The following is a 122,512-nucleotide window of genomic DNA, read 5'->3' as shown; positions in this document are numbered from 1 at the left end:
CATAACCCCCCAGCACAATGTGTTTATTGCCTTTATCTAGCTCTGTGCCAGTTTGGGTATTTGCACTTCACGGATCACAGTCCCCACAACAAACAGAACCTAAATCCTAAGGCTCCGGATCCAGTTACCTGCAGCCAGGGAAAGCCAGCGCTGCATACAAGGGAAAAGGTTATTCCTAATGATGAGCGTGGCTGCGGCTACCAATCACAGGCTCCGGAAAGCAGCGGCCAATAGGATGCAGGGATGTCAGTCTTGAGACTGTGCGGGTGGCCTATCGGAGCGCTCGGATGCGAGTAAAGTGGGATGGGGATGCTCGCTGGGTACCAGCGCTGGGAAGGGGGCGCGAGCTGAACATTGCTGGGGCCCCGAGATTTCTGCACCCTGCAATGACATGAACAGGAATAGCAAAGACCACGGGTTTATATATACCCCAAATGTGGGCACACTATCTCCTATCTGTAGGGTGCGATTATCACAATGTCTTGTCTGTGTATCTAAATATCCATCTAATATTAATTTATCTCTCTGCATCTATTTATCTTCTAATATATATCTATCAATCTGTATTTATCTATATTTCATCCTTTATATGTCTCTCTACCCTTCTCTAGCTCTCTTACCCTGTATTTATCTCTGTCTCTCCCTTTGTCTGTCGCAATCTCTCTGATCTATCCATCTATCTATCTATCTATCTATCTATCTATCTATCTATCTATCTATCTATCTATCTATCTATCTATCTATCTATCTATCTTTCATTATATCCTCCATTGTAAACTCATTCAAAATTCCAGAGCCTACTGACTCAACAGATTTGGATTAGTCAATCAAGTAAAAAACTACAGCAGTGTTTCTCAATCAGGGGTTGCTAGGGGTTCCTTGAGCAGTAGGGAGTTTGTACCACTCCGGTCATCCTGACACAAATGACTCTTTATGGCTATCTGTAATGGTGATATTTGTTTCAATGGTCAGCAATGTAAGAGGCATTCTTCCTCCTGACTACTACACTAATGCACTGTGAGTTGTGAATTTAGTAGTTAGAAAACAGTCTTTCCTCCAAGTTAAAAAGTTACACTGTTATACTGTTCTATAGTATCCCCCTCACTCTTCACCTGGCATCTACATAAAAGGTAAAGCGAGAAGTTGGGGAGCTGGGCCAGCACAAAGAGTAATTAGACACCCCTAGGAAAGAAATAAGTTTGCAAGGAGGATTATACTAGGGAAGGCATATTATAAGTAGATACATAAATAGTTAATGAAAAGAAAAAATGCTACAAGTAAGTATTTAAATATCTAGATATTTTGTGCTTTTATTTGTGATTATTTTTAAGCTGCTGACAGGTTATCTTTAAAATGTATCTAAAGCCATTTTTTTCACGGGGGAGGGGATTATAGCGTGAACAGGTGTTTAGCATGTTGTTCAAGATTTTTATTGGTGATTTTGAGATTTATTCTATTTGTTCTGTTACCATTGTTACTGGGATGGAAAGCGAGAAAAAATCTTTAGTAGTCACAGGAATACAGGGAATATCTTCCAGTGGGGACTAAGACAACCACTTTTCTGTTTACTAAAAGGATCGCTTTACACTTCTTGCTGTGTTCTAAGGCAGCAAGTACTTAGCCCAATTGGACATTAATCATTTTAATACATTCCAGGAGCCAAAAAACAAAAGGCATTGAATATCATACAGCTGATACAGCTTGGGTACAAAACTTAAGCTGCGTACACACGTCCAATTTTTATTGTTGGAAATGAACGACGAACGAACGACAAACGACCGATTGGCCAAAAATCGTTCTTAAGAAAAGTAACCAAGGACGCCGACGAACGAGGATAGTCGTTGGAAATGAACGACCGGACGACCATCGTTCACCATCTATCGTGTGTACGGTCGTTCAGTAATCGTGCATGTTCTGAGCATGCGCGATGAACGAACGTTCGATACTGGCTGTATTGTGTGTATGAGTGTGTGTGTGTGTGTGTATATATATATATCTATCGTGTGTACAATATCTTTGAACGATTGTGTCGTTATCTGTATGTACAGGATCGGTGCTATACGATCATTCGAAGATATCGTGCAGGATCGTTCGTCGTTCGTTTACCAACGATAATAATTGGAAGTGTGTACGCAGCTTTAGTGTCAGAGAACATGGAGATCATGGAGAACAGTGCATTGTCCCAGTGTACCCATCACGTTACGATTTTACCCTAGCTCTTTTTGGAGTCCATCACAGTTCAACCTTGGCCCATACCAGCATTTTATACATATGCACACATTGCTTGTAAGGTTGTGTGCCGGAAGGGCATGCTTGCCTCTCATTCATACCTATAGATGGGCTATATGTATGGTGGTCCCATCCATTGATGTGCCATAGAAGTGTCATTCATAGACCTACAAGCTCATCCGTAGGAATGAACAGGTAAAAGCCATGCACATGGCCCAACCAAGACTATGTACATTGGAAGGCTGTTTTTCCCCCACTGACTACTAATATAAGGGGCATCTCTACCACTGGGCACCAATAAAAGTAGACTATTTTTCACTGACCCCCTATGTAGGGGATCACTCAACCACTGACCATTAATGTGTGTGTACTGTTGGGGGTTCTTCTTTTTTCTGTAGTTTTATATCCCATTAGGATATTTTGAATATATTTCCTTCAAATATATCATCATACCCTGAGGATGCAGACTGTTAAATCTGTAAAACGTGTTTGGATCTCTCTTTGGATCTCTGGGTCTTTTTTATTTAAACTCTCTCTCTCTTAAGATTGGAAAAGGATACACTTTTATTAGTAAAGCTCGGTGATCCAGTAAACCTGGAATGGTTTTCTTAAAAGTCATATGCTATTTGTTAGCAATTGTTTTCATTTCTGGAGCAGATTAATTCCAGGTTTGCTGGATTACCCAGGTTCACTGATAAAAGTTTATCTTCTCCAGCCTTGGAGAGCTTTAATAAATCAGGCACAACATTTTTTTTTTCTTAATGACAATCTAAAAGACTAGTAGCATGTTTTAAAATAAAGTTGTGTTTTGATTTAAAATGCCTTAGGCTACATACACACGTGCAATAATTGTTGTTAGAAAACGAATGATTAACAACCAATCAACGATTATTCTCGAATATTTTGAACATTCGTATTGTGCACAATTCTGTACTTGCTGTAACGATACGGTCATCCAAATATAATCCACCAATAATGTACACACACTCGATAGGATTGTTTAAACGATCCAGGAAGTGACGTGTAAAGGAGAAAGTGTACCGCAGAACTATCCACGATCGCTACATGACCGTTTACACAAAAAATATTGAAGGTTCGTAACCCAATGAGATCTGTCAAGACTGTCATTCGTTTACAGCGACATTCCTCGTTCATCGTCGTCGTTGGCCAGTCATTGTGCACTTGTTTTTGTTAACAAATATAGTCCGAGCGGTCGTTAAACGTTTGTTTCCAATGAAAATTATTGCACATGTGTATGTAGCCTTAAATATATACGAAATATATATTAGCCAGAAACAAAATATACACACAAATATAGGATTGAATTTTTTTTATAGTAGAGGAGAGGAAAAACATAATAACTGGACTGAGAGGTAGAGGATTCTATGTAGAGATCAGCTGTCTCTATCCCCAGCCCTGCTCCATTCCTCTCCTGTCAATAAAGTTTTGACGTCTTGAATCCACTCTCCCACCTTCTTCCGCTAGCTCGGCGCTGGGCATGCCGGGAGTTGTAGTCTCGGCGCTCCCCTGCATTTGTTCCTCTCCTGGCCGACACGTCGGGACCGCACGGAGCGGGCGATCAGGTGAGCTGGCGGCCGGGTGGTGTGTGGGCGGGAGCGGCCCGGGAGGGTGATGGCGGTCTGGGCCAGACTGTATTTACACATCTCTGGAGTGATGGCTGCGGCTGTGGAATATAGCGCCTGGCTGGGGCCCGTGGCTCCCCTATACCGGGGAGGTGTGTGGAGGCTTCTAGCTGCCTCTGGGTGCTGTGGAGGTGACAGCCCAGGGACAAGAGAAGGGTCCTCTGTCACTTTTACTCCTCTTCTGTCAGGGCAGGGCTACCTGGGGCCTCCAGCTGCTGAGGAACCACAAATCCCAGCATGGCCTATCAGACACAGCCTGACAGCCTATGTGGCCCTTGTGGGGCCCCTGCAGGAGCTATGCCACAGGTTGCCCACACTGCTGGGTGGTGCAGGGGCTCTGCCACAGGTGGTGGGTGATGGTGCTGGGTTTTTGGGGTGCCATCCCCATCCCCTGGCTTTATCGGTGACCCCAGCACAGATTTTAGGATCACTTTGGGGTCTTTGCCCCTCGCAGGGTCCGTGTCTGATGATCAGCAGTGTGTGATAATTATGACAGCTTCACAATCACCAAAATCTTGCAAACTCTCATTAGTTTTATATCATCAGATCCCGCCAGGAAGCGCATTTCCTGTATAAGGTGACAACGCTCTGTCCAAGTGCATTGTCACCAGATGCCAAGTGGACACTTCAGCAGATATAACACAAACACGGCCTGCGTTGTCACCATCAGAGAATTGTCATGCGGCCATCGCTGGTGTGCATGTAGACAGGAAGTGACTGCAAACTGGGTGTATGTGGTCAGCAGCGCTGAGGGTGAACAAGCGTTATTTCATGTAAAAATTGGTTCTTTAGAAAACAAAACTGTATGGGGCTGAGGGGTTAAATCTAATGACATGCTGGGATCTGTAGTTCCTCAGCAACTTGCCTGCCTTGGAGTGGAACCAAAGCTGCATCATTTGTCTACCTGCGTCCCCTGGCCGCCTTTTTCCGCCCAGTGGCGATCTTCGGCTGTCTTGATTGGCTGGTTGGTGTAAATCCCGCGCAGCACCTGCGGCATAGGCATGGGAAGCTGGATTTCTCCAGCAAGCAGAGCTGACTTTGCGCATTGATTCCTGGCGCAGGTAAGTCGTGTTATTGCAGAGGGGACACCGCCTGCAGGAACCACCTGCCTTGCCCTTTATTTTGTAAAGTTCCACTTTAAGTTACTTTTGCACAAAGTGCCCCTCCATAGGTAATAAGGAAGCAGCTGGATTTTGGGGGCCACATATACAGCCCCCAGATTCCTTAGGGTGATTCTTACCACATTTAAAGAATTGTGAGTGCAGACGGTTTTGTCTTCTAGATCTGCGTCCATTGCTCATCACTTTCAAGATTGTTGGATGTGTGTCCCCCGCTGTGCTCTGTGATTCCTCTATCCTTCCCCTGCACTTCTTATTGACATAGGACCAGGGGAGGGGACGACTGCGCGCTGCTGGTGACACAAACATTTGACATTCCTGACAGAGTCAGATACTGAAGACTTTGTTGGAGGATTGAGCATTGACAAATGGAGGAGTTGAGATCTGACCCTCACCAGACCATGACAGGTTCTCTTTAGCAGAGAGTTGCTGGTTCCCTTGTCTGATAGAACTTTTACAATGTGGCTGTAGTACAGTGTCCGTGTATTGGAGTCCCCGGACAAGAACAAGCATGTGGTTCAGACTTTGCTTGCTGCGTGCTATGTACAGGACAGAGAATAGAGAGTGTGAAAGGCAGAGACTGCCAGGAAATATTGATTTACAGACAGAGGAGACAGGACACAGCTATCACTCAATGGGGGTTTATTTAAAGGGATTGATACTATTCTGAATTAGTAACAGGTGACTTTTATAGCAGGTAGGTGCACTTGTGTCACCAGTGTTCAACATAGAAATTTTTGCGGTCCAGGTGGGTGGCAGCCCCAGTATTGTGACTCTTTAATAACCCACCAAACAGCCGGATGGTTACTGAAAGGTGCTGGGTGGTGCGCCCGGCTGAAAGGGGCTGGGGAGAACACTAGGCACCATTGTTTGTCATATTCTGATATGATACAGTTATTCTGGGTATGGGGTGGGGGGTACATGTGCCACAATTCTGGCACCTGAGCAGCCAGTTATATTAAATTTATTGAAGGCTGGGGATCATGCCTAGCCCTATGCAAGTTTTATGGACAAGCAAAAGTTTGGGTTCCCCCAATATTCTATAGCCCTGTGGTGCGATCATATTGCAGTCTTTAGCAGAATTGCCCAATGATAAGCAATGGATACTAATAATGTCAGGGGCTCCAATAATAAATATATATCTTTTTAAAATGTACTTTCCATGTCCCCATTGATGTTCCTTTTGTTGGATGACGATGATCATCATCCAGCTCACTTCTAGCAGACAGTTGTGGACATATACCAGTTCTGGTTCAACATGGAGATGGGGCTCATAATACCCCTGGTTTGGACACCATCCCAATCCACACAGTAATAAAGTAGCTTAGCAGTTGTTTTCAAGGACAATCTTGGTTGCAGCAGGGTGGCTCAGTGGTTAGCACTCTGGCCTTTGCAGCGCTGGGTCCCAGGTTCGAATCTCAGCCAGGGCACTGTCATGCCGTTTGCAGGTTCTTCCCATGGTTGCACGGATTTCTTCCGAGGACTCCAGTTTCCCCCCACATTCCAAAAATTTGCAGTTAGGTTAATTGGCTTCCCCCCCAAAATAGACCTTAGACTGTATTAAAGACTGGTAGACATTATATTGTGAGCCCCATTGAGGCACAGCTAGTGACATGACTATGTGCAGCGTAATATGTCAGAGCTGTATAAATACTGTCTAATAATAATAGATGGTCACCCTCAGGATATGCTTTTTTTCCTTTTTGGAAAAGGTTCAGAGTTAGTCTACAGATTTCATACCAGGACTTGTAGTCTGAATGACAGATTGACTAAAGCTGCTGATGACTTTTGGGTGCTTAGGTACATGAAGTCCAAACCCATTATAGCAAATCTTACAACTGGAAAAATCTTCCCAATGCCCAATTGTCCCTTCCAAGTCCAGACCCTCCGAGGCAGCCCAGGTGGTAAATACGCTGCTTGTTACTGATCTTAGCCTTTTGGATAAAAAAAAACACAAAACCCTCCCACCAAGGCAGGGAACTGTTGTGAAGGGTTTGGATGAAGTTTTTTGCATCAGAACGCACACTGGGGCAGTTAAGTGTAGCTGAACATCTAGCGGTATTACTTGTGCATAAGAAATGCCACAGTGTGCTTTTATTTCTGGTATTCCTTCTAAAAAATAGCAGTCCCCTACCTGGCATGTAGTATACAAGTGTATACTGGGCACTCCTGTGCCTTCCACCTTATAGCCTTGTATCAGAAGTGTGAGATCTAAGGCACTGCTGCCTCTTAATAGTCATATCAGATCTAAGGTGGATTTGGTGATGTTGGTGCTGCTCTGCTTTCTGTTCTCTTGCCTGGCAGTACTACATGCACAGATATGATACAAATTGCTCTGCTGAAGTGACCGAGTCTTTGCAGTTGATAGAAATGAATGTGTATTACAATACTGATTCACTGTCATGAGTTAGTTGTGGGGGAGAAGAGAGAAAATCATCTGTGTGATAGTCTTAATATGAAGATTTCCATCTTCCTATAGTGTGTGCAGGTTCCTGATTAAAGTCTAGCTCCAGACAAAACTATTTTGGATAGATTTGTGAAGAATCAATACTTAGGTCAGAGTTTATTGTCGCCCATGACTCTATTTGGGGTGTTATGTTTGCCCATGTGCCAGACCAAGATACAAGGGGAGTGACTAATATTGGGGAAGGAAGACGCATAGTACCAAACCATGACTGATCTTTATGTCGTGACAAAAATTGTTTTGTTGCTATCGGTGCAGAAAAGTTTTAACATGACTTCCTGACCCAACAGAGGAGCAAAAATCTTCCCATCTGGGGACATGGCCAACATTTTAGCAAAGGTTCAATCCCTTCCTCTTTCCAAATTCCACAAAAAAAGTCGGGCTGTAAAGTTTTGGCTCCCTTGGTAAACAGTTTTGAGAAAAAAGAAATTTGCTTACCTAGTGTGACCAGTCATGACATGAGCCATAGATCTTCCAGGTTGGTGGAAAGTTTCTGTCAATCATAGAACAAAATAAACAAAGGTTGTAGATGTAGTATAGACAACAAAACTGTCTGAGTATGTAATGTCTAAAACAAGAACTGTTTTGTAGATAAAGATCCTTTGGAACTTAGAGGTCCGGCTGTGACCAAATTCTAAAAAATCTGTTTTCAATTATTTTAACTTTGCAGACTTAGTAAAGATTTATTGGGGTCAGGGGTGAGAGGTCACCTGGAGTCACTTGATAGTTGCTGGCTTCTTTTGGGAAATAAAGAATATGTATTTGGTGTTTCCAGGCTTTACCATAGTGAGCGCCACTATTGGCCATTATTAAAAACATGTGACATTCTAGTTTGCCATTTTCAACCAATAGAAACCTTTAAATAATTTTCCAGTCGCGGGGAACTTTCGCAAAAAAAATAATTTCTATACAGCACAAAGTGCATAAATGTGGTCTTGTACTAATGAATAAAAGATTAGGAATGTGGCATATCTAGAATATTTGACACCCAAGAAAGAACATTTTTAACATTCTGTTGCTCTGCATGAGAACATCATTTTTGGTCTAAAGAGTGAATGATATTAAAATCAAACAAGTGATAACGGTGGGAAAAGAATAGGATTCCAATACTATAGTGCAGTGGTCACAAACTCTTTCAGGCCTACGGACCACTAAACTTACCAGCTCCAGACCGCGTAAGTGCGGGGAGCCGTGTGTCACTCAAAGGGGAAGAAACTTCTCCAGAGGGACGTCATTGTGCCAGAACCTGCCCACCGCCCTGAGCCTGCGATCCATACAGGAGACATGGTCCTCGGCTCTGGCGGTTGGTGGTGGTCTCTGAAAAAGGGCTCTGCTACATTGGTAATCACTGAAGAATACTTAGTTATTATCTTCGAGATAAGCGGAGACTTCATTGGTTTAACTCCTTTGGTGAGAAACATTGCCTCCAGATCTATGCAGGTGTTATCGGTTTGGAGGTCGTAGTAGCATGAGGGATCATTGGGTTCCATAGAACCCTGTTTAGGAACGGCTGATCTATAGGGTGTAGCTTACTGTGGGTAACAAGTTATTTTATAGCTTTATTGGATATTCAGGCCAGGTTTAATCCCGATTAAGGATCAAGGGATCCCATGCGCCTTCCGGCGCCTAGTGTCCTGCCAGCCACTTTTAGCTGGGCGCACCACCCGGTACTTTTCAGTGCCCACCTGGCTTTTTTTGGGTGGTTATTGATAATTTTGGGTCAAAATACAGGCTCTGCCACTAGAATTTTTTACCACTCAACTTAAAAAAAATTCTAGATTGAACACTGCGCTTGGGTCAATTGCACCGAAACGTAAGTTCTTAAAGAATCAGCATTTGAATATACGACAGCTGGCTTCCATTCATTTACTATAGGGCTGCCATGGGTAGAAGTTCAGTGCTCAACCCAGAAATTTTTTTAAGTCAGGTGGGAAGAAATTGTACGTGGGTGGCAGCCCCTGTATTGTGACCAAACTTTATAGTAACCACCTAAAAACAGCCGGGTGGGTGCTGAAAAGTGCTGGGTGGTGCACCCAGCTAAAAGGGCCTGGGGAGAACCCTGAAGTTACATGTGGCATCTTCCCTGAAGCATCAGTTCACTGAGAAAGCCGTAACCACACCACATGGCCAGTGTGAATATGGCCTTAGAATTAATGGGACCGCACAACCAGATCCAAATTCCAGTTTTGGCTGCCTCAGTTTGCCAGAATTTCTTTTTAGCGCCTCTTGAGGACTTTTAGTAAATCTTTGTAATGAAATTGCAACAAATTACAACATTTCACTTGCGACAATGAGACAACATCGTAGTAATGGTGATAGATGCGCAGACCTGCCTATGATAGATTTGCTCTCCAAGGGATTGAGGAGCAACCTGCCAAATGAATCCCCAACATCTGTTGATATATTATTAAAAACAGAGCTGCATCAGTTTTTTTCTGCCTAGTTCTGCTTTAAGTGGTTTATTGGTGCTTTTCATATCTGATTGTGGTTATTTCAGTGGATTGTATTTGTAGGTTCTCACTGTACTCTTCTTGGAAATGGTTTGATGAAAGTCTAAAGCAAAATCTGACCTCAACTACTCAGAAGTGAAACGACTCATGAGAATGAGACTAACACGACTTTTACAATTCTGACCTTACGTGCAACAATCGAGCGCCTTAAATGTTTTCCTAATTTCTAATTTTCATTCACAGGTGCTACAGGGCTGACGGGATGCGTATGTGTACCCGGCTACATGAGGCTGAATCCGTAATCCCAAAAATAGTGGGGAAGAACTATCTAGTGCCCATTTTTCTAGATAGAAGGTGGTTGAAGTTCCATTTAGATTTTATCCAAATATTTGTACACAGGACATAGATGTGTACTTTCAATATTTACCAACTTGTCCCACCAGAAAAAAAAAAAGCTTACGATTGGTCAGCTGCTGTTTTAAAAGGCTATGTACACACGTTCAATAAACGTCGTTGGAAAGGATTTCACAATCCTTTCCAGGGACAAAAAACTAAACGAGCGATGTACATATGGCGCCGCTCTGCTCTGTGGGGAGAGAGGAGAACGACTTAGCGGCACCCCGCTGTGCTCTCCCTCTTCACTTGTATTATAATCGTTCTTGGATCTACCAGGACAGATCGATGAATGATGTCGGACAAGAGCTGTACACACACTAGATTCTCATCCGATACTAGCCCTGAGGCGATTATCAGACAACAATCATCTGATGTGTGTACATAGCCTTACAGATTCATTTTAGTGGCTCAGCAGTGGAATTTGGATTTTGTGTACAAGGAATTTAACTACTTACACATGCTAGATAATGTTTGCTGGAAACGATTGTTGGCAACAATAGAACAGATGAGTGCTGTAGATGTTGGGAAATTGATAAGCGGGGCAATTGTGCTTTGCCGCCAGTAAGAATTCAATAGCAGTCATTGGCATTTGGTTATCAGTGGATGGTCAGCGTTGGTCGCCGGTGATCCACCATGGTCAATAAATGTTATTAGGAGCGATAGCTGTCCAGATGCTAGATCTTTGCTCAACCAAGAACGATCATCTTGGTGCCAAAAATCCATGGCGTGTACGACACTATAGCCCTCTAGGACCATTACTTACTGATTTTTTTGTTACCCCTAATGAACAAATCAAACAATGAACATGTAATTACTGTTAAGTGACACAAATTCATTCATTGGAGATAATAAAGTGGTTGCAGACAGCTGGCACCGGGTTGGGTTTTCTGTATGGTAATTGGTTAATCCAGGTATTTTGCACTTAAATACTAAACTATTCTCTCCTGCCTTCCCACTTGTACGCACTAATTATTACCACTGTGGTTTCTACTCCGCCGTTTGTAATACTGTGCTTTCATTCTGTTTGTGGTAACGTCTCAGGCTGGTTTGATATAATTGCAGCTTTTCCACTCACATTAGTGGTCACAGGGGCTTACTTACTTTTTGACTTCTCGTGTTTAAAGGAAAGCATCAGAGAAACTTTTGAATTGGTATTGCTAAGTTATCAATCAAAAAAATGTTAATTGTCTGTCTCTGCCATGCGAATTTCATCCCTTAAGCATTTATAACCCAGAAAAAGAATGCACATGAGGACATGTAACCTTCTTCTGGCTTCATTCTTGTGAATCTGCGGCTCTACTAGGAGTAAATATAACAGCCAGGCAGCTGGCATTTCTAAAGAGCCATCAATATTGACTTAGTTCATCTCACAACAGGTTTGCTTTAAGATGTTTCAAACCTGCAGAGCCACAACAAAAGCAGATTCATTTGGCACCTAGTACATAGCCGAGGGCTAGGTTGGCTGCATGTTGTTTTGGAGATGGCTTTCTGCCGCCTTTTAATACGTTTGAATGCATTTCTAGGGAGCTTTTTGCTGTAATTGGTCTTGTGGAACAATCTGTGCTATTTAGTTTACAGTGTACATAAACCCCCCAAAAGAGAAACCTCTCTTTAAATATACCACTGGAAGTATTTTGTTTAAAAAGTGATTATTTCTTCTGTTCCTTATCTTTGCTGCCTTTTATCAGTTTCATTGGGTCAGATTAACAAAACTTTAGGAATGGAGAAGCGAGGCTATCATGGGAGAACCTGGGTAATCCAGCAATTTTGGGATGGATCTGTTCCAGGACTGAATATAATTGCCAAATATTAGCAAAAGATACAATAGAATCTTTTAACAACTCGGATAACCGGAATATTCAGATAACCGGCACTGACAGCTCTGCTTTCTTGATTGCTCCTGCAGCCCTAGCTGTGACGTGTGTTCTGCATCCAAGAACTCATACCACATCTCCGCGAGGTCTGTGAGAGCAATCAGGAGAACGGAGCTGTCAGCATAGCAGAGCTCTGTGATTGGCTGAGAAAAGGGAAACTCTGATGACGGCTCAAGGGTCATCAGGGTTTCCCTCCACTCAGCCATTCAGCACTAGATGTGAATAGGAGAAAAGTCTCCCCATTCAAGTCTAGTGCCGAATGGCTGAGAAATGGAAATAGGAATTAATCTCAGTTAACTGGAATCGGCCATTCCCTGTGGGTGCCAGATAACTGAGGTTCTATTGTATTTAAAGAATTAGTCACCCAGGATCATTGTCCGTGTTCTCCAGACTTGGAAAGCTTTATTAAATCAGACCCCTTGTTCTTAGCCAGTTATAGGAAACCCCTTCCCATTCATAATATGGACCACGGAGGAGGAAAACAATTCTGTAGTCATATCTTGTGTCTGTTTTACCCTCCCCCATCCTCTTTATTGATATGAACAAGAATGTTCACCAGCGCTCGTGTTCCTGTAAATGTAGTGCTGCCAAAAAGTGATCAGATTTAGCTAAATGACCGACCAGCACCTTTAGGGGTAACTAATGACACAGTTGAGATTCACAACATTGAGCATACGTTTTTGTTGTGGATTTTGAGTACCTTTTATGGTCTGACATCCCAAAAATCCACTATTTTACTTTACTACTCAGCCAAAAACCAGGAGCAACATGCGGGATGCCACCATGGGGCAAGGTACAGTGGTGGTGAATTCCCAGACAACCGGTAAATACCTTCTGTGACCAATGCCCATCTTCTCTATCCAAAAATAAAAAAATGGAATAGGGTAGCATTGATTTTTTGGTCAGGGTCCTATTTCCTTGCCTCAACTAGGGAGATTTTCATTCTTGTTCTGCCAGGGTGACACCCCTAGAATTATTCTGATATGTGGATATGTGTATCATTAAGACAGGAAAGTACAACAATTAAATATCAAGGGACAAAAAAGATATTTAACAATGCAGAAATGTATTGTAAATGTAAATAGGGGTAGTAAATGACAGACAGATACAGACAGTTACACGGGAGGAGGAAAGGATCCTGGCCAGAAGAGCTTACAATCTAGGAACATGGTACAGGTAACCAAGCCATAAAAGGGGGAAGAATACAGTGAGGAGGGGAAAAGGAAAGAGAAAAGGTGTCCAACAGTTAGGTCAGCACATAAAGAGCAATTCTAGAGAGGTTAATGAGGCAGGTAATAACGAGAAGTGAGTATTTGGTCCAAAAAGAGCAAACATCTAGGAAAGCTTGATGGGAATTGTTGAGTATATAATAAGAAATAAAGCAAATAAATTGTGCATATAAGACTTTTGAAGATGTTGCTGGACTGCTTGGATGGGAATGTGTTTAATAAATGTTCTCCCCAGCCCCTTTTACCCTGGGCTCACCACTCGGCACTTTTCAGTAATCACCCGGGAGTTTTTGGGTTGTTACTAAAAAGTTGGGTCACAATACACAGACTGTCGCCCGCCTACAGCTTCTTCCCAACCAGCTTAAATCATTTCTTTGGAGAACACTGTATGTTGTATTAAACTTTTTCCAAGCTTTTTTGCTTTTTAAACTCCTTAAAGCTGGGTCTACATGGAGGTTTTTAAAAACGCATGTAAATGTTCCTACTGTGTTTATATGCGTTCTTATGCACTTTTATTATTTGGAAAACGTGTATACCATGTTTTTAATAGACGTGGGAAAACGCCCTATTGTAATCAATAGCAGCATTTACCCGCGTTTTCCCACGTTTTTAGGCGTCTTCCAGCGTTAACCCCGCGTTTAAATTTTTTAAACGTTGCAAGCAACTTTATAGATAACGCTCAAAAACGTGCCTCAAGGAAACTTCCTGATGTAGATTAGCTCATTGGAATGCATGGGAATTTCAAACATGGGCTTTTCAAGCCTTAGGTTAGTCGCTGGGGAAAAGGTCCGTGTAGACTAAGCCTAAAGGAAGCCTTTTAGAAAATTCAGCCTCCGAAACAAACTTTAAATTTGGTGAAAATGTGTCCAATTTATTTGCGGTGTTAGAGTGTGGGAAATCATTCCTAACAGATTAAAGCTTGGTCATTGGTCACTTGGCCTAAAGTCATTTAGTGGTTTGGTTAACCCAAAAGAAGATATTTTTATCAGCAACTTTTTCTATTTAGCCAGCATGGTTCTATGATAGTAGGTGTGAAAATTCTGTAGGTGATGTGTCGCTGCCTCTCTGTAATATTAAACAAGGAATCCATCTTTACTAAAACGTATTACACGTTCCGCAGGTGGTAAAGTTTTATTAGATTTGACAGTCCTACTCATCTCAGATATTTTGTTATGAATCATGGCAAGAAGTGTGAATATTATGTGTCACTTTTACAGTAAATGTCAGGAAAAAAAAAACCTTTTCTAAAACGAGGACATCACTGACACTTTTTTCATGCTTTTACATACATTCTAATTTTCCCATGCAAAATAGGTTACATTTGCTTTACGCTTTAAAGTGACCCTGTCATATATTGTTCGATCTATTGGTTTGCTATTGCCTTCTTTAGGAAAAGGATGTCTCTTGCTATGAAATTTCTTTCCCCAATTATTTTTTTGGGATTGTTCATAATTGATTTCGCTTCATTAGCTTCAAGTACAAGGACAGAGTAAGGCTGCGTACACAATTCAATATTTGGCGTTGGGAAGGATCTTTCACGATCCTTTCCAATGACAAAAGACTGAACGAGAGCTATAGCGTCATTCTGCTCTATGGGGAGGGGAGAATGACGGAGCGGCACCCCACTGCGCTCTATCTCCGTTCACTTCCACTACAGTTGTTCATGGATCCGCCAGGACGGACGCCAGATTCTCTTCCTATATCAGCTCTGAGGCGATTATCGGACAAGAATCATCTGACGTGTATACATAGCCTAAGTTCCAGGATCATGAAGGAATTCTTCAAGCCCAAGCAGATTTGCACACAGCCATGACTGCCTATGTCTCTGGATTTACGGATTGCTTTGACATGTTGGTTTCTCAGCCAGCCTGTGTTGACAAATCATTCTGGCTTTCTCTTCAGATTAGCTAATTATCTAATTAATAAACAGCAGTAAAGGAAGGTGTGGTTCTTTAAAGGTAAATTACTCTGTAATGCTGGTCTTTATGCCGTTTTAAAAGACTGTGGTTGCTTTTCCCTGGTATAAAGTTAAGAGAGGACGTTAACATTAATTTTAAAGGGTGGTAAGCTGAGGGATATATTTTCCTTAATAGTAGACAAATTTCACTTTTGTTTTGCCACTGAGGAAATCTACTTCAGGTATCGATTTCTCCTCCGTCTCCCTCTGACTGGTCCTCAGGACTCTATTGTCCAGTCTACTCCTAATAAAAAAATTATGATAGAATTTGGGGACAGAGTGTCCCTGCTACATTCCTTCTCACCTACCTTATTATTATTAAAACCTTCAAGGACCTTGCATTTCCATCCCTTTTGGCTCTGGCAGCTCACACCTGTCCGGACCTTTGAACTGATGATAAACTTGCACTGGGTATTTTTTATACATTGCCATCTGGATTTGGAAAGGAAACCTTTGCACAGTGGCACAGTAGTGGTGCTGGCAGTCCAAACATTGGGAAGACCAGCAGCTCCAATCTTTGGGGCCTGCAAGAAGCCGTTTCTACAGACCTTGCTCCCCTACCTAATTGTCTCTGTTAGCTCATAATTTGTTACCTGTAGATTTTGCTACACAGAAGGTAAGGATTATGTACCGTCTACGCCCCAGAGTAAGAAGTTAGGCAGTAAAGTTAGATTTTAGCTCTCTAGGTAGAAAAATGCAAGGTGACCAAATCTGATAAAATATTGGCACCTTTGCATATCCTTCCCAGGGTCACAGCTTCCAGGTTCTGAGGAGGAGGATTTTAGAACTTCTGCAGCAAGAATCTTGGGAGCAACAGCATCGGGAGTCAGTATACAAGGGAGCTGGGAGTCTGATTCCGAAGTTCCTTCTCTTTTTCTGTGCTCCTCTGTTCTCTTCTTGGCTTCTGAGTAGAAGAGGCTGACATTGAAGTCATGGTCAGTCACAAGATTTCCAGCACATAACTTCCCCACTTCCAAATACCATCACACATCACATTCCTTTCTTGCACATATTATACTATGCCATTTTCCTTATTAAAAAATAATGGAGCCTGCCAACTGCCTGCTTAAGCCCTAGCCACTGCTTCATTGCAATTCCATTTACCTAACCTAAAGCAGGACTAAACTAAAAGCAAAAAAATTACACTTACCCTAATCTTGCAGGTCCCTTGATGGCGCTGGTTCTTCCAATTGTCCGATCCCGTGCTGTCTGGGGATTTCTCTTCATCCTGGTGCAGGGCACTGCCATCTTCAGTCCTCCCTTCTGGTCTTCTTTCTCCAGGTGCGAGATTGGGTGACATAGCCCCTTTGAAGGGGCGGGGGGAAGAAAGCTGATTTCGCGCATGCCCTCAGAGGAAAAATGCCCCTGATCTCAGGCATTAGCAGAAGGAGCAGCCAAAGCCTTCTGGGTTACCTACGCCACGCATCCTGGACTTTGCACTCCCATTAAGTCTTGATCGTCGCAGCATTTTTATTGTGTATAGAAGAGCTGTCTACCCTTTTGAAAATGTTGCGTTTAGGTACGCTTTAATTTTATACTTCAGGCACCCAAACCAGACAACACAGGCAATGTTTTTACCTCTAGTGCTCGTAAAACAGGCAGGTTGATCAAGGACCCACACCCTATCTTCTGGATGAATTATTAAGAAGCAGCATTTTGTTAGGGTGTCATTATACCTCTTCGTCTGCTGCCCCCTTACTATCAGCAAGGCTCTATTGTTAGACTGATAGATCTGTGAATTGGTTACAATACTGACCCACCTTCTTGCATTTTGCTGTGCAAGGGTTTAAGGCTGCATCCACACAACAGATGATTCTCGTCAGATTATCGTCTCAGGGTTGATATCAGATGAGAATCTGGTGTGTGTATAGTGCTCGTTGTTCATAGTTCTGTCCTGGCGGATCCACAAATGAATGCGAACGATCAGAAAAAAAGTAAGGGGAAAGAGTGCAGTGGGGTGCTGCTCCATGGTTCTCCCCCTCCCCTCTTCATAGAGCAGACTGGCACTGTATGCCCAGCACTCATTCATGTATCGTTCATTCTATTGTTGGAAAGGATCTAACGACAAGTATGGCATGTGTGTACGCAGCCTTAGTAAGATCAACATTATACATTTATCACTCTGTCTTTGGAGTTTTGTTACGCCAACCTTTTATTTTTTTAATAAAAGTTGTCCGGTTAGCATCTCGTGCTTTTGTTACCTAAATATCTGCTTTCTCTTCTGTGTACGAGACAAACACATTTTGGTGGAGATTCCTGTAAACATGGTATGAAGACGTGAGCTTGTTTGGACTTTCATTCAGTTATTCGGAGCAGTTTGTAGCGTTGTGTTGACGTAGCGGGGTAGTGTGACCTTGTAGGCCATGTTTGCTCATTTTGACTCAAGCCATGAAGACTGTTACACAGTGGTACCAGTTTGTTAGTCATACACGGGTAAGCCAATGCGTATTTGATATCCATGTACCACACAGGTGCTAAAATCCAGGAAAATTAGAATCCAGGCTACAATGGTCCTATTGATATTTTACCATTGCATAGGAAAACACTGTGAATTGAAGTTATAAAATGCAAAATGGGAAAGATTACCTTTAATTAGTACTCATGGTAACTACATTTATTTTTATTTTAAGATTTTCATAGCAGTGTAGTTTCTCTCTTTTGGGTCATATTACTACCTGTGTCCCTGATTTTAAAAGATTGCCCACTCGTCTTGGAACTGGAAATCTTATCAATGGAAACACCGACAGCAATCAAACCCAACACTGGTTCTAACCATTCCATAGTCTGTAAAAAATGGAAAATTGGTTTTAAATTCCAAAATAAACAATAATTACAATTTTTTTTATCCCAACATATGCCAATGTTTGGTGATATTTGTGAGAAAGTTTTCAGTGATACATGAGCATAATCGGCATACTCACTATGCTTTGTATTGGAAGGGACGAAGCAGAGAAATATTGCATTGTGCACCTTCTAGGCAACTGGTCCAACAGATAAATGTTGTTAATGTATTCTGCTGCACCCACAGATTTCCATTAGAGCAGTAATGGTCTTTCCAGGGGATTGAGCGGTGTCCATCTTATTAGTGGAATTACCCCATTGCTGAAAAGAAAGTGTAAAGCACTGAATAGTACAGTTATACCTAGTAACCCCCCTTCTTTGCATCTGATTGTTGCTCAATTGCAAAGCTGTAATGCTGCAGGAATCTCGTGCATCCAATACTTTCAGGTGTGTCAGAGACTTGCATCTCTTCACATCATGCTTTGACTCTCCCTACCAGAGTTGGATAGACACCGTAGTATTGTAGCAGCTGGAATGGGAAGAGCTGCACTGGAGATATATGTTGGTATCTGGAAGTGTCGGATGATGAAGATCCTTGGAAAGCAGCTCCAGTTCTGCAGCAGAATGAAGACTGGCTACAGTAGCATACTGGTGATATTACGTATATACGTCAATATTGCACTGGTTAGAATATTTCATCAGATATTGCCATCTCTAGCAACCAGTAGACCACAAATCAATGTGGCCATCATCAGCTTAAAGCAGAACTAAACCCAGGGAATACTCTCCTGTCCCTGTTTTGTCACGGGCGCCGCCATCTTCTTTCTTCTTTTCTTCTTCATTCCCATGTCTGGCCACCTTGATTTCCCAGGCCGGGATGATGTCACTCAAGCGTGGAGTTCATCACCTGCAAAGGAAGCCGGAATTGCTGGGTATTATCCCTGGAAACAAACGCTGAGCTGCACATTCGCAGTTTGGCAACATTTGACAACTGGTCAGGCAGGTAAGGATAGTTATTGCAGAAGGGACATCGCCTGCCCCTTTCTGCAGTAATCACCTCCGTGATTACCAATTGGCACCTAAATTCAACTTTAAACAGCACAAAAAATAAAAAAGACAACACTGACAATTGTTTAAAACTGCACTACTGCAGGTATGCGTTGGGGGAATGTGCTCATTTTTGTTTTACTTTGTCTCTGGAGAACACGGTGCAATGAGCCATTAATTACAGAGTGGTAGTGTGGGATGCCTTCTTTACCAAGAAGTAATGATTAGGTGAACTCAGTGGTTTGGTATCTGATTTCTACTGTAAATGCCTCCTGTATATATTATTTCCAACACAGGGAATTTCACACTCAAATCAGATAAGAGATTTTACATTTCATTCATTTTTCTCTTAAAAGGTATTTTGGCACAATAAAGTAGACTGATCATAAAACTTACACTTCATTTAAGTAACAGCCCCTACAGATCTGTGTGTTCTAGGTAATGCAGTAAAATGCTAATTTTCTGCATTGGTTGTTTTTGCATAGAATTGTGTGGCAATGGCATTCAAGGCATACAGCCAGCACACCAGAACTTTTATTTATTTATTTTAAAGAGTTTCCTTTATGAAAGCATGCAAAATGCCATGGCTTAAAGTGGAAGTAAAACTCCACTACAAAAATTGGTCATCGGGCAGGGCCTTATTGTAGAAAGGAATAGGCAATGCTGCTGCAGTAACCATTCTTACCTGCCTGATCGCTCCACTGAACTGTCAAAATTGTTGAGATGCACTTATGCTTTCCGAGACTAAATTAACTCCTTCACAGGAGTTCTTTATCCCAGGCCAGCCAATCAAGATGACTAAAAGTCCCTACTAGGAAGAAGATGGGGGCACCCTGTATGGAAACAAGGACAGGTCAGCATAGCAGGGTTTAATTTTGCTTTATTACAGTGCTTATTGTTGATAAGTCTTTGGGCATATGACCTTATTAAATCACATTATTACTTTATAAAAAGTACCCCTGTTAAGCAGAAAAACTGTTTCTGAGCTCCATTAATAGCAGAACTAAAACTCATGAGTGGGCTGGTCAGGCTGTGGTGCTTTCCTCCGTTCTGCAACCAATGCTCAGATGACATAATTACGGTGCTAATAGACCATCACTGTCTATTCTGCAGGCTGAAGGTGGGTCAATGACCTAGCCACTATAACTAAACCCCGTCAATATTCACCTGTCCTCGTTCAGTTGCAGGCACTGCCATCTTCTTCCACATTCTAATCTTTGAACATTCGGCTCAGTGAAATTTGGCAGCTGGGCAGCGATCAGGCAGGTAAGAATAGGTATTACAGAAGGAACATTACTCGGTATTCTCCCCAGAAATTGTTTAAAGCTGGGTGGGAAGAAGCCGTTGTGGGCTGATGGACCTTATTGTGACCCAGCTTTTCAGTAACCACCCATAAACAGCCAGGTGGTTGCTGAGAAGTGCCGGGTGGTGCACCCAGCTAAAAGTGGCTGGGGAGAACACTTTCGCCTGTCCCTTTCTGCAATAAAAACCTGCCTGGTCGCCAAATTCTAAAATGGGACTTTATTGCCACTTTAGATGCAGTAAAAAACTGAGATCACCAACCTGGCTTTGCCATCTTAATCATGACAGTGGCTGGAATAGTAGGACTACTTTTTTAGCTGGTAAAACTCTTTAAATTTATTTATTTCAACTGTGTATCTGCTTGCCAGGGATTGAGCTTCCATTTTCCAACGTGTACCAAAAATAAAATAAAAGTGAGCGGACTGACGCTTTATTGCCCACATATAGTGAAAGTCTTTTGAAATGTCTCCGATTTAGTGGTGAATGTGCATTATCGTAGCACCTTTCCCTTAAAAGAGCTCAAACAATCAGCCAGACTGAGCTGTTGTAAAACCGGTTGTGTGGCTCTTTTACTGCCAGTACATGACCTGAAGATTCTCCTTTTTTTCTCTCATTAAACATGTGTCAGACCCACACAGGGTAGCAATGTGCCTCCTCCATGCTGCTGTAAAAACATGAAGTGACTCATCAAACAAAATCGAGAAGATGAGTCATTGAGAAAGTCAATATTTTCAGGAATCTCCCCTTCAGCTCTGTTTTAAAGGGTACCGGTCACAAGTGTGCTGGGGATGTTGCAACATACTTGGGTTACAATGGGACACGGCTGGGACTTGACATGAATCCTGCAGCTACAATTGATTTACCTATACTTTGTGCAACATTTGACTTAGATTTTCGTTAATCCAACAATTTTCATGAAATAAATATTTTTACACAGTATTTATGTAGTGCCAACACAACAAAGTCCATAGGTATGTCACTAGCTGTCCCTCAAAGGTGCTCACAATCTAATGTCCCTTCGTCAGTCATATGTCTTCAATACTGTCTAAGGTCAATTTTTTGGGGGGACGCCAATTAATCAAATTTTTGGAATGTGGGAGGAAACAGGAGTACCCTAAGGAAACCCATTCAAACACGGGGAGAACCTGCAAACTCCATGCAATGTCCTGGCTGAGATTCGAACCTGGGACCCAGCGCTGCAAAGGCCAGAGGGCTAACCACTAAGCCATTGTGCTGCCAAATATTATTAGAAAAATCTCTCTTCAGGACTGCAATTTTATTCAAGCCTTTTTCTTCTTTTCTGGTATTCCTAGCAAAGATGATGCAGATTTTGTATACAACATACATGCACTCTTCCATCACAAGTAAACATTAATGTGCTATTTGTGTGTCTTGAATACCCACCTTTTTTTTGTATACACGTCTTGAAACCTTTTTTTTGAAGAGCTCTGGGCACCATTTCTATTCAGCACCTCTGGATAGAGTCCCCACCACTGGCCATTTGATTCAATCCACCGACTTTTACAATAGTAGGGGTCTGCATCGGGAGCACTGCAAAACAGCCAAAACACTGTCTGCCGATGGGTGAGTGTCTTACAGGATTACTTTTATTACTCTTCATTGGTAAGAATGCATTTTGCATGGTCAGCTGCTGTTACTTCTGCCTGGTAAAAGATGATGAGAAGTAAGGTTAAGCTATAGCTGTACAATTGTTGCTTCTTTTTGTGCTGTGGAGCCACTTACTGCTGGCAGACTTCAGCCTTGGCACAGAGAGGTGTTTATGATATCAGAATTAGATTCTGCCATTCCCCAGACAGCTGTAGTGATCAGCAGAGGATTCACAGCCTATGTGCTCTATGTACATATGAACAATGTGTATGTGGCTGTAAGACATGTAAAAGAATTTTGGAGGAACAATTGACTAACTTATCTCACGTTTAAAGAAAAGTAGACTTCCGGTATCGAGGGGAGAATATTACATTCTGTGGTTTTTGTGTGACCATAAAACTAAATCACACTGAGCAAAAAGGCCTGCAGCATCCTTATGACTTGGCAACCAAAGAAGCCCGCCAAGCCCAAATTATATACAGGCACATCTTTCTATGAGCTACAGGCAATCCGCTAACTACATAGCAATGCTGTTCTGTCAATCATGTGATTCGGGCACCGCTGCCAGACGCCACAGCCAGGCCTTTGGAATAGCATATCACAAAGTCGGCTTTAAATTGAATCTGTTGCCTAAACACAATGGTACATTGAACTAAATGTTTCAAACAGCCCATAGACCTTAATTGAAGTTGGGTTTCAGCTGGATCCGGTGATGTTCTCATGCCAGCAAACTGCTCTCAATGGAAACATTAAGAATTACAAACCCTGTCCGTGTTATGCTTTTCCAAAGATCAGTGATACCAGTAGCATCTACCGGTGATACTATTGTCCTTCTTTATTCTACTTTATTTTTGTATACTTATAAACTTGCTTTGTTGGCAGTCTGTCCATCTTGACCTACCGGCTTCTATCATCAGGTTCTTGATGGTGGTGAATTGATCCTAATTTCTGGGCACAAGTAATAAGGACCTAGGTATCTATCCTCTCCCTCCTAGATGTTGTTCATCACAAGTGGCCTCACTATTGGAACCCGCTCTTGATTTGCGTCTTTTACTTTTACCCACGGACTGTTTATGGCCAAGAGTACAGCGGTACCTTTTCACATATCTGTAAGAAATTACAGAGAAATTAAAAAGAAAGTCAACACCTTTTACGTGGCATTTACTTCGGTCACCGTGCCTCCTTAAAACCATTGCTGGCATTGTACTTTATTTATTAAAAAAAGTAATGGCGATGAGGCTTGGAAGCATTAAAGCAGTAAAGCATTACTAAAGGTATCATCATTCATTTTTCATATTACTATTTGTTTTGAGAGCATGCTTACTTGATAAAAGCTCTACATCCATGTACACACCGCGTGCAGCCAATCTATGCTGCTTCAGCTTCCCTTTTCTTTCTTGGGCTCGTGATTTTGTTCAGTGCCGCCATCTTCATTTTTCCACCTTCTTGATGTCTCTAGATCTCACATTGTACAGGCGCAATATTGGATGACGTGTGTAAAAAAACAAAAAAAACAAAAACTGAGCATGAGTGAGAACAAGCCCTTGTTTTATATGTTAGAGGAAAACCCCTGATGATGCATGTGCAGAAGGAGCAGCCTTGCAGCATCCTGAGATATGTGACACGGCAGGGTTCTCCCCAGGCCATTTTAGCTGGGTGCACCACCCGGCACTTTCCAGCACCCACCCTGCTGTTTTTGGGTGGTTACTAAAGGTTTTTGGTCACAATACAGGGGCTGCCACCCACCTACAATTTCTTCCCACCCGGCTTAAAAAAAATTTCTGGGTTGAGCACTGCACGGGTATCTCGGGAGGCTGTGGTTTCACCTTTGGTCAAGATGGAAGGAAGGTGAGGGGATATTGTGGAAAATTGAAAAAACAATTATTTATTTTTGCTTGTGATGGGTCTTCTTTAATATGGTCACCACACCAGTGGCATTTTAGTATTGTGCAGAATATTACCCCCCACAAAGCCGTGCATTGATAGCAGGAAATTGCGCAAGTGTGAACAGACTCTTCACACATCGATTATATTTTTGCAACATTCTTATCCTCCTACTGATCTAATATCTGTGCAAACTTTAGTAACTTTTAGGCCCATTGCTGTAAGCTACTGTAATTTTCGTCAAGGTCCATCACACAATTACAAAAGGGTAATAAGCAGTATTTATGTGATGTGTCATGTACGTGAACTGAAAGTGCTGCAAGGTGTGAGGGCTGTGGGGTGAATTCTTAGACGCATTGATTTGAGTCACTGACCTAGAACAAGTATGCAGATGAGGAAATACAGCTGCCATTAACTGCATACTTGTTCCAGACCAGAGGTTCAATGAATGGAAAAGGGTCTTGGCACAGCCAGACAGCTTGCAATATCAGAGAGGCACAGCTGTGATTGTTTTAGATTTTTTTTTAATATTTGTTTCATTTATTGTGCAACTGAACTGTCAGTTTAATGCTAGATTCACACTGGCGGTGAGGTTGCAGTGTGTTACGGTTTGTGTAATAGTAACCCGTTTCTCCATAGGGAATAAATAGGGACAGCACTGTACTGTGAGCTGGCAAAAGTGCTGCAATGAAAGTTTTCAAGCAAGTTGCCAGCCACGGGGAGCTGCACAGGATCACTCGATCCCAAGAAAGGCGTGAACCTAAAGCAGCCAAATACATCCCCAGTGCAAAATGTTTAGGGCAAACTCATAGCAGATCTCATCTGCAATTTTACAAATCTGATCGTCACTTTTATAATTCAACATTTAGAAAAGGCTGATCTGATTTTGTCCAGGGGTGCTTTTACCTGTACCTGAATAACTGATGCCCATATGGTTAACCTGACCCATTAACTTGAACTGTGGCCACATTGGAAAAGTCAGTATTCTCCCTAGAAAGTTTTCTAAATTGGGTGGGAAGAATGTAAGGACAGAACAGTAGGCTACTTGCGGCACAGAAAAACGTTTGGGTATTGTATGAAATTAAAAAATCACTGTTGTTAAATATACAAGAATTATAAAAAGCATAAAATGGGAGTAACAGAGGTAAATACACTATATCCTTCAACAAAGTTTTTACAAACGTGTATCCGGAATCAAGGGGACAGAGAAGTTGGGTACCATTCCGACGCGTTTCGCCCATGTGGGCTTCTTCGGGGGATAATAGAGACCATTACATTACTGTTTATGGTATGCCCAACCAAGAATAAAAGCAATATATGTATATTAATAGTTGGGTGTAGACCCAAATAAAGAAATATTGAGGTGCTTTTTATAGGTTCAGACAGCGATAATTGTTGGGGGGGCTCACTGACTCATGTATCATGGGAAGATTCATTAAGGTTGTTGAAGAAAATATTCCTTCTAGAAAGGATTCAAGAAGGGTAGAATTTCACAATCTATATCAATGGAGGTCTGGATAAGTTATACGTTGATAGAGGAAGACAAAATGAGAGGATGAAACCTAACGTGGATCATTTGATATAGGGAATGTCTCCCGATTCCAGTAGCTGAATTTAGCTACAGTAGGGAGATTTTTTATATGTCCAAGGAGTGTAGTAGCGAGCCCGCTGTGGTCATCCAGGCTTTTATTCTTGATTGGGCATACTATCAACACTGTAATGTAATGGTCTCTGTTATCCCCCGAAGAAGCCCACATGGACTTAACACGTTGCGATGAGGCTCAACTTCTCTGTCCCTTTGATTCCTGATACACATTTGTATAAACTTTATTGAAGGATACAGTGTTTTTACCTCTGTTACTCCCATTTTTTATGGTTCTTTATAATTCTTGTATATTTATTAAAAGTGTTTTTTTAATTATATATAATACCTAACAGTTTTTCAGTGCCGCAAGTAGCCTAATGTTCTGTCCTTACATTTTCTCATAAGTTGTCCCTACTTGGACATTAAGGGCTTAGGCACATTACCCAAATTGAGTGGGTGATATCAACTTACATTATTAACAGGAGGTTAACGACACGTATTTGTTCCCAATATAATCATTCTGGGTGGGAAGAAGCTGTAGGTGGATGGCAGCCCCTGTATTGTCACCCAACTTTGCAATAACCGCCCAAAAACAGCTGGGTGGTTACTGAAAAGCTCTGGATGGTGCGTCTGGCTAAAAGGGCTGGGAAGAACACTGTCGTATGAAAAAGAGGTGTTTGGGGTGTGTGTTAGAGAATAGGAAAGCCTGTTGTTGAGAGAGACCCATACTCTCTGTGTGATAGAAGAAAAGGAGGTCTAACACCCCCAGTATGTTGCCTAAGCTTTGCTCATTCATATTTATATGCTGGTATTTTTTTTATTGATTATGTAAAGTAAAAGAGACGCATTTATGGCATTGAGGGAAAGTACCCTGACCGAAATCCATATATGCCACCTGCTATGTCAAAGCGAAGGTCTGAAATCAGCAGACATTGCTAATGTGCTTCATTATAAGTCCGAATCTGCGGGAGCAAAGGGGGAAAAAGGGTTCTTCTCTGAGGCATGCTGGCAGGGGACAGGCTTTTTTACTTGGGCTGCTTTCTCAAGTGTATGAATGTACACCTTTTGAAGAAAAAAGGATTCAGGGGATTGGATGCTGTTGATGTCCACAAGCTCGGAGTCCATCATACCATGCTGGATATGTGACTCAGTTATTGTGAGACTTTTACATTGTTAGTCATGCAAGTTTCACATTCTTATTGTGGGAAGGATACATTTTAATGACTTATCTATTGCTTTTAAATTAGTGATCACTAAGTGGAGTAACTGATTGTAACGCTGATAAAACAAATTACTCCCTATGCAGTAAGCAATACAGGAAGCAATTATTGGTATATATTTGGAGCACTGTGCAATATTTCCTGCAGCATATACTACTTGTGTAACTTACACTATAGCAACGCATTGGCTACATCCTTGTGGTTAAAGCGATCACTTTTTTGCTGGCAGTTTAACTAGCATGGGTAAATCACTCACAATTGCCTGTATAGTTCATCAATTAAGCCATGCAGTATTTTCTCTAAAATATTTTGAGAAGAAGCTTTAGGCGAGTGGTGGTCCCTGTTTTGTGGCTCATCTCTTCAGTAACCACCCAGAAACGCCCGGCTAAAAGAAGCTGAGGAGAACACTGCCATGCTCACGCTATCCAGTCATATTGCTGCTTCTTTTGGTGGAGTTAGTAGATCTAGGAACATCCTTTGATTTAACAGAACTTGCTGCAACACAAAAACTCTTAATATGAGGAAATTTACTCTGCATTAAAAAAAAATTATTAGTTATTAGCCCTGCCAGTTCTCCTTGGGCTATAAAACATCTCCCCTTGGATAAAAACAAATGAGGAGAACAGGAGTGTCTTCCTACAATTCTGTCTTGGGGCAAAAAAAAATTTTTCTTGCGTAAAGGGGACAGGACAGTGGCAGGATCAGCAGGTAAAAAATAAATAAGGGGAGGGGGGGGACTTTTTCATCTCAGAACTGTCAGTCGTAATATAGTATTTCAGGAGAAATGTTAGATTCACTTTAACAGATTACTTACAGATGTGTCTACTCCAAAATGTTTTGATTAAAGCAGAACTAAACCCACTAGCCTGTCCCCATTCCCTCGCAGGTCGCCGCCGCTCATGTGCAGTGCAGCAAAATTTGACAGCTATGCAGCAATCGAGCAGTAAGAATTGTTATTGCAGAGAGGACATCGCCTGACCCGTTCTGCAAAAACCTCCTGCCTGATTGTGGATTTTTCATAGTGGGACTTTATTTCCATTTGAATTGGTTAAAAAAAAAACACTAAGAGGACACATGGGCACTTTCAGCATATAACCGCTCAAACCTCAGTAATCCTTGGATATTTTATAAATAAGTATTTTGTGTATTTTTTTTGTGTGCTTATATTCAATATGATTTTTTTTTCTATATTTCAGCTTACTTATCCCTGTCCAGATGGGTTTACATGAAAGGAGCAACACATTGGTAACATCGCACACCAGGTAATATTGTCTGTTACTTTTATGTGAATTCTTCCTTCAGGAACAATGCCAACAGACATGCATCTTTTTTTGCCAACACAGCATATTGTGTTAAAGTGGTTTCCGAATGGCTGCAAATTAATGCGAGTTAATGCTGTGTTGCCTTATTGTGTCAAAATGAACAGCACCATAACACTCTCTAACCCCCATGGCAACAATGTTTCTCATTCCTAATGCACAAATAAAATACATGAAAGGGAGCTATTTTTCCTGCCAAGGAGTTTGTAGTTCTGTCTATTCATTCCCAAAAGTTCCCCAGCTTTGTGACTGTATATCTAGTTGGATGGCACCACTTCTAGACAAAACACTGTCACACTGGATTGGCTATCCTGACTCTGAACAGGGCAAGCAAATGCCAAGTCACATTCAGGTTCTCATACCCCTGCTTTCAAATCCTAGGGGATATTGGTATACCCTAATGATCCCTCATTTTACTTTAAAGCTCCCCAGTTATACAAGTACTGCAAATGCTGACTCTGATTTCACAGTCAGCTTTTTATAATGAGCACTAGAAACTGCAACAAGTTTGATAGAACCTGCCTCTGGATGACATCCAACATCACCTTTCCTCTCCGTTCTGACTAACTCTGGCCCATCCTTTTCATTACTTGGATTTCAGGTCTTTTATTCATGGATACTTTGAATCACTTGGGGGCATTACCACAGTTTCCACGTTTTCAGGTCACTAAGTGCATTATCCTGCTAGCCCCTTCTACCAGAAATTGCAGAAACCTAGTGAAATTGTTGCTGGTTTTAAAACTGGTTATATAAATATAACAGCTTTTATTTAACAATTGTAATAATGTTTTGATGAGGGGGAAAAAGAGCGGACCAGGGAGGACAAAAAAGTTCCCTGATTGGTTCCTAGTGCTGCCCTACCCTCTACCAATCTTGAGTGCGACTGTGCCAGATGTTACATTGCACAGATTCAAATAATTAATATACAAGCTGTTTGTAAAGTGCATTGAATGATGGTAATACATAAAATTATTTTTTAGTTTTAAAGGCAAAATCTCACCAACCCACCACTGTCTTCTGTTCTTTCAGATTAAATCTCGGTCATCCCTTCATTTGGAAATCTTAAGGTTACAGTTCTCGGAGACCTATTTGCTTTGGATTATCCCCCCTTTCCCCTTCCCCTACTCAAGCACAGTGTCTACTCAATCAAAAAAACTAAAAGCTAAAAATGACTTCAGAGCTCGAGAGCAGCCTCACCTCTATGGACTGGCTTCCCCAGCTGACCGTGAGGGCTGCCATACAGAATGCTGACTCTGCCCAGAGCACCCATGGATCCGGCATCACCAAGAAGAGCGCACTCATCGACCCCAACACCACACTGGACCAGGAGGAAGTACAGCAGCACAAAGACGGCAAGCCGCCCTACAGCTACGCCAGCCTCATCACATTTGCAATCAACAGCTCGCCAAAAAAGAAAATGACTCTTAGTGAGATTTACCAATGGATATGTGACAATTTCCCATATTACAAAGAAGCTGGCAGCGGCTGGAAGGTAAGGACCAGCTGGCAACATTCTGCAATAATATATTTACTTGTGGTGACAAATACCAAGATGGGACATAAGTGGTCATCAGGTTCAGACTTTTTCCCCCCTTTAACTGGCCATTTAATTTTTTAAAGAATGTGTAGATATGGACATTGTACAACTGGACCATCAGGCCAGTCTGGAGCTGCTGTACAAATGTACAGTAACCCAGAGACCAATCTGATCATCTATAAGAAAAAAAATCTTTTACAGGAGTCGGAACAAATTGGCAAAAATCATTGCTTGCTTTCATGAAGCCAGAATAAGGCTTGTTACAAACAGAGTCAGATGTATAGAAACTGGATTAAGGAGGTGAAGCAGCTGCTATTGGAAACATATCATGTGCCATCTTTATTTTATGGAAGGCAAAGATGATTAGATTGGTCTCTGGGTTACTGTACATTTGTACAACAGCTCCAGACTGGCCTGATGTCCATATCTACACATTCTGTTAAAAAAAAATGTTTAGGATTAGAATACAGGTGCATGAAAAAGTAAAGTGTGCTGATGTAATATTATATGAACCCTGCATTTCTCCCATCCAAGTACTAACCAGGGCCAACCCTGCTTAGCTTCCGAGATCAGACGAGATCGGGCGCATTCAAGGTGGTGTGGCCCTTGCTTTTTTAATGGGCCTCTATAGATGTTCTTTAGGACATCTGAGCCAAATTATTCCTAGAATTACCGGTAGGTGCATTCCACGTTGTGCCCTTGCCAGCCATCAATTTGAAGATTGCCAATAGTGCAGAAGTTTATAAAGTTTAGGAAAAAAGTTCTCTTTTGTTAAGAATTGCTTTGCAATTCCTTTTATTGACCTCAGTTCTGTTTTCCATAACAGGAAAATCACTGAGACGGTTCTTTTTACTCAAATTATACGCAATTACTGCGTGCTTTGTGTGCATTTAAACATTTTTTTTCCTCGCTCGCTTTGCAAACCAGACAAGTGTCAACAGGCCTCGATAAAGAGTTTATGGCACCTACCAAGTCACTGATGTGGCTTTTGGCCTGCTTTCCTTCTATCATATTTGAGCAGGTTTATGGAATGCAAAAAATGTCTGTACGGTCTTCTTTAAGCAACACTGGTGGTTTTTATTTCCAGGTTTATAAATTGGACACTAAACACTGATCTGCAGAGACCCCCGTCTGATCTTCTGTAGAGCAGCTGTTTGGGTCCTCCTATACTGAGCTTTCATGGGTGTAGTGAGGTATGATAGCAGGTTGGAGTAATTTTCCCAGCCAGGACCATGAAGAATTGAGTAAAGCAGCAGATCTGAACACAGCTGACTTCACAGCTAGAACAGAACAAACATGGAAATTTTCACTGAATATTCACTGGGGTTTGAGGGCATGTGAACAAACGTATCCATTGCCTACATGTTGAAGGCTTTTTTTCATGTCCACTAAAGTTTGTTGTTTTCAGGACATGCTTGATCATGCTGACAGCTTTTTGCATACTTACAGAAATGCCTCTACATATTTGTCTCAGTAAGATAATGGTAAAATAGTGCCCTGAGTGCACTGCATGTTCATTGTGGTCAGGTCTGGTGATTATATTGCCGATTGGTCTGAAAATCTAAGGCTGCATACACACGTTCAATATTTGTTGTTGGAAAGGATATTTCATGATCCTTTACAAGGACAAAAAGACTGAAAGATGCATGAACGAGTGCTGTACCTTGTGTTGTTCTGCTCTATGGAGTGTGGGGAACAATGGAGCGGCACCCAGCTTTACTCTCTCCCCCTCACTTTCTGTGCGTTCGTTCATCGTCTGTGGATCGACCAGCACAGACCCATGAATGACCATCGCTGTACACACGCCAGATTTCTGTCCGGTATCAGCCCTTTGGCAATTATCGGACGAGAATTATCTGACTCGTTTACATAGCCTAAAAGCTTCTCTATGATGGTCCAAACAAGTCCTACATCTGGTTACTATGTGATGCATATTACTCCTAAAGTAAACAAAAAACGTTTATTCCTTTCCATGTCTAAGCAATATCCCCTATTTATATATCACACACTCCCCCTTCAGACATTGCAACTTGCACTGCCAGAGGTTTAGCAACAGAGATAGTTCTGTCAATCCTGGAAGCAATAGCCAGGACAAGGAATGTGTGGGCATTGATTGACCATGTACAGCAGTGTTTCTCAAAATTTTTAACATGGGGGAACTCCTGAAATACCTTCCAGGTCTTCAGAAATCCCTACTATAATGACTATATCCATAGTACATTGGTGTGGTGGTCAGTGGAAGGAATGTCCCCCCTACAGATAGCCCAAAGGATCCGTGGTGCCAGTTAAGATGACCAGAGAAGCACAAATTTTTCATTGCTCAAGGAACTCCCAGCAATTTCTGGATAAACTTTAGGGTGCCACGGAACCCTGGTTGACAAATACTGATCTGCAATCTTGTAATTCAGCATAGGAAATACTGCTACCCACACCAACTACAGGAACATTTGGTATGTCTCATGTGAGAAAAAAGAAAACAAGAAAAAATTTACCAAACATGAGAATCGGCTCTATAGAAAATGACATACTGAAGGGGAATACAGATAATTAGGTTACATCAGTACATGGTCAGGGGACCATTATCAAGTAGGCGGTAGGCATACCATAAAGTCTGATCAAAAGCTGAGTTTATACTTTTCTTTCTGAGCATTGGTAGAACATCAATAAAAGATTCTCATACCTCAAAAAATCTATTAACACGAGTTTCCTTCTCCAATGATGCTTCTGTTCTATTTGGAATACGAACCATTTCTCTCTCAATAAAGCCAGGGTGGGAGGTTGCAGGCTCATTCAGTTATGCATTATAGTTTTCTTAGCTACCAAGGACATTAGTCTGCTACATCTTTTTGTGATTTCCATCCCTTTCAAAGTCAATTCTCCAAAATGGCCAATCTAGTTAAAAAAATTCACTAGATACCGCAAGGCATACGATACAAGGCGTATTGTCCTCCAGAAGTATCTAATTCTAGGGCAACTCAACATTCAGTTTTTAGATGGAGTTGATTTTTGTCTGTTTGTGACCCCTTACGGAGATTTTCCCAAGGCTTCTTCTCTAGTGCAAGAAATGTGGGTAGCAGTTATTACTGGCACCGCAAGGCACATACAACAATAAAACCATTTCCCTACAGTAAGGCCCTTCTTTTAGATCAGTGTATCCCAACCAAGGTTCTGTGGAACCTTGGGGTCTCTCCAAAGGTTGCTTGGGGGTTTACGTGATCTATGAGCAGTTTGTGCCCCTTTTAACTGATGCCAATGATTTTTTTGGCTATCTGTAAGGGTGGCAATCTTACTCCTGGCCAGTAACATAGGAAGCATTTTCCCAATGGTCGTCATCCTAACACTGTAAATGAGCTGAAGATCTGAATGTTATTTAAGGCTTCCCCCCATAATAAAAAGATTGAGAAAAGCAGCTATGGGGATACAGATTGTAATATAAACCTGAACAAGATCACATCGAAGAGTATTAAAAAGCACCATGTAAAGCTTCAGTTTTTTGTGTTACACAGCATATCTGCTTTTTGTAGGAGCCAACATCTCTGACAGCAGTTTCTGTATTAGGATTTAATGGTTAAGCTCATAAATTATATGATCCAACTGAACTACTCGTGTCTTTGTGATTTACTGCTGTGAGTCACCTGGACATTTATGGCTCCTCATTCATAATACTACAGATACTGGTTTATCAAGGCGCAACCTGAAATATTAATAGCAGGTAATTACATAGATAAACAGTGATAAGATAAGAATAGCAGTATTAGTGGGTGGTTCTTGGGTACCAGATTGTAATCTAAGCCAGGTCACTATCTGCATGGAGTTTGTGGGTTCTTCCCACATTTAAAAAGCATACTAGTGTTAGATTGGGAGCTTCTCTAAGGGACATTATTTGACCAAATAACCCAGCCTTTAGTGCCGTGCCCTTTTTCAATGTGGGGAACCCTTAAGATACCTTTCAGGTAATCAGAGAACCCCTTCTATAATTATTATATCCACAGCTTACAGTACATTAGTGTGATGACCAGTGGGATAGCCAAAAAGATAATTGGTGTCACTTTATCTGACATGAGAGGCTCAACCTGTTCATCAAGGAACCCCCAGCAATCTCTGGAGGAACTCTGGTTGGGAAACACTGAATCTATGGTAGGCAGAAAACTTATTTAGATCTAAATGTTCAAATACCTTGTTTCTGCTCCTTTTCCACAGTGCTTTAAGTTGTGTTTTGGCTCTATTAGTTAGTTGACTGGATCAATTCACTCCATGTGTGGCTGATATCTTATCTGCAAAACTCCCCAAAGCTGTCCAATTCCAAACCTCAGGGATCACTAATGGGCCAGGATTTTCATTTCAGCAGAGCAGGTTCTGGCTCTTTGTAAACCACACCTTGCTAAATGTACTGATTTCTGTTAGAAAAATGCTAAAAATGTGTATATATATCCTGGGCCCCCAAGGACTGGAGTTGGAGAGCCCTGACCTTGTGGTTCCTCTGCAAATCATTATAATAAATACAATAATGCATCCAATTATGTAGAAACATACAGAGTATAAAACGTGATACAACAGGGAAGTCCTACAGGTTTCAATCTACAATGTAGATGACAATGTGATAACTCCCGCACAGGAAGTAATTTGGAGCGGTGAGTATCTGGATCAGCCTCTATTATTTGTTTTATCCCAGGCTTTTTTATATGGGGGAAACCTAGAAGTCACTTTCAAATCTCAAGAAACCCCTGCCAGTATTTATATTCCCAGGTCATGGTAATACCCTGGTGGTCAGCTGAATGATTCCAACCCCTTTAAATAGCCAAGTATATCATTCATGTCTTTGGGAAACCCCTGCTAAAGGTGGGAAGTCTGCCCCCTTTGCATTGGTGGCCAGAGTTCCCTGGCTTGCCCCCTTTGTATAAAACTAAGGCTGTGTACACAATCTGATATGTGTACAGCAGTTGCCTGGTGTCGTTCATCAATCCATCATGGCTGATCGATGACCAACGATTGGGACTGACTGCTATGCATGTCAATAGAGGAGAGTAGAGTGGGGTGCCACTTACTTGTTAGTATTCCCCCCAGAAATGTATTTAAGCTGGGTGGGAGGAAGCTTTTGGCGGGAGCAGCCCCTGTATTGTGACCCACGTTTTCAGTAACCAAAAACAGCGGTGTGGTTACTAAAAAGTGCCGGATGCTGCAAAAAGCTAAAAGAGGCCGGGCAGAACACTGTGCCTGTCTTCCCTCCTGCCCTCTCAATAGATTAGAATGGGCTCTGTGCTAACCATATGTTTCTAGAAATCATCATGAAAGGTTTTCCTGCAACAAAAATCCTGCGTGTGTACCTAAAGAATCACTGGTATGATGCAGCTTCCACATGGTGTTGGACCCTAAGGCATGCGGGCGCCTTCAGATATCAGTTGGCCACAACTTGAACAACTTCTGGCTTCCACAGAACCTTGACTGAAAATGACTGATCTGGATAATGCATTAGAGATTGCAGAAATTCTTCTCAAGAATTAGCAGAACATGGATGTGTTCCAGATACAGGCACTGCACTTTGTTAATGTACAGAAAAGTGTATGCCCATATTATAGGTTTCATTTTCTAATCACAGAGACCAGGCTGTGACCTTCGTTGCTATTTGAAGAATGCATGCTTTTCTGGACATCGGCTTTTTTTCTTTTTTAAGTTTTGCAGATGCAATTATCCCACACAGAGAAATGTGTGCTACCTAAGGCTGGGTGCAATAATTGTCGTTGGAAAGGATCTTTTCACGATCCTTTCCAATGAAAAAAGACTACACAATGCATGATCGAGTGCTGTACATACATTCCCGTTCTGCTCTATGGAGAGGGAAGGAGGAGAATGATGGAGCGGCACACTGCTGCACTCTCTCCCCTTCACTTTCATTAGGATCGTCCGGATTGACCGGATGACAATCGCTGTACACACATCTAGATTCTTGTCCGATATCAGTCCTGAGGCCATTGTGAGACAAGAATCATCGGACGTGTGTACCTAACCAAAATGTAGTCACAGAAGAGAGTTCTTTTTTGCAGAGGTGACCTGCTATGAGCTTGTTCTCTTTGCAGTGGGGTCATGGACATAACAAACATGCACATGTCCAACAGTCATGGCAGTTTGTTAAATGCCAAATGCTAACTGGCAGCTTTATCCTAAAGATTGTAACAGTAAAGCATTATAATTTGCCCTGACTAGTCGTTTCTTTTTTTCTGTACCAATAAATGATGTTAGGCTAAGACAAAGCATGGCTCTGGCTTCCAATTACCATAAAGGTTGCTGGGCTCAAGTGATAAATTAATATCGGTGTCTGAGCTAGTTTAGTAGATTAGCCGCCCTCCAATCTTCAGAAACCAGGACAAAATTGTTCATTTTATGTTCAGAGTTGAATGGACCTGCTAATAGAGACTATAGATTTTATATTGTATTACTCTTGAAAACATGAGAGATAAAAGGGCATCGCGAAGAGCACCTGTCTGAAATGACTTTGGGAAATGCTTCTTTTAATAACTGTAGACTCACAACAGCTGTGTTCCAGCCATCGCATTTTTATAGTGGGAACTTTTGGCCTCCTCCATCCCTCGAAAACCTCCTGAGTTTTTATAGACGCGGCCTTTAAAGAGAGCAGCTGATGGGTAATTACACTTCGTCCTTGTAAAGCCTGCATAGAAATGTCTGGCGGATGCAGGGTTCACGTGATGCAATAACGATATGGGGGTCTGCCCTTTGCCCTTTAGGCCTTGTCTGCTCTTCACAAAGATGCCGTACCGGCTTCAGACTTCTCCGGTTTCAATTGTTGCCTTTACATAGCCGTTATAAATCTCGGTATAGTTAGACACTGGCACCAGACTGGCAGATGAATGTAATTATCACTTGTGCGTGCCTTGGCTCCCTTTGTCAGCCCTAAGTGAGAGCTTCATTCTCTTGTTTGGCCAGAATTTTATGGCAGATTTAGGCTGACATGCAGAGGAATTAAGATACCGCAGCCCAGTAGCTAAGGAAATTTTATCTCCCCAACCTAATTTATATACTATGCTCCAGCATTTCTCAACCCTTTTAAAATGGGGGAGACCCTTATATAACTTTCAGGTCCCTGGGAACCCTTGCCAGTATTTGATATTCCCAATTCATGGTGCATGCTTTGGGGTCAATGGGATGAATGCCTTTAACATTGCTGGCTATTGGGATGAACGTCACGCCTATAGATTGCCAAAAAGATGATTGGTGTCAGGGGCAACTGACCTGAGAAGCACAAATTGACAAAGTTCTCCTAGGAACCCCAGAGTATCATGGAACCAGGGTTGAGAAACACTTTCTTGGACTGTAAGCTTGCATAGGTCCTCTTTTCCTCATACTTTGACCTTATGTATGCAGGTTTATTGTCTTCTACCCCTCTTTATTGTACAGCACTGCATAATATGCAGTTTTTTTATAAATAATTTAATAAAAATAATAAATACAAAGTTCAGACACATAGGATGAGGCCCCTGGTCCATTCTCGCCAACAACCTCCATATAAGACCCATAGACTTTTCCTGTTAACTTGTTATGCATGTTAAAGCACATAACCTTATCAAAGTGTGTGAATATTTCTGAAACCTTCTTCCTTGGAATAATTGTTAGACATGTTCTTATTGCATAAGCAGATAAGGATTAATTTATTGAGCTAGGGTAGACTTTGTGAAGTCTTTAATGATTTCACAAATCCACAGTGCTGCAGATAGCTGTTCCTATAGATGAAAGCGTGGCGTGGTAGAAAAAGTAAAAGGTTCACTTGGTTTCTCCATTTACCAGCAGCATGTACTCTTCTCTCTCACCCGTACTCTGTTTAGCTGCTGGTATCGGTCAGCAATAACCTTCCATGAGCTCCACAGGGATATGGAGTGCATATCTATACCTGGAAGTGCAGAACATTTTACCTGCTTCTGCAAAGCAGAGTAAATGGTGGATAAATGCTGCTTGGCTAGGAAGTGTCTGAAGCCTTGCTATATCCACAGGTCGCGGTGTATTCGCATCTTGTTCAGAAGGAAAAATGCATTCAACAATGCTGGCCAATGGGAAGAATTTCACCCTTACGTATAGCCAAGAAAGATCGATCATTGGTGTCACTTAAACTGACCTGTGAGAAACAAATTGATCATTGCTCAATGAACCCCTAGCAAGCTTTGGGGAACCCTGGTTGAGAAACATTAATTCGCAGACTGAGGGCAGGGAGGTGACTTGGCTATTGTTTTTATCTTCATCATGGAAAAGTCAGGTCACCAGTGTGGCAGGGCTTGTTAAAGCTCAGGACTGTGTGAACAGACCTAGCTTGTAGATAAAATGGTTTCTTTATATGTTTTTCATCTGTTTTTCCCCTTTACTTCCAGTTTAAAGTGCACCTGCAAGTTTAACTGCCATTTATATTCTCCCAAGTGCTACAAATCCCGTCATTCTATAAATTCAAGGCTTCCTAAGACATAGACCTGAAAATGTATCAAAATGCAGAATGATTCAATTATGGTTACTTAATTTTCTTGAAAAGCTGAGCAGTTTGCATCATGTAGGAAAAGGTCAGCGAAACTAGTTTTCTGTTCTAACATTTGTATCCATATAGACAGATTAGAGGTAGGTGCATCTCAGAATTCTGGCCAGTACTTTCAAATCTTTTTGCCAGGTAATTCCATTCCTACAGAAGTGGCAGAAATAAAAATCTTGCGATTTCTGGCACAAGTTTATTTTTCATTCCGCAGAAATGCTCCGTAGGACAACTTTTTGGCACAAGTTTACATTTCTTTCTGCAGAATTGCCCCGTACGATGACTCAGCAGCAGCCACGGGCGCGCCAAGTTTTATCACTAGCAAGTCTGCTAATTAACACCTCTCCTGCACTATGAAGCATGTAGGGGGAATGCTGAGTGCTGGAGGGTTAAACAATCTGATGAAGGTAGCTTTCCAAAAGTAGCTTTTATGATACCATACTTTACTACTTTGCATCCTCTTTACAGGGTTATAAATGTAAGTTTGGCAGTTTTCTCCTGCGTAGTTCTTAAGACCAAGCCTTGTAAAAGATGACAAGATATGCCAAGTTGGCATGGTGGATGATTTATTTTTTTTTTTTTTATTGCTCAGTAGTAAAACCATTAGAGCTTTTCCAGGTGAGGGTGTAGTGGCCCAAAAGAGAAGAAGACATCTGAATGCAAGATATGGCTGTGCAATAAATGTTACCTACAGACAAGCTAATGGCCCTCACATATGACTGGCTGCTTGAACAGTCAGTTGGGCAGGTTAGATAACCTTACCCAGTCACCATTAATTCTCTAGCCCATCTAACATTGGTCTCCTCTATGATGAAGATTCTGTACACCATCAGACTGCCATTGGATAGCTTTAGGTAGTTTGGAGGTCTTCTGAAATCTTATCAAGGTTAAACCTTAAAGCTTAAATAGATCTGATGTATACAAAAAGTTCTAGGAAATTATAGGGGTGTCTGTTTCTGTTAATGTGTCCTACTTCTTTTGCAATTTTATTAACCTTCTAGATCAGTGTTTCTCAACCAGGGTTCCTCCACAGGTTGCTAGGGGTTCCTTGAGCAATTTGTGACTCTCAGGTCAGTTTAGCTGACACCAATGATCTTTTTAGCGATCTGTCAAGATGACATTGTTCCCATTGGCCAGCAATGTAAGAGGCATTCTTCCTATTGACCACCATACTAATGTACTGTGAGATGTGGATATAGCAATTATAGCCGGGGGTTCGCTGAAGACCTAAAAATTAAACTTTAAAAAGAAAAAATCATAATTGCCTCCCCAGAGTCCTCCAGCACTGTTCTCATTTGGATCTGAAAGTTCAGGCTACCACTATCTTCCTCCATCTACTTCTTCCAGCTATGTCACCCGATCTTGCACTGCTCAGGCACGAGATTGGGTGACGTAGCCTGCTGTAAATAAGGAATGTGCATGTGTGAGATTGGCATCCCCCCCATTTCATGAAAACACCCTTTCTGCGCATGCCCAAGATTAGGCATACACAGAAGGAGCAGCCAGAAGCCTCCTGGGATGCTTTATGTGGGTATCCCAGGAGGCTCTGTGCTCCCATTCTGTCTTTACGGCTACAGTGGTAAAGATAGAAAAGGAACAGCTTCACCCTTTACCTAAAAGTTTTTTGTTTTTTTTAAATAATTTTTTAAAAGTAAAACTTTTGATGATAGGTCTGCTTTAATTAAAGAGGTTCCTTCATGTTAAAAAGGTTTGAGAAATGCTGCTCCAGATAATTGCTGTTCACTATGCAGTGATGTGCAAAGCATTACAAAGAAGCTTTGTTTGCCTTCACATTGTGGCTTCAAGTATCTGATGTCCAATTTTCGAGAATCCCGGCTATATGGATTACCACACTTGCAGCATTTCCTGAAATAGAACCAATCATTAGAAAAAAAAATTTCACAGCCACTAGTAGGGCAAATGTCAGCATTTTCACATGACATTTTTTAAGTGATTAAGGAGGCACTGAGACCTTGCCCATGTGTTATCAGCCACAGCTGGCAAAAATGGGTATGGGGGATTGTGTGAACTCTGCCTATGTGACAACGTCCTGGTTTAGAAATCCTTTACTATTCAAAACGCTTTCAAATGTTATAGCAGTGTTTCTTAATGGGGGTTCTCTGGAATCCCAGGGTTCCTCCGAAGGTTTGTAGGGATCCCTTGGGGTATGAGCAGTTGGTGCCTCTCAGGTCGATTTAATTACCACAAATTATTTTTTTTTATCTGTAAGGGTGACATTCCTCCCACTGACCACACATATGTACAGTGGATATATTAATTATAGCAGGAGAGGTTCTCTAAGACCTAAAAGTTATTTCAGGGGTCTGTAATAGCAATGTCAATGCTAACGCCACATCTAGGACTAGTAAACACACTTTGGTGCCAGCCACGAAGGAAGCAGCATGGGGAGTCCTGGTCAGAATAATATTTTCGGTTAGGGAAGGGGGTGAATTTTTACAAACAATCTTTGACTTTTACCCGAATGTTGTGGATGTGAAGGGGTTTGGGTTTACACAGATTCTATGAGGTAGACGTACTTATACTGCAGATACCCCACTACGAGACTCCAGTCACAGGACTTGTCATCGTCCACAGTGTTCCCCCCAGAATTATTTTTAACGCTGGGTAGGATGAAGTTTTTAGGTGGGTAGTGGCCCCTGTATTGTGACCCAACTTTTCAGTAACAACCCAAAAACAAAATCAAAGATAACAACGACTGGGTTTTTGTGTGGCACAAAATGTTTGTATTGATAATACAACAAAATAAAAGAAAATTTGTCACAACTCATTTGGGGGATCCTTCCCATCCGATAGCACATCCAATGCACATGCGCCGAAATCTCAGGCTATGCGAACACAGCACTCCTTGCTGCTCCCTACAGGACACAAATCTGCACTTGTGTTATTCTACATGGTACTGAATATCCTGGATCCATCGCAAGCCTGGCAAACTTCTGTTGCACTTATATAACAGGAACATGTTATGATCATACAATTCGTATATCGCTCTCTACGCATGCCTTGAGGAAGCCGGGATATGAGACCCGGTTATTGATCTCGCTCTTATACGATTTTGAGAATACTATGTCTAGCTAATTGGTCTGCTATCTAATGTTATTTAATAGGAAGGACCCCCCCAAATTTTAGATTATACAATGTTTGTACTTTGAGCTGTGACAAATTTTCTTTTATTTTGTTGTATTATCAATGCAAACATTTTGTGCGACAAATTCGAACTATGTATATAGAGGGGCAGAGAGGGCCACTGAAACATTACAAGAGATAGGATTAGAACCAATGTATTTACCACCGAAAAACAGCTGGGTACTTTCTGAAAAGAGCCGGGTGGTGCCCCCTGCAAAAAGGGGCTGGGGAGAACACTAGTGCAGTGGGCATAATGACATCCCCCCCCAAGGTATTGCTTAGCTACACGTTTCTGGATGGTTCCTATGATATGCCAATTCTTTTCCAAGTTCAGGTTCACTGGAAAGCATGCTTGGAAAAGGGTTTGTATATCAGGTTTGTAAATGCAGCCCTGATAGTTTGCTACAGAAACGGGTATGTTTGCCACATTTATGATCTACCAGTTCGAAAGCAAAACATAGCGCACCAAAATCTGCAGGCTTCCAATATATTATCCCTCTACGACCCTGTACAATATGCAACTGAGCCAACCGCATCATATCTGATCCGGCTTGTTTAAATTCCACTGCATGGTTGTTTTATGACTCCTGGAGAAGATGGTTGAGTCGGTCTTAAAACTCGTGTCTTCATTCTGAGCAGAACATAAAGGGCTGATAAACCTACATGAAACGTACTTCCCTCGTTTGACCTCATATTCTGTCCCAGGTGCAGTGTGTGCAGCACAAATGTGTCATCAAGGCATTTCTTTCCTTAATCTTTTAGATGCAGGCTCTTCAATAATGTCTGATTTATAATAAATGCTGACAAGTCACCTCTGTGTGTTTTCTGTCTGCAGAATTCTATAAGACACAACCTGTCATTGAATAAGTGCTTTCTGAAAGTGCCTCGATCCAAGGACGACCCTGGAAAGGTAATTGACCCTGTTTCTATTTTATTGTCCTTCCTGCAGGTCCTGGAGAGATGTGCATTAAATACTGATAATAATGATGCTCAGTAATCCAAAGGAATCTGGCTGCCATTGATGAAATGGTATTAAAGACGCATAATTGCCCATCATCTTTGTCCTTTCTTCAGTGTTTGACAAGTCAATAACCTGACACAAGTTTGCCTGTAAAGTGTCTTCACCTTTTTCAGGCTATTATTGCAGGTCTGTGACTTAATAGCTTGTTAATGTGACCCTGTCATTAGGATAACAAAAGTAAGATGGAGTAATAATAGAATATTGGTTACTTTTACCATGGGCGATGTGTTAAATCTTCCCTGCATGTGTTTCCCCTTCTGAACACAATTTCCTTGCATTTTACTGTCATGGCAGCTAACAGGTGAAACGACAGCATGTAGAGGGGTTCACGCTATCTGACACAAATAGAAGTATTTGACAGCAGCAGTGGATATAGCTTGCAAGAGAGCACAAACGTAACATACAACCTGCTGGAAACAAAAGTTACACGCAGACAGGGTTAGTCTCATATTGTAATGCTAGTGTCAGTCACCTTAGTCACCTTCTCCCATGACAGGTATACTATGAAATTGATATGGACAGTTCCTTAGAGCTGCTGCTGCTGGGTTAAACTTTGTCAGCAATGATCTCAGGCAGGTGATGGAATAGCCCCTATGGGGACCTAAAAAAAAACCTAACACTGCTCTGACAGCAAGAAAATACATGTAAATAGCAACACCTTTTTTAAAACAATACACAAATAAAGATGTAAATAAATTCATATGATCATTTGTAAATGGTTCTCCTTAAGGATATTATGCAATGTTTTATTTATATATGTCTGACAAAACCATTCTTTTGTAAAAGAATAAATGACTACTTAATGCGAATCTTAAGTTTAGTAATAGATATAAACCACATTTGTAGTCTTCAGTGATCAAATCACATTTATTGTTTTCCAGGGTTCCTATTGGGCAATAGACACAAATCCAAAGGAGGATGCGCTACCAGCTCGGCCAAAGAAGAGGCCGCGATCTGGAGAGCGGGTATGTATATCCGTCTGTATCCCATGAGCAATCATTGAATAGTTAGAATGCAACTGCAGCACTGTAACTGGGCATTTGGCACAACTCCTATTCATAATTTTTTTTATTTATATATGCACTGGATTCATAGCCTGTTTACAAAGTGCCTCCAATTTCACCCTGGTCTTTATATCATTCACCAGACTTTGCCACCCTGCAAATGCATAGGGTTTCATCTGGTCTAGGTTAACTGTCTGGGCCATTGATTGTCCAGGCTTGGAGCTCCTAAAGCCTAAACCAAAAATAATTCACTGTACTTGCCCTGCATTAGATTCCTTTTAAGGCTTTCTTTTGTCTATACTTGGTAATTCTAGGAATAACAAACTTCTGTCCTTGGGTGGCTCCATTCACTTCTCTACTTTATAAAAGAAGCCAAGGTTGTCACCCAGGCTGAATTTCATGTAGGTGCATTGTTTGTGCTTCCAGTTAACAAATAATTTCTGTACATCCTAAAATGGAAACACATACAGTCACCATATTGAAGGGCTGTCTTGGGTTTAGATATACTTTAATTCCTCTCTTCACAAAGCCTAAGGACAGTCATGTTCAGATCATAGATCATTAGATACAGAAGAACTGAACTCTGGGGGTGGGGAAGGGCAGGTAATGGACCAAGGGCTTGTCCTCATCATTGCATGTGGTCTCCCGGAAGTTGATCTTTCCCAATTGTTGAATTATCCAGTCTTGTTGTGCACAGTCTCTTGAGCTGACAATCCAGTTTTGCTTTCTCATGTTAGCTTCCAGCAAGAACAATAATGAACAGTACATTAGTGGCGTCAAATCTAGACCTAAAGCCAAAGGCAAACTTGCCTTAGATCTCACGTTTCAGATACACATCTATGAGGCTGTAGGCACATTCACCAAGAAGGGGATTTTTTTGAAGATACTCACTACACAATATTTTAGGGTGCTGCTTAGGCATAATTAGCAGTTTAGATTGTCCTTATAACATAAATTCTTACGTTCCAAGTTCAGGTCCACTTAAAATCAGCCATCAGCTTTTTTTCTCAGAGGGAACTTATTTTTCAGGGTCACTTCTTTCAGTTCCAGGTATGTACACCTGCAGCTGGGTTCCAGTTCTCATTGATGGATTTTTATTGATTTTATTCTAAGAAGAATGCATGAAAAGGAAAGTGGAATTGCCTCTAGAGGAACTAATATTATATACCAGCTCCAAAAGGATGACCTACAAGTCATGTGCCACCTGTGTACAGTTTTGAGGATCGTAGTTTTCCATCATGCATGCACAATTTTGAGATTTGATATTTTTCCTATTGGCATACATTCCGTATATTTGACAAAACTTGCAATTATCTTAAAATTAATAAATGTCATTTATGTGGAAAATGTAGATTTGAAAAAAAAATGACACTATGAATGAAAATATTGCTATTACCTTTATTACCTTTATTCTACAGTACTTTTGCATTTGTACTGTGAGCTGTGGATTATAACAGAGAATCCCCAAAGACCTGAAAGTAATTTTGATGGTTCCCCCATGTTAAAACGCTTGGGAGTCTGCTTTTAATGTATATGAAAGATGGAAATGTTGCACAGAAGGCAAGAAGGTTTAAAACCAAAGTATTGTTTCTATCAATAAGGAGAAAGTGCTTCTGAGCATATAATAGTTAATACCACACTGCCTCGCCTAGCAGTTGTTCCGGGGTAGCCCCTTGCAGTGGAAAAGCCGGTACAGAAAGGTGACTTCATCATTATGACATTATCTACAGCTGAGAATGAAACTATGCACAGAAATACTTGGGCAATAAAATAAACTATGCAAAACATTTCATGGAGCAGACATAATGCAACTACTGAGAGAGGTGTTGTCACTCGGTAATGAATGAGGCAATCGGACCAAAATGAACCATTCTTGTGGCCATGCCGTCACACCGCTTGTCCAATGTCCTCATTTTTTCCCCCCCATGAGCGGCAGCAGAATCCTGCATTTGTCAGGGTCGTTTTGCCATGGACTTTACAAAGAAAAAGTCAGACTCGGGCAAACCTTTTATTCAGTTATGCATTAGAAAAAGATAATCAAGGCTGTTAAAAAAAAAAAAAAAAAAAATAATATTGGAGTGTTTCCCCGAATCACAAACCACAGTCTATATACTACTTCTCTGTTGACAAGTGGAGAACACAAAGGTTTATTATATTCTGTATTATCACCTTACTAGCTACATCATGGCAGCAAAATAGCTGAATAGTATTTCAAAAATTTTGGCTTGAACTCCGCTCTCACATGAATTTCAATTACCTTTTTTTTTTCCTGGTATTCAGATATTATATAAAAAAGTATATTTATATTTTGTATCTGTAGCAGGGTGCCACCACCCTCCCTTACTAGGTGCGATCTTCAGCCTTCTTTATTGCGAGTTCGTTTGGTGCAGGCAAACGTAGGGATAGCCAGGTGTTCTGGCAATGAATGCCGAGCTGCACATGTGCAGTTCCCCTTTTTTTTTTTTTTTTTTTTTTTGACAATCCCCTGGAATGATCAGGCAGGTAAGAATGCCTATTGCAGAAGGGACATTGTCTCTCCCTTTCTGCAATATTGCATTGCCTGATCACATTTTTTTTTTAAAAATGGAGCTTTAGTTCCCCTTTAATGTTGGCTGTATTTCGTAGACACATTTTTGCTCTGGGGCGATTTTTGTAAGTTCTTTTGGGCAGGGTCCTTACTTTCTCCTATGTCACTGTCTGTCATTTGCAACCCCTATTTATTGTACAGCACTGCATAATATGTTGGTGCCATATAAATACTGTTTATTAATAATAGGAAACTTTCCGACATTCATGTCTGCATATTTCAGCACCATAAACATCTATGAGCCGGGTAGGTTGGTCATTTCATGTCTACCAGCCCCATAGAAGCTTATGGAGCTGAACCAGGTCAGCGTGAAAGTCAGATGAAAAAGCTGGCAGAAGCATGTAAACAATGCAGCGGGTTTTGGAACAAAATTTGGGTAAGTATAATGAAATGAAATGTAATTTTGTAGGAATGTGGTTAATTGAAATTTCAAATCATGTAAAGGAAATATGTAAAATATTTTTAAAAAATCCTAATACTTATTTGGTACTAATTATTATTTAGTTTAATATTAATAATATATTATTATATTTTAATATATTTAATAATTATTTAATGTCCAAATTGAAAGTTTTTCTCCTTTAGTAAAGCCGCACTCTCTGCTCTTTTGCCTTCTTCATACATCTTCCTTCTGTTATTTCCTTCCTGGCTGCTCTGATGTGCCCACATATGGCTGCTCTAAAAAGGTGTTACTGACATAAAGGTCATCAGATAAATCCGTTTTTAGCATGAAGCTGTTTTTTTTTTCATTTTAACTAGCAGTAAGTAGCAGCTTATTTTTGCTCTTCCTTTGCGAAGCTCTGAAACTACAAAACTAAATTATTCATATGCTGGATGCATTTTCACATATCCCTGACTGCAGAAATCAATAATGCCTTTTTATTTGTTTTTTTTTGTTTTTTTTTCAGGCCTCAACACCTTACAGCATCGATTCAGATTCCTTGGGAATGGATTGTATAATCTCTGGAAGTGCCTCTCCGAACATGGCTATCAACACTGTGACTAATAAAGTAAGTGCACTCCTAGTCCCTGGTACACAGACTACTGTGGTCACAAAACCCTTTCCATTTCCTATCAAAGTGTCACTCTTCACTATTCCACTTCTCAAATTTTAGTTGACATTTTCCAGAGCAGCTTTGGACCAGAGTGGTGGCTGTGGGGTGTTAAAGACATTTGCTAAAACATTAGCCAAACATTAGATTCTGATTGTACAATCATCCTTTAGATGTTATGTAGTACATGGGCCTGCCTGATTCAGAAATGGAATGGATTGGTTAGGTAGGCATTCATGTTGCATATCTGAGATTATACAGAGATCATGTGCAATCATTGTGTAATGTGTATAGTCAGATGTTGTTCATTCCAAGAGTACAATTAATTATTTAAATACTGGCAACAATAGTGCGTTAGTTGATTATGATTACTTCTCCAATATATTACGCAGGGCTGTACATTAAAACAATGACACAAGAAAGAAGAGGAGAGGTGTGTGTGTGTATATATATGTATGTATGTATGTGTGTGTGTATATATATATATATATATATATATATATATATATATATATATATATATATATGAAATAAAGACAAATCGGATAAAGTTCAGCATAGATTGGTGCTTATATTTCTAGTACCAAGTTTCTGTTATCAAGCCAAAGATTGTAAATTCAATTGGTTAACAAGTAATCATGAAGAGTGCACTCACATCCATCAGCCTATGTACATTCTAAAATGGATTCCATGAAGGCTTTTACCGCATATACATTTCAGTGCACACCATAACACACGGCTGTAAAATATTTGGCTATCTCTGAGGATGACATTCTTCCCAATGGTCAGCAATGTAAGAGGCATTCTTCCTGCTGACCACCACACTAATATACTGTGAGCTGTGGATGTAATCATTTATAGCCTGGGTTCCCTGAAAACCTGAAAGTTATTTCAAGGGTTCCCCTATGGTAAAGGATTGAGAAAGGCTGATTTAATGAGCTCCTGACTCCATGACATATTTGGCTGTACATTTTAGGAAGATGGTACAAAGATCAATGAAATCACTGAAGGGAAGGATACGTTTTCTGCCCAACTAGTTAGCTCAAATTGAGGATCTGAATGCCTGTTTGCAGGTATTTGATTTTTAGAATTTTCATTCAGTGGGTCCCCTGGGTCAAGATAAAGCAAAAATATATGTATTCCTCCTTGAATCTTGGTGTCCTTTGTATTTTTCCTCTGTGGAACATTATAAGGTGAAACAACCCCCAAATGTTTCCTATATTAAGGACTGGTCATTGCTGCTCTGTCCTTGTGCAAAGTGATTGGTCTTGCACCTGCCCCCTCTGTAGTTTCCCATGGCCTTTAGTAGGAGGACCTGTTCGTTCCTTCTAAAGCCCGGCTTTCTGCACGTTACTGTGGCTCACAAAGTGGATTTTTATCTTTTGTGGCTATTGATGATTTGATTTTAATGAGCTTTTGTGCTCGGACTCAAGATTTAAAAATAGTAGTGCTGCAGATATAAATATAGTGCTGCAGAGAATAACTCGCCATACACTTGCTTTCATCCGCCAGCCTGGTATAGAAATGGAGGTGCTTGTTAGTTTTCGGTTTTATTTCACCAGATAAACATTTAACAGCTCTTCACAAAGGGGATCCATGAATGCTGTTTTTCCCATCTGTCTCGAACAGTTTGAAGAAAGGTTTTCACTTTTAGCAATAGCAACTGTAAGCCAATATTTGGGGAAGTGATGCCTACAGCAGGTTCTGCTCCTTCAGCCCTAAATAGAACCATCAGAGTAATTTTACAGTCTTACAATAATCTTCTAATTTTAATTAGTGTACTGCCTTTTCTTTTACACACTCTTTTTTGTAAGCTCAGATTTCAGTGGGTTTGGGTCAGGTAGTTGCAGCAATGGCAGAGCTGCCTTCATATGACCAGCACCCTGTCTCTGCTAAAATCTTGGATAGTCACGTAAAGTTTCGGCCATATATAAACCTGCCGAAAATCTACTAATCACATTTTAAAACTTGAGTTGTATTGCTCCAAGTTATAAAAAAATTTGGATGAAAAGGCTGAATTGAATTAGGTGCAACAGCTTAAGTGAAGGTGCTTCTATTCATGACTGGCCATACATGCTAGAATGTGCTTTGCACAATCTTTCTCTGTAGGTTTTTTTTCCTAACAGCTACAGTGAAGGGAGATCTGTGTTAGGCCTTGTTCATATGGCTAATCAATCAGTTTTTTAGCGTTTACCTGTGTAGAAAATGTAATAAAAACACTTGAAAAGTTTTTCCGACTTCCTGTACCCCCTTCAATGCATGTGCAAGTCGCCCACATTGCTAGGAAACCACTTAAATAATTCCATTTTCCTCCCACATCCCAAAAACCTACAGTTAGGGTAACTTGCTTGTGATAATGAAATATGACTATGGTAGGGACATTAGATTGTAATCCTTTCGTGATATGATAATGGCCTTTGTAAAGTGCTGAGTATTATGTTGGCACAGTATAAATACAAGTTAATAATAATAATTATATTTTATATAATATAATAATTAGCATTTTGAGTCCCCAGTTCAGTTTCAGCTTAAATTGGGCTAAGGAACTATAACTTCCCATGTGCAATAATTGTCATTGGAGAGGATCAAACGACTGCACGATGCATGAATGAGTGCTGTACATACAGCACCGTTCTGCTCTATGCAGAGGGGAGGGGGGAGAACAAGCGAGCAGCACCCCGCTGCACTCTCTCCCTCTTCACTTTCATTACGATCATTCCTCGTCTGTGGATCCACCAGAATGGTTGTTCGGACGATGGACGGTGAGCACTGTACACACTCAAGATTCTCACCCGATATCAGCCCTAGGCTGTTTATCAGACAAGGACCATTGCACGTTTGTATGCAGCCTAAATGTTCATTCCTTGTGATTGGTTGCTTGGGCACCAGTTTTCATATTTCTTGTCTATCTGAAGAAATTGGAGTTGCCCAATGTGCCCCTAGAACTGTGTTGTTGGATTTAGAACAGCTCATTGGCTGGATTTAGGGCATATAGACCTCCACTACCTCTTACACCCTCCCTGAAGCAATTTTACCAGCATACCAAACTCCTCTTGCAGGATTTATTGTCTCACCATCTTTCCTCTGTCATGCAAAATGTGCAGAATCTCCTTTAAGCAATAATGAAAAAGAAAATTGGGATCCTATTCTGTGAAAACAAATCATGTTAAGAAGAGCAAGCAGCAATTTCTTTCAAAACTGGACTGCCTGCATAACATCAAATGTGGTTTTTCAGTAACCAAAGAAGTTAATGTAAATAGATTTTTTTTTTCTTCTCTGAAGATATACTGTGTGTACTTCAGCTGTTTGGCAGAAGATGTCGTTGAAAAATGATTGCCGGTTCCAGGTTTGGACTGAATGAAGTTAAAGTACACAGGCTTTTAGCAAATGTGAATACAGATCTTTAGCTGCGTCTGTATGTAATAAAACAAGCTATGGTGCACATTCTGAAATTCTTTAAATTGTCCTATAGGTACCTGTAGGCATGGGATGACATTCAGGTTTCTGGTCAGGCAGTGATCACATATCTGTGGGAGACTCAATCTGCTGTATCTGTTGGTTTAAACATTGTGTAAATTTAAATGTAATTAAAGATACGAGAAGCCACAAAAACAGGCTTCGGGTAGTCTATTCCCATGTACCCTGTGGGACGCTTTCTAGATTCTGACTTCATCAGATTACTGACAACTCTGATTTAAGGTAAAACCCAGGTAAACCATCGGTTTTTCAGCTAAATAAATTTTAGGTGCCTTAAAACAAGATTTGCTTACTTAGTTTTCTTTAGAAAGCAGCCACAGCCTGAAGCTTGTCTCCTGTCAGCATATTATAGGTTTTTTTGCACTCTGTATTGAAGCACTGGTGTGTCTGCAGATGTATAACAGGCCTCCTGTTAAAGTGGAACAAAACCCTGCAATACCTCATTCCCTTGTAGGGTGCCATCATTTTCTATCTCCTTTTCTTGTCCGTGATCTTTTGACATCTTCATTTGCTGGGATAATGTGGCTCCCCTCGCAGGCGAGTTCATTCATTCCTGGTACATATGGGAAATATGAGATTACCGGGTATCCCAAGCAATTAAAACTAATGCTGTGCATGCCAGATTCCCAGAACGATTGCGCAGGTAGGAGGGGTTATTGCAGAAGGGACATCACCTGTCCCTTTCTGCAATAATAACCTGCCTGATCATGGAAAAGTAGCTTTACATAGGTGTATAGTTAGTCGGGTTGAAAAAAGACAAAAGTCCATCAAGTTCAACCACTAGGGAAATAAACATATCCCAGATAAAAACGCTATAGACATAGTTGATCCAGAGGAAGGCAAAAAAAACCCTGGTACAATTTGCTTCCACAGGGAAAAAAAATCCTTCCTGATCCCATGAGGCAATCAGATGTTCCCTGGATCAACAGTCTCTGGTATTTTTACTTTAAAACTCAGACCCTCTGCCCAGCAATCCACATAGTTCATGATTCATGCTAATTTGCGATCTTTGTGTTCTAACACAGCAAAGAGTGTACTAGAACTTCCACTCAGGGAGCAGGGATCCCTTTCTACACCATGCTCAATAATAATAATAGGCTTTTTCTACTAGGGATTTTGGACACCTTTTGTTTTAATGGTTCTGATTTATTTTGGGCTTTAAGTTGCTTTTTCATACAATTCTGATGATGATTGTTTTTTTTTTTTTTCTTGCAGGTAACTTTATACGGTAACACGAGTCAGGATGGCAACGACAGTCCTCGAAGCAGCCTTAACAACAGCCTCTCGGATCAGAGTGTGTCATCCTTAAACTTGAACAGTGTTGGCAGTGTGCACAGCTATACGCCGGTGAGCAGACCTCCTCTATACATTGTGCAGGCGCTTCCACTCCCGCTTCACACGTTTCCTTCCAACAATAACAGCTCAGGCCTGTCCAAGGTGTTTTCACAAGCTGTAATGTGTTTTACTAGGCACACTATGTATGTCTGACATAAATCACGCACACTTCTGCCACTGAGAGCCTGTGTTTGGGGTTTATGCCTTGTTTAAAATAGCTGGGGGTCGGTGCTGCAGTGCAGAGTACACCAGTCGCTAAATATAAAGCATGGCTGTGTATGTGGAGATAAATGGCAGCTTTGTTGTTTGACAAACAAGATTGAAAGATTGATTCCCGCATATGCAGGAGGAGTCTACCAGAAAATTGCAGACTTTGAAAGAGTATAAACAGGAAGTACACAGTGGGGTTTGTATTTATTTAAAAAACAGTTTTGTAATTGTCCTTTTGTGTGGTTATCTGTGATGTGAATAGCATGCCTACTTTAAAGGACTTCTGACCTAAATGACCCACCACCTGCTCTTCCACCTCTACAAACTTACATACATCCATTAGCCATGGCTCTGCTGTTCACATCCAGCCCTGTCCTGATTATACCTGCATAATAAAGCCTCATGGACCTCTATAGGGTTGTGTCCAGAAAGGAGCAGAGACATCCCATAGATGTTTATAGGGCTTTAACATGCAGACATGTCGAGGACAGTGCTAAATACAAGAACACAGATATAGTTGTGCCTGAATGAATGGGTTAGTTTAGTTCATCGGAAGGGGGAAAATGGTAGAACTGCATTTGTTTAGAAGTCCAGTAATCTATCGTAAATGTAAATCTTCCTGGGATGTTACAATGCATGCATGTATCTACCTGTCTACCTGTATCTGTGAATTGCATGTACAGGATACATCCACAGGTTTACTATAAGGTAGCTTGTGCTCACCTATCCTTGCAGCAGTACAGATATACCATAAAGTCTACTGACCATGATTCATCCCAAACTAAACTGATCTTTGTCCACAGCCTAGTTTTACATTCATTCCTCCCTCACCTACCCCCCTCCATCCTCCAGCAGTACACACTTACTTTCAAGAGATCCAAGTCACTCTAGTCTGAGTTTATCTAATCTAATCTAATCTTCCCCTCATGCTTAAAATGTCCATGGTATTGGCTCCCATTATCCTGGAGGAAAAGAAAAGGTGTTCGGTCTTCTCCCCAGCCCCTTTTAGCTGGGTGAATCACCCGGCACTTTTCAGCAACCACGTCGCTGTTTTTGTGTGATTACTGATGAGTTGGGTCACAAATCAGGGGCTTCCACCTGCCTACAATTTCATCCCACCCAGCTTAAAAAAAAATGTCTGGGTTGAGCACTGATGGTGTTGGGATAGGAGACCTAAAGAAAACAAGTTATTTATACGGTGTATGTAAGGCAGAGATTTACTTTTAAGTCTGTCCTGTTTTAGATATGGAGGCTTTATTGATATCTTGCTTCTGAAAATGCTAGTTGCTTGGTGGTATTATTAATATTGTTTTTATTATTACAACACAGTGTTTTTTGTAGCGCCAACATATTACATAGAGCTGTGCAAAGTCCATAGTCATGTCATTACCTGTCCCTGAAAGGGGCTCACAATCTAATGTCCATAGTGTTATTTCACGAGAGTCGAACCTGGGACCTAGCGCTGCAGTGGCCAGAGTGCTAACCACTGAGCCACCATGCTGCCCAATTTGTCTTGAACAGTCATTGACCACTAAAATAGCGTTTAAAGTCAGAAGTTCTGTTACACACGCTTTTTTTTTTTTTTTTTTTTTTTTTCGTAGTTGGTGCCTCCATCAGTAATTAAGCCAAGCAGCTAACATATTCAAAATAAGTCATTTTCTGCTTGCATATTACTCTCAATATCGATCATCTTGAAAGCAGAGCTATTACAGACATCAGAATGATCTGTTCTAGGAATTGATTTAACTTGTATCATTAGGTGTAGAGATCAAAATAAAATTTAGGATATATTGAAAGATCCAAACATTTCTGCTGTTTTGCACAATGGCACCCCAATGCACCAGCTCAAAGTAACAGACATTGTGGTGTACTGCTTTACATGGTGCATGTCCAGTTTTAGCTGCTTTATAGTACATTTGCAGCCTATTTAAGTGAATGACACACCTGTGAATTGGGCTCCAAAACACAAAAAAAGAAAACCGCTGCTTGCATGGAATTCTTTTCTACCTGTTGTGAGGATTAACTCTTATTTGGTGTAGCTTATTAGCAACCATGGGCTGGTGCAGCTAATAATTATCCTCTAATTAGATTAGCGAGTGGATTTCTGTATAATGTGTTTGAACCCTCCAGGAGGCATATGCTTTTTTATTTGTGAAACTACCAGTTCTTCCTAATTATGGCAGAAATTGCTCATTATGCTTCTCTTTCAACACCAGGTAACAAGCCATCCAGAGCCATCTGCTCCGACATTAACACAGCAGTCGCAGTACAACACTCCAGAACGAGAAAAGCTTTTTGCCGAGTATAACTTTGAAGATCTCAGCGATTCATTTCGAAGCCTGTACAGGAATGTATTTGCTCAATCAGCAAGCCAAGGTGGGTTACAGAATAATTTTGATTAGTTAGAAACATAAAGGTGGACTTGCACCCAAGCCCTCTTTTCCTTTTGAAGGATTATATTTTTTTGAATTTATGGCTTTTACTGTGTCCATATATTGGCATTTATAGCACCATTTGTTTCTGTTTCAGGAATGCTAAATCTCCAGTCTGAGTCCTCCCAGCAAACACACTCGCCTTGTTCCTATCAGCACTCCCCTAGTAGCACAATGAGCTCTCAGCAACACGGTAGCCAAAGTAACCTGACAAATAGCCATGCCAGTAGTCTTGGCAGCACCGTAGGTGACTCTTTGGGACAAGTTCACATGTCTCACACTTCGCTACACAGTCAGCAGTCCCAGCAGTCTCCACACATACACCACACTGTAGTCCACCATCAGCAGCATCCAGCACAGCACGCATCTCACTGTCACCAACAGGCTCCGCAGCACCAACCTCAGCATCCTCAGCAGCGAGCCCCCCATCCTGTACAGCACCCTGTCACCCATCCAGCACAGCATCAACCCCAGCACCCTGCACAGCATCAAGCCCAGCATCCTGCCACCCATCCTGTACAGCATCAAGCCCAGCACCCTGCCACCCATCCTGTACAGCATCAAGCCCAGCACCCTGGCACTCATCCCGCACAGCATCAAGCACAACATAATACACAGCACCAGCATATACAGCACCACGGAAACCATCAGCATCAGCCCCTCACACATCAGACCTCTCTAACACCGCAATCCTACAATTCAGGTAAGTGCTTGCTTTTAATGTACTTCTCTGACATTCATCATGTACTTTTGAACTGCATATGTTTCTGAAGCTGAAGGGGAGAGAATGCAGCGCTGTGCTACTCGTCTGTTCTCCCCTCTCCATAGAGCAGAAAGGCGCTGTATGTACAGCGTTCGCTCATTCATTTTTCAGTCTTCTGTCATTGGAAAGGATCCTTCACAAAAAGTCTTAGGTGTGTACATAGCCTAAGGGTCTACTCCACAGCTGTTGGTAGGGTACAAAATGGTCAAAATTTGGTAAACGTAGACAAGAATAGATACAAAGGTGTTGAAATAATGCAACTAGCTGAATTTTATAAACGTATATATTTTAAACCCTAAAATAGGTATACAGTCAGATAGACATTGTACTGAATACACACCACAGACTTGTTCCAGCACTGCTCATTGTCTAAAAAAAAAGGAAAATTCTGTCCAATATTCACCAGATTTGGGCCAGTGTACTTGGTAATCATCATTCAGCAGCAGGTTGGTCAGACAAGACAACTGCACCTTGTTTCCTCTGCAATACATTCCTGTGTTTCTAAATAAATTCACATGAGAAATTACAGGACTATAAAGAGATAAAAATGTGTAGGACGTTATTTGGCACCTTTGCATTCAGCTGCTAGCCTGGAGTTTACCTTTAAAATAAAGTGAATTGTTTTCAATTGAGTCATTTTTATGGTCATAATCTATGAGAATAGATACATGGCAGGCTATTCCCTGCAGTCTCCATTGAACAGTGGTGCTGTATTCAGCAAAAACGTGTAATGTTTTTAAAATTAATATTTTATTGGTGTCTTTGTTGTGTATTGATAGTGAAGCTGTGTGTAAGGAAATTCAGTAGTAAAAGTGAATAGCTGATGAAAAAAAAAATGTGTTCATTAAAGCATGGTGTTTTCTCTGCAGACTGGTACTCGACTTTAGACATGCTGAAAGAAAGCTGCCGGATTGCCAGCAGTGCCAACTGGTCTGATGTCGATCTCTCTCAGTTCCAAGGTATACACGGCTGCTTCCACAATCAGCTTTCTTTATACACTAGAGGGGGGTTTACTCAATTTTATAATATCTATGTAGTTAAGTAACCCAATACCAATAAATGTGTTGCTGCATATTAAGAAAGGAGATTTAGTGTTTTATCTGTCCATGCTGCCAGAACATCAAAGTGCTTGGGATAAATTATTTGCAGGGCATCTGAGTCCTTTGCAGCTTTCCCTGTTTCTTCCTGTTGACCTCAGCATCACTACTGTATCCTGTAATGTGTCCTACCTTGCCTTCACTTTACTTTTAAATTCCTGTAAAACAGTCTCTATTTGGGGCTGTTGTAAAAAAAATTCTGCCTTTTGTTGGGTTAGACCAGGGGTCGTTAGGCCGGAATGAACTACCGGATTGGCCGTATCTGGCCTAAAGGCCAGAGTTTACCGACCCCTGGGTTAGACTATCCCCAGACAAAAAAAAATGTCACTTGATGCAGAGGATCTTGGTTGAGTCTGTGGGCCTTTAAAAAAAGACTCCAAGACTGTAGAAAATAAACTATCACTGCAGAACTTGGGTGATTCTGCAAACTTGGAATAGATCTGGCCCAAGACTGAAAATGTTTGCCAGCTTAACAGCAATCTATTTTTTAGGAAGTCAATTCAGGTTTCCTAGATCACCCAGGTTCTTCCATGATGGTCTATCTTCTTCAGTCTAAAAGAGCTTTATTAAATCAGGCCCATTGTGTCACTACAAAGAACATAACCTTAAATGGCTTTGTAGATTTCTATTTTTCACTCTTTTGGCATATAAGCACGAGGGTTATCCATTTGGTTTATATAGATGGATGTTTAGATGGATGTCACATACAGATAAATGATTATGTGACTTATGTAAAGAAGAGGGCCTACTGATCATTTTAGCATATTTACCCCTCTCCTCTGCACTGGTCAAGTTTAGAGGCTGTGGCGGAACATGAACCATTCATGCAGTAAACAGTATTAGGGTCTCACTTGTACCACAAGATGGAATTATTGGGCTTTCACAAAAAAAAAAACCTTAAGAGCATAGGTGCATTTTATTCATAAATAAATCCTACCTTCCTGCTCTTTTTTCATGTTTTTCTTTTTTGCATTTTTTCATATGAATAAAATATATTGCACTCCTACATTATACTTTTACTCCTGCACAGAAGCTGCTGCATGCTGCCCAGCCGATCAGTAATTAAGTTTTTATACAAAAGCAAATGCTGAGACTTTGCTTCAAATTACTACATACATTATATCTTATTAAAGTGGACCTACCGCTCCGACATAATGTAAGTTGTATTTTATGAACCCAGGGAACGCTAATTTCCTGGGTGTAAAAGCTGATCTTTTGGTTTCATTATTCTTAGTCACACAACTAAAACAAGTATAGGTTATCAATACTTCCCCGGCAAAACCAGAACTAGGGAGAAGGTTTTAACACTTCCATCTATGCACTGTGGTGTCAGATCCATGTACAATTTCTAGATAAAAATCTCTGGAAAAGGAGCTGAATCCCAGGAATTGGCTCCGCTTGTTGCTTCTTGCAACCTGCTAAATCTCAGAAGGTATTTCAAATCCTGGAATCTGCAAGAAGTATTCTGACATCTTTATACGGAGACTGTACACCGCATACACACTTCTGGTCACGTTCACCGCTGACTAATGTGCTGCATGAGCTCCAACAGCATGATTTGTAGATATACAAACCTCAGCTGTTTCTGCATCTCAGCTCTTTTCTAGGAAACTTAAAATTTCCTATTTCTTCGCACCACTAACTTATGATTGTAGGTGAACTCGAAATGGACACTTTTTTTTTATTTAGTCAGCAAGACATACAAGCAGCTTACATTATTGGAAAGAAAGGTCAGCAGAGGCAGCTTCCATGTTTCTTTCCTGCCGGTTTTGTAATCACTTTACAACTGATCTATAGCCACTAACTGTGAAACTGAAACTGCTGTATTATCTCCTATACATGGAATGCCTACCCTCCCCATCAGTATATAGTATATATATTGTTTTGCATTTTTGTGATTGTGTTGAAGGAATTGGCTTTAAAGGTTCTCACAATTCTCTATAAAATTATTTCAGCAATTCATTTATGACTCTTCTCATTTCTGAAACTCTCTAATTCTAGGTTTGATGGAAAGTATGAGACAAGCAGACCTGAAGAATTGGTCCCTTGATCAGGTTCAGCTGGCAGACTTGTGCTCCTCCCTCAGTGAGTTTTTTAATCACACCGGCTTCATCCATCCGCAGGGCAATGTGCAGTCACCCGTGTGCCATGGTAACATGCACAGCTCCAAACCTTCACAGCACCTTGGCACAGGCAAGTTGTGTTTTTTTTTTTTTTTAATTCTTAAGCAGTGTATGCAAATTTTGATTAAATTCAGCTTCATGCACTTGAGGCCTTGGTAAAATTACACTTTATAGTTAATAAATCAACTGTCTAGGTCTCAGTCTGTCCTTTATTCTATTATCATAAATGGCAGCATAGTGGCTAATTGATTAGCACTTAGGGCAGACTGTTTAGTTCAGTCTACTGATCCGCGGTGATACTAATTCAGTCACTGAGTCTATTCTGCCTGGTAACCAGTTTCAGTTGGAGAGGGTCCCCTCGCCCAGGTTGTAAAGGGTGCCCTCGCCTGGCTGGAAAAGTCTCTCTCAACTATCTGAGGTAAAGAACTGCTTTGGCTATGGCTGGGAGTGCTAAAGCATAGCCAGTCATACAGTATGCCTATAATGTAAATAGGGAACAGTATGCAGGGAATTGTAGTGTGAAGGAAAGCTGAAATCTGCATTTAATTCAGCACAGTTAAAAAATTGTTACATATTCTACCTAAATCGACAATAGTTAAATGTTACAGACCAGTCTATCCGAACCTAGACTTTAATCCACTTACAATACATTTAGTATTTAAACAGTCCTGACAACAGATATGGCGACCAGTAGCTGTACAGGAGGAACTCATATATATGTGGGTTGGGGGAGAGGGATGAACTTGGAATGGTATAGATATATGGTTGGTCCTAGTAATTTAGGGATCCTCCTATGGGAATACCAGAGAGGTGTAAGTATCCAGTGTGACCGTTGCTAGCTGTCAAAGATAATGGTTTCTTTCCCACAGGTAATTTGTATCTGGACTCCAGACAAAATGTTAATGTTCCTACATCAATGATGGGACCTCCGAATTACTCTCATATACCACCAATGAGCACTACAGGATCTGGATTAACAGGTGAGTGTGGGTCATTAATAAAACAATCTGATGCATGTTTCCTGTCCATGAATGCCAACCACCCATTTTAAGACAACCAAATCAGTTTTTTGGCTGAGATTGCATGTCCCAGTGTGGCTTCGAAATGATTAAATCTTCCATATGATCTTCAGTTCAAACACAGGGAGATTTAAATGACCTCAGTTGGAAGCTGCTGGTAATGTATATGACTGTCTAAAGTTTTCTTTGGATTGAAGCTCAGATAAGATCAGGCTGGGAATGGGACCTTTACTGCACATAGAAATCTGAATGATTGATTTCAGCTGCACATGTAGTTGTTTGCCTGGAAATCTGCTTTAGACCAATCCCATTCTCATGGATATCTAAACTGATCATGTTTTTTTCCTCTGTCACCAGGACACCATGGAGTAATGAATCAAGCTCACATCATGCCGTCCAACTTCCACATGCGTCGCCCTCTTCCCGCAGATGACATTCAAGACGACTTTGACTGGGACTCTATTGTATAGCACACTTACAATGCAGTAGTTCTCTCGTCTCGTTACCCCATTGTTCTTGGTGTAAGTGACCACGAATGTGATGCTAAAAAAAAAAAAAAAAAAAAAATAAGGTAAAGGCCCTCCAAGCGAGGAAAGCAGAAACTGCTAACCATGTTGACTTTGATGACAATCAAAACTATACTTAGCAGGATAAGTGAAACAGATGCTTTGAGTTGACCCTGTAAACCATGTCTGTCTCCCTGATAAGCTGCAGCCGCTCACTGTTGTCTTGTGACTCTTGACAGCTTTTTTTCGGCTTTTTGTGTGATCTGATGTCGGCCGCAAGTGCAACACTGACCCCCTGGACAGAATCTCTCTATGAGCGCAACTCCCATCAAACTGCATTTCAATACCCCCCCTCCCTCCCTTCCGGACAGATCGCATTTCTGGGACACTGCTGGTCCTTTTTATACGTCTGGTTTTATTTATATGAGCTATCTGTGTAGTGTTCTTTTTATTTTATTTTGAAGGAAATTTTTATTGTTACTCTTACACTGCCATTTTCGAAGAGCAGCAGAAATTAGGGGTACCATGTTCCCTATGCCGATGGAGCTAGTGCAATGCCAATCAGCCCCCCCTTTTTTTTCTTTTATTCTTATGTATATAAACATGATTGCAAAGAAATATGTCCGAGTTGCCATTAGGAACTGACCCAGATTGTTTGCCTTGTACTGGTAAAGTGACTACATGGAATCTGGTCGCTATGTGACAAAAGGTGTACTTTAAATTTTAGTAGCTCTTGTACATGAGGTCTACTGTGACATTGTTGAAGTTGTGATTTTGAAGCCCCGACTAGTTCTTTTTTCAGTCTGTCTTTACATTACCGTGATTCAAGTGTACCTGTATTAGGATTTTACAGCAAAGGATGACTTCAAAAGTAAAAAAAAGAATGATAATCACTCACAAATGTGTGCTGCTGCTTCCTCATTGTCCAATCAGGTTGAGGTGAGTTCCTGACCCAACTATATTTCTTCTATAGATGTTGGGAACCAATTTTCGCCTGGTAGAGGGTTGTGGGTGTCTGGAAAACAAGATTGGCTTAGCATAATTACAAATACTAGAATGTAGGTAACGCCTATTTTTAGGTTCACCTTCAATGTGAGGGATCATTGCATACGTTTGCCGCAAAGAGCCTCAAAACCTGAAGTGTTCATTAAGCAAAATTGTGTCAAACTATAAGATTAAATAAATTGTTTTTACAAAATGTATTTCTTTAACTCATCCTTTGTTGTTTTATTCCAGTACAGGTTTGATTTTGTGTTTAGGTGCAGAAGACTTTATGGCTCCTGCCCATTTTTTACATAGAATAATGACTGAGGCTTATTTAAGAGCTGAGTCTATGGTTTACACTTCATATTGCTGCCTTTACTGGGGAACTAAACTGTGGAATTTGACTTTTTCGAACAATACAGTCAAGTTACATTTATTATACTTTTAGAACAACTCTATTAGGCAGAATTTAGATTGCGTGGTAAAAAATAATTTCTGTGCCAATTATCATTTATACTGGAGAATATAGGCTGTGATGTATTTTTCCATGAATTTGTGATCTGATTATGCTAAGGTGCTTCATTTATTTTTAATATTGCTTTTGCAGGTGCAATGGGCCTTTCACAGCAATGGAAATGTGGACTCCATTCACAAAGCTATATCCAGGTGTTATGTGCCATATCGATTCATCTCTGTGATTATGTTTTTTACATCTCATTGACTCAGTGCTGAAAATAACAATCATTATGGCAAATAACAGTCATTATAACTTGGTGAATAAGGCCCACTTTCTTTTTTTTTATGGCAAGAAATATGCTGCTTTGCAGGGTACTTCTGATGCTTGCCGTTTTCACTTTACTGCTGAACGATAGCGAGTTCAGTTACTGTGCCTCGAGACTAAGGCTTCGTACAGACATTCAATAATTATAGTTGGTAAGGATCTTTCACGATCCTTTCCAACGACAAAAGACTGAAAGATGCATGAACGAGCACTGTAAGGCTTGCTCGGGGGATGCCAAGAGACCATTAATAGGATAAGTAGTTGCTTGTAGTAGTAGTCTCTCTGAAGTCTGCAAGACTCCTTAAGGACTGCAATCACATCTAAATCATACCTGTTGTAGATGGTAATGCAGGGGTTAAGGAATCTCGTACCAGCTTGCTACTATCCTGTAGAGACCGGCAGAAACGATTTAGATGTGATTGCGTTCCTTAAGGGGTCTTCCAGGCTTTAGAGAGACTACTACTACAACCAACTACTTATCCTATTAACGGTCTCTTCACATCCACTGAGGAAGCCCTATAGCGAAATGCGTTGGGTTTGAGACATTATTTGTACATGCCTTATATACCATCTCGTTAGACAGCTATCTCCATAGTATATAGGCACTCCCCTGTGCTGGAATACATAAGGTTGCCTGATTTTTTTGTTTGTTATTTTATATTGCACTATGAATTGATTGGCTTTATATTCAAAACCTTTTATACAACAACAACCTTTTTGGATCTGCTTTAGATTCTCTCTTTTTCCTCAGTAGCTGGCCCCACTGGAGACGTCCTCCCAGATATTGGCCCCGAAATACTCAAGGGGGAGGAAGGGCCAGGGTAAAATACCCCACAAACGATCCTTCAGATTTTATGTTACCGTGTGAATCTTTTCAAATTAGGATTCAACACTATGCTCCAAACCATTAGCATTCCTTTTGTCAACCAAAGGAAATACAGCCAACTGTTCCTTGCTTATAAGAGGAATTCTCCATTTTGCATTCTCATCAGTCTTATTGTCCCGTCACTCACAACTTTCATTCTAACTGTGTTGCATCACAGTTGTAAATGTTTACATTTTTTTCTAATGCTTACTCCCCTGCGGTTTCCATGCGACTTCTGCACAAATCAGATACTAGATTTTATATAAAATATTTAGCTGTAAGGTCATTGTACCTTAGTCTTTGGCCTTGAGAATTGTAATATCAATGATGTCAGAACAATCACATGTTTATGGTGCTAAACACCTCCCCTCCCCCAGTTTTAGTTAGTTTGGTTTTTTAATACAGCAGAAGTTTGAATAACAATGTTCTTGTAGGTAGGTATGCCTATGCAAGGTATTATTATCAATAAAAAGCTCTCTTTATTTTATTAAAAATTACACTCCAAAAATGTATGTTCTAAGGGCAAATGTAAAAATAATGGGTCACTAAACCAAAAAAAAAAGTTGGCTAATATAAAAGATGCATACTCGGTTTTAGAAATTCTGGAAATTCACTAGAATAGCGGTTGCCAAGTGGTGGCATGCAGCTCTGACCAGTGCACCCCCCCCCCAGTGGGGTCAGAAGAAGGACCCCGCTTGGGGGGGCGCACCGGCCAAATCTCCCATGTGGATCGCAGGCTCCGGGTGGTGGGTGGATTGTCTCTGGACACAACCCACCCACTCTCCCATCACAAGCTCAGACTTGTGATGGGAGAGAGGGCGGGTTCTGGCATCATGACATCACTCTGGGGGAAGTTTCCTCTCCTTTGAGTGACACACAGCTCCCCGCACATGCATGGTCCAGAGTCCGTAAATTTAGTGGTCCGTGAGGTCCAAAATGTTGGCAACCACTGGACTAGAAAACAAGAGAATCATTTTATATTAAGGGCAAGATTTTGCTTCGCACATCCAACTTCCTGCCCTATATTTTATTTAAACTTTAGTTCACTTTTTCTTACCCCTCCTCCCCCCCCCCCCCCCCCCCCCCCCCCCCCCCCCCCCCTCTTTAGCATTAAAAGAATTAAGAGCTGTTGGCTGCAAATAGCTACACAGTAAGCTCAGTTAAAACAGTTTTACCTGTCTGTGATGTTTGTATAACTCTACATCAATGGCCGTCTATAATTATTGTCATTGAACTTACCTTTACGGTTAGTTATCATTTAACCTGGAGCTCTAGAAATGTTAGGGCCATGCTTGGCTAATGACACCCTATTTGCTCTGGCAATCTACAGCACTGGTTGTACCAATAGTAATGGCCATGTACAGGTTTTCTTTGCTGCCTGATCATTACTGCTTTACTGAAAACATTATTAATCAGGGTTGATAAGTGTACCTTAAATGTAAAGCTAGCTAAAGCAGCCTTTCTTTTTAATGAACCCACAAGCCGTGGATAAAATCCATAGTCCAGTTTAATGATTCACGTCACAAATAATATATGTATAAAATACATCACCCCTCCCTTAAAATGTAGAAGAAGCCATGTTCAGCTTTTCATGATCATTTTCCTAATATCCAATAGTACACCCTTATACTGAATCCAAAAGTAAACTTTAATCATGCATTTTTCTTGGAATTGGTATTTTACATGAAAAGATTTTAATTGCAATCTAAAATATTTACTAGTAAAAGTCAAAGAATTTATTAAAGTTGCTGTGTATGGGCTATTAAAAGTCTAATAGTAATCATATCCGTTTTGCCAAAGAGTTTCAAATTTCATATTTAGCTAATTAATACACAATATAGCTAAAAGTTTGTATCCTGATAATTAAACCTGTATGAGGTCAATGGATATCCAATTTTAAAATCATGAAAGTTATAGAAGTTTCTGCACACAACTTTTGTGTTTATACCTTCTTCGGGGAAGGCTTTACAGAAGATTTTGGAGAGTGTTTAGGAAATTGGTGCCCAGATAGCCAAACAGCTCTTGTAAAGCCAGGTACTAATATTGGATTGGAAGACCTGACTCATTAGGATTGAGGTCAGGGCTCAGAGTTCCTCCGCACTAAATTTATCCAGCCATGTTATGGAGCTGATTTTGTTCACAGGGCCCAGTCATTCTACAACAGAGAACGGTTTCCCCAAATTGGTATCACAAAGTTGGGAAAGCCCAGTGATCTAAGACAGCATTTCTTCCCTTTTTACTGTGAAGGAACCCCTGAAATATTTTTCAGGTTCTAACTGTTCCCCTGCTAGAATTATTATATCCACAGCTTGCAATACCTAGTGTGGTGATCAGTAGGAAGAATTTCACCCTTCATATACCCAAAAAAATCATTCGTGTTACCTAAATTGCGCTGAAAGGCACAAATTGCTCAAGGAACCCCTGGCAAACTCCGGAGTAACCTCTGGTTGATAAACACTTAGTTTGCTGCAGCATGAGCACCAGAAGCACATGAACCCACCGGAAGCCATATCGTGTATACAGGAAGTGTTTTTTTTCTGTCCTTTATATGCTCAATTATTGAGCCAAAACATAATTTTAGGACTAACTGTTTAGGACCTCTCTTCTCACAGATGATTGGTGGACCTGGTAAAGCAGGTATTACGGATAAATAAGACTCTCTTTGTTCCTGAAATTTACTGGAGCAGACAAAAGATACTATATGGACTTTTATTTGTAAATAGCTAGAAGATTTAGTGTCCTAGTATATTTAACACAACATTCGAGGAGAGAAATCAGAAGCTGACTTGCTACAAGGTGGTTATTTTCATCAGAGCTTTCGTACTTGATGACTTGCTGACCTGAAACAAGTTTCCCAGCTGACAGAGTCCTAAAATTGTCACATCTTGCCCTGCAGAATTGGTAATCACTGTTATTTGGCACCTATCACATGACAATATTGCCTAAAAGCAGCACATACAGAAGTAACTGTATAACAACCCCAGTCTTGTATCTCAGAGGTGAGTGTTATTTACACATAAACATGTGTAGCCGGGCTCCACCAATCCCTGCAGAGACGAAATGCTCTTATAGATGAATTATGATAAATGGATATATATGAAATTTAAGTTACTCATTCAGCACTGGGTGTAATGCCAAAGCCAAAAAAGTCTATTGTGCTTGTTAAGTGTGTGTCTAGTACTGTGCAGTGCTCATATATACAATCATGATCATCGCCGCCTAATTCCTTACATAGATGGGAAGGCTGCTGTCTGATTAGGTCATATCACAAATCATTCTGCAGAAATGTTTCTGGATATTAAAGCTAAAAAAGTATATAAAGCGATTTAGCTTGTGTTCTTCAGCAACCAATCATTAATTTCCTGTTTTCTGTTAGAAAAGTGAAAGCTGATTGGTGATTGGCTCTCAAATGGCATGTGACTGCGCTTTTTGTGATATTATTCTTTGTGCAATAAAACATATTTTTTTCTGTTTCAGACAGAGATGTATATGGTATTCTAATTCAGGTAAATAAAGCAGAGGTGTGCACAGGGCAGAATGTACACTCATCCCCTTTTCCCCGTTTATTTTGGATCCACCCTGACCCTAGGGGATGGGGTGGAGTGTAAATAAATAGGGATGGGTGGAGGTTCTGTCCCTGTACACACCTCTTATATTATGGCACAATATAAAATTTGGATATATACGTAGGATATGGTTACAGTTTGCGTGTGAGATTTGCCAGTATGATGGCACGCGGGCTGTTTTTCAGCCAGAATTGAATTTCTTAGATAACATATGCAGCAGGGCTTACCTTGTCATAGATTTCTATAAACTCCTTTTAGGTCAGAGGTATGGGGAGGGAGTTAAAAGAAGTTTTTGTGCCCCACCTCCCCTCAATCTTAATACAATCTACCCAGGTTTATTGTATTCAATGTTAGGATCTCTAACTTCCATTACTTTCATTATGAATGACCATCAGTGTTCTCCCCAGATTCTTTTAGGTGGGCGCACCACCCAGCACTTTTAGGTAACCCTTTAGCTGTGTTTGGATGGTTACTGAAAAGCTAGGTCACCATACAGAGCACAGAATGTTTGTGGCCTAATACAAGGATGATGTAAAAATGAGAGGGTGGAAAAACTATAAGGGGGGAGGCGGTAATAAGCTGGCACAATTGTAGGGGATTACTGGATCCTTATGGATACTACAGCTGGGAACATTAAATTTGTAAATTTGCCCTGCTCTTTTTTTGACCACCAAGCTAGGAAAGATTTCTGGGGAGAACACTGACCACGCCACCTGAAACCGTTCAGCATGTTCTTCGATATCCCACTCCATGATATCATTGACAAAATTCATCATCTTAGCACAAGTGAGCTCCTGAAAAATGCACCAAGCTTGCAGGTGATTTACCTCACTGGCTTCATCCCTGGACTGAACTTGCATTTTAGGAAAATAAAACTACTCGAACTTGCCCTGAGTGAATAGACATTTGTGATAGAAACTACTTGCCAGGAAAAACTATATTGTATGAATAAAAACAAAAGTCCCAGAAATCTCTATGTGAAAATGTTATACCAAATACACATTTAGAAATGGTTTTGGTGAAATTAGAAGTCTACAATTGTTGGGTCACAGAATTTAATGGTTGATGGTTGAGGCATCCACTGAGAAAAGGGTATTGGGGTCCAGGTAAACCCAAAGTGATCTGCTGCTGAGCTTTTAGTAGGGGGTTGCAGTGCTCTCCCCATGTTGGTTAAGAAGAAGCTGTAAGTGGGCGGTGGTCCAACTTCCACCCAAAAACGTCCAGGGGGTTACTGAAAAGTGCTGGTCGGTGTGCCCAGCTAAATCAGGCTGGGGAGATGACTGGGGTTTGGTTTTGGATCTCAGGTGATGACAAAAATAATTTCCTTTATGCGTAGACCCTGCTCATTACCACTCAACATATTCAAAATATACAACCCCCCTTTTAGACGTTTTGTCTTCGCTAAAAAAATGGCTCCTATCTTTCTTTTGGCTTGACTGGACTCCGAGGACCTTCCACTAAAACAGAAGGTCCACTGTTATCTCCTGACCACCTTCCCAAATCAACTACATGTAGTAGGTGAAGATTGTAAGTAAAAAGAAGAAAAAATTAGAATCACACTTATCTTTACCGTCTTCTGCCCAGGTGATGGCGCCATCTTTCTGGGAACATTACTATGAAACAAAGAGCAGCCAAAAACATCCAAAAGACGCCTATGAAATGGATTGGAGCATTTGTTGGATTTTGGCTGCTCTGCATTTCATGGGACTCTACCCAGAAAGATGGGAGTATACAGGCTGATGTGGAAAAGAAGGTGTGGGGGTAAAAGAGAAAACCAAATCTTTTTGGTATATTTTTTTACCCCACCCTAAGTTTAGGGGATCATAGAGGGGTGGGAGAGCATGGACTGAAGTTTCAGTGAAAGGTCAACTTCATACAGAAGCTCTGCTTTGTCTCTCATGAGCTTCATTGGTTCATTTTTGGACAACCCAAAAAGAATATTTAAAGCGGTAAATTGCAATCAAAACCCCCTTTTGTTTCTTCCTGTAACTTTTTATTTCTCGTTATTTCCCTTTTCTTGTATCTGCTAAACCTCTGCCTATAACTGTATAATCGGAGAGATCTGTTTCAGTGAAAACAGTAATTCAGCCATTTGTGGCCCTAGCAAGTCGGTGTGTTATTGTATGTTTTTGTTCATGTAAATAAAGCTCTTTCAATCGTCATGTTCAAGGCCCGAAGCAAGGTTCTAGGAAGGAAATTTCAATAGGAATAGAAATATTTTGATATTGTTCTTCTAAGAGGTTGATATATGTGTACATATATATATTGTATATATGTGATGAAAATGGATTTGGCTTTTTTTTGTTGTTTTACTTTAATGTTTTTTGTTTGTTTTTTTCCTTTTTTGTGCAACACTACCTTTCTCCCTGTACTGCTGTTTTACAGTCAGTGTTTTAATGTTTATACTTTTTTGTTATTGCACGGTTTAATACATTTGCTGAATAAGACACAGCACAAAACGCTTGTTAAACTGCAGTGCTGTCAGATTAATAAAAGTGTCAATGGGATTGTTGCTAACAGACCTGATATGCATGAAGGGCACTTAAAAAAAAATAAAAAAAAAATAATAATAACAATAATAAAATAAAAAAAACTTGCTAACAGACTCTTTCATATATCATCATCTGACTATTTTGTTACTGTTTTTTGTTTTTTAAATATGGTCCTAAATACAAATTGTCTAAACCAGCGGTTGCCAACCTTTCAGACCTCACGGACCACTAGATTCATAATTTTAAATCCTGTGGACCATTATTATGAATTTTTTTAAAAAAGATAAATACATTTGTAAAATAATGATCTTCCTAATGGTGCTGACAAGGACTGTGGCGGCTCTGATTCATTGATCAGCTCACGGGTAAGTGAAGTATTACTATTGGTACTATTATCATTAGTTGTATTATTTTTGGTATTACTAAAGAAATACAAAATATTTCTTTGCTTTTTCTCCCTCATTATGGGTTTATTGCATTCCAATCTAAGACCAAACAAGAAATGATAGTTATCAAAGTTAAACTATTTGATGCCATTAAATATAACAAGTAAAGAAAATACAGTTAAGGTCATACTTACCTAAAGATCTGAGAAATAAACAAATAAAATAAAACAATCTGATGAGAATCGGTATTCGCCCAGCGGGGTGACTGTTGTAATGGTGGAAACGATACTGAAGCATAAGGCTACGTAATGGCTGCCTCATACAACTTAACACTACACTGATGCTGCGCCTCCCTTGTTTTTCTGCTTCTAGTACAGTTTGTGAATTTAGTGCAATATAAAGGTGAAAATTGTCATTCAGAATATAAGAATTTATTAGAATAAAATTTTTGTTTTAATATTAATAAAACATAAAAGTTGCAAATAATGTCCCAATTCTGCTGTGGACCACCAAAATTTTCTCACAGATCACCAGTAGTCCACAGACCACTGGTTGGCAACTGCTGGCCAAAAACTTTCACATTTTTTTTTTACCTTGCTGTTATTTGTATTTTTGTATGGTGAATAAATGGCTGTGTGTGCTACTTCTAGTGGTCACCTGTATAATAAAAACACATATACACACATAATTTCACAAATGTAAGAAAAACACTTGGGCTTTTTTCTGTAATTTACATAAAGATACAAACCTATTGATGAGTGAGACCACCAATCACGGTGAAGGAGTGGGAACCAAGTTCAACTTTTTAAAGTATGATTATGATTTGCATACAACACCTGGCCTGTACTTTTGGATTTACCTGTTGTCATGGTATTGGTTTTACATTGAAAGAAACTACTGCTGGTGCATTATCTTCATCACATGATCAGTTTGCCCCATCACAATCCCAGTTAAGTCAACGTGACAACACCTCCTGATAACATAACCCTATTGAGATATTCCCTGATTCCTATCTATGGGACCTCCTGTGTCTGAGCAGCCAATCATAAAGCCAAAATCTGTCACATGGGAGGCAGTTTATGTCATCCACTGGTGTAATATTAAACCTCATTGTTAATGCAGACTGCTGGTGGCGTGTAAGCGTAGAAAAAGCGGGTGAGTATTCCTTACTGGGGGATAAACTCATTTTTGGTGAATGGCCTTTAGAAAGATAAGTCTGCTTTCTCTCAGACTGGGCCTAATACATGAATATATAAATGATAATAAATGCAGTGTTCTCCCCAGCCCCTTTAAGCTGGGTGCACCACCCAGCACTTTTCAGTAACCACCTTGCTGTTTATGGGTGGTCACAGAAAAGTTGTCTCACAACACAGAGGCACTGGACAAATGGGATATGCTAAGATGGTGGGGACATTAGAGAATTGGAACAAAGAATAGGCGGTGCTAGAAAGCTGACAGAACTATGAAGGTTACTGAATACCAATGGAAACAACAACTGACAACTGGGGACACTAAATGCATCATGTGCACTTAACCATCCGTCAGCTTTTTAACCATTGGGCCACAGCTTCTCCCTACCCAACAAAAAAATCTGGGGGCACACTGTAAATGTATAATCATCATTCAGGACTGCTAAGGAGGAAGCAGAGCCTGTATATGCAATACCTAAATATGACGATATCGCTGATGAGATGAGCTGACCGCCTTAAAGTGGCCCTGTTGCCATTCTCTATATTGAAATAAATGTTACTGGTAAGGGAGAATGTAAACTTACCCTGTGCTGCATTTTTTGCTGAGAAATCCCTTCTAGGAGTGCTGATCTGTGTACACATCACGTGACCAAAAATGGTCCTGAACATAACATGTACGCAACAAAAATGTTTCAAATGAGAATGTGAGGGATGGGGAAAGAGTTTGTCCAGCCTGGAGACACCGCTTTCTCTGCTGTACAGACACCTGGAAGGAGGAGCCGGCTGCCCGGGATAGTGCCGGTCCTGGATGAATATGAGAAGGTGAAGGCCAGGATTATGATAGCCCTAAATTTCCACTACCTGCACCTACTGCTGGCAGCTGCCCAGGCCCCCAGCCTGTTTGGTAGTTACTATACTGGGGTGACCTTAGACACTGAACCCTTCCTGCCTAGCAGGGTCCTCCGGCTGCTAGGTGGGTACTACACTAGCACTTGACTTCCTGTCTGGGTGGGTACTATACCTGAGGTTAGATCCCTTCCTTAGCAGGGCACTCCTTGGTAGGTGAGGGTGCCTGGGCCTCATAGCTGTATATCTGCAGTGTGAGATCTCAGGCGTTGCTGCATCTGGGTTCAGAAGATTTGGTGATGTGTTGCTGCTCAATGTTCTGACTGGTGGCTCTGCAACAAAGACTGGATGTGGATGAGGTGACAATGGAACATGATTTTAAACTCTTCTTTAGTCACCAGTCTTGCAGTGCATGGAAGCCCCAGCATCACACAGTCATATGAAGCTTCTAGCTCTGTGCTATGGAGAAAGTAGCCTTGTGCATAAAACTAAATGTTTATTCACAACCAAAATGTGAATCAACATTTAGTTTATTAGGCGTCCTCCAGTGTCCTGCTGGTCAGATCCCATCCTTGGGCAATGTCCTCTTGTTCTGATTGGTTCTCCCGGCCGGAGTTCCCTGTGTCGCTGGTGCATGTGGCCATCACTGGGGGCACGGCGAGAATTTTAAATTATTTTGTATTGCATTCAATACAAAATAACTGTATTGAATGCAATACGCTGGATTTATTTGTCTAAAAGCAGTACATTGTCCTTCCTGAAAATTTATTTTACGGTTTAATATTTTAGTATGAGTATAATATAGTTTGAAATACAAAACCATGTCAAAGTTTATTAATAAATGTATTTGTTTTTAATTTATTATTTTGACATGATTTTGTGTTTCAAACTTTATTATACTCTACTATTATATAGTAAATATACTATTATACTGTAAAATAAATTTTCATGAAAGACAATGTACCGCTTTTAGACATATAAATCCAAACAGAAATAAACCACCCAGGAGGTTAATATTGTACTTAGTTAATACTGAGCTGCAGAAGCAAGCAGATCAGTTCTGACTTTACTTGCTGCATGCTTGACAATCCCAAAGTATGGAAGCCTCAGACAGCATGACAGTGCAGCTGGGAGTTTTGCTGAACTGAGCGCCATCTAGTGTTCATGAAAAATACTGCACTGTCTTCTTTAGAGGTTAACTGGCGTTTGCCCAATTTAAAGATGGCGGCAGGAAAGTCTGCATACGCCGGAAGTGACGCAGAAGGCGCAGCAGCACGCTCCTGTAAGGTGACAGCTCTGTACTTCAGGTCTCCGGGCTCACCATGGCGGAGCAGCTCCGGCTGGACTTCGCGCCTCCGCAGGCCGACGTGGAGGAAGCAAGCCGGGCTATGGAAGCGTTCGCTCAGAGACACGGCTCGGAGGGGCGGCGGGTGGTTCTCATCACTTCTGGGGGCACTAAGGTTCCGCTGGAGTCCCGCACCGTGCGCTTCCTGGATAACTTCAGCAGCGGCCGGAGAGGAGCCGCCTCAGCCGAGTATTTCCTGCGGGCCGGCTACGCCGTCATCTTCCTGCACCGGCACCGCTCCCTCTTCCCGTACAGCCGCCGCTACAGCAACCAGAACTGGCTGGACAGCCTCCGCCTCATGCCCGGCACCGCGGGGGAGGAGCCTCGGGTAGAAGCGGAGCCAAGCCTGCTGCCTGGGATACTGCAGATCCTGGAGGAGTATGAGGGGGTGAAGGGATCCGGGAGGATGATGGCCCTGGAATTCCACACCTTGTCCGATTACCTGCACCTACTGCTGGCAGCTGCCCGGGCCCTCAGCCCAATAGGTAGGTACTATCCTGGGTGACCATGGGCACCTACCTGCACCTTTCTGCTGGGCAGTATGAATTCATCACTCTCCTAGGTAGCTACTACACCTGAGCTGACTATAGGCACCTACCTACACCTTCTTCCTGGGCAGTATAGAGGTCATAGAGGCTAGATAAGTACTACATTGGGGTGACCCTGGACACCTACCTGCAACTTCCTGTGTGGGCAGTATAGAGGTCATCACTCTCCTAGGTAGCTACTACACCTGAGCTGACTATAGGCACCTACCTACACCTTCTTCCTGGGCAGTATAGAGGTCATAGAGGCTAGATAAGTACTACATTGGGGTGACCCTGGACACCTACCTGCAACTTCCTGTGTGGGCAGTATAGAGGTCATCACTCTCCTAGGTAGCTACTACACCTGAGCTGACTATAGGCACCTACCTACACCTTCTTGCTGGACATCACTCTGCTAGATAAGTACTACATTGGGGTGACCCCGGACACCTACCTGCAACTTCCTGTGTGGGCAGTATAGAGGTCATCACCCTCCTAGGTTGGTATTACACCTGAGCTCACTATGGGCCCCCACCTACCCCTTTCTGTGATGTAGAAATCCTCAGGCTCAGTGGGTACCACACCTGGCGTGACCTCAGACTCTGGCATAGAGATCCTCACCCAGGGTGAAATATGATACTTACCTGCTCCTTCCTTCCTATGTGGTGTAGAGGAGTTTGCTATGATGACCCAGGGTGACCCCGGATACCTTCCCATGCCTGTCTGGTTGATGTTGAGGTCCTCAGCCTGCTAGGTGGGCATTGCACCCAAAGTCACTACAATCACCTACCACCCCTTCCTGTCTGGGAGATTTAGAGATTCTCAGCCTACCAAGTGGACATAAAGGGGAAGCCAGCTGCTGGATGGGCGAGGGCAGTATGGAGGGGTGGGGGGGGGGACTTCCAGTTTCAGCATTTCTTGTGTATGCCTAGTTGGCTTCCTGTCCTCAACCCCATAGATGGGCACAGCACTGGGGTTTGGGGTATAAAAAAATACTCCCCCAGCTGCTCTCTCTGCTCCTCCAATGGCCTACTAATGAATTCCTCACTCATAACCTCATCACACGCACGGCTCCAAGACTTTTCTAAAGCTGCCCCGACTCTCTGTAATGATCTTCCTCGTCTTATTTGGCTTGTTTCTACTTTCTGCTCATTTAAAAGAGCACTCAAAACACATCTTTTCATACTCACCTGCCCGTCTTTTTCTGTCTCTAAAACCCTCACTACATATCTCCCCTCCTATTGTGTGATACTTCCCCCACCTCCTAGATTGTAAGCTCTTCGGGGCAGGGTCCTCTCCTCCTGTATCACTGTCTGTATTAGTCATCTGCAACCCCTATTTAATGTACAGCGCTGCGTAATATGTTGGCACTATATAAATCCTGTTTATTAATAATATAAAAGTAAAACAATGCCACCAGAAGAGAGGACCAGGGCCTATGCAGGTTACAGTCCATAAAGACTGTACGAGCAGTTTGGAGATAAAATCCTACATTGTTGCTTATTTTATAACCCTTTTCATATTCTGATTTCTCTTTTATTTTAGGATCCAACGCCATGTTCTACCTGGCTGCAGCAGTGTCTGACTTCTACATCCCAGCGTCAGAGATGCCAGAACATAAGATTCAGTCCTCTAGTGGTCCACTGCAGGTATTCAGTAATCTTCCAGCAAAGCTGATTTATTATCAACTGCTCAAACAAATCACAATTATTATACATTGTTACTGAGAGAAACGTGTGGGCTGCCATTGTGAATCTCCTTGGAAAAATGCCAATTAGCTGGTTGTGTTTGCTGACATTGCTTTGAGTCATTGGGCCTGATTTATTAAAGCTCTCCATGGCTGAAGAGGATACAATTACATTAGTGAACCTAAATGATCCAGCAAACCTGGAATGGATTTCTTAAAAGTAATTTACTATTAGTTAGCCCCCCTAGCATTCTAATTCTGACCACATTTCCATGCAAAAAGCGTTACATTTTGTTTGCATGGAAAAATTTTTTACGTTGTAGGCTATAATTCTTAGTCATAACTTACTGAAATATGTCAACCATTTATTAAATTTAATAAAAAACTTTAAATTAAAAAAAAACACAAAAATCTGTTAAAATAAATAAAACAGTTAAACATGTAATATAACTGTACAGTAGCATATATATATATATATATATATGTATATATATTATATGGAGATTTCTTTGTATTGGACTCAATACAGCTATTTGTATTGAATCCAATACAATCCGATCCGCCCGCACCACCATCACCGGGAAACCCCGGAGATCATCTCTGCATTCGCTGGCTGGAAATCGAAGAAGATGGATGTGTCCCCAGGACCTGCGGGGACCAGTAGGATGCCAACGGAGCAAGGTAATAGTTTTTTTTTTTTTTTTTTAGGTTATACACATCAAACCTGTAAGCGATTCCTTGTTTGCTGTGTTACGTTTATGATTGTCTTCTTCAGTCTTAGTAATTCAAAAATGAAGCCGTTGGGTTGGCAAAGGTCAGCAATGGCAGCCTACGTGTTCCCTTAGCACCAGTTTTCTTTGGGGAAGCTGGTTCTCAGTGTCAGCAAATCTTATTTATCATGAAAGGTTGGAATGGAAGGAAATTTTTTTGTTTTCAGATGTTGGGGTACCAGGGTAACCCGCAGCCTGTGCCTTATACACACCAGAAAGGGGAACCGAGAAATGCATTGGCAGGGCCCCTGCTATACAGACAGGACCAGGGATGGTTTTGATTTCTCCAGTGGGGTCACAGGCAGGAGTACAGGTGGGGGGAGGTTTTGCAGTTGTTTTATTCTATTGAACCCAAGCATTGTCCTTCTCTTTGCATTTCAGATTACAATGAAAATGGTTCCTAAAATGCTGTCGCCATTGGTCAAAGATTGGGCTCCCAAAGCCTTTGTGATCTCTTTTAAACTGGAAACCGACCCACAGATATTAATAGAGAGAGCTCGCAAAGCCCTGGCAACTTACCATCACCAGGTTGTGGTGGCCAACGTGTTGGACACGAGGAGATCCTACGTGATGGTTGTGACCAACACTGAAGAGGCAAAGCTCTCCGTGTCCGATGAAGAGGAGAGTTTAGGCGTAGAAATTGAGGATAAGATTATCAGTGACTTGACCTCCCGGCATACACATTTCATTGGGCAGACAAATTCCCCCTAGCAATCCTAAGGTTGGTGGGCTCAGACTCTTCATGGGTCAGGGTTCTCTACTGCAATTTATGATTATGAAGGTGCTGTATAGGATGATATAACTATCAACCCCCTTTACAAAGTATGGCTCATTGTCCAGCTAATCGGCTATTCCGTCCATGGTGATTCCCCTCTGCGCATTATGCTGCATGGCTGGTGCTGGAATGAGCATTATGCATCTGCTAATTTCCCTAACAAGTCAGAGAAATCTGTGGGACCAAAAAGGGGGCAGACTTGGGGAAAAGATGAGAAGAAAGCCAATCTTGGGGTAACTTAAATCTGCAAGTCTAGGAAAAAAGATGGAACAACCCTGGACACCCAGGTAATAGCTCTCAGGCAAATACATTCATGGTATCTGATTGTCAGTTCATTCATGTATTTGTCACGCTGTGTAGATCTGTAAAGGTACTGGAAAATATCATTTTGATTTTTCTATTCTACAAACCAGCCTGTTTATTCTTCTAAGTACAGACTTAACAAATAAATTAGGCTTTATTTATAAAGCTGTGAATATGACATTCACTGGTGTAGAATCTTTCAGGTCCATGTGTTTCAATAGCAGTAACTGATTCTGCACCCAGGAATGTTTCAGTGAATGTCAGATTTACTGCTTTATGAATAGACTCCCTGCATGTGCTAAAAACACCCATTATTCATCTGTTCTGTTCCTATCATCTCCATTTATTTTGAAAGAGATCATTGGGATGACATATGTGGTGGCCATAAGACATAGTTAAAGATAGGGCCATTAAAGTGTGGTTGATGATTACTGTTCTGTGCTTCAGTGACTATGGCTGAGCTAGTAACCTGAACTATGTTTTATGGCCACCAAACCACATCAAAAAAGGAAAGTGTACATCTTACATTACATTTCCTGCAGCTGATATCCATGGACAACCCCTGCAATCCTTGGAAATCCCCAAGTTGCATGCGGCCATGTAGGAATCACGCATGCTTGTGTTCCATGCTGCGGAGTACACCTGAATACACTACTTAATTTTTCTATTAAACGCAATCCAGTTGTCTTTCTGGCTGCTTCAAATCAATGCAGCATAACCTATTATAATTAAATCAAACAATTCTAACGTACTGAGCACATTGTGTTTTACGTTTTATGTCCCAATACTTGCTGTAGTTCTGGGGTGTTGCTGCCTGAAACCTACTTACTTAATTCTGTTTCCAAATTTCCAATAGGTAAACATTATGGAAACAATGATCTACAAACCATTCCTGACATCAGATCAAACAATTTTCAGTTGTGTAAACCACCCAACAAGCACACTTACAAATAGAAGATGTATTTAATATAAAATATAATATATTGCACAAAGGTGTTATTTAAGCTTGATGCTCTTCTTAACTCCTGCGCGGATTCCAGATATTTCTCCTGAGTATCTGGCCTCCTCCTTGCGGACCTCCCGAACCTGGAAGATGAATTCAAGAATGTGTTATATGAAAGCAAAGGAAGTGGCTTCTACAACTTCATGTCACATTGCAAAAGAACTGTGCTGACAGAAATATCCATGCAGCTAATCATTCAATGAAAGATTTGTTTCAGTCAGTCACATACACAATCATATTAAAAAGCTATCGACTGACAGGTGACAAACTTTTTTTTTTTTTTTTTTTTTTTACATTTTTCCATCATTGCACATTCCCTTTATGACAATGTCCTCACTTGTCACTCACCCATTTTAAGTCAACAGTGATATTACTGACTTGATTTTAAGATCCAGATTCCAAGGCTTTCATCCAGACCAGTCAGTAAAATCTGAATTATTTACATCTGTATTAAAGCTTACTAGTTCACTAACAGTGCCAATAGCCTGGAGCATGTATGTTTAATACCAAGTCAGTACGTGCATTCCAATTTTTTCACCCAAATGATATTGCTTTCCAAACAGATGTGCAGTTGAAATGCTCTGAAATGGGCAGACAGTGGGCATATTTTGAGGACAGGACAGCAGCCATGAAAATCTCTTATCCCATGATCACTAACACCAGATAGGTCACCCAACATATGATGATCATTGCCATGGCCAGCTGATGACCATAGAAAGATTTGTGTGCACCTTAGAACTACATCTCACTATAAATCTATGAGAATGCTTTAAATTAATTCTGAAAAATCTAATGTCATACGCATGCTGCATATGCCCATCAGCACAGACTAAAGCTAGAACCAGGGTGACTGCTTGACACAAATGTTATCCAGCATGAACAAGAAGGGGCACCTAGAGGACAGAAACTTGACCTGATCACAAGACAATCTTCTCCCCAGCCCCTTTTAGCCGGGTACACCACCTGGCACTTTTCAGTATGCACCTGGCTCTTTTGGGTGGTTACTGAAACCTCATAATACAGGTCTGCCACCCACCTATAGCTTCTTCACACCCAGCTTAAAAAAAACATTCTGGGTTGAACACTGCAAGAGATGATCAGAATTGGTGACACTGTGTGCATGGAGATTTTTACACTTAAGAAAAACACTGACAAATGCAATTATCCTTAATCCGCACTCTTCCATTACATTCTAATCTGCTTAGTCCTGAAAATGGAACACTTAATATGTTCTCCCAGCAGTTATTAGAAGAGTCACTTTTTGTGCAACGTTCAGGCAGACATCCATCCGGCACAGCTACTGAGCTGGCAGACTTCTATGGGGCTGTCCTGGTCAATGGAGACATTTTCCAGGACAGCCCTATACAAATCTATGCAGACATAGTCAGACTGCAGGCTGATTTAAGCTCTTCATGGCAGAGTCCTCTCTTCCTCCTGTGTGTCATTTGCAACCCCTTTGTAATGTACAGCACTGTGTAATATAACCACGCTATATAAATCCTGTTTATTAATAGTAATAATAATTATTATTATTATTCATATGGTTATTATTATTAAAAGTAAATCTGCAACTGAGTCATGGAAGAAGATGCAGTGGGGAGGGGGAGGGATAATATTGCAACATATCTGCACACATCCACAAGAGTCGCATCATCAGTGACTACTCAATAGTCAAAGAGGATTGCAAGGTGACCCAGAGGATTTGGCAGCAGGGGATACAACATTGACAGGAACCTGGACCCATCATCATTGGAGGACAGCACAGAAGATAAATATTTGACAAAAAGTTAAACTTCAAGTCAAAAACTTCTGTCTTCTGCTTTACATTTGTATCCCTAAACGTGAGCCATATTATATTTAAACTGGTTCTATCAGTGGACACATTGATGGGCCCTGAAACAGCCACAGCCAGACAACTTGCAGTCCCAGCGGTTGTATCCTGGCTAAAACTCTGCTCCATACAAAACGCCAATTACTAAACGAAACTCCAGGAAATCCACACACAGCTGACACTGAACATACCTGGCCCTTTCTGCGGATCTTGGCACGTCTGAACTTCTCTCTATGTTTAACTCTGGGATTCCTGTCGATCTTCTTCCTTTTAGGTGTGAGTCCTTTATTTTTGGCAATCTGAAATTAGAAGGTGAAATTAAACAGCCGCAGCAGATTAACATCCCATCTTGTTTTATACTACAAATAGTAACAGGAATATAGTGGTCGTAAGTACTAAAATAGTCCCACAGAGGGTGACACCGTCCAAAGATGATATCTGGAATCTGATGGGCTTAGCTGCCCTCAAAATTTGGCTTTGGGGAGTCCAGAATTCAGAATATTCCACATCTTAGGTTAGCTATTCATAGGACAAAATTTGATCTCCCTTGTTGTTTGCACTATGTATTGTCTGTTGTACAGTGCCATTAAGATGATGGTGCTATATAAATGACAGTTTGCATACCGCAGTTTCCAAGTCACCATCAATTTCAAGGTGTACTAGCTCTGTTCTTTTACAATATAAAATATACTGCAAGGTTTTTAAATATCAGACCCATTGAACATATATTGCAATGTGTTACATCACAGCCTTGTTGGATAATCCAATCTCTCTGCCTGCTGTCTTGGTATTGTTACCTGGTATGTAATCGCTCTCTTTGCATTGGGATCCAACTCTTCTTCTGTTAGCATCTCGTTGCTAAAAAAAAAACAAAACACACAAAAGGTAAATCTTAGAAAATAAAGCTGCCATTTACAACATACATCACGCCAAGCCTTCAATACATACATCGTCTCTTTTTCCCCACGTTTTCGTTTTTCTAGTAGTTTTTGTTCCATCATTCTATAATAATTCAAAGCATCATCTTCATCCAGATCGGAGTCAGCCTCCTCCAGAGGGCGCTGCATTAAATACAAAAGCATACAACCAATCAAATCTGTAACAAATGCATTGGATATGTGAGCCCACACCTTGAGTGGAAAGTGACTTCATGTATGTGGACACCCTCTAAATATTTGGGTCCAGGTGTATCCAGTGAAGTGTAATATTAATGATAAAAAATTATAGACAGCTATATTCCTTTACCTTTGTGGCAACAGATTTGTTAGGGTTCCTTTTCTGCTCCACCATAGCTCAGCATTCATAGCTCCAAAAAAAAATGGTTTTATGGTAGAAATGGTTTGATGGTAGAAAGTGACTAGTACAGAGCTCTGATGTCAGTGCTACTTTGGGAAGAATTGGAAAGTTGACAGAGCCAGGTCATCCCACCAATCAATAACAGCACAAAATTTTACTGCAGGCACTCCCAGATTTTGTGAAAAACTGGGCTTTTATAGCCACATCAGAGGTGAAGGATGGGGGACAACTACATATTATTGCCACGGGTATAGAATAGGATTCTTACAAGTGTACACAAACTTTTGACCATATACTGTCCCCAGAATGATTTTATTTTATAATGATTCTGCCCATCCACTCTTGTGATAACATTTACATCTACCTACTCCACTTACTACTTTACCGGAGACATGAATGCCAATTCATTGTACAGTATGAGCAGACTGTTAGATCCTTTATGTTAGATTACTAAATGTGTCAACTGCCTGGCTGTGCAGAGGGGCATCCAGCCCAAAGCTGTTCAGATTTAAAAACCTACCCCCCCCCCCTCCACTTTACAAATTTTACCTTGACAGCCACTTTCTTGGAAGCTTTTGGTTGACCATTTTGGAATTTAAGCGCATCAGGATTTTTCTGGAAATCTTCACTGAGGAGCAAATGTATTTCTGGAGATAATCGCTCATCCACAGCCGCCAATTCATTTATTAGCTGGAATGATATTTGTTACACAATGTCACATTGAGGAAAGGTAATCAGCAAAAAAGGCGACATTTTTATCAGAATATAAATGCTTGAACAATATTTTGGATGGAGGGGATAATAAAAGAGGCCCAGCAGAAAACAAATACATTATAGAATATAATAAAACAACGAGGATATCATATGTGGTGCACTCACATTTCTATAGGTGACCAATCTTTCTATGACAGGGTGCCCGGTGACTGGAAGTCTCTTGGCTTTCAGGAACAGGTAATAGCTGATATTTGTGCAATAACTAGAAAAAGAGAACAAGATATTAATTCCAAGCTGTGCACAGAGACAGATAAAATCACTAAAAAGAAGCCAATTATAGTACTTACTTCATATACAGCTGGTACTTCGTCCTTATGTAGGCACTACCCTAAAAAACACAATGATATCTTTTTTTTTTCCACAATTTATGAAACTGAAATATAAAGACATTGGCCCTGATTTATTAAAAGCTCTCCCAGGCTGGAGAGGATTCACTTTCATCAGTGAAGCTGGATGATCCAACAAACCTGAAATGGATTTCTTCAAAGTCATTTGCTAGCAAATGTTTTGAAAGATTGACTGGATCCATTTCAGGTTTGCTGGATCACCCAGCTTCACTGATGAAAGTGAATCCTCTCCAGCCTGGGAGAGCTTTAATAAATCGAACCCATGAAGTGAAGGTCTTGCGGTAACAGAAACGTATAATGGATTGGGGTTCTGGTATCTTTGTTTTACAAATCATCTTGCAATATCAATTATCCTTTACAAAACAGTCTAAATTATACAAGGAGAAAGCCCAGCACTAGCTTTTGACTTTCTGACCATGTCAGTTTTGTGTGTATTTGATTGTATTTGATACATCCACTTACCTTGCCTTCAGGGATGGTTCCATTTTTTACCATCTGCAATAATGGTTCCAATTCATTCTTCACCTCTTCCAACTAAAATAAAAAACGCAAATATGAAAACTTAGAGCCATGACAAAGTACAACAATAAACTATGTGTGCCGTTCATAAAAGTAGTTACAGAACCTGAGCCACATCTTGGAACAGCCTATCATTCCTGTTTTAGATCAGATTTCCTTGTGCAATAAGCAGCCTCTCAGGTCAGTTACCACTGACATCAATACCTATAATGACATCAGCCTTCCCAAATGACTAGCAAAGCAAGAGGCTCTGTTCCCACTCACCACTAAGCCAATGAACTGTGAGCTGGGGATAAAGACATTATAGCCGGGGTTCCCTGAAGACCTGAAAGTTATTTCAAGTGGTTCCCGCCATGATAAAGAGGTTGAGAAACACCGGATTAGAGGACAGTCGAATGGTTCCCATTGTGGTAAAGATTCCTCTCTTGAGCATACATTCAATCTTAGTATTTTACCTTCTGCTTTAGATCCTGAATAAGTTCCAAAAGCTCTGGAGATTCTTTCTTCAACAACTTGCGTTTCTCCTTATCAGACATCTTCTCTAAATCCTTCTCAATCTTCTCCTTGGACAGGTTCTCCTCGCTCTGCTTTTCACTAAATTCCTGCAAGGGTGAAGAAATAAAACACTCAATGTGCAAGTTCAACCAAAGTCCTCTTTAGGCTCCATAGTAAAACCATGAAAATGATGGTCACTAAATCAATAAAAATGGAAAAAAGTGCTGCCTGTAAAGACTTCATACTACACAGTACCACCAACCACACTGCTGATATTTGCCAATTTCTGTGTTCCCAGACCCTTAGAGCATTAGGAGAAAACAGTGATGTTGGGGATGACAGATCACAGGATCCACAGTGAGAATACTGAGACCAACACACTTCTGAAAGGAATACTATGTTGCAGCTCTTCAACAGAAAGAATAAATCTACAACAGAGGAACAAAAAGTATGAAGTCTTCTTTACAAGCAGAAAAAAATAAGGGGACCCCGTCTTTCCAATTATCATCATTAAAAGCCTTTTCTCATTAAAAGCCAAAAAACAGGATCTTGAGGGCCCACGGGCCAGGGTTCGACACCTTGGACCTAAATACTAAGTCTACCTGCATAAAATCCATTTGTAGCCACATGCTACAGTGCTCTTGGCCTCAAAGCAGTTGCACGGTCTTGTCTGGCCCATTCTGTGGGGGTTCAATTCCCAAGCCTAGTATATGGGCTTTTTGAGCCTGGGATACAGAACTTTGTTCTGATTATGAAACAGGAATAATCCATTTACCTCTATAAAATCCAGGCCAAAATCTTCCTCGCTCAGGGTCTGTGCCAAGCGTTTCTGGATATTTTGTGCCTCCTCTTCTTCCTCCTCGGCCTCGGCCTCTAGCTCCTCTTTGCTTTTTTTTACTTCTTTATAAATAAAACAATGTGTCACTACAAAATTCATGCATGCTGGGCCACTACTACTTTCTAAATGGAAGTGAAGCCAAACAATTTAGCAGATTCCAAAAAAGATAACTCAAGTCTGATAAAAAAAAAAAAAAATTTTAAAAAATCAATAAACATGCCAACATTTACAATCTATTGGTACATGATTTCTAGGCAGGCATGTGGGAAGAACAATCATGGCTTCCAGAGTGCTGTTGGCCGCTCTCAACCAATTATTATATTGGCCCGCATATTACCACATCTGCAGTTCTTAATGGGACACCAGCCTTCGCAGATATGAGGGTTTAGTTTCACTGGAAGTAAACAATGCTGCAAAGATGAGCATATTACAACAAAAACTCAAATGCCAACCCCGCTATGGGTAAGCAAGGACTTTTTTTTTTAAGAAATTATATATCATATGTTAGTTGATGGGAAAAGCTCATGGCCAGGTCAGCCATTGGCTTCTTCAATACAAGCAAGATTCCCCGGACATTCCTAACTCCGTCCCTGTCCTCCTTCCTGGGAGTCCCAATGTAATCAGGCTGAATAGCATGATGTGATTTAATGCAAGCCAGGTAACAACCATGACAGTGATATGACTCCTAGATTGTAAGCTCTTCGGGGCAGGGTCCTCCCCTCCTCCTGTGTCACTGTTTGTATCTGTCTGTCATTTGCAACCTTTATTTAATGTACAACGCTGCATATCATGTTGGCGCTGTAAAAAAAACCTGTTTAGTAATAATAATATTGGAAAAATATTACAGCATCATAACATATCATTGCCATTTTCTGGATGACAAGAACAATTAACCAGTACTTTCACACTTGGTATAATGATATTCCTAAAACTCCAATGAAGCCATACATACTTTTACTGAATTCTTTGTAATCAGTGTCATAGTAGATCTTCTTCTTCTGTCCCCAGGCCAAAGCATCCGGCAGATCTGAAGTCACAGATAACATATTGAGAGATAAAGCATTCGGTCATTTGTTATTCACCTTATTATTATACCTGTAATAATATATGTTGTCTCAAGGAAGACAGAACAACAACCTATAATCAAACACACATAAAAATAATAAAGGCCCGAATATACCTGGGTATTAAAGCTTTAAAGTAAAGATAACAGAAACTGTTGATCCAGGGAACATCCAATTGCCTCATGGAATCGGAAATTATTTTTTTCCCATTGGAGCAAATTGTACCAGGGGTTTGTTTGCCTTCTCTGGATCAACTATGTTTTATATCTGGAATATGTTTATTTCCCTAGTGGTTGAACTTGATGGACATATGCCTTTTTTCAACCTGACTTACAATGTAACCATGGTCTATGCAATAATAAAAGGCTTTAGGAAAAACACTGGAGGTCTAGTGCAAGCAAGCAGACCCACTGATAATCTGATCACTTCTCCAATCAGATGGAAGTCCAGGAAAGGCATGTGTGTATAATATGCAGCTCCATTTTATGAAGATAAAAACAGATAAAATTCTTTCCTATACTAAGGGGACAATATCCAGTGCTTGGTCATTTAGGGTTCGCTAAAAGGAGAATCAAATGATTTTATTGTCCCTTTTAGATGGTCACATGACTAAGCTTTTGGGCATATCCTTGGTAAAGGAGGCTTCCTCCAGGAAAAGGAAGCATTTCATTAATTTCTTAGTATTTTATTACAGCGTTTAAAGCTAAACTCCAGCTATATCTTTAATGTTACAGCTGTACTCCTGAGATCCTGTCCACCATTTGTATCAGGACTGAGAGAAATGCTGAGGCAAGATGTTCTGAAGTCACGGTGAACTTCAACCCCTCAGTCCCTTCCACCAGCAAGATCTTTGTTTCCTGCACTTTGTCACTAAAGTTAAAATAATTTATATAATACAAATGGTTTAATTTAATTTTTTTATCAGCTTGATATTGAAGGGGGATAAAAACCAGGAAAGAAAAGATCAAAAGACTAAACTTCAGTTTTAGGTTAATTACAAATATACAATTTATAACACATTTCACATCAACACGCTGGAAACAAGTGATTTTTTCTGATTCTACAGTTAAATCCTGGTTGGATCTTGACAAGTTGTGTTTTGAAAATATATCTAAATCTTTATAATCTTTATATTTTACAATTTATATCATGAGTGAGACTTTATACAATTCTACAAATATCCGGCCCTTACATTCCACAGAATAACCGAGGACAATAAAAGTTATTTGTATAATTAGACTCACCATCTTTTGCACGATCGTCTAGGTCACTTCCCATTGAAAGTTGGTCATCTTCATCCTCTGCCTCTTCATCACCTTGTTCCTCTTCTTCTTCCTCATCATCATCATCATCCTCGTCGTCGTCAGGAATGTCAAGAGGCATAACCTCATCCTACAATGATACAGTGAAAGAATTGTGGAAATGCATATCAAATAGCTTTGACGTCACTATGAGGATAGTTTTTTCCTCTTTGAGTGACACCTGGCTCCCCATGCATGCGCGGTCTGAAGCTGGTAATTTGCTTTGCGAGTCCAAAAAGGATGGCGACGGTATGTTTCTAGAATATGAAAGCAACCCCTGGAAACATGGGGAGAATGTTCAAACTCTTTGAAGAGCATACGACTTTTATATTGTTTGGCTGTATTATCAGAGAGGCTCCATCTACCATTTAGTATACAGACGACACAAAGTTGTTTTGTACTCATTTTTTAATCAATTTTAGACATTTCAGAGCTCCAGGTGAAGGGAGGTGAGCTTCCAGTACATAGGAAATCTATGATGTGTTAGCCAAGATTTGAAACTGGAAACCGAGCGCTGACTATTGAGCCATCCTGCTGCCCAGTCTACTAAATATTTTACCTAGCAGTTTATTCAAATAAAATGATGGGTTCAATAATGGGCCTAGCAGAATCTTGGTGTGATAAATTTAGGCAAAATACATAGCCTGGTGTGTAAAACACAACAGCTTCTTTAGCTGCATATGTGACAAGTCAATGAATGCACTATAACTTGCAGTTTTCAGTGTAGTTCCACATTTCCAGACCCAACCACTGAGAATAAAAGCAATGCTACGTAATTCGACCTTTTTTTATATTTTAAATATTAACACCTTGTATGTATCTTTTTGTACAGAACCATAGAAGATAACTGTGCTACTTTTAACCTAACCTACTATGTAACAACTATAAAGGTAAGCATAGGAAGAGATTCTTTAGGACAGTAAACAAAGAATAACTACACAATTCTGGACAGGTAATGGCATATTATATAAAACACAACTGGACATAATTCAGATTGGTCAGATTACCCTTAAATTAGTGCATGAGCTCCATCTGATCAGAAGCTGAACAAGGACCAAGGACAAGAGGACCAAGGAGTCTCCATAGTTCTACATTATTAATTAATGTTAAAGTAGAAGTTTAGTTTGTTTACACTTACCTCACTGTCAACTTGCTCTTCATCGCTGTCAAACTTTACTCCTTTTTCCATCAGACTCTGAAACGAGCACCAAAAGGTTGGACTATTTCATTGCACAGAAATCACAGATATGTAAATATAAGCTCCACAACATTAGTATAAGATCCCACAGTGTTACCCCCTAGGGGGCAGGTCCAAGATGCCCTGCATTCACAGGATGTCCTTAGTCTTCCGAGATAAATGATGTTGAGGGTTTTTTAACCAGGGGGACTGAAGACATCAAGTGGTGGTAAAAAAATAAAAATGAATGCAGAGGCAAGTAACGAGGCTGGGGCAGTTTTATTTTTATTACCCATGCACTGGAACTATTTTTTTGGGGGGGGGATCACAAAACCATCCACAGGGCCCTAAATAAGTTCTCCAGAGGGGCCCACTGTTGCCAATATCTGCCATTTATTAACAGGTAAACACATGTAAATGAATAGTTCATTTAAATCAGCAGTGCAGAAGTCTTATACCGAAAGCATATTTTTTACTTAGCACATTTTGCCTGGAGGTCAGCATAGTGGCATTGACTTTATACTATAGAACATAATGAATGTAAATTGATTTACCTTGATCTTCCCCTCATGGTAATCATCAATTTCATCATTATAGTACTTTGAAGAGAGCTGCAATATAAAAATAAAGAATTGTTTTACAACTTTAACAACAAGAGTGATGCATATAACAAAGAAGCACATTAGACTGATTGGTGGGTATTACCTCCTTTGTGGAAGGGATATCAGCATTGGAAATGGATTCATCGTACACAAACTCATCTGTTTTGGCTTTTTGTAGCCTCCGACTTCTACAAGATAATAAAACATAATACATTTATCATATATTTTACAGAAGCATTACATTGGCTGCAGGCTATGATTACAGTACAGCATCAGTATTCTCTCCGACCCTTTTTAGCTGGGGGCACCACCCAGCACTTTTCAGCAGTGCCATAAGTTGGGTCATAACACAGGGCCTGCCACCCGCCTACAATTTCTTCCCACCCAGCTTAAAAAAATATCTGGGTTTAGCACTGAGCAGTAATGGAGCCATGTCCTGATGATGCTGGTATTCCCACAGAAGGAGGAAGCACTTTCATTTAAAAAGACTTTACTACAGACAGTGATCAATATGTAAGAGAATGTAAACTGGGGGTGCAAAGCTGTGCACATTTTATTTGCTCCCACTAGGTTGGTATCAAAAGCTACAAGCACTTGAAAATTGATTGAAGTAAGTGTGGTATTTATGGGGGTAAACTGGACAATTCCTTATACCCTTTTCCAACGGCAATCAAAGCTGTAATTCGTTACTGTAGTACCACAGACTGTAATGTCCATGTACAGTTCTAATACGCCGTACCTGTGCTTCCACCTAGACTTCTGTGTCTACAATGCTTGAATTGCTCCTTTAGACTATCTGGTTTTATAGAACAAATTGCTGAGCATAGGTGTCATATAACACAATGTATTCTGCTTTGCGGCAAAGTCTCAGACCAAGCTGACCCGTCTACCAATAAAAAAAGCTAGGATGGCCATGTGACTGTCAGAATTGGGCCATCAAGCAACAAAGATGGTGCCCTGGTTTGATGAATTGGGTTTTCTTTCAGATCATACGAATAGTTGTGTTTTTATGCCTCATTTCTTTAGGAAAGAGATCACAAAGGACAGACCAGCAGTGGCATCACAACTTAAAGGATCTGTTTGTGTTCTATTGATGATTTGCTGCTACTATAGACCTCTGCCTCTCCTTCCTATTCAGTTGTCACTCTTTGGTCTGTCTGTGAATAGACCCCTCCACAACTACATACTAACAAAGGTATTATAGTGTACTGCACCATCTATTTGTACTATGTTAAAAATAAAAAACAGGAGATCTTGTGGAATCCATGCTTTGATGGCAGAACAAGGGGCGATCAACATAACATTAAAGCGTACCTAAACTCAGAATTTTTACTTTACATAAAAGGGTAGACAGTGTTTAACCCGGAATTTTTTTAAAGCTGCGTTGCAGCCCCTGTATTGCGCCCAAATGTTCAGTAACGACCCAAAAACAGCGGAATGGTAACTAAAAAGGTGGTGAGCTCAGCTAAACGGGGCTGGGGAGAATACTGGGTAGACAACCTTTTTCTTTAACCACCCGTTAAACCCGACACTTGCAAAAAAGTGTCACTTACCTGGTCCCGCTGTGATCATCCCGTCGTTCTCCAAAAAAAAACTTACCCGGTCCCCGCAGCTCCTCCGGACACGTCTTCTCTCTTCTGTGTTCTCCCCGCGAGTGCAGTGACGATCTCCGGGGTTTCCTGGTGACGTCGATTTCCTGATCACTTTGCATTGAACTCAATACAAAAAAGCTGTATTGAGTCCAATACAAAGAAATCTTTATATAATTTATATGTAATTGTATCAAGGCAATCAAGAATAAATGGGAGCACAGGGCATCCCAGGAGCCTCTTGGTTGCTCCTTCTGCTTATGATCTCAGGCATGCGCAGCCAGATCGGCAAGTTTTTTCCCAATCTACATCACCCAATCTCACACCTGTGCAGTGCGAGATCGGGTGATGTAGGAAGAAGAAAAGAGAAGATGGCGGCGCCTGGCACTCCCTCTGCACCAGGCAGAAGACAGATAACGGTAAAGCTACGTACACACATGCAATAATTGTTGTTAAAAAATGAATGATTGATGACCGATCAAGGATTATGCACGATTATTTTAAACAATCGTATAGTGCACGATTCCGTACATGCTGTAACGAAACAATCGTTCAAACATAATCCACCAATAATGTACACACGAGATACGATCGTCTGAACAATGCATGAAATGACGCGTACTAGAGAAAGTGTACTGCATTACCATCCACAATCACTGAACGACCATACACACAATAGATTGTGAACGATCGTCACCCAATCAGATCTGCTGGGAAGGTCGTTCATCGGCGTCGTTGTGCACTTTTGTTGTTAAAGATTATAGGCAGATCGGTCGTCAATCGTTCGTTTCCAAATACAATTGTTGCACGTGTGTTGTTTTGGGTTTAATTGGTTTCTTTCATTGTTTTTGGCTGATTAGGGTGTGTGTAATTAATAAATTATATATATATATATATATATATATATAATATATACATTTATACACACACACACACACCAGTGTGCCAACCACAATTTTTATACAAACCTATAGATTTACATATTGATAACATTGTATCACCACATTTTTTTTACCACAAACAGGCCCCACTAGCCCTGAGAAAACTGGGCCTACAGCCCTGGGTTATCTGGGTCATATTCCTGTATACCAACCCCTCCCCATCTCTGTGCTACCCACTATGTAAAAACATGAGCCATGCCATCTGCCATGCTCCTATTTTATTAAAGCATAAATGATTAATTATAATAAAATTGTAATATGCAATAGTTGGATGAATAATGCAGTGCACTATGATACTTTTAGTAGTTATATTTTGGTGTGGTGGATACATAGACAAACCAAAGAGTGACAGCTGAATAGGAAGGAGGCACAGAGCAGTCCTGTTCTCCATGTGGGCCAGTTGGATGTGTGTCCTTGCAGCAGTACCGTAGTTCTGACCACCTAGACACACATCACCAGTTCTGTCTCTTTCCCATATTTCCCTATCGATCACTCACCTGCGAGGTTTCACCATTCTCCCCTCTTTTCCAGTCTCCACTCCCACGTGTTTACCACTTCCTGTCCGTCACTTTAGACAGCCCCTCCAGAAACAGCAGTCAAAATGTTTCGTTCCTACAAAACTCTATTTGTATCTGTTTACTAGTTCTCTGAATAAATAATGTATGTAGCTTCCGGCTTTTTATTTTCTGTATCTTTTCCTCTATGGCTGTAAAGTCATTCTGGCATTTGTAGTTCTACCCTTACCTTCATGTACCAGTGAGAGTACATATTTTCATTGTATAGATACTCATCCTAACAAATACATATATAAGTAAGAGCTGCATGTTCGGAGTGAATTAAGCACACGTTATAATGTTGCTGACACCAGAACTGTTTGTGTTTGTTACATTGTATCGGATTTGTTTGTTATTCCGGAAAGAATTCTACAGCACACGCAGCCGGCTTCCATTGTTGCTATGACGACGCCCTGTGCTGCCATATATGGTAAGGAGGTGGAGGGGGGGAAGTCCCGGGCTGGATCGGAGGATTTGTTCTGCTCGTCCCAGCTACCTGTTGATATCACTAAGGAAAAGATGGAGGAGGACTGACTGATACCTGGGGGGGAAACAAGCAACCTAGAGGAGGACTGGCAAGGCTAGAAGAGTCCAGGACTTTGGGGGGACCATAGCAGCATGGTGATTGGATGAATGGGGTGTAGGGCTGGGTGATCCTGGTCATTGAGGCTTCTCTGGACCTTGGGAGCCACTTTCTCCTTTCACTGGGCTCCTGCTTCCTCTGGGCCTGGGCAGGGGTGGCCATTCATTGACAGAGGGTCCGGGGGTGTTACCAATGGACTTTGGGTATTCCAATCAGTAGGCCTTCACCATGAAGTGGATCTGCACCAAAATCTGACGTTTATTTGACATTTGCTTGTCTTGGTATAGTCGGATACATACATACTGATTGGCTTTGGATAGTTTGGACTACTGGCAATTGGGACCTAGAACTGTCTTACAACAGGTTGTCTGATTCATCTGGCGGTGATCTTTGTTTGGCCAAGACTTAGTTGGAAGAACTCATCATCTGGAGGAGATTTTGGTGTGGCCAAGCCTTGGTTGGTAAAACTCATCATCTGGAGGTGATCTTTGCTTGGCCAAGACTTGGTTGGTAAAACTCATGACCTGGAGGAGTTTTTGGTGTGACCAAGTTTTGGTTGGTAATACTCATCATCTAGAGGTGGTCTTTGCGTGGCAAAGATTTGGTTGGTAGAACTCAGCATCTGGAGGTGGTCTTTGTGTGGCCAAGTCCTGGCTGGTAAAACTCATCATCTGGAGGTGATTTTTGGCGTGGCCAAGACCTAACTATTAGAACCCATCAGCTGGAAGTGGTCTTTGCATGGGCAAGACCTAACTGTTAGAACCCATGTGAGATCTAGTTATAAGCCTACCTAGCATTGAGTTGACAGCTGTGCCTAAAAGCGACAAAAACCTGGCTAGTAGACTTTTGAGAAGTTCTAGAAAGTTGGGTTTAAAAGTGCTATGGCCAGTGAGACTTGAATTATCCCAGTCTGTAGGACTTGGTTGTGCATGGGCTTGGGATTGATCTGACCCCATAGAATTAATTGCACATGGTTTTAATTCTAGCTACTATTCAGTTGGCCTAGTTCATAAAGAAGACCGTGACTTGGAGAGTGGGAACTGGGATTGACGTTCTCCAGGATGACGGGGCTTGGTGGACCTGGACTGGATTATGGCTACCGATCGTAGGATTTGGAAGTAGCTCACAGTAACTTTAAAGTATAGATGGAAGTTGCTATGAACATTTGGTAATGTACGTTTTTATACCTAGGGCATAACATAGACCTGGACATAAAAAGTCCTCACTCTGGTTACTTATTGTAGAAGTCTTTTTGGACGCTGCCTCTCTTTTTACAGTGGTGTTTTATGGTACTTAGCTTAGGAGACCTGGTGATGATTGGGACCTAAGAAGTGGAGCTTGAGGGTCTCCAGACCCCATTGGCTGGCTACAATGTGTGAACTTGGTATAATCTGTTCATTCTCTGGATGACCTAAGCTTTTATGTCTCACAGCTGATGTAGAGTAATTGTTGATATCACTGGACTGTCCCTATAAAGTTAGGTTGATGGATGCAGTTGATTTGGGTCTCTATAAGGACCTGTGACCATTTGGCTTTTCAGAAATAAGAAATTCAGATGCCCTCATCCTGTAGCCCCATGGTGTATATACTTGTAACCTCTTTGCGGATTTCCTCCCTTGGTTGTGGACATGAGACATGGACTGCGCTCAGCCCAACCCAATCTCCCGGTACATCCACTGTGTCTGGTTCTTGCAATGAGGACATGAAGACTGGGAGTTAACTACAATGGATAAGGTAACGCTGACCACCTGTTCTGTGTTAATATTTAATTCCATGCTTTTGTTTTCATGCAATTTTTATTAAAGAATTGTTTTAAAATATCATGTTGTAGCCATAACCTAATTTATTTAATGCAAGTCCACCCAAAAGTTTTACATAGATAGTGGAAGAATAAGAAATTCCATCATACTTTTGCTGTTTGTGTCTCTTTTGGGAACAGTTCCTTCAAATTCCTATTCCCATAAGAGAATGGAGTGTCGTGTTCTCCTTCATACATTATAGACTCTGCTCCTCCAACGTTGTTGACTTTTCAACTGAGTATATTGGCAGCTTTCCCCAAATAGCAAAGGAAATCTCTTCAAACTTAACAAGATCCCAAAGCGTTGTCCCTGGAGCACGGGTTCCCATTGAAGGTTTTCCTCTTATCTATTGTTCTGATGACAACTCAGAATGTTAGATTTCTTCTCACTTTCTGGACTTGATGTATTAAAGCTCTCCAAGGCGGGAGAGGATACACTTTCATCAGTGAAGCTGGGTGATCCAGCAAACCTGGAATGGATTTCTTCAAAATCATTTTCTATTTGTTAGCAAATGTTTTTTAATTCTGTACCAGATCATTCCCGGTTCACTGGATCATCCAGCTTCACTGATGAAAGTGTATCCTCTCCTGTCTTGGAGAGCTTTAATAAATCGGACCCTTGATCTTAGAGACAGTGGTCACCAGGACAAATAAAGGGGTTGTATCTCACCATTGGGGACACGAGAAACAATGAAATACTTCGCTATTTTATCCAAAACTAAAAACCCTTTAGGGAATCAGACATTCCCCCGTGGGAATCCAGTTACTGCCATTGAAACACATGGACCTGGAAGATTTCCAAAAGGGAATGTTTGAGGGAATGTCTGATTTCCTGTTTTATAAATAGAGCCCTAAGAGATCTTCTCTCACTGCCTGTTGCATCTCTGGAAGTGGAAGGAAATATTTCCTATTGCACACAGACAGCAAAATATGACTTGAGAAGTGTTTGAACCCTTTCTTATATTATCTAAAACCTAAAAAAAATTATGGGTGGCTATTGGGAAATACAGCTGTATGGGTAACACCTCAATATTTAATGTTTATTGCCTATTTAATGTACAGCGCTGCGTAATATGTTGGTGCTATATAAATCCTGTTTAATAAAAATATTTGGAGGCTGGAGACAAAAACTTATGGGCACCAATATGAAGTTTTAGATATGAGGTGCAGAAAGTTCCAAAAGCTCCCAAAATTTGCTATGGTCAGTCCAAATCAACAAATTGCAATGTTTCCCATGTGATTGTCTGAATTATTGCCATTGGAGAATTCTGCTGCAGTTGTTGATTACCACATTTTATACTTCCCAATTTCCTGAAATGAAAAGGGGAAATCTTTTAGTTTAAAGCGTGTAGGCAAAAGACACAGATCCCTGACCCACCCACCAAATACAAGGAAGAAAGAATTGGATTTCTCCAGAATAACTTTTCAGCACTACTTTTCCCTTATATCAGAGTTTTAAAATGAATGCATTTATTATTTTGGGAAGGAGATTATAGATTGAGTGCAGTATAAAGTTTTATAGGGTTGGGTACATTGGATCGAGAAAAGGTATGGAGTATGGAGCTTGGTATGGAGCTTATCTTTCCCAATGGGAAGCAGTTGGTGCAATGCAATGATCTCAAAATATCTGTAGAATTAGGTTTTTGTTGAAGCTTCAAGCATTGAAAAGTGTTCCATGGAACCTCAAGATTCCTCCAGAGGTTGCTAGGGGTTCCTTGAGCAATGAGGAATTTGTTATTCTCAGGTCAGTTTAACTGATACCAACGATAATTTTGGCTCTTTAAGGGTGACATTCTTCCCAATGGCCACCATGCTAATGAACTGTGACCAGGGCTTATTATAAATGCTGTCAGGGGTTTCCAGAAGTCCTAAAAGTTATTTCAAGGGTTCCCCCATGTTCCGAATCTGAAAAAAGCTGCATTAGATAATGACATTCTGAATGTTTCTGTGAAATAGAAAAAAATTTGGAGGTGATTGCTTTCTGTCTATCAATCACTCCAGCTATGTTCCCAAAGGTCTTTTTTTGTCCTTCCTGTTTGTAATTAGTCAGAGTAAATAAGTATTGAGGTTTCTGTTTTGTTTCCAGCCTTTATTTCCTAGCCTGTGTTGAAAACTCCTTGTAAAGTTATTTGCTTGATTTGCATGTCTTCAGATGTGTCCTCCAAATACCACACAGCGAGGGGCGGCCATGGGGTCACTCTTTACATGATTATATAGAAATAACCCACATGCATGAGAATACTTATAAGTGAGAGCAGTCAAATTTTTGAAACTGAACTGTTACTGAGAGGCTGTTAAATTTGGAGGTCAGTGGGTGATGGATCTTCTCACGCTGGTGGGTGTCGGGAAGAATACATCTTCTGTTGGTGGTCATTTGGAGGAGTTTGCTTTATACTGGTGATTACTTGAAAGAATGGGTCTGATTTATTAAACCTCCCCATGGCTGGGGAGGATACACTTTCATCAGTGAAGCTAGGTGATCCAGGTTTGCTGGATCACTAAGGCTCACTAATGAAAGTGTATCCTCTCTAGCCTTGGAGAAGTTTAAAAAATCAGAGAATGGGAAAAAAAGAGAGACAATCTAACTGCGTATGCGTGAGATAGGGATCTCTTTTCCCTTGGTGGATAAAGCCCCTTCTGCGCATGCCCGAGAACAGGGTATGAGCTCAAGGAGCCAGAGCCTCCCGGGATGTGTGACATAGGTATACCAGGAGGCTCTGCGCTCCCATTAAGTCTTGATCACAGCGGCGGTGGTGGTGCACCTACATTTTACTTTACATAGAGGGGTTGTATATCCTTTAATGTAAAGTAAAAATGTTGAGTTTAGGTGCGCTTTAATGTGCATTTGATATTAGCTGGCAAATGATTTTAGACCTGAACCGGATCCCAGGTTTGCTGGATCTCCTAGGTTCTCCCATGATTGTCTACCTTCTTGGAGAGCTTTAAAAAATCAGGCCAACTGATTTGTAGTTTACACCAAGCGTTGTTGTCACTACCCGCTGCTAAAGTGAACCTGTTACGTTGTCTTGCTTGGGCAAAGCTCAGGTTTTTCTTTAAGGAGTATTGGGTTTCCTGAACATACTTTGCTTCCTAATATGGAAATGCTGCCTTCTCCTGGGGAAATTACAAAGGAATAGTAACACAGCCAAGATATATTCGTGTGACGTCGCCTCTCTTCTATTTCCAGCTGTGACCTGAGTTTTAGAATAGATCATATTCTGAGGTTGTTATAAAAAGTGCACCCCTCCCCATACTGAATTGCCAGAAACTATTAATCATACCGTTCACCTGATCCGCCAAATTATTATTTTTCCTAATTTTAGAAAAGAAAATGGAAAGAAGTTTAAGCAAAACTTTTATTGCTCCTTGTCAGTTAATATTATCAGTGTAATGTCAGTTATTATTCTACTTTTTCGCTTTTTAAACGTGCCCACCCCATCCCATGACATAAAGGAAGGAAAAAAAAGGGAATGGCTGATTTAAACAGGTTTAAGTAGTTCTGTTTTTATTATAAAATTCTCCTTTTATTTTTCAGATTGGAATACATTTTGGTTAGTTTAAATGATTAATAAACCTTAAACAATATCTTATAATTCATCACTGTAGTCATTTGTATAAAAATCACCCTTTCCTGCAGAAAATTCAACATTTTACAATATGCTGGATGATCCAGCAAACCTGAGATGGATCTCATCCATTATTGAAAACACTTGCTAACAATTAGCAAAATACTTTTAAGAAATCCATTCCTTGTTTGCTGGATCACCTAGGAAACTTGGAATGGATCTGGTCCAGGTTCAAAAACATTTACTAACAAATAAAAAATAGCTTTAAGAAATCCATTCCTTGTTTGCTGGATCAACCAGCTTTACTGATGAAAGTGTATCCTCTCCAGCCTTGGAGAGATTTAATAAATCAGGGCCATTGAGGGTTTGCAGCCATATTAGCCATATTCAGATTCAATATGGTATACTTTTGTCTGTTCTATTAGGTACAATATGAAGTGGAGGATATAGTGAGCAAGTTGGAGGAGAAAGGTCTGAATCCTGGAAACTCAACAGAAGAATACATGGCCTTCCTGTGGAATCTTTACCAAGTAGCAGAAAGAAATTTACTGGATGCAAATAACAGTTTGGAGGAGCTGAAACAGCAACAGGCAGAAGAAATGAAAGAGGTGAGTGTTGTGGTAAAATCTTGGGTTATGAAAGTGAAAATATAATGATTAACAATAGAATGCATAGACCTCAAATCAAGTCCAAATCCTGTACCTTTAAAGCCCATCTTCAATTCAATACCTTTCAAATCCTGGACTATTTAAAATTCCTTCATCTTTAGACCTCAAATCTTTAATTTCTGTACCTTCAAGTCTTAGATCATCTCCAATTCCTTCACCTTTAGACCCCAAATCATCCCCAATTCATGTACCTTCAAGCTTGGGATCATCTCCAATTCCTTCATCTTTATACCCCAGATCATCCCCAATTCCTGTACCTTCAAGTCTGAGATCATTTCCAATGCCTGTTTCCTTCAAGTCTGAGATCATTTCCAATGCCTGTTTCCTTCAAGTCTGAGATCATTTCCAATGCCTGGACCTTCAAGTCTGAGATCATTTCCAATGCCTGGACCTTAAAGCCTGAGATCATTTTCAATTCCTTTATCTTTAGACTTCAAAGCTTCTCCAATTCCCTTACCTTCAAGCCTGAGATCATCTCCAATTTCCAATTTCTTCCAATTTCTTCACCATTCCCAGTTTCTGTACCTTCAAGCCTGAGGTTGTCTCCAATTCCTTCTTCTTTGGACCCCAGTTCATCCCCAATTCCTCTACCTTCAAGCCTTGGGTCATCTCTAATTCCTTAATCTTTAGACCCCAAATCCTCTCCAATTCCTTTACATTCAAGCCTGAGATCATCTCCAATTTCTTCAACTTTAGACCCCAGATTATCCCCAATTCCTGTACCTTCAAGCCTGAGATCACTCTCAAAACCTTAAACCATCTCCAATTCAAAACTAGTCATAATTCCTTCAAATTTAGACCTCAACTTAGCCAATTTTACAGCCTCAGTTCGGCCTCAGATCCTTTACCTTCAGAAACCTAGGGGTTTACTATTTATATGCGTGCTACTGCTTGCATTTCCTCTGGAAGGAGTAAGAAGGTAGATGGGTGAGCTTCTTCGGGTAATAATGGTAGCAGGAATAGACCTGCTCTGGTACTGTGAGGAGGGCCAGGACCTGAATGTCAGTGATGTCAGACAAAGCTACCGGAAATGTCATTGAGATGGATGGGCTGTGGGTTAGTGGTACGGGTAAGGAGATGAGTTCTGATTCTCATTTATTCTGTTTAAGGTGGAGAGCTATGTGGCTCATATTCGGAGTCTTACCGAAGAGAGAGAAGTGCTCACTACAGACTTTGAGAAAGAAAATGTACAGCTAAGGATTGAACTTGAAAAGATGCAATTCCAACAAGGTGAGCCAACTTTTTATTTATTGTGTATATGTGTACTTATTCAAGGCCAATGTAAGAAATTCATTATAAAGCTTAGTTATTCCATCCAACCAGATTTTATTTCTCCTGGTGGACAGTCCCCTTTGTGTGTTCCAGCTCCTCTTGGTAAATTCTCTATAATATAAAACAAATACAGAAGCATCACATTAGGTGTGGAGATCCATATAATCGCAGAGGTCACACCAGCAAAGTTCCTGATATATAAAGAATTGGTAGATAATGTCGTTATTCCTTATATCAGTGGTCATAATTTCTCAGTGGCACAATCTTTCTCTGCCATTAACACAAGAAGGCACATGGCAAGTTTTTACCTTAATATATGTTTTAGTGTAGCCTGTTATGTATTTTAGCATATTTAATGTGAAATATTGCAGAAGTGCTCTTGTGTATAAGGATGTTCCCTCTGTAAACATTAATTCATCAGCAGCTAGAGGGTTTGATTAATAAAGTGAGGAATAAAAGGTTGTGCCATTTTCTTTGTGATGCTACTTAATAATTTAAAAAAGTTTTACTTCTCTGCATAAACTGAAATGCAGTTGCCCGTTCATATAAGTGTCTTTTTGTTGTGACATAATTTCAGAATCCCAGTTAAAGGAAGTTGAAGAGATGCTGGATCAGGAAGGCTTGAGTGAGATCGCCCAGAGCAGTCCCAGTGAGCAAGTGGCCTATCTGCTGGTAGAAAGAGCCACACTTCTGGAGAAGCTGGAGACCCTGGAGCTAAAAATGGACTCCTGCTCAGAGAATCTTGGCAGTGAGAAGCGACAGGTAAAACTGGTGGGAATTTGGGGCTCATATTTATTTAGCGCCAACATTTTACGCAGCGCTGTACATTAAATAGGGGTTGCAAATGACTGACAGATACAGACAGTGACACAGGAGGAAGAGAGGACCCTGCCCCGAGGAGCTTACAATCTAGTATCTGTGTAATATGTATCAGTAATCTACAAGCCCCAACAGTTCCTACCATCCTCTGGCCCTGTTTTTTAAGCAGCTGATTTACCATGAGAGATTTAAATTCCCTTGTATTGTATTTGGTGTTTACTATATATTCCATAGCAGGTAAGGCTTTTACTTGTCTAAATTAACAGTAAGTATAGCACAGAAGCAGTGAGATCTAAATGCATAGGCCCTGATTTATTATTATTTATCCAAGGCTGCAGAGGATACACTTTCATCAGTAAAGCTGGGTGATCCAGGAAACTTGGAATGGATCTCGTCCAGGATTCAAAACATTTACTAACAAATAAAACATGGCTTTAAGAAATCCATTCCAGGTTTTCTGGATCACCCTGCTTCACTGATGAAAGTGTATCCTCTCCAGCTTTTGAGAGCTTTAATAAATTAGGCACAAAGTCTATAAACTGAGACTAATGGTAGACAACAAAAGGGTCAATATCATGGCCAGATCGGGTTGAAGCCAAACCTAAAAGTCCTTAAAATGTCAGACCTTGGGAAACAGCCAGGAGCAGCAAAATGCAACTTTAGAGACCGGGCAATCAGTATTTTTTTTTAGAGCCAGCTCAGCATGGGCATTTAGCTAGTCTCTCATTACAGGTCCACTTTAATCTGTGGTGGGTGGACCCAAGTAGAAATCGGCAAATTGACCCTATGTATACCACATACATTTAAATCCTTTTTTTACGTTGTTATATGTAGATTTAAATAGGTGGTTCCCTTGGGTTGCTGGGATAGCTGAATACTGGGGAATATTGCTTGAGTTGGAATACAGAACCAGGCACCATGATGGGGATACTTTACCATTGATTTGAGAAATAATTAGGCCTGCCAGGAAGAAATTTTAATTGTAATTGGGTCTAATCCTTTAATTATCTGTTATAAAATCATTGCCAGTAAGAATAGTTTAAGACTGAATGTAACTAAATTTAGCACTTGCTTAGTGAAAGGCATTACAATACTGTTAATGGTTTTGTTTTGCAGGATGAATTGGAACATATTCATCGGACACTGGAGGAGGAACTGTATCAGCAACATGAATCCATGAGACGCACCAAGGAAACCATGAATAAGGTATATTCTATTTCCCTAAACAATACTGAATGTCCAATTACTTTAGGGTTCAGACACTTTAAAATGTTTATTTTTAAGGTTAACCTGAGATTAAAATAAACTTTGAAAACTAATCCTAGGGAAGCTGTAAATCACAAAAACTGCAAGGGTTTCTCACACGTAAAGCCACAGGCAACAAGAAACTGCAGGACTCAATGGATCTCCATATTGCAGTGAATAATGGCTATGCCCCTTATCCCTGGTCCTGGACACACATAATGATGTCTGAACACAGGGCCCACTCACTGGCCTGTTTAGAATTGTGGTTATCTTACAAAGTCTTTTCTCTAGCTGGCCAGAGCAAGGATAGCTGATATAACTTGAGCAGCATCCTTCAGTACCAGATGTGTCAGTGTATTTTGTATTCTTTTAACATGCAAAATAATTTTATTCAATGTTTTATTTTTACAAATAACATGTTATCTGTTCAGTCTAGTGCACTTCTGGCTGTACTAGTTGAAGCCAAGCTGAAATTTAAGTTTAAATTAGCTTAACAAAATTCCAGAATCATCAAAGCAAAAGGTGTGAAGAATTCATGGTGCACTGCATTTGAATTGAAAATTCAGTGATTACAGGCAAAGCACCAAAAAATAAATGCAGCCTTTTGGTATTAAAGTAAACACACTTTGATAGATCATAGATGCTGGATCACCCAGCTTCACTGATGAAAGTGTATCCTCTCCATCTTTGGAGAGCTTCAATATATCTGGACCAGAAATGGGGCTTTCCAGTTGGAATAGTGGTTTGTTCCTCACCCATTGGAGAGCTGCAGCTCCTACTTAGAGGGCAGATCGAAAGTCTTCAAATGGAGAGCAATTAACCTTATCTGCATGGGACAGGGGGCTTTTCTACTTAGGATGTGGCTGTGAGTTAGATTTTAGTGTTTCTGACATTATTTGAACCATTTATTCTAAATAGTGTTTCCAAAAAACTATTCGCTTTAGCTTCTAATTGCTGAACTTTGTGTTTTGTTTTTTTTTGTTGTTGTTAGCCTCCCTATAACAATTCAGGATTCCAAATATAATTACGTGCTTAAAAAGTCTTTTTTATTTTTACTATACATAAAAAATAATAATGTAAAATGTTTCTTTCTAAAGGATCCTTTGTCCTCAGTTCAGAAACCTTGGAAGAAGTTATTTGGGACTCGTAAAAATGACTGTGCAGTATGTTAACGTTATTGCATGATATAGCTAACTACACAACTAACAATTAAAGTTGCTGTCTAACCTTCTAACAATTCATTGCACCAACCATAAAACAATTCACCTTTAAAGGGTCATTGCACAAAAATGATATGTTTGTTATTGTTTGGTGATCTGGGTCACTGGTGGGCAATGGGCAATCAGTTGAAAAGATCACTTTTTAGCAGGATCATCACATTCAGTATTGAAATATGGGGATTGCAATGTTTACCAAGCATGTTTGCCACTTTTTGAATGCCAAACTGTTTTTGTGACTCTAATATTGGTGAATGCTATAGGATACACCCGAAGAGGTGTTTGTTTCAAACACTGCTACTGTTATTGCCTATTACCTCTTTTAAAGTTCAGATAAGTGACGACAGTGTAAGTCCATGGGCATTTTTAGCAAAATGCAACTGGCTCATGGTACTTCTTTGAAGTGACTGGAGCTTCTGATTTCTGATTTAGGTTTACTATAGTATGGTGAACAAACGTCATCATAAAACCTCTATCATTTCTTCAAATGTAGAGATCAGAAAGAAAATAGAGAAAAAAGTGGCAATCTTTTATCTAACGAATAAGCCCGTAACTCCTGGATTTACAGAGATTTTATGCTTATGGCTACAGGTGGGAGATGGAGGCATTAAAACTTTTGCTGCTACATTATCATGGACCGATCACTAAGGACACTTTCTATTATATCTTGACTTGGTTTAAAAAAAATAACATGTAGAACTGCGAGGCATCCAGTGAACCTTCTAGATAATCAAAAAATAACATTAATGGCATTTATCTGGCTTCTTAGGCATTTGATGAAGCACTTGAAAAAGAGAAGAAAATGAGGGAGTGCGTAGAAAGGGATCTAAACGAAGCCGCCCAAAGGCTGAAAATGGCTCATGACGAGATTCGGAAGCTGACTGATGATCTACTTATTAAGAAAAAAGAGCTCACTGAGCTTGGTAATTTAGTATTATGATCTATTTCTCATTTTATGGTTATTTTTGCAGGCTATAGGGTCTAATTGGCAATACATGAAGGTGAACTTATAAAGAACAAAGCCCACCCAGCTGCTGATATATTAAATTAGCCATCTGATTTTTTTTCTTATTGACTGTGGTTTCCAATGTGACCAAAGCAAGCAAGATGGTCATATTCCCTCTCCTGAATTCGCCTGCAAAATTGAAGACCCATATCTATAATATAAGGCTGGTGCTGGAAATCTGACAACATGTATTTGTTGGTTATACAGATCTGATGAGTACATTATATAAACAGTGATGTATTAAGCTGCTTATGTTCTCAAGCAGCCTTTTCCAGCCTCTTCCTATCTACATGCACTTTCTCCAAAGTTTGCTGGAGATCATTTCCCTGAATTAGTTTCCCGATCTTGTACGATGTGTTTGTTATCAGAATCAATATTGCATGTGCAGGGTGACAGCTCAGAAGAGCGCTTGGGGAAGTTCTTAGAATCGCCAGGTATTATTTTAATAAAACCTGCAGATTAAAAAAAAAATTATTTGAGATTAAAGTGATGGGTCCTATTTCATCATTTTTTTTCCAACCCAACTTTCCATGATTGTGCTATGACCATCAAATTTCTTTTTTATTACAGAGCATATTGTAGAAAAGAAGCAGCAAGAGATAAGTGTGCTTCAAGAGGAACTTAAAACCCTGAAAGAGAGTGGTACGTATTTTTTTATATATACAGTACATTTTTAATCTTTTTTAAAAAACCTATTGAATTTAAAATTGTACTAACACAAAAGAAAAAACAAAGAACCATACCAAGGTTCAAAATGATGGATATGCAAGGTGCGACATCAAAGTAGGGAGACAGTTACAGAGACTGATGATGAGAACTGTGTAGTATATCTATGCCATATGTGTCAGCACCGCTGCTTGTTGTATTCATTTCCACGTGCAGTTATATTCAAAGTTGTTACCCTTATAGCAAGGGTGTTTGTATAGGATCCAGAAAACTTACTATGTGCTATATAAAGGAATCACTATTTTAAACATGTATATTGTCATTTACCATCTGAATTAAATGTATGTTGTACATGATTTATATGTATACAGAGTCTGCTGATTTGCAAAAAGCCAAAGAACATAACCTTCGATTAGATAGGGAGATCCTCGCCTTACGCCAGCGAGTCAAAACACTGGATTCTGAAAGGAAGAAACAAATGGAACAGGTAGGGAGTTCTAAGAGCATGCAGTTACCATCCATCTCAAGGGCCACCTTGCCTTAATGGGCCTGATTTCTAAAAGCTCTCCAAGGCTGGAGAGGATACACTTTTGTGAGTGAAGCTGGGTGATCCAGCAAACCTTGAATGGATCTGATCCAGGATTAAAAAAAAAATTGTTAGCAAATGACTTTGAGGAAATCTATTCCAGATCCATTTGCTGGATCACCCAGCTTCACTGGTGAAAGTGTATCCTGCAGCAGTTGCCTGTGGCAGATACTTGAGAGCAGTTAAATTGTCAGTTATTAATATGACCTAAAAGAGAACCAGTCACTACTGACTTACATTAGAGTCTGAAAACTCAGACTTAAAGTCAAACTAAATATTTGCTTTATTAGAACTGTTTTTGCTTCCCCGAGTCTCCTTTTAACAGTTGATTACCCATTGATTCTGCTAGTGGAACAAGAATTTTATCCTCTGACCCAAAACATTTATGAAGCTCAGGATTTCTGACTTTACTAACTGCATGCTTTTTTTGGGTCACTCTATTTTGTACTCAGCCTGGTTGCTATGAGATAACATGCAGATCTTTAAGATATCATCTCTGTTGCCTTTTTTTGTCTTATGTCAGTGCATACCCAGAAAAACAACTGATATCATCACAGTTTTGATAATTCAGCTGGATTACCACCATTTATCTGTTGATCAGCACATCTAGCATTACCCAGGGAGATTTCCCTAACAACCACTTCTACAACAATAGAAGTGCACACGCTGCTTTGTTAACAGCTGGAAGTGCTCCTATTGCCTTGTGGTTCTACCAGCTGGATACTAAATATAATAATGGTAAATATAGTAATGAATATAATAATATTTGACCAATCAAAAAACAAAATTTTAAACAGGCTTCGATCAATATATATTGATTGAGAATGCCCTAGTTTATAATACAGTTTCTTAGATTTGATGTTTTTTATCAAATCCAATGTGCTACTCTGTTTAATATTGTGTATTTGTGTGTGTAGCTACCATTAACAATATAAAAGAGGAATCTCATAAACTGCTATTGAACAGAGTTTTTTTTTTTTTGTTCCCAGAGACTTTTTTTTGAGACCCAGTATTTTCAGATTGCATTTTATTTCCTGAGGTTTCCAATGATCATTTTATATTGTTTGTGTTGCTCCATGAATTTTTGTTTTATAACAGAATATTTTCTTGTGTTATTACAGAGTGAAAAGAGTGACAGTGACTCCATGTCTACACATTCAATCCTGCAGGACAGCGAAGAACTTCATAAAAAGTAATTCTTTTAACTTTAAGGCAGAATAGCCAGAAATCTACCTACACTTATTCCTGATTCCACTCCTAAAAAAAGAACCCCAAATCAATGTCCCTCTCCCCTCTTCCAAACCATTTTTAGAGAAACCTCTGTCATTTTATTAAGAACTAGTAACAAGCACCTGTCACATCTGGCCATGTGCATGAAGTGTCATTAGTCTGCATTACTTTTATAGGTTGGCTGCATGATCATTTTTATTTTGTTATAGATGTAGACTTGAGGTTGAAGAAAAGGAATGTATAAATAAACAGCTCCAGCACAAAATGAAGAAGCTGCAGGCAGAGTATGACGATATAGTGGAACGCAATGAGGAGCTGGAGTCCATTCTGGGAGAGTCTCAGAATCGAACAAAAGAACAAGTGGATTACTTGGAATCTGAAATAGCCGGCTTCCAGAGAACTGTACGTCATGCCTTCTATACTGTGTCCTACTACTGATGACAAAAAATTAACTTTGTTGGCTTTATGCTGCCTGATCCTCCAAAGGCCACATATACATGGAGTCTTTGGGCATGTTACAGAAAGAGGTAATCTACTTCATTAAGGATAGTTTTAGACATTACCTGGGCTCTGGGCAGTTATGAATTAAGGACCCCAAACACACAGAATCCCAGCTCCCTGCACCCTTGCCATCCTGTAAGTTGAAGCCCTGGAAAAGGTGGGAGCCCAGACATTTGCCGACTTACCACTCTCTAAAAACTACCCTGTACTTTATATTCCTCAAAAATTAGTGAACAGAAAGTGGCATTCTACCTTCAAACACCCCTTATACATGACATGTGAAATCTTAAGCTCTCTGTTTAAATAGGCTAATGGACGGAGCTTAATAGTGAGGGCAAAAACTCTAGTCTACACAGAGGTATTAAACAAAGAAATTCTGTACTATTTACAGGAAATCAGTTTTAGCTCATTTAACTGATATGGGGAGGGGGTAATGAATTAGCAAAAACAAAGACAGGGCCCAGGGTAAAATTTATTCATCACTGTTGTCAAAACGTTTTGCAACAAAACAGCCATGAGTAACAAGTGCCTGTAACTTACCCTCTGCATTTTATGCAGGTTGCAATAGTATATGAAAAATACATTTGAAGGAAATGATTGCATATATACTTTTAGAACCAATTGCAGCTTGTAATCTGGATCACCAGAAAAAAACATGGGTTACTTGACTTCAGCTGGTGTTACAAACATGGCATGCTCTAAATAGGTGTCCTTGTTCCACATAAGTGACCCAAAGCTAATAGGTTGCCCTAACAGCCAGGCAAGTGGCATCAGCAATGGCAGCCTTTATGAATATCTCACAACAGGTTTCAAACCTTTAATTGTTCTGCTGACGAAACCAATCACAAAATTATGACCCTAGTGGAAATACTGGAATGTCCAGTGGAAGCAGACATTGATGGCAATGATCCAGCTTGCTTTCGCCAACCTTTCGGACCTCACGGACCACTAAATTCATTCTTTTAAATCCTGCAGACCATTAATATGATTTTTTAAAAAAAGATAAATACATCTGTAAAATAATGATCTTCCTAATAGTGCCTGAAAAGGACTGTGGCGGCTCTGATTCGATGATCAGCTCACAGTTAAGTAAAGTATTACTATTGTTACTATTATCATTACAGACAAGGAATGATAGTTATCAAAGTCAAACAATTTGATGCCATTAAATATAACAGTAAAGAAAATACACAGGTATGGTCATACTTACCTAAAAGAGCATCTGAGAAATAAACAAATAAAACAAAACAATCGTATGAGAATCGGTATTGGCGGAGCGGGTTGACTGTTGTAATGGTGGAAACAATACTGAAGTGTACGGCTCAGTAACGGTTGCCTCATACAACTTAATATCACACTGACGTCACGCTGCGCCTCCCTTGTTTTTCCGTCTCTAGTACAGTTCGTGAATTTAGTGCAATATAAGGGCAACAATTGTCATTTAAAATATAAGAATTTATTAGAATATTTTTTTTTATTTTAAATAAAACATAAAAATTGCAAATAATGTCCAAATTTTTCTGTGCACCACCAAAATTTGTTGGCGGCTACTGCTGTCAAAGGTTGAAGATATATAAATTAGTAAAAAATCTAATATGTAAGCAGCTCCTCATTTGATTATATGCAGCCAAATGTCACATGCAGTACAAGTATTGTTCCTCTAGATGGCGCAGTGTGTTGCCATAGATTCAGACTAGTAGACTTTGTATTCTCAGTGCTGGGGGGATCTGTGAATGGAATGTGGTTACCTAGCAAACACAAACACTATAGTGTGGCCTTTGTGAGATTGCTGTGTTTACAGCAGCAGCAGGGAGCCTGGCAGTGGGAGATGATCAGTGCTTAATGTGCAGCTTGTGTCCCCAGTCCCCTGTCACGTCTGTTCAGTTTTTGGGTTTTGCAGCTAAACTGTCACCAGTATAATTTATTTTAAAATGCGGCATTGCCTGTTTTCAATCGGTAAGTCTTTATTTTATCGAATGCCGTTTCCTTTTCAATTCCCATCATTTAATTCTATTTTATGCTGTTTATTTCCACCCAACAGATTATGAATTTGGAGTCCGAGCTCACGGAACTAGCGGAGCAGCGTGAAGCCAAAGACAAGGCCTTCTTTTCGGACGGACTGAGCCCTGATGTAAAAAAGATGTCTGGAATGGAGCAGGTCAGATTTTTATATTGAGGGTGCATGGGAATTGAATGTCAATATATAAATGCTGTAAGACTGGTGCAAGATAACTGCGATGTATCAGGCACAGAGCTAGAAGGCAAATCAATGGAAAAAGGGAAAAAAAACGTCCATATACTGTACATATGTTAACCCATACACAGTAATGTGAGCTGTTTTATAACAGCCCTTTAACCTAATGCACCAGAACATACAGGTGCAAGCAGCATTTGTAGGAATGCAGGGTTATCATGCATTGTGGTGTGCTGCAGTGACGATGCATTGGGGTGCCATTGATAATAAATGGCACCACAATGCATCGATGTGAAAACTGAAGATTGCTGAACAATACCACCATGCTGTAGTATGAATCCGGCATCAGTACTGAATTATATTTACGTTTACTGAGAAACCATTGTTAGATGGCTGTCATACAGATCTAATGGCTTTTATACATTCTGGGTCATGGAATAACAGTTATGCAGATCAGGAGTTCTGGCTTTACTGATCTGCCTACTTGTTCCAGGTCTTTCACCGAAGCACAGTTACATGACTATGACAGGTCTGCTGACCGGCCTCCCCTCCAGTCATGTACTTTATGCAGTTTATTTCAGAAATCATGCTGCAGGACACTGCACTCTGCATTTTATAGTCATGCCATAAATGTAGAGCACAGTGTCTGTTGGAAAGCAGATAACATCATCTGCTTTGATTTATAAATCAGATTTTATTTTTTCAATTTAATCTTTTATTAGGCACGTACAAGGGAAAACAACAGAAGAAACATACAATAATTCAAACAGATATGAATTCCATCAATTTTCAGCAATACAATAGTTACAAGAGGAAGAAATACAGAATCTCAATATTCAATACAACATGTTTACATCAATCAGATCACATAGGTTCCTTGTATGCCGTAACGGCCTAATGATTGACAAAAGACAATCATTTTGAATAACAGGCCATAAGAACAATCCCTTTGGACTCCTCCTTCATTTTTAATTATTTATGGATATTAAGGGAGACTTACATAATAATATAGGTAAGGAAGGGGAATTAAAGGGAGGGGGCAGGGCAGTGGAACTTGTTTGAGTAAGAAAATGGTGCAAAAAACACTACTAATGGCTGCAATTTTTCTGATAGTCAGCTTGTAGCGCATTCAGGTAGTCTGCAGAATCTCGAAACATGGTCCAACAGAACCATAAATCAGATTTTTAATGGTCACGGGCTTACCATAGATTTACCAGTAATGCATATAAATAAAGCTTAAAAAAATGGAGACCCGTGTGTATTCACTTCTCAACAAGTTGTATATAATCAAGTCAGAATTTGAAACAAAAAACAGCAGAAAAGATCTTTCCAATGGTGTCATTAATAGCGATGCAATAGTGGTGGTGACACTAGACAGTCTCCTCTGACCCCATTGATCTTGCAGTAGGGCGTGTGCAGACAACCAATTATTTTGGGGGTGCAAACTACCAATAATTATACTTATATTGATCTGTTTATCTCTGCGGGTACCCTACGTATCCAATGAAAACTCACATCAGATTGCTTGCTTTGTGTTTCCCCACTTTGCTTGTTCTAATGAAGCAGAAAACAGTTGCAGAATGTACTTTGTTATTTTTCTGCTAGGTGTAGCTTCCCATCTGTGGTGTATCAAGATCAAAATTTCAAAGTAACTGATTCCTAGCTAAAGGTATTGCCAAACCATACACATCCACAGTCGTTCCATTGACCACACCTAATAATAATATATTTCTATACAGTTACACAGAATGACATGTACTGGCAAGATTACACTATAAAACAGTCAGCTTAATTTCTGGCAGAATCTAAAAATGATTCTTCCTCCAGAGCTCATTGTGTGCTTTCTGCCTTTAAGGATTAGTCTAGCTCCAAGTACCAAAATATTAACCTTCAGGTCACTTTAAACACCATTAGCTCTGAGCCACTCGTGCTTGTTCGCTGATCTGTTATGTGGTCCAGGTCAAGATTTCCTACACTAGTAAGTCACCATTTTTTCTCATGGTGTTGGTTAATGCTTTCTGGCAGTCTACCCCTGGAGGGTGCAGGACTGCAACCTCTTACTTCTTATATTTGTCATTTTAGGCTAAGGCTTCTTACACATGCTGGATACTTGCCACCTGGGACAAGTGAGCATGATCATCTTGGGCAAAAATCTAGTTTGTATACACCGCTCTATTGACATCATCCTTCCTGGCAGATCAATAAATGGTCAAACTGGGTAAACTGCTGTGATGTACAATAGATGAGGAGAGAGTACAGTGTCCCTTGCTTGTGTGTACACTGTGGCTCTTTGTGCAGTGCTCATTTGTTCCACTGCCACTAGAAACAAATCAGGAAAGATGGTTTCCATTATTATTTATTCTAACATGTACGCCTAGAATCACATAGAAGCATTGTAGTTACCTCATCATAAACTCTGACAGACACTGCATGTGGCATCCCACTCTCTGCTTCCCCTATAAAAATGAATTGAGGTGACTCTGCCCTCCAACAAAACACCTGAACACTTATTATATTTAACCAACGCTAGCGGTAGTGGCTACTTAGTAGCTGGCAGGCTGTAAGGTGACATGAGTCACCTGGAAACAGTTCGAGTAAACTTAACCTTAAGGCCAATTCACACAATCACATAAACATTTTTAGCTGTGAATTCATCTTGGTGCAAAAATATAAGAAAAAATAGGTCCTGCTCTGTTTTTTAAAACACAGTACAAAGAGCGTTTGCATCTTGTGGTCCATGTGTGCCCCAATGCACTGTGTATAAACTTTGGGTGCAATTAATGATAAAAAAGCAGTGCAAATGTTACTGAAATGCTTATTTTGATGGTCATTATTGTATGTTGTGTGAACCAGCCCTTATATGCATCACTTGCAGTGCTTTTTAATAATAATATGGCAGACTTTGATCCGGGGAAGTGTTTGCTAACCAGTTAATTACCCTCCTGTGTAAACTCAGGGTGCTTAGTTCCTCTCAGACCCCAGGCATTGGCTATTCTTGTTCTGGCACCGGGGTTGTGTTTAAACATGCAGATCATTTCCTGTTTTCAACCTTTTTATACTGGTTTTGTTAATTACTTTTTTTTTTTGACATTTTATCAGGAACTGACCGAACTAAAGCCAATGCTGAAAGGTATACAGGACCAACTGCTGAGAGCAGAATGGGAAAATAGTAATTTACGTTCAAGAAATGAGCATCTGGAAAAAGAAAAAAATCTACAGGATAATAAGGTGATTGTATGATGAACCAGGTCACTTATCAAAAACTAATATTTTGGATAGTACACACACTTGTGTAATGGATCACTCACTTGTTGTCGTTTTGGTGTGTCAAGAAACTCTAAACTCTGACAATGGAGTCACATTTTTCTTTCTACTTTTCCAATAGTTTTCACAAACTTCTTAGGAGTAAGCAGACAGGTTGAGCAGAGCAAGACCCCTGCTTTGTTTAGAGCAGAAAAGGAGACAAAGAAACATGTCACAGAATTGAAGGTTAACTCCCACAGTCACAGTAATTCGGTGTGACCACTTCACCATGTCCTTCATGTGTAACATACACACAAACACACATACATACATATATATGTATTATTTTAATTCCCATTAAAGCTAGACTCTGGGGAGTGTGTAGGGGGATCCACTCCAAGTTCCCCCCACCCGCAAAAGTCAGATTCAAAAGCCAAAGTATTAAATTTGGCACTTTGTATCAGTTGAAAACATACATACATTAGGTTTAAATTACCAGGTAAAGTATAAGAAAAGCTAAAACTTATTTTTAAGTTATGAGTAGCTTGAGAACAAGGTTATACCTCTTCCAGTTTTTATTGCTCTCTGCACCACCACAAATACCAGATAAGGGAAAATATTTCTCAACAAGGATGCAGACAGCAGTGGAAACCTGATTAAGGCTCTAATGCTTCATCATTCCAATCAGAACATAGGGAAAATTGCAAGAGTTGGAATTGCTCCATAATCTTTCATTTGTATGTGTGTTCTTTTTGTTTTATTACAGTGTCAGATTGGAGTTCAGTAACATAGCCAACACTAACACCTAACTGAATATTTTGTCAATGTCTTTGTATCAGATTTCTGAGCTGATGGAGCAGTGTAAAAAGCTGAAATTGCAAATCAGTGAAAAGAAATTGCACACAAATAAGCACTTAGGAGAGGGGGATAAGGATGTGGAAAAGGAAAAATGGAGGTAAGTAATAAAGGCCAACCATAATGAAAATTGATGTAATTACCTATCTGTATGGGATTATTACCCGTAATGTCAGTACATAGTATATAACAGATAATGTCCTTTATTCAGTAAAATAACCTCACCTGCCTGATTGAAGTTTTAAATACCCTCACCTGTCCCTGTTCCTTTCCTATGCCATTTTTCTGCTCCGCTTCTGGGTTGCCGATCTTCAGCCATCTTGTTTGGCTGGGATGAGTGAGGTCCCACAGTTGTTCATTTAATCCTGGCTGCCTCGGCCCCAGGGAAATGTCATGATACCAGGCATATCCTGCACATGCGTAGTTCTGTGTGCTTGGAAAAAGAAGATTGTGAACAGGCAGGTAAGCATGTTTTATTGTAGAAAGGACATCACCTGTCCCTTTTCAAATAAGCAACCTTCCTAATTGTAATTTTTCTTTGCAGAGCTATATTTGTGGTACTATAGTAGCTCTTTAAATGCAAGGTCTGCTGTATAAGTTTGCTACCCCCACCTTCCCCCTTTTAAACAAGGTAAAGAACTGCCTGTTCACCCAGTTTCTGCCCATTGTGTCTAGCTGGGAGTGACACGAGGAGGGTAAGGTTGCCCCTTGCTCAGAGGAACCCAAAATAAAACTATATATTATATATTTGTTTCATAGTGCTGCTTTGTCAGAACACCAGAGGAAATGTGAAACCCTCCAGCGACAGATCCAGGAGGGACTGGAAGACAAGCAGCGCCTATGGGAAGAAAACTTGCAGCTTAGACAGGACGTAACTCTAGCAAGGCAAGATCTTCAGTCCAAGAGAGAAGAAATTGCACGCCTGAGACAGGACCTCTTTAATCTGCAGAATCCCATGCCCAGACCTCAGATATGTGGAGATGGAGCTGAGACTGTTTCAAAGGTTTGTTACATGGTTTTCTCTGTGTTGTAGGTCTGTTCAAGACTTGCATGTGGTCCTCACAATTTTTATTTTATGTTGGTATGGGAGTTTGAAGGGGGTAACCCAGGGGGTAAGAGTTTGGCATAAGGTATCTACACTTTTGGTGGCTATATGGTTGTGTTCTTCTTGGGTGAAAATCTTATACTATATGTATAGCAGTCCACAGCACCATCATGTATTGATGAAAGATTATTCGCGAATGACTGATATTCACTGCTATGGGGGAGATCACTGTACGGAGCCACTTACTCATCCCTTCTCCATAAATGAGAAAAAAATATCCAGCACTTTCTGGCAACTTAGTACACAAATGTCTGATTGTTTATTTTTAACGTTTAGGTTCAAAACTATAGTATTTGTTGTATATGTTTGCAAATACTTGTGAAGCCAAACTGTTGAGTAAAGGCACCTCTGTAAAGTGCAGTCCCTAACACAAGCCCATTCAGCTGTCGAATGGTGGGTCTGGGCCTCTGACATGCTGCTGTATCTTTACTACATCTTTCATTAAATCCACCTACCTAGGCTAAACTAAGATAACCCTCCCCAGCTGCTACATTGATTCCAGAACCTTGGCATCCTCTGGTGCAGATTTTCTCAACTTTTTTAACATGAGAAAACCTTCAGATATTCAGGAAGCCCCTTCTAAAATTACCATATTGACAGCTCACAGTATATTAGTATGTTGATCATTAGGAAGAATACCTTTTAGATTAAAGGCGAGTTGGAAGAATGTCACCATTACAGAAAGCCAAAAAGATCATTGGCATCAGGTAGTCTGACCTGAGAGTCAGAAACTGCTCATTGATTAGGAAACCACTAGCAACCTCTGGAGTAACCCTAGGGTTCCACGGAACCCTGATTTTTGTCCTTTAGGCTGAAAACACCCATGGAAGTTGTGACTTTCAAGTGAAGGTAAGAAAGCAGCTTTTCCCATGCATGGTATAAATGGATTTTTTTTCATTATCATTTGGCAAAAAAAGTTGTAGGACTTTTTCTGTCCTTTAAAAATAATCTAGAGTGGTTTATCACCTTGCATTGCTTTTCCTGCTGTTTTTTGGCAGAATCTGGCTGGGGAGGCCCTTATCCAGCAGCAGTTTGAGGAAATCCGCCAGCTCCGCCAAGACCTTAACAGAGTGCACAATGTCTGCAGCTCCGCAGAAAAGGAACTGAGATATGAACGGGACAAAAACCTGGAAATAAAGAAACAAAATATCCTTCTACAAAAGGAACACACTAAGGTACATTTACACCCATGAACTGGCAGCATTGGATCTTTGGACATCTGTCAAGCAATCCTGTAGGCATTACAGAACTGGGAAAGAGGGTGGCTTACATTTCTTCAAGGAAATAAGTCGCTGCACATAAAACATCGGGTATAAAAACCAATTAGGGGAACACGCAGAAATCCGACCATTTACCATGTAATAATATGGTATTAAATGCTTTCAGTTAATAGTTTGGAAGCCAATTTATACTGCAATGTTTTCTATTTATCAGCTATTCAGTGAGTTTTGCCTTTTTTTACTCCGTGGTTGGATTTAATGTCTTGTGGTTGCACCTTTCAATAGTATATAATTATTTTCTTACATTTTATGCTAATCCAGGTGAGCGAGGAATTAAACCATGTGAAGCAGAAGTATTCCTCTGTAACTGCTGCACTCTCCAGTCTGGAAGTTGAGAGGGAACAGCAGCAACAGAAGATTAAGATGATGGAACTGGAACTTCTGAAAATGAGCCACAATTCTAAAGTTCAGAACAGCTGGCAGGAGAAACTGGAGCATGAAAAATGCAGAGCAGTGGATGCTGAAAAATCGGTATGATTCAAGCAACAAGAAGTAACATAAAGCAACTCCTTAATTAGGGAAAAATATATAGAGCTGTACAGCTACTATCTTTAGGGGGACTATTAGATTCTTGGTCCTTTCATACAGTCCATTACCCTATTAACTACCTGTGCCCTTGTGAAATACATAAAGCTGTGGGTACTGGGTGCACCTTTACCGGAAACCACCTCCCACATTGTAATTCTCAAAGCCTGATCAACACACGTAAGGGGTTGTTAGCTTTGTGCAAAATAGTTTATTTAGTAAGTCATTTAGGATATTTTAGGGGGTTTTAAGGTAAGAGCAAATATTATTTGGTGTCTGCGTTATAGCATACTTCAACTTATGTCCGTGTACCTAGTTTAAAGGGAAGTTCAAGAACTATATTTCTGACCCCTTCCCTGTCATGTCCCATTTAATTCACACCTTGTTTCCTAATGCAGACAGGGAAACCCGGAGACCTTTTAAAACTAAGGTCTACTCATTTGACATTACTGAAAAATACATAAAGAATGATCTTGGTAATTTATTTATATGATGAACATAAAGCCTGACCACCCAGAAGTAGAAATTCTAGCTTTATTAGCCAGGCAGGTGGAGGTGATTAAACACAGGTCTTGGGTATAATTTTCTTTAACCGTCTACTCCACATGGTAATTATGCTATAGCACAAGTATGAATGTGCTGGAGAATGTCTATGGCTACATTCCAGGAGACTCGGAGCTGCTTAATTAATCTTTTCCCTATCATTTAAACTCTAAGTTTCTCAGCAGAAAGGGTACACATAATCAAGTCCCAACATGCTTTACCCACCAGGAGGGGACATAATTTTTACACAGGCAAATATAAAATCATATGTTTGTTCTAGATAGGCTGCTTCCTGGGAAATGAGAGTGAGATATCTATTATTCATACTACTTTTTGGGACTCAGAGTGCCAGTGGGACTTGGCAACCAAGAGCCAAAAGGTTATGCAACTTGTGCCCAATTATCTGAGGCAGTATGTCCCAAGACAGAAGAACCTGGACAGAAAAATGTAGAAATGTCATGTATGACAACTGCTACACTTTGTATACTGTGCTATACGTTATATATACATTCAGGAAACAAATATAATTTTAATACCATGCAGAAAGGTGGAACATAAGTGATAGCAAACAGAACTACGATTAACTTGGCAGGTAGAGTAGTTAACATATGTTACAAGTGTTTTTATATTTCATTTACCTATATGTACATGTAGCCCCCGGGTTAAGGATATCCAACATATGGACCTCTCCTAGATACGAACAACGATTACCTGCTGACTCGTGTGCAGGACGGAGGCTTGATGGGGGGGGGGGGGGGTGATGGGGTGGTTTGCATAACTTGCAGAGGAAATCTTTTGCTAAACACAGCTTTTCCTGCAGCCTTTTGTAACTCTTTAATGACCAAGACAAACTCTACAGTTGTTTCTTTGTGCATATCAAAGCACAGCTTGCTCCAGTAACTGACACCATGCTGCCTAATATTATAATGAGACAAACATCTGTCCCAATGTACTTGGGACAGATGTTTGTGTAATGTACTTGTTCTGACTTACATACAATTCAACTTAAAAACAAACCTACAGTCCCGATCTCGTATGTAACCCGGGGAATACCTGTATAATATAAGTGTGTGTCTATATATAATATATATCCTAGACTCTCTCATATGTAGTGTACATGTATGGCTTGTGTAATATCATCATGCATCATACACATTTGTTGTAACTTCCTATCTCTTTTGACGTCTATAGGTCTTAGAACTGCAGCAACAATTGCGAGCTTCTCAGCATCAGATTACTCTCTTGGAAACCCAAACAGCTGACAAGCACCACCTGGAGGAAGAACTGAAAAAGGCAAGGGAGAGGGACTCCAAAAGAAAGATGGAATTACAAGAGGAACAACTTAAAAGGTAATTAATATTCTCAACCTCCAGAATTATCATGTTTTTTAATAAATACATCTGCACTGCACAATGACAACAATGAATACAGGTTTCATTCAGAAAAGATTCAGAAAGGATCTTACTGTGGATGAAGAGGCATTTGGTGGGCAGCACTGACCCCTGCCATGCTTTTTTGAAGCAATGGAGGAGATATGCTGTACTGGAATGATGGCTAAAACAAGTATAAATGATGAAGGGATGGGGGAGAGGTGCTCCTGATTATCATCCACTCTGATCTGACTATCTATACATTGTATTTCTCTCCCACTCTAGACTCCTATCCACCAACACCTAATTCAGCTAGAATACAAGTAGATGGCTGATTTCTAGTTTATAGTTTTTGCATTTTATATATCTAATTTTGTGTTCTTACAACATATTAGCATTTGCATCAATGTGTGCATGCTATGTAAACTTCTCTTACATATATGTACAGAGGACCTATCATCAGATATCTTAATGTTAGGTGTAAGATATTATATCCCAATGGTGAGAGTTACACTTAGGTGAATCTCATAAGAGTCTATGTGTTCACAACAGACGCCCGGGGCCATGGCTCAATTGCATTACTGAACCTATTGTGGTCTGATTTGGATCATAAATATCCTGAACCAATGATACCTAATCCTAAAGAGTTTCAGTGGAAGAATGCATTATTCTCTTGGCCTTGTCTAAGGAGATCACCATTGAAACTAAAACCCATTGATGCCCTGCTCATGTGTAGGAGTAGCAAGACACAGGAACAAAAATTCAAATCTCTACACGTGCCCTTATCAGTAATAGATGAATGGATACCATAACAACTTTTGACTGTAAGAAAGTAATTCGACAATTTTTTATTGAGGTTATGGTACATTGTTTGCTCCTAGGAAAGTTTTGGAAGAGAGCTTGGATGTCTTGCAGCAAGAAATTAAAAGCCTTCATGAGAAAGAGATTTCCCTGACCGAGAGCAATTGTGCCCTTCAGATTAAACTGCACCAGCAGCAGTCACTGCTCCAACACCTGGATGATGAGAGGAAATCTGTCACATCTGAGGTCAGTAAATGTTCTTATGGCAGTATTAATCCCACCTATTTACCATATACTGGTGAACATTTGGAATAGGTCTTTCTCTAGGACTTTGGGGAGTGAACTCTGCCCATCACAAGTCATTATGTTAAGAAATCCACTGTTTGCCCCTTTATGCCTAAAGACAGAGTTCAGGTAAAGATTGGTAATGTAATATTTTTTTTGCTAGCAATCCTTTAGCCAATGTTTAGAGTTTTTTTGCATTCAAATGTTTTACTGCATCATAGGAATGACATATACCTTAAAGCTATATTTTGCTCCAATGTAAATGCAATCTATAAAAACATCCTGTATTTCATTACAGCGCACAAGTTGTGAGAGCGCCAATCAGAAGCTGCTGGAAAAAGTGCAGGATATGCAGCAAGAGAAGGAGCAACTACTGAAGGAGTATGATATTCTTCTGAAACGGCTGGATGATTCTATCAGGTAGGATGGTTGCTAGGGAAGTACAAAGTATGGAATGTAGCTATGAAAATGTAACACCTCCTATTCTTTCACATTCATATAAACCCCAACAAAGAGCATTTCCCCTTTGGTCTGCTAAACATGCTATTGTTTTGTTTGTCCAATAGGGTCAAAAAAGACCTGCCAGAAATGAGTGCTGTTCTATGCACTCTGTAGTTTGACCCAGGTACTATTAGCAGCCCTGTCCATTTCACTTTGTGGACTACAGAACATCCCTCCTTATATTATGGTGATAAGGAAGTGTTCTCTGGTAATGTTCTAGAGTGACATTGCTGTTCCTGGATACAGCACAGCAGGCATTGTCACTATAAAACAGGAAGTGAGTTATTGGCAGGATACCAAGATTTTTAGACTTTAGAGGAAAAATGCCTGATAAAAATGCAACTACCAAATTGGGGCAGATACATGATAGTGTCAGTTCTCCCCACAAGCCATTTATGAGCTGTCATTTACCAATCTATCTGCACTTATCTGCTAATTACCTAAATGTACTTGTTAGAAAATTTCATCCCTTTCCTGCCAAGCTTCACCTTTTTCTACAGTATCTCAGTTGGTACAAAACACTGCACCGCCAAGACATATGTACTGGTCATGTGAAGGGGCTAAAGAGCATTGCTTTTGTCCAAGGGGAGGTAGGTCACATCCATCTGCCAAGGTCACATCCAAATTCCAATGTCCTGCAAATGGATATAAAAGTAACTAGATTACGTGCAATGGGTGTTGGGGGGGGCTGTTTAAAATGTACCTATTCTAAGTTCATCACAAATGTTAAGTTACAATATTCAAATCTTTCTGTACAACCAGGAAATACAATGAAATGCAACTGCGAAATAAAGCCAAAGTCAGCCGAGCCAAGGAGATGTACTTAAATGAGCTGAACCAGAGGGACCAGCGCATTAAACAGCTGGAGATGGAGCTCAGTGTGTCCAAGAGCCAAACAGAAAAGGTATGCTTAAGAGTTAAACCCATACATTTACATTGTGATGTTATGCTGCCCTTTCTCTAGTCGATAGGTTCTTGACCAGGGTAAATAATTGATATCTACTTAATATCATTTCTCACTATCTTTTCCAATGATAAAAGACTGAAAGATGAGTGAATGAGCGCTGTACATACAGTGCCATTCTGCTCTATTAAAAGGGGAGGGGGGAGAACGTGTGAGTGTCACCCCACTGTGCACTCTCCCCTCACTTGTATTGCAGTCGTTTGTCGTACATCATTCATGAATCCGCCAAGGCGGATCTATTATCGTTGTCGGACAAGCACTGTACACACTGTCATATTCTCGTCCGAAACTATCCCTGAAACGATAATCAGACAAGAATCACCTGAGGTGTGTATGTAGCTTTAGTCACCCTTTGACCAGAAGATCTAGGAGTGATCTCAACAACTGCCAAACAATGGAAACACTTAACAATGTTTGCACTGATAACTGACAATGTTTGTGAATGACAAGGAGCACTTCCATTGGCGGGTGGTTATTAAGGAGCACTCCAAGCTATTTTTTGGTTGAGCAAAGAATGGAAATTTGTGATCATTCTTCAAAAAGGCTATTAGGCTTATTATTAGGCTCTGTTCTAGCCTCTGTATTTGATGCCTTGTACTTTTTTAGCCTTGTTTTACATGCTTACTATTGACTGTTTTACTGAAAACTATGAAATGGATCAAAAGCTTTCCAACTTGCATAACAACTGAATAAACCATTTGTCAGAATTCCTAAGACCTTATAAAAAATGTTTTTTTTTTGTGTTCTGTGCAAGACCCGTCACATTGCACAAGAAAAAAAGAAGCAGTGTCTGGTCTTAATACAGGTAAAGTTTAACACTGGATTGTTGTACACATTGGAATACATATACAAAACACGTTACAATTTAAATAAGTATATTAATATTATGATTTTTATTAATTAGGTATACATATATCTTGCATTTAGACAAAATTTGCTTTTCCAAAGTTCACCTTCAACTTTTTGAACCATTGCTGCACTGCTAAAACTCCAATATAATTCAGCTGTCATTGAGCTCAGAAGTGCCCATTACAGAGGGCCTAGATTTTGTATCCCATCTGTGGCATATCTCCTGTCTTGCTATTTGTGGAACGTACAGGATCCATCAGAGGTCTGAGTTACTGTTATTTTCCTTTGCTAGGAACAGCAGCTGATTACCAGCATCACCGCAGTGAATGAACGTTTACATGAAGAGAAGAGACAGCTGCTGCTAGAGATCACTGAGCATGAAGCTACAGTGAGCAACCTCAAGTGGAAATTGTGCTCAGTAATGAACAGGTATGCAATTTCTAATCAGCAACTGAATACACAACATGGTACAATACGTCCTTATTCTTTAAGAGGATGCTGGCTGCTTTTGAAATCTAAGGTTAATGTACTGATTTCTGTCCTCTGCTCTTAAAATAAGTACCCCAAACTTCATGGAGAATGGGCTAGGAATCCAATGGAGATAAATGCAAATCTGAACAGGGCATATTACAATGCCTTACTTTTTACTGACCTCGTCTTTTTAAAATACAGGCTCCTGGTGCTTAGTACATTGCCTTCCGCAAGAAATAGCCATACTGTGGTTTAAAGCAGCGGTCACCAACCTTTCAGACTTCAAAGACCAATAAATTAATTTTTTGAAATCCTGTGGACCAATAATATAATTTTTTTTTAAAAGATAAATACATTTGTAAAACAATAATCTTCTTAATGGTGCTGACAAGGACTGTGGAGGCTCTGATTCATTGATTAATTAAGTATTACTATTGTTACTATTATCATTAGTTGCATTATCTTTGGTATTACTAAGGAAATGCTAAATATTTGTTTGCTTTTTCTCAGTCATTATGGGTTTATTTATTTTGACTCTTAAGACCAACAAGAAATGATAGCTATCAAAGTCAAACTATTTGATTCCAATAAATATAAGTTAAATAAAATACACAAATAAGGTCATACTTACCTAAAAGCATCTGAGAAATAAACAAATAAAATAAAACAAATCGAATGAGAATCGATATTCGAGGAGCGGGGTGACTGTTGTAATAGAGGAAACAATACTGAAGCGTATGGCTCGGTAACGTTTGCCTCATACAACTTAATACTACACTGACGTCGCGCTGCGCCTCCCTTGTTTTTCTGTCTCTAGAACAGTTTGTGAAATTAGTGCACGTCACTATAAAGGCAAAAATTGTCATTCAGATTATAAGAATTTATTAGAATATTATTTTGTTTTAATATTAATAAAACATAAACATTGCACATAATATCCAACTTTTTCTGTGGACCACAAGTGGCCCATAGCCCACTGGTTGGTAACCACTGATTTAAAGGATGTGATGGACCTGGCAATAAAAATGTAACTGGTCTTGAATTCCTTGAAACCAGTCTACAGCTTATTTAAGGTATATACAAATATTAGATTATTATTGCTTGAGACTAACAGCCATGATTGTCTCAGAAAAAATGAAAATCTAGCAAGTGTATAGTGGTCTCCCAACACCATTAGACAATCCACCTTGGCAAATCAAATGGGGATTACTGCGCAGCAAGATGTCACTCACTTGTCCTCCCCTTTCTCCATAGAACAAAACGGTGCTGGGTGTAGAACACTCATTCATTCTCCTGTCACAAAATATTGTTTCCAACAATAGAAATCCAGCGTCTGTGCAGGCCTTTACTAAGAAATAGTTAAATGTGGATACCGTGCAGTAGGATTTTACCGCCTCCAAGACAGAAGGATTTGAAGTGAGAGGACACTTGAGTACACACCACTTATATTGCACATATCAGTTCAAGGTTCACTAGTTCTCTTTAAAATTGTGAAACCGGTTTTATAAAAGAAAACATAAAGGTACGCTACCATGGGCTACTGGAGTGACAAATTTGCCTAAAGCAGGTTACTGCAGAACAATTCAT

General features: G+C 40.3%; 4 protein-coding genes across 10 annotated transcripts in view; 3 read left to right on the top strand and 1 right to left on the bottom strand.

The window, feature by feature from the left end:
• Positions 1-3,697: 3,697 nt before the first annotated feature.
• FOXJ3 (forkhead box J3) lies at positions 3,698-61,147 on the top strand. 2 transcript variants are annotated; one of them, XM_072427318.1, is made up of 13 exons: positions 3,698-3,812; positions 27,984-28,049; positions 29,136-29,598; positions 42,144-42,218; positions 43,211-43,294; positions 46,829-46,930; positions 51,665-51,796; positions 54,211-54,370; positions 54,524-55,129; positions 56,059-56,148; positions 58,288-58,479; positions 59,279-59,389; positions 59,786-61,147. In XM_072427318.1, exons 3-13 carry the CDS (start codon positions 29,275-29,277, stop codon positions 59,896-59,898), a joined length of 1,989 nt encoding a protein of 662 aa, XP_072283419.1. In that variant the 5' UTR covers positions 3,698-3,812; positions 27,984-28,049; positions 29,136-29,274; the 3' UTR covers positions 59,899-61,147. The 2 variants fall into 2 exon arrangements, with proteins under 2 accessions (XP_072283419.1, XP_072283420.1); XM_072427319.1 differs by lacking the exon at positions 3,698-3,812 and adding an exon at positions 3,877-4,933.
• Positions 61,148-72,301: 11,154 nt separating this feature from the next.
• On the top strand, positions 72,302-77,202 carry PPCS (phosphopantothenoylcysteine synthetase). The gene is made up of 3 exons (XM_072427189.1): positions 72,302-72,874; positions 74,462-74,565; positions 75,755-77,202. Exons 1-3 carry the CDS (start codon positions 72,367-72,369, stop codon positions 76,082-76,084), a joined length of 942 nt encoding a protein of 313 aa, XP_072283290.1. The 5' UTR covers positions 72,302-72,366; the 3' UTR covers positions 76,085-77,202.
• Positions 77,203-77,395: 193 nt separating this feature from the next.
• Positions 77,396-90,819, bottom strand: UTP3 (UTP3 small subunit processome component). Of its 2 annotated transcripts, none has more exons than XM_072427187.1 (16): positions 90,726-90,819; positions 87,802-87,886; positions 87,651-87,707; positions 87,058-87,114; positions 85,863-86,010; positions 84,507-84,581; positions 83,492-83,616; positions 82,677-82,823; positions 82,165-82,236; positions 81,643-81,683; positions 81,461-81,557; positions 81,131-81,271; positions 80,234-80,346; positions 80,083-80,143; positions 79,477-79,584; positions 77,396-77,537 (listed from the first exon to the last, which is right to left on the bottom strand). In XM_072427187.1, exons 1-16 carry the CDS (start codon positions 90,740-90,742, stop codon positions 77,448-77,450), a joined length of 1,434 nt encoding a protein of 477 aa, XP_072283288.1. In that variant the 5' UTR covers positions 90,743-90,819; the 3' UTR covers positions 77,396-77,447. The 2 variants fall into 2 exon arrangements, with proteins under 2 accessions (XP_072283288.1, XP_072283289.1); XM_072427188.1 differs by having other exon boundaries at positions 83,492-83,613.
• A 409-nt stretch (positions 90,820-91,228) lies between these two features.
• The window catches only part of CCDC30 (coiled-coil domain containing 30), a 33,486-nt gene continuing 2,202 nt past the window's right edge, over positions 91,229-122,512 (top strand). The window contains exons 1-23 of one of the 5 annotated variants that reach the window (XM_072427181.1): positions 91,230-93,099; positions 97,155-97,337; positions 98,507-98,627; positions 99,247-99,431; positions 100,605-100,694; positions 101,831-101,896; positions 102,720-102,873; positions 103,527-103,598; positions 103,994-104,109; positions 105,339-105,400; positions 105,648-105,840; positions 107,981-108,097; positions 111,233-111,361; positions 112,216-112,331; positions 112,991-113,234; positions 114,147-114,185; positions 114,335-114,511; positions 114,878-115,087; positions 116,876-117,033; positions 117,936-118,101; positions 118,439-118,560; positions 119,404-119,545; positions 120,747-120,883. In XM_072427181.1, coding sequence (XP_072283282.1) covers positions 93,091-93,099; positions 97,155-97,337; positions 98,507-98,627; positions 99,247-99,431; positions 100,605-100,694; positions 101,831-101,896; positions 102,720-102,873; positions 103,527-103,598; positions 103,994-104,109; positions 105,339-105,400; positions 105,648-105,840; positions 107,981-108,097; positions 111,233-111,361; positions 112,216-112,331; positions 112,991-113,234; positions 114,147-114,185; positions 114,335-114,511; positions 114,878-115,087; positions 116,876-117,033; positions 117,936-118,101; positions 118,439-118,560; positions 119,404-119,545; positions 120,747-120,883 — 3,008 coding nt within the window. In that variant the 5' untranslated portion in view covers positions 91,230-93,090. Of the gene's footprint in view, positions 93,100-97,154; positions 97,338-98,506; positions 98,628-99,246; positions 99,432-100,604; positions 100,695-101,765; positions 102,874-103,526; positions 103,599-103,993; positions 104,110-105,329; positions 105,401-105,647; positions 105,841-107,980; positions 108,098-111,232; positions 111,362-112,215; positions 112,332-112,990; positions 113,235-114,146; positions 114,186-114,334; positions 114,512-114,877; positions 115,088-116,875; positions 117,034-117,935; positions 118,102-118,438; positions 118,561-119,403; positions 119,546-120,746; positions 120,884-122,512 lie in introns of those variants that run through there. The other 4 variants (XM_072427180.1, XM_072427182.1, XM_072427183.1 and 1 more) reach the window with 4 other exon arrangements.

Source organism: Pyxicephalus adspersus, chromosome 11 (assembly GCF_032062135.1).
Source record: "Pyxicephalus adspersus chromosome 11, UCB_Pads_2.0, whole genome shotgun sequence".
Lineage (NCBI taxonomy): Eukaryota > Metazoa > Chordata > Amphibia > Anura > Pyxicephalidae > Pyxicephalus > Pyxicephalus adspersus.
The sequence above is the reverse complement of the archived record's forward strand: the minus strand, read 5'-3'. Positions and strand labels throughout refer to the sequence as shown.

What these genes read in the sequence shown, in the direction of transcription:
- FOXJ3 (XM_072427318.1), top strand. Translation starts at nt 29,275, where the DNA reads ATGACTTCAGAGCTCGAGAGCAGCCTCACCTCTATGGACTGGCTTCCC. An exon ending in CCAAGGACGACCCTGGAAAG is followed by an intron (nt 42,219 to 43,210) that starts GTAATTGACCCT and finishes ATTGTTTTCCAG; the next exon opens with GGTTCCTATTGGGCAATAGA. An exon ending in CGATCTCTCTCAGTTCCAAG is followed by an intron (nt 56,149 to 58,287) that starts GTATACACGGCT and finishes CTCTAATTCTAG; the next exon opens with GTTTGATGGAAAGTATGAGA.
- PPCS (XM_072427189.1), top strand. Translation starts at nt 72,367, where the DNA reads ATGGCGGAGCAGCTCCGGCTGGACTTCGCGCCTCCGCAGGCCGACGTG. An exon ending in CCGGGCCCTCAGCCCAATAG is followed by an intron (nt 72,875 to 74,461) that starts GTAGGTACTATC and finishes CTTTTATTTTAG; the next exon opens with GATCCAACGCCATGTTCTAC. An exon ending in CCTCTAGTGGTCCACTGCAG is followed by an intron (nt 74,566 to 75,754) that starts GTATTCAGTAAT and finishes TTTGCATTTCAG; the next exon opens with ATTACAATGAAAATGGTTCC.
- UTP3 (XM_072427187.1), bottom strand. An exon ending in AAGTACCAGCTGTATATGAA is followed by an intron (nt 81,558 to 81,642) that starts GTAAGTACTATA and finishes CTCTTTTTCTAG; the next exon opens with TTATTGCACAAATATCAGCT. An exon ending in AGATCCGCAGAAAGGGCCAG is followed by an intron (nt 77,538 to 79,476) that starts GTATGTTCAGTG and finishes TTCATCTTCCAG; the next exon opens with GTTCGGGAGGTCCGCAAGGA.